The sequence below is a fragment of the Apteryx mantelli genome, chromosome 1 (genome assembly GCF_036417845.1).
Source record: "Apteryx mantelli isolate bAptMan1 chromosome 1, bAptMan1.hap1, whole genome shotgun sequence".
Lineage (NCBI taxonomy): Eukaryota > Metazoa > Chordata > Aves > Apterygiformes > Apterygidae > Apteryx > Apteryx mantelli.
The window spans coordinates 24,407,624-24,551,802 of record NC_089978.1 but is presented as its reverse complement, the minus strand read 5'-3'; the positions used below and the strand labels follow the sequence as shown (position 1 = coordinate 24,551,802).

The following is a 144,179-nucleotide window of genomic DNA, read 5'->3' as shown; positions in this document are numbered from 1 at the left end:
TAGGAAACTCAAGCAAGTATTTGAGAAGACAGTTCTCCTGAGAGCACAGCAGAGACTATAGTCAGGCAAGCTTGATCTAACATACACAGTAAGGGAGGAACAGTTTTAGGTAAGGATGGGAGTCACCACGTCCACCCTTAGCTGTCCAAAATGTCGACTAAGACGAGTCCACTAGGTTCCTGCTGTAGTTGATAGAGGGAGATATTCATCTCCAGATGACAATTCATTCCTCTGTTATGGCAACCCCCTTTCTTTAGGAACACCACCCCAAAACTCAACCACATGTACCATTTGTCATAGTCACACTCCACCTCCGATTAATGACTACAACTACATGGTGGGTGTATTACCCAAGGATGCAAGCTCTTCTGCATATGCCTGACTTTAAGTGTGTGAGCAGCCCCTCTAAATAAATAAATAAAATTAAGTTCATGCTCAGATGTTGTATTATCAATCATATCAAGGTCCTAAATTATTAATATAGATACTATATGAAAACTATGTAAATAAATAGGTTCATGCAATATTGAGGTCCTATGCTGAGCACAATAAAAATCTGGAGCTTGTTCATCTTTATATTATATCAATGTTTGTTAATTTTGATGTATATGTGGCAACACATATATCTTGCACAATCCAACAGGTAGGCCATCTACCGTCTTCAGATTTTGCTTAAATGTATGGTTCAGTGAAATCCACAAAATGGGCCAAGTTTGGAGGAGGAGAGAAAAAAACTTAATTGTTTATAAATACTTGTTTTATCTGATGCAAAACTGCCAGTTCAACAGCAATCTTGGACTGAAGGCAGAAGACAGAGAGCCTATAAGGCAACTGTGCATTTCCATTTGCCCTCCACAAAGGCAGTGTGTCTTTAAAAAGGAATCATCCTTTATTCAATTGAATGATTCAATTTATATTATTTGAATAAATTTATCCCATGTAATGAGATAGACAGATGACCTAGAATATCCCTAGAATATCAGCTTTTTTTTCTTTTATCCATAACTTCCTTGATTCTGTAAGTGTATGTATCACTGCAGTCCAGCCTGAAAAAAACAAACAGTTGGTTTGTAAAAGAGAGATCTTCACCAAAGAGAAAGCAGGGACAAGGATCAATGCTGGGCCAGTCTGAAGCCAAATGACACCAACGAACATTGAACCAGGAATGGGAACACCAGTGACATATGTATTCAGTGTATTTATACCAGTGTAGAATGTGCCTGTTTTATGATTTAGGCTGAGGCTAAGATTTAGATCCAGATTCAAAGGATCAAATATAGGTGTCAAGTTTAGAAATGAGAAGAGTTGTCCTCTAGGCTCCATGGACTGTTCTGAGCACACCTCCACTGACAACAAAAGACCCTGGAACACTGAGCTTATGGGGAGACACCTATCCTGAGGAGTCTGACCTCCCTGCTGAATCCTACTCCAGCCACCTACACCAGTGTTGTCCTAGGAAATGTATGGAAAAATTAAAAAGTCAAATCTCTAAGGTGAAACACCAGAGTGTTGGAAAGTATTGTAAAACTAGTATGTTAAAAGAATTGTGCAGTGCTGTACACAGTCCTCCATGTTTGCTAGAAGGAAGGTTCCCTTGGAGCCATGTCCATACTGCAGATTGCTTGGCACCTCTCCTTTGAAGAACCCCCTGTCCTGCTTCTTATCAACTTACTGCACTTTAACCCTGAAGTTTGGACTGCACATTCAAGGTGATCATTTCACAATAGAAGGTCAAATAATGGCAGGTTGGACATTTCTAAGAAAAATACATCTTTCTGCCCATGTTTGATGAAACTTTTCTATTCACTGTGAAGTTCTGCCATGAGCTTTGGAGAAAGGATTGGGAATTTGCCTCAAAGGAAGAAAAGGAGGAGGTGTTATCTTGCCTTTGCTCTTTCTGATAGCTATCACCTCAATTTGCCCCAGTCTCTTAAGGAACATATTTTGGAGATGCTCAGCAGACTTTGTAGAGTTGAACAATTCATTTTCCTGGGCATCTCATTCACTGACCTTACTCCATCTCAGGGCTGGGCAGGACTGTTCAGAGAGACTCAGTCATGCACTCAGTCATGTCCTAAAGCTTATTAAAAGACCCATGGTGTTTTAAGTCCAACATGCCAAAGCTGTGAAAGGAGAGAACTAGGTAAGTCCCTTATTATGATACCTTCAGAAATGGCACTGTCACCTGCTATTCTGTCCAGAAGAGTCCTGCCGCGTTCAGTCCACAAGGTGGGCCAGACCTTGAGGACAAACCCACAGGGTGTCATGGAAGATGCCGGCTATTTGACTCCTATCTCATTTGCTGCCTAATGTAAGTCACATAAACTGAGGAGAGAGGATGAGGAAAAGGAAAAATGGCCTTCTGATCTTGGTAGCAGAGGGGCACCCTGGAAAGCTTGTTTCTGCCCTTGTCTTGCACTGTTCCTCTGTGCTAACGCATGAGTCACATAATAAAAACTCTTCACAGAGAGCATTCCTCCTCTCCACAGGCTCTGTATGCTCCTCACCTGCTGGGAGAACCAACTTCATAACCAGGGTCTGAGTTTCAGATGCACTGCACCCAAGCAGAGGAAAGAGAAGGAGTGCTTCAGACCTATGAACAGTGTGCAGTACCTGCTACTAGAAAATCACATTTCTTGATGGACACTCAAAATGAGGAGCCCCTTCACCGGTAATCTCTCTGTGCCTCAATTTTTCCTTTGCAAAATGGGGATATTTTTCACCTCAGTAAGGTGTTGTAAAAAGGATACTGGTTCTGAAGTACCCCCGTAACACAGGAGTGATTCTGAAAGAAAAGGCCACATAAAAATGAACTTTCAGTGTTGGCGTTTAAATAAGGTGCAGTGAATAATTTTTGGAGCAATGCATGTTTTATAAAAGATAAAATCAAGCAAGGAACTGTTGTTGCATCAGTGAGTATTGATCATTCTCTGCTTTGAATGAGCCAGGGATTCAGTGGGATAAAAATGTAAGTCTATTAAAAGGTATATTATAAAGCAACAGGAGAATGAATTACAGTTGAATGGGATGAATCCTGCCATGATCCCTGCATCTTAACATTTCAAGGATTTTTCTCTGTGTGTGACATTTTAAATAACCTGATGAAACCTTGATTTCACTTCAAGTCAAAGGAAAAGCTATTACTGGCTTTAACTGGCCCAAGCTTTCACATGAATATCTCTTTTATTAATAATAAGTAGATTTGCACATTCCATATCCAAAGAAAAGTGAGGAAGGAGGAACCTGTATAGGAACTGCTCTACTGGGACGTATCTTTGGGTCACCCACTCCTGTTGTGTCCCGCATGGCCAACATCCAGTGCTTCAAACAAGGGGTGTCCTGGCCAAGAGCTGCATACAGCTTGAGAGGCAATTTTCTCTGGCCCTGGAAAAGCAGGTTGCTTGGTCAGCTGCCGAGGTTGATTTTAGCAAAAGAAGAAACCCAAACCAAAGCCCAGGCAGAATATGTTTGGTGTGATGCAAAGAACTTGGTTGTATTGATCCGGACCTCAAAAACACAGCAGCAAATAAAAATGGTCCATGAGAATGAGGATATTAGCCCTTCTGACTCACGACCAAATGTAAGAAATTCTGATGTGTCATTTATAGGGGACAGGTTTGCAAGGCCAAGGGCCAAGAGCTACCTTGGCCAGGTAAGACAGAGCAAGACAGGCCATGTGCTCACCTGGACCTACATATCAGCCTTTCAAGAAAATTTGGAGAGCATCTGTCACAAGTGTACTGTATTTCATTGACATCTTACATGTACTACACGCCTAAATCCATCATAACCTGCTCCTTGGCAGGCTGTAGTAGCAGACAAGCTGAGCCTCAGCATTGCCTCTGTCCAGACTGTGGCGTTGCCACCATGTCAGGGTGGCAGCTCGTGTTTAGCCAGCTCTTGCATTGCTCTGGGCTTGTCCTGGTCACACAGCAGCAGGTCTGTGGACCCTGGGCTGTATTAGGAGAGCTCTCTTCTCTCCAGGTCTTGTCGGCACTTCTCTCTACTGCCCATCAAACACTCCTGTTTTGCATCTGTCCTGCTGTGCACTTCTCTACCTGCAGTGTCCCTCATGGAGTCAGGCATTTTTCCCCAAAATACTCAAAGACAGTCTGTACAGTTTTCCTTTCTTTTTCCCTTGTCTTCTGAGAGGTTTCCCTTGCCTTCTGGTGCGTGTTTCCTTTTGATAAGCTTCACTGCAGTACGGTGTACACCTGCTAGTTCCCTTTTTTGTGTTCTGAGGAGCTAGTTCAGGTTTCCTGATAAGACAGTGTCTTCACTGGATTGAGATGTTCTTCAGGTTCAGGATGAGGAGAACCAGCACTGCTGTGTCTCCTACGTCATCTCCAAGATAAGCAATTTAGACAGCTCCAGACATTAATGAATAATAAGTCCAGCTTCCAGAAATTATGTCTGGAATAGAAATTGTAATAATAAATCTGAGTTCTTTTTTTGTTCTTTCTGACATGTTTTAGCTGTTAGTGGTCACCTTTCCAAATTCTGCTCAGCAATTAGGACACCATGCAACTTGTTATTGTTGCTTCTTAACCCAAGCTGAGAAAGTCATGTAACTCAGAATTGTAGGAACTAGGACCTCGAGTAAAAATGGAAATCCTGAGACATTCACCAAGTCTGCCAAAGTTGGCAATGCTGGATGCGTGACAAAGCTCACCAGCAGTTTGCTGCTGTTACTCGACCAGCCTGTCCCATTTGCCACGCTGACCTGGCAGAAAGCAATGGTGAGCAGTCCTCTCTGTCCCTTTGCCACTTCTCCTTCCACAGGGCTCATCCCTGATACTGTGTCCCAGGAGTCTTTTCCCTCTCTGCTCCTATTCATGTGGTCCCTTCTTTCTGGTAACTTAGACCCAAGACTTTCGATTGCAGCTGCTCTGCTTTTCATCTACAGGACAAGTCCAGCTCCAACTATCCTCTAAATGAAGTTTATTTTTTCTCCAGTTCTCTTTTTCTACTCATTATCTTCATTTTAAAAGCTGATACATATACTGCCTCCCCTCCTCATAGCCTCAGCCATCCTGCCCTCTCGCAGCTCCCATCTCACTGCATGGGTCTGTCCTGAGGGCAGCCCCAAGGAGAAAAACCATCCTTCTTCCTAAGGAGATGCTTTTCTCTTTTTTTGTCTTCTCTTGTTTAAAAAAAAAAAAAAAAGTTATCTTTAAATTGTGAACTCCTAATTGAAGCTCTCTATATCCTAAGATCCTAAAAATGTTGGAATGGCTCAAACTAGTATGTACAGAGGTAACCAACAGCTTATAGAGTTTAATGTAACAAGTAGCTACATTGACTTTTCCTTCAGGCTTTTGAATAATCAAAAAATGTTTCAATAACATTTCAAGATTCTCTACGCAAGTGTGAGAGTCTTGTTTCCTGCTGTGTTCTAAGAATGAAGATTTGGTACCTGTTTAATAAAGAAACAAATTGGCACGTTAAAAAAAAAACAAAAAAACCCAGCTATCACTGATTTCTCTGTCCCTAGTAAAACAACCCACAAATTCCCATTTTCTATCTAACTAACTACTCCAGTCAGGTGGGATAACAGTGATAAATGGAGGGGGGGTGAAAACACCTAATGACAATTTTCTGTCAAAAGGCAGTTTTGTCAAAATCAAAAGGAGTTTGAAGAAGATGCTGAGCCTGAAAAAATTCTGGTAGAAGAAAGTTGCAGTGGCTTGCTCTGACTTTATTATTCTACAGTAATAAAATTGTGAAATATTTAATTTTGATAAAGTCAAACTATTTTGCTTTGGTTTTTTATTCCAATACTCATGTTATTCTAGCATATATATTTTATTATTACCTAACATTTTATCATAATGCTTTCACATTATTGAAGTTTGAAGAATTGTAAAATGAAAACATGCCAAATTACTGAAGCAAAATCTTTCAAGGATTCTAAATCACTTTTTTTTTTTTTCAAATGTTCATTCAGCAGGAAATTTAAAGTGCTGTCTATGCATCTGGATAACCCTTAGAAACAAATACTAAAAAGTGAGGCATTCTCACAAAATCGAGCAGTCGGCTCCACATTACATCTGAGGCTGCTCTGATCTGTGGAATGACTCCTTATATATTAGGTGGCAGTTATCATAACTTGTTATTTAAAAACACACTTCAGAAGCTTTTGGTAACATCATAGACTGACTTTAAAGTTGATATGCCTGATAACAAAGCATCAAGCACAAACCTTATTATAGTTAGTTATGAGAAACTCGCCAGTTTATTCTCAGGAGTTTTTGACTACTAAAAATCATATTAGTTTAAATGAAAAAATCAAAAGCCAATAAAGTTCATGCCGGTGCAGATTAGATCAAAATGTAGTTCTCTGTCTCCTTTAAATTCTTTTACCTCTAACAAGCAGAATTACTTGGAATTTTCTTAATAAAATCCCAAACTATTTAAAATCATGTACCTAAACCAGGGCAGGATGCACTGAAGACACTCTTTCTACAGCTTAAGCTTTTTCATTTTGATTTAGTTAAATCAATTCCTACGTAACTTTAGCTAAAATGGAATAAGCAGAGTTTTAAACAAACAAGAATGTCCACAAGGCCTTCCCTTTAAACCAGTTTAGACTCTTGATTTAAGGCATATCTTCACCACATTCTGACAGATATGAGGTCTGAGCAGCAGAACAACAGAGCAATGCTTAGCACTGACATGTGGAAGGGAGAGGTCTTCAAGAGCCAACAAGGCTAAAACAGAGGTGGTCAAAATAGGTCATGCTCCCACTGCTCTGCTGCATGTCCACCTTCTTGACTTTCAAGTAAAAGCCTTTACAGTCAAACCTTCATTTACGTGCACCTAATTAAAGAACATGTCGCACAAGACACCTGGCCATGAAGATACCTTTGAGCAGTTCTCATTTGCACTGCAGACACTTACATGGAATGACAGGAAAGCCAAAAGTCATTAAGTTTGTTTAGTCAGTGTCTACCACCTCATGTGGAGTTGCAGCAATGATTAAATAAACAAAACTGGCGAAGAATATAATTGAAAACCTATGGATATTAATAGAATATTTTTTACTTCAATAGACCTATGATAAATGATTCAATCCATTATTTTAATGTGTGTAATAGCTTGTAGCTAGGGGGGAAAAATTAATGTACCATGAAGTAAAAAAAAAATATGTTTTCCTGCCCAAGGTACTGTGTAGCACTTCCCAGATCAAGCGATAACGTTTGTCTGACTCTGTAGATATGAACCAAAGGAAAATCATTAGCAGATGAGATGAAAAGTCTGGGAGGAAGCCACAGGAAAATTACTGCTGAATTTCTTCTTCATGGGATAACCAAATGAAGATCATCTTTAATACTGTCTGCTCCACATGACCTTCAAATGGAATGGAGATGATGCAATATTTTTCCTTTTTTTTCATAGCCTATAATGCCAGCCTCTGTTAGGCATTGACTTTACCTTTTAGCCCTGCACAGGTACAAGTCACTTTAATGAGGTTAATGCCTTATTTTACAACTTCCTCTTGCGACCTCATCCATAGAGTCAATGTCCAAGTGACTCCTCTACATTTGCTCACCTATATCTGCTTTGCCACAGTAGAAGTGAAAAGAGATGTTTTCCATAACAAAAAAAACACATCCTTTCTTTCCCATGAAATCTTAAAATGTCTTGCATGAGAAGTGGCAGTGGTCCAGTGAGAACCCCTCTGTCCTCTCTTTCCAGTCTAGCTAGCATGAGCGGAAATAATTGAAATCTAGGGTTTGATTCCAGGGGTGCATCAGTGTCAGGGCTGGACCTTGCCAAAATCTTGTTTGCACCACAAGAGAGTGGTTAGTCTTCATTATGCACATCCTGTGGGTCCAAACGGTAGGGAGAGCACTTGTCTTGTCCTTTCCAAAAAGTGCAGTAACTGCTATTCCTTTCAGTGTTTCCTGGAAACAGTCCATCCACCCTAGTTCCCACATGACCCTCAAATATTACAATAGGAAAAATGTGCTGCCCGCCAGACTTATCCACCTATAGCTTTAGCAGCAACATCTTAACTGTGCAACTGCTGTCATCTAGCAATGATGTTAGTTATGGCATACAAAAGAAAGAGGAAAGGATCATAATCATCATTATGTTCATTTCCACCAGACTTCAGTTCCACAGTACTTCCCTTTCTTTAATGTAGACTTGTGACAGGACATGAAATAGTGGGCAGCTGGAAGGTGTATTTCTCTCCATTGTCCAACTGTGAATATCAGAGCACTATAAACTGTTAAAGACTTTATCTTCCTGAATCTTATGTCCTTCTTGCTGATGAATGTGAGGATAAGTACAATATCCCATTGTCCGCAATCATACATGATACAGATGCTCTTGCTACTGTACTTCGACTAGATTGTCTCCTCATATGCATGAGTTTATAATATACTCTGTCACTGTCAGAATGAAACATGTTTATACTCTTAAAATCTTAAACTACCAAGTTGTTAAAACCTTTGGGTTTTGCATATTTTTTCAGAACTTAAACCTGTAAATCTAACATTTTTGGAGAAAGCTCAGATTGTTAAGGAATCAGCAGGACACATCACCAAGCTACAATAGGTTCACTTTCATGTGGATGCTGTAGCAGGCAAGCCTTCATGGAAAAACTCTGAATGTGAATTTAGCTAGTTTTGGATAAAGACGCCTTTCAGCGTCAATAAACACCATGAATGCAACCACGGTAGAGTTACAACTTAATGAGATGAGGGGAAGTGCACAGGGTCAGGCCTCATCTCCCAGCCTCTGTCATGCTAATCAGCTGGGCAGCCTGCAGCTGAAAAACTGCTGGAATTTTTATTTGCATTTCATTTAGTTGGAAGGAAATTGACCCAGATGGTCCACAAAGGCAATAGAAGGCTGGCAAGCAGTCCAGTGCTGCACACTTTTCGGAGGGGCTGCACTTGTCCGCCCGTCCCTCTTGGAGCCCAAAGCATAAAAGATTAAAACAGCGTAAGGGAATTGATTTCATGATTTTTAGATAATTTCCCTAAGATTTCAGAAAAGACCTAAAAAACCTAATTTAATCAGCCAGGAACTCAATAGTAATTAAAGGGAAGAAAAGCTGAGATAATGAAAGAGGTGGTGGGGATTTTTGCTGTTGCTGGTGGGAACCTTTCTTAATTAGAAAAAGTCTAAAATCTAAATGATGTTATTGATGACAAGCATGAACATTTATTGCAAAGACACTGTATCCTTGGTCAGCTTAGATGATTGATTGCCAAACCTGATAATCTTCCTTGGAAAAATCTAAAATGTTTTGCTATGCATTTGTCCAAGCCAAGTATTTCCATGTGTTTGCTCAAATGAACAATATTGATGTCACTATAATTCACTTTGCCAAAGTTTAGATATTTATGTAAGTGTTGTGTGATTCCACACCATCTGCTCATGGTTTTACCTATTTTGGTTTGATCATCTGAAAGCTTAGTGAAAATTCTAGTAAAAAATAAGGGAACATCAGATTCCACCTATTTTTGAATTTTAATCTTAGAGATGATAACATTTCAGAGCAAGTGCAGCCACCTCATGGAGGACCAGTTGATGACATATCTACTTAATTAGAAGTTATACAACCTAACTGTAGACACGTAACATTGTTTGAGCAAGCATTCGTATTTCACCCTGCTTCTTCAAAAGGCATGCAAACACTGCGCAGAGATAATAATCTAAAATTGAACTATGAAACAGTGCACACATTGCAAAAAGTATTTCCCAGGGGCAAACTCTTAGCCATAAGCTGTTGTGACGTCATGGGAGTGCACGGAGCTGGAAAAAATGGCTGTGGATCCCTTATCTTCCCACTAAACCAGCTGAGGCATTGCCCTTACTCCCATCCTTCTCTGAAAGGGTGGAACCAACTAGTCTTTCCTTTATACTGGCATTACTTTAATCAGTGTGAATCTCCACCTCCTTGGGCAAGCTATGTTCCTAGATAGTTATGTTGTCTTAAACAGCAACGTGCAAATGCCTCTGATTTGGTTAGCTGTTGGGGAAGTACAAACAAGTGTTCCAGGTGCAAGTCCCAGGGAATCAAACCTACTAACTTCAGTGGAATTGCTTCTAATTTGCACTTGTGTAAGAGTGCATACAAATCTAGACTAACTCCTCTGGTTTACTCTCTCAGTAACCCATATTAGAGCACCTTATACAGTCTTTTGTTTTCATGACAGGAATTTTATGTCTGGGGAAACATGACAAAATGAGTTTGAGATAGCCACAAAGCCACACAACATGTGCAGTGTGCAGCTAGTGTGGAAGCAGAATGGCTTGGGACTTCTTCAGTTCCTTCTGATTCTTTGAGGACTTGCAGTTGGTTCAAATTGTGGCAGGTCAACTGCTAAGCAGTGTGGGCTGTGTGAGTGTATCACTGAGATGACCCAAACACATCACCCAGCCCCTGCTACAAGCCAAATCAAAGACCCGGTCTGTGACTTCCAAGACATCAGTGATTTAAACACAGGTTATCTCAGAAATTCTTCCTTCCCATGGTTATGACAGTCAAACTTGAACTTTGATTTTACAAAGCTTGCATAAAGCCCTCATCCACAGTCCTGTATACAAAGTAGATAGGGATAATTTACATTTCCAGCACAATCAGTAGTCCCACACTATTCCTGATCTTCCTGTCAGCAGTCCAGTAGCTACGAAAGAATGGAAGAAGGGATGGAGCTCCATTTCTTCATCTTTTCCTCTTTAGTAACCTAGGGCAATACACAGGGCAAATATTTATAAGGGAGCCAAGATCTGTGTGATTCTGGAGACTTAATATTCAGGATGCACCCCTCAAAATCATACCTGAGAACCAAAAGGCAGCATGAATAGCCACTGACCACACTGCAGGTGGCTGAAAGAGTTTGCCTTCTTACTCTTCAAGTCCTTGAATTACGTTCCTCTGAAAGATAGGAAGAGATCAAGACTTGCTGAGTGGCTTCCGACACCCATGCTTGCCCTCCAGCCCACAAGGATGCTGATAATGGCCAAAGCCTGTATCACAAGGGTTGAGCACACTGTGTAAGAAAGTCTTGGCTTGCTTGAATGAACAAGCTGGGTAAGAAACGTTCTTATTTGCCTGCATCCTCCTATTCTCTTAGGATTCTCAAGGCAGTCAGAGGCAAGTGGAGTTGACAGAAAATGTGGAAAGGGTTGAAGCATTCAGATGATGCATTAATTACATTATACTCTAAAGCAGATGGGGAGCCCCTGAGGAGGTTTAAAACTGCTTTTTCCAGTGGGGGTAGCAATGATGTCATCACAGGATGCTCCCTTTGAAATAGCAGAGGGCTCAGTGAAGAAAAGGAGTAAAGGACTTACAAAGATCTGAATCCAAACTAGCGAGGAGGTGATTGATCAGTGTGACAAACTTACTCACAGATATGGGGGATGCTGTCTCTTTTGAAGTCTCTTAAGTGAAGGTACAATCCAGCTTAGCAACTTAGCATGGGCTCAGTGCTATCGTTGCTGTGTGACAGGCCCTGGCTCCAAGGCCATGTCTAAGCTACATTTGAGCGGCACCTGAAACCCAGACATATATCCAAAGTTGTCTCCTGCTCATACAACCCAGGCATAAGAAAAAAAGTTTGAGGTGAACTTTGAGCTTTTAAATTGTAGCTGTACCACTGCTGACCCACAGCTGTCCCATTTGCACACACCTGTCTGGAGTGTAGGTGAGCTGCTCACCACCACACTGCTGGTTTGTCCCTAAAGCAATGTTGTGTGAAACTGCCTTAATGTTGCCAATCTCTGGGGTAACTGTGATCTGTAAATGGACTGAACTCAACATACCATATAGTCTGTGCATCATGAGTCCCACTTGCGAGTCTTGTAGGATGTCTGCAGCCACATTAGGGCAGATGGTGGGCATACCTTGTTCCCTGGCCTATTGTGCTCATGAAACTTATGCTGGGGGTCTATGGATGAGCAGAGCATAAAAAGAAGTTAAAACTCAAAACTGCTGGATTGAAGGCAAATCATCCCCAGAAGCTAAGGGATTTATCAAAAGAAATATCATGCTACAGAACTCTGTAGATTAGTTTAAAATTCAAAAGAAAGTTAATTCATTAGTAAAGTCAGTGGAGCTTGACTAATAAGAGTCTGAACCAGAAAATCCAGCAATTTAAAGTAAACCTTTAGTTGCGAGCATAACTCGATACGTATGATGCCAGCTGCAGAAATTGCCATTTCAAACTTCACTCTAGTTGGCACAATAGAGACAAATAGCTCTCAGCTGCAGGTGAAGCCTACCAGACCTTTCTCCTCAATCTGTGCATAGTGTCAGTTCTTCTTAAAAAACAGCCATTAAATTATCACCATTGTCTTGGGGGAATGGTGATTGATGCCCCTTCTTTTATGCTAAGTCAGCTTGTTTCTCTGCTCTAAATGGCACTGTCTTTGGCATGCATGTTCGTAGTACATCATTAGGTTTTGGTATGCTTCATGCTGCTTGCTCACAGCTTGGCAAACAAGGCTGTCAGACGATGTGGCTGTTAGGCAGATTAATACAACTCTCCTGAACTCCTGAATACAAAAAGCCATGGGCTTCCACGTGTTGGGGCTCTAACAGGGTATGTTGTATGGCGCGTTTTTCCCTTGTGAATACTAAGGTGACAAGGTAAAATAACGGTGCTTTATCCTTCTGCTTTAGCCCTCTTCTGGGCTGCATCCCAGCTCCTGCAGCCAGCCTGGGAGGTGGCACAGTGCCGCAGGAGCCACTGCAATTCCCTAGGATGGCAGTAGAGCCCAAAACAAATATTTCAGGGGTTATATTCACACACAAGGCACTGCTGCTTTGTTTTCATATTGAAAATTTATACTGCTCCATCATGCTTCAGTACACTGTAAAGGATGGCTGCTTCTTCATACACAACTGATATACAGTTTGCAAAAGTACAACCAGATATCTTTGGAGAGGGACAGAAAAGATGTGAAACTGAAATAACATCCTCAGAAGGATAATGAGATACTGAGTAAGATCTCAGTTTTTCTAGACACTAATAAGAGAAGTATAGGCATTTGACTGACCACTGAAAAAGGTCGTGTGTCCCTGTGATCACATGAACGCTTGTGCGGGCTTCTTATCTCCTCAGGGAAACAACTGATGCAGTGACTGGCTGTGTCACCAAGCTAGATGACAGCCACTCTTCCCGTGGCACACTTTGTCCTCTTCACCCCTGTAAAGCACACAGTAAAGGATGCCCCAGTACCCAGAGACACTGGAAGAGGCAGTTAGCCCTGTGGGCACTGCCACTACGGTCCTGCAAGGATGTTTGCCATGTTGGCTCCCCCGGGAACCGCTGGGTAGTTTTGAAATGGTGGTTCACCTTGCCGGGGCAGAGGGGCAGCTGCTGCAGCAGCCCCACTTGTCGAGAGATGCTTTCCTGCTAGACCAACCATGCTGGCCTGCAACAGAGACAACTTCTGAGCCCAGGGAGTGTGGCCGTTAGACTAGAGCACCGGAAATTGAACCTTACAGCATTGTGTTTTTGGAAGAAGGGGGTTAGCTGTCAGAGCCAGATCTGAAATTTAGGAGATCAGGGCTCCATCACTAGTTCCACTACTGACCTGAGGTCTGACCTTGTGTAAGTCATTTCATTCTGTTTCTGGAAAGCAGGAATAGTAGTTGCATAATATTCACCAGGTTTGTGAGAGCAAATGAGCATTTCTAAAGAGCTGTGAGATGCTTTGGTAAGGAAATTTGGGTGGGAAGACAGGGAGGGAAAAGATAGGAATGTTGCAGATACTTTTCTTGAGAGAAAAATATTTCCCTTCAGGGCTATAAACTTGGAATGAGAAGTGGTCCCCCATGTAATCTCTTCATCTCACTGACCCTTTCTCCCTTCTCCCTCCCTTGCCCATTTTGGCTGCAGATTCTTTGATTAGGGAAACTTTCCTGCCATGTGTTTGAATAGGGTCTTGTGTAACACATCTCCAGCACTGGCTGTGGTTTGTTACTGTAAATAAGTAGCAATAGTCTTAAAGGCTTTAGCTTTTACTTTCTACTCCTCAGAGCCCAAAGAAAGCTCTGACTGCAAAGGCAGACAGGAAGAGGGAGCATGCCACAGACTAAATGGTTGCAACGTCACTGAATGTGGTGCTAAAGTTTGCTTCTATTCTGTTTTGGTGGCCAGGAACAGTAACCCCTCATTGCAGACACTCTGGTTTAGAGCACCTCTCATTTAGAGCCAACTCCAAACAGATTTTTGCAAATGTTTTCCCAAATACAAAATAATAGGTCTGCTTTGGCGGTATTCAACTCCTTCATCATCTCGTTCCTTTCCAGAGATGTAAGGGGAATACAGTTTGCAAGGATGCTCATGAACAGAGAGCCTCTGGCAGACATGCTCCTCCATGAAGAGTCACAGTAAGAAGGGACCATCTGGTAAATCTGCAAAGCTCCAGGAACTGCCCAATCTGACATCATAAAGAAAGTGTCTCTAAGTTATCAATTACACAGTTACAAAACACACAAAAAGCATCTTAGGAATGCACAAAGCAATAGACAGGGAGTCTGCAGACAATCCAGAGACTGCATAACTGGGGCAAATCCGTACAGGTGAATAATAAATAAGAGAAAATAGAATATTTTTACAGATAATTTTGCAAACAAGAAAATGTTAAATAAACTATCCTTGGCTAAGGGGCCTGTTCTAGCTCATATAATCTATATTTTGTACAAAACTGGAATGATAAAAAATAATGGCACAAAAGTCTGTTTTTCTGCAGACATATGTTTTTTTTCTGTTTTTGTTTGTTTGTTTGTATAAGTTTTCAATTGTTTCTTTCAAATGAACACAACGCCCTTGGAAGGTGTCAGACTGACCTTTCTGGGAACTACAGAACTTCTTTTTAAGGACAATTCATTCAAATCTGAAGAAGCCCTTATTCCTACATTTTTTCAACCAGCTTGTCTATCAGGTGACAGAAAGGCCAGGCAGCATGCTGCTGTTGAGGCGCTGGAAGGCTGGGGCACAGGACTGCATGCCCATTCTCATGTCCTGCCAATATTCAGCACAGGTGGTTTCCACACAACTGTTCCTACTGCTTCCTTTCCTCTGCTTCTTTTACGCGGTGAGATTTGAAGAATCACATCTATGTGAACCTGGAAAGGACTTTTACTATTCTAGATGAAGAGAACTTTAGCTGTTTTTGGGCTTTCTTTCAAATATTTAAATTCACTAGCGTTCTCTGTGTGAGCTACAGTGTCTATTAGTTAATTTGTCTTACAGATTAAAGCACTAAGTTCACTCTGTTTCTACATCAGTTCAAAGCCAGACACAGCCTAGCTGGAAGGACCTGAGAAAAGGTTTTACCCAGTGCAAAGCCCCTGAGAGCATTGCTGCAAGGGGACCACAAGCAGATAGCTGTGTTCAGGGAGGAAGAGGCGGTACAATGAGATGGTTAAACCGTCACTGAGCAAAAATCAACACTAACCACATCTCTCCCTAAACTTCCTCCGTTGTTCCTTTGCCTCCTGTGTCTCCTTCTGCCATCTCCCTAACCCCATGTCTCTTAACTCCACACTACCTAAACTTCTCTTAACATCACAGCTGCTCACTCCTGTAAACAGGCCTCAGGATTCAAGCTGTTGAGGTGAAAGATGAATGTTTAAGTCTTCAGAAAAGAAAATTTTGCTGCTGCAGATCCAGTGGAAGTATACTCTGAGAGCATCTCTTTTCAGGCTCCAGCTGAAGCTGGAGCCCAGACCTGAAGCCAGGTAGTCACAGGGAGAGACAGAAGGTTGGGAATTGTGAACCAAACCTCACAAGGAATATATCATGATGGTATTTTTGTTCTTCAGCATTAAAAAGAGAAAGGGAGAGTGATTCAAGTCACAAATTAAATCTTTTCTTCAAGCTCTTCCTTAGAACCTTTTCTCCATAACATACCCTTCCTTCCTCCTCCTCCCCTCAAGATTACAAGACTGTATATTATCTGCACCAGAAGATGATAATAATCCATCTTAAAAAACAGGTTTTCTTCAACTGTTTGCAGAATAACATTCATTTTAACTTTCTCGATCCCTAATTTCCACTCAGCTGCTGCTGTTAGACTTGACAAAATCTTCAGAAAGGTTTTTCTTCAGTTATACAGATCACTCACATTTCTTAAACCCATTCATCCCACTCCTTTTCAAAGCCCTACCCATAAGTCACCCCATCTCTCTGTCTGCGGGCCTATATGTAACCTGGTGAGCCACTCCAGCTCACAGGAATGGAAATGTCAGTGAGTCACTAGACTTGCTGAAAGGAGGACATACGCATCCAGCACCCCACACAGCACTGAGATACCTAAAAGGCTCGATTCAGGTGCCTAGCATAGGTCTAGGACCATCTGAAATGCTCTTGGGCATGGGAGTCATCCCCAGAGGGGTGGCAGATGTGACCCAGGCCCTGCTGCAGACCTACCCCTTCTGGGCTGGCAGCTGCAGGCCAGCGCAGGGATACTCTTAAGTATCCCAACCAGCTCTGGACGTCTGCATTTTGCTAGGAGTTACCAAATCCAGTAGTGCAATAGAGGTGAGACTGCCACAACTCCACATCCCAACACCCAGCCAGGAGCAAGGCTGAGCAGGTATTACGAATACACACACATGCACACGTACACACAGTGCATGGACATACATACAGGTCAGCCACATAGATCAACAGAGATGGAAACCATAGCACTCATGCAAACACAAACAGCACCAATGGCCTCATCTTGTTTCCCCTCTCTGGCTGATCAGGATGAAAGCCTGTTAGTGGAAAATATATATACATATATACAATATGGATCCTTCCAGTAGCTGGACTTAGACGCTCAGTCTATGCAGTAGCTGTCACCGAATCCCAGGTCCCCCCAGCTGCTGGCACTGGGGCACATGAGCCTCCCTCCAGTTGCTGGTACTCAGATCTCCTCGCACACACTTGTGCACACAGACACACACAGTCATGCCCACACACTGTGGGCCCCTCCAGTAGCTGGCCTTAGACACTCAGTCCACCCAGGAGCTGGCCCCTACATTCCCTGCTTTCCAGTTGCCTCAGATACAGACTCACATGTGCAAACAGGTCTCTCAGGTGACCCCAGACCCAATGGTCTCTCCAATAGTGGGTTCCCTCCAGTAGCCGACTCTCAGACCTCTGATCTCCCCAGCATCTGGCCCGGATGTACAGCCAGTGTCTGGCCCCCTAGCCTCTTCTACTCACCAGCTAGTCCAGCTTGATGCTCGCTAGCGATCACATATGCCGACATCCACACCACACAAGATGCACGCATACCACTCTCTCCAGCTGCTGGCACCACAGCCACCTAGGCCCCATGACCTGTGGTCCCCCTCCAGTTGCTGGCACTCAGACCTCCACACACACATGCACAGAGCCCCCTCATCCAGGAAAATAGCTAGAAATGGAGTTTAATGAGAAGAGAGGACAGACTGTGGTGACGGGGTGCAACACAAGGCTGGACAAGCATACAAGCCTGTTTACAAGCAACTGGCCCCCCTTATCCCCTCTTCCCTGTGCTTATCCATGCTGGTTCCTCCCCAAACCATGCTGATGCCTCTCTTTCCCCACCTTTGTTCCTTCCCCTAAACATCCCATAATGAGTCTTGTACAATCCCCAAATGCCCTTCCCTAGCATCCCATACTGAGTCCCATACCCCTATAGGCAGTAACCCCCTAGTCCCTCGGATCTCTCTCTGCTGGTGGTGTCACTTCCAGCCCATGGGGGTGATGGCTCCCTGGTGACAGCCTGGGAGGAGCTATTTTCCCTGGTTAGGTTATTGGGGGTCTTTCTCCGTCACTGTTTCCTTGTGCTCCTTCATGTTCGTGCAGATGAGCCTTTAACCCAATCAAACGCTTTTAGGCAGCTGAATTCCACTCCAATGTTATTCATACAAATAATAGTTTCTGGAAAGCTGCGCCAAGTGCCTGGGTCCTGCATGATCTTTTTGGTTGTAATTACAACCTTGCATGATCTTTTCGAGGCAAATTGCTGGGTTTTTTAAGACCTGTGTTGCCCATCATCTGGCTAAAATTTATTTCAATTCCACCCCACAGGCCTGCTGAGGACTTTGCTGTCTCTGCCAGGCACCCCTGCACAGGCAGTGAACAGCCTCCACACCAAACCTGGCCTATCCCTGGCAGTTTACAAGGAGTCTTGGACCTCTATCCATTCTTGGAGTAAAAACTCTACTTATAGTAAGGCATACCCTTCTTAGACATGCAACATCAGCTGGATCAGCCAAATGCACAGAGGCTTTTTGGACCAAAATCATACTCTTTACTACGGATGAATGAAACTCACAGGTTTTAAATTTTTTAATGTTTTAGTCCTAGGTTTAAAACTAATTTAATACTTAAACTGATGGTTATGTCTCTCAGGGCCTTGAGTTTTATGAAGTAGTCCCATGAAAAGTAAACATTAGTTGTGAAATTTGGACTCCAAATGCAAAAGAGGGTTTTACTTCTTCATACGTAAGAGCTGATTGCCTCTTTTTCCCTTATAGTGTAATTGACCATGAGCATGTCAAGAGTCTCATATGAAGTAACAAAACTCATCTCTGCCTGTCAATGTCCTTAAGAGATTTTGATGTTTGTCTACCTCTGAATTTTGCTATATCCTGTTAAAAAGATGTCTCCTAGGATTTAAAAACAGTAAGCAGAACTGTTTTCAAACTTCATCTTTTTTGTCCTCATTTAAGAGATGGAAAGCTCTGATGAATCTCTTCAATGCTCTTGAAAAAACTGGACAAAACTGCCACTCCAGCTATAGCCCACACTTCAAATGGCCATGAGATGGCCTTTTCTGAATGTTACATAGTTCAAGGAGGCAGTGAAGTGCTCGGTGGAAGATTTTGTATGGGAACTTTAACTTCCCATTCCATTTGACTTTTGGTCTTTAAAATACAGGTCAAATCAATGAATTTAATGAAGGCCGTGGAACACAAAGGCTTTGCCTTGCATTTTGACCTAGATAAAGGAGAGTCAGTCCAGGTCAAAAGGCTTTAGCAGCACTTTAAGTGGTTAGTACACAAATGTGACAGAATGTTTAGAATCTCAGAGACTTGCAAGACTCAGTGACAAGCCGTTAAAAGTATTTGAAATAGCTGCTTGAATGAACTTTGATAAGGTAGCGCTATTGTCTTCTATTGTTTCTTTCTTTTCATACCAAAACACCCCCAAAAGAACAAGAGCCAATGAATGTATAATGCAGTCCCACTTTTACTAGATTTTGGGCTTCTTTCGGCCCTTTGGACTTTTTTGTGAACTGTTTATGCCATTTTCATTCTTTTCCCCACATTAAGCCTTTCTCAGACACTAGTGATTAATGTGACTTGTCAGTAAGAGCTTTTAAAGTGCAATGATACATTTGGAAGCTATAATGTGTCAATCGAATCCAAGATTAAGAACAAATTAAGATTAAATTTACTATTACTGAATCTTCCAGCAAGATGGAGCTAACATACATGGAGATAGTGGTGATGCTTGCAGGTTTCTATGCTACAGTTCTAGACACCTTAGACAAAACTAGCATAGAACAACAGATCTGTATATTAAATTCTGGATTCATAACTTCACTCTCACTGGGATAAAATAGCTTGGTGAGGCTGTCAGATGCTTAACACAGATTGACAGGCATGTAAATTAGGTGGTTGAAACCAATCCTTTGGTAAAGGTAAGTTTCTAATATCAACAATAAATATATTTTAATGGTGGAAAGCATACTGTCATAAAGCACATAGTCATGAAATCTCCCAGAAAACAAATCTCCATTTAAATACATAATTATTCCCCATTAGTGGAAAGCATTTGTCTAAGAAAAACTGGTAAAATGTGCAACAGTTCATTATGCAGGACAAAATTTGTGTAGAAAGACCAAAATCCTAGTTAATTTGTGCAAGGAAGAGAGGTTTAGTTTTGTTTTGCTTTTCAATTTTGTTTTAAAAAGTCTGCTTCTTGAAAGCTTTCCAGGCCAGAGATCAGGTTCCTCCTTTATAGTGGGAGCTATTAATGTCTCAAATGGGCCACTATAAAGAACCACATGTCGATTTCACATGGTTTGATAGTTCCAAGATTTTGTTCACTGTGCTTTTGGGAGTTTTCTCAGTATTCTCTATAGCTAGATTTTTATTGTATTTTACTCTTTTGTCTGGTTTTTGTGTTTGAAAATTTTCCCTTATTCATTGACTAGTAACTTTCTGTCACCCATCTTTGACTTTTCTTCTTACATCTGCATTAAAGCTGTCATTTACTTCTGTTTTTTCCCCTCTCTCCATATTTGACAGCAAAAGCCTTCATCAGCTTTTATCCCTTTTTGTTCACATTATGACATAACCTGTGCAAAGTGGCACAGCTCCCCAATTCTTGTATATAAAATTTGCAACATTTTTTGAGACGGGTCAATGCCCATTTTTGGGATCCTTTTCTTTATCTGAGTACCGTGTTAAAACTTTTTGCAGATGTGAGCTATTCAGGAGCAGCCTGCGGCTGCATGCAGAGATGGGGAAAAGAAGAAAAGGCCTTCCTATTTTGTGATTGCCATAGTAACTCAAACATTGCCAGTGTGTTTGTCGGTTTGGTAGGCCACAGCCAGTGAATTTTATTTCCTGTGCAATCAAGCCCTCTACTGGAGATCATGGCTTGTATGACACAGGGTTACAGAGAGGACAGTGTGCTTGTTAGGCCTGGTATTAAGCATTTCACTTTAAAATAATACCCATTTGTATCCATTTTGTTCAACATAACAACAGCTGCTGTCCTTGGGATGACAGGCTAGCCTTTTTAACCAAAGTCTCATATGACATTTATGAATGAGGCAGACTCCATTCAATTTCAGTTTGAATTCACAGTGGTTATTTTTGGTTGTTTGATTCTTTTTTTTTTTCCTAAGCATGTGGTGATAGTCAACATTGTTCTTATAATTATATTCACAATTTATGACAGGGGAAAATTCGGCTTTATTTGGGATGTCCAATTATCACTTACTTTGGGGGGAAACTGCATTTAAAAAAAAGAGAGAAAGAAAAAAAGAAAGCATCATACGTAAATATAATGGAAACCTTTTATTAGGCCAACAGATAGAGATGGAGAAACCATACAAGCTTTCAGGCACATGAGCTTTTCTTCAGAGCTGAAACAGGAGCAGCAAACTTCAGGCTAATATGTGTTGAGAAGGTTTCTGCTTCCATTCCAGGTGGGAAGCAGGGCTTGCTGCTCCAAAAGCTTGCCTGTTTTCCCAGCCTTTGGCAGACAGACTTCTCCCTACAAACCTCTCCCTGTCTATACCCCGAGCTTTCCCAGCCACACAACTGCTACTCTAAATCTCTTCAGCGCTCACCTGTCCATGGCTGAACCAAGTGGCAGCAGCCCTGCAGACCTCAGCTCCTAGACACCTGCTGCGGTGGTTCCTGTTAGAGGACTGGAGAAAGATGAACTGATGCAGGACAAGGAGGAAAATACTAGCTTCAGGGAGGCTCCTTCAATTTACAGATTTGTAACTCCCTTTACAAAGGGAGTTCAATTTGTTGCTGCTTGCTGGTCCCGCTGTCTACTAAGCTCATCAAAGCTGTAGTGAAAGGATTGACCCATCAGAGCAATAGCGATGAGGCTGAGGGGCAACTCCATTCTGCCTTTTTCCTTCTTCCATTGAGAAAAGGGCTGGTCTGTACTTTTCCTGAACCAAGTAAATAACTGAGGACCACACTGTCCTTGACAGTGAGTTTTCCACACAGAAGAAGCTGGGGAGCTCTGCAGCTGTGAACCTCATTGCCTTTGGTCCCACTGAGCACTCATGCTGGTTCCAGCTAAGCACAGGACCTTCCCATTTTAATCAGAAAGCAATTGGACTTCTAACTGAGAAAGCAAACAAGCAAGGCAAAAGTGAATCCAGCCCTTCGCTACATTTTCCCACCATTGCTCTGTGCAAAGGAGAGCGTTAGCCTCCTTTCCCCATCCCCACTCCTCACAAAGCAGGCAGGGAGCTCCATAGTCAGGGCTGCCCTGATGTCCCTGAGGAACTCAGGACATGTGCGCAAGTCTCAAATACCCCACCAGCTCTTCTCCTGACTTCCCAGCTCCCATAGCAGAACTTCGCTGAGAGAAGGAGAATAGACACCCAAACCTTTTCTGATGCATCTCTCCAACCTAAGGCTCTGTATTCCCTGAAGACTTTTTCATGAAGGCTTCCAACTCATTTAAATACCAGTGAAAGTACTTAAAATTTGCCACATTGTGAAAGCTGAAAGGGAAACCTCCCTTTTCTAAAGCCAGAGGTGAAGTTTGGCTTTCTTTTCCTTGAAATATTTGCTAGAGGAAACAGTTGCCCTGATCTTTCACTCCCACTGAAGTTAATATTTACTAGTTTCAGTGATTCAGGACAGTGGCCTGAAGTAGTTAGATGGAGCCTACTTATTTGTGCAGGTGATGTTCCTGCAGTCTTATAGCTGCCTAGAGAAGAAGCAAGATGGAGTGGGGGGAACAAGGGTGATCCTGGGGACACAGGCACAACAAGGACCTTTGATCCTGTTTGAAGGAGAGAAGACATCTCATTCAAAGTCATAAAATTAGAGAAGCTCTCTCCTTTACTGTGGTGCTGTTACGATGCAACAGACCTTTCATTCCTACATCATAAATGTGATTTCAAGCTAGATAGGACCAGAAAGCTTCATGCAGTGCTAGGTATTAAATGAACAGGTATAAGATCCACTTGTGATCTCAGAGGGGTTACAGTCTAATTTATATACATGAATGGGAAACATTTCATTCACCATGCTCCTTCCCTTTCACTCCAGCACTCCACCCTTTTAAAACGGTCTTTTCTACAAACTTCACCTTTCTTAACACCATGTCCTAATGCCTTCAGAGTCCAATTTCTGAATTGCTAGTGAGCTGGAGGAAAAGACAGATGAGACTGCAGTTATATTCCATCAGCTTTGGAAATGAAAAGAAATTATTTGTTTTCATATAGAGTCTGAAGATATAATATTCAAAAACATTGTTATCTACATCTGCTGGTTCAAAAAGGGATTTTTCCTGTAATTGATATGTCATTAAGAGATTTGGAATTTTTTTTTTTGTTTTATTTTTACATTCTGGAGTGGATTTACAGGTGTGAGATTTATAGGTATGTCCCATACCACCATATGGATTCAACCATAACCAGGATGGAGTTCAACCATAACTATCACCAAGACGAGCTTTTTGACCTCTGAAGAGCTTGGCCTAAACTGACGTTATCCACTAGTGCTCATTAGGATTTCCGGTGTATGGTCGTGCACTCACAGTTGACACTCTCTGCAGTTACTCAGCTAGATAAGCCCTGGGAAACTCAGCACCTTGTGCGACAGGGAGCTCACCAATTTACCCTGTGGCCCCCTGTTACTCTCAGCAGACACTTAAAAGTTCGGCTGCTAAGAACCAGAATGAGGATTAAGATCATTGTTCACACTGAGTTTCTAGGTAAGACTCTAGAAAAATGCCTCCAGTCCCATTTATTGAAGGAGCAGCCTTTTTTCCTCCCCCAAACAAATTATTTACGCTGATGTACAATTAAGAAAATAAAGTCGCATACATTAGGATCATGGAGTGGCTGATCTTCTTAAGTGTCTGTTTTCCATGAAGCTTCTGCTTTCAGACTGAAAAGGTTAAACTTTATATTCCAATATCTCCCTGAAGCAAACAGGGGGTATATTAATTATGGGCCCTTTTCCAGCTTCTTTGGAATTTTGATGTCTTTGCAAAATATTTCCAACAAAAGTATATTTTAATGAAAAAAATTCCTAGAGTGACCAGCAGATCTGAAACATACTCTGCACTGAGTAGATTCATTCAGGTTCACTGGAGATGAGGAGCACACCTTTGGACTAGAAGGACCAAGGAAGCGTGGTCTTGTAGAGCAGTACTTTGGAAGCTTTTGAGACCACAGGCTAGTCACAGCTCTGATCTTTACTGTGCATTTTCCTCAACAAAGAATTGACAAAGAATGTTGAACTTTAAGGATAAAAGAGACCACAAAACAGCTTCACTTCTAATTTTCACCAGAATGAATTTGTAATAACTCTGCTGAAGTCTATGGATTTGCACAGATGTAAGCAGGGAATCCTTCCCAAATCCCATACTTCTGAAATAAGAATATTTTTAACAGTCAGTCAAATAGTGATGCATGAAAGCCCACTGTTGTAGAAGACTTTATTTTCATGCCATGTCACACCATGCTTACGTATGTTAATTGAAAAAAATTTTCATGATTTTTTCCATGTGGGTGTTAATTTGTAAGTTTTACAGGACCAAGAGATTCAATTTTTTTCTGAAAGTAGCTCTTTTTATGTTTATATTTTATGTTTATCAAGCCTATAAACATGGTTCAGGATTGATGTGGCTGTCCTCTTTTCAGTGAACAAGTAGTGATTCACTGGCCAGAAGCAGAAGCTGAGCCCAGGCCTTGTCCTTCATACAGTCAATGAATTTGGAGGACAGGGGCATACAGTTGCCTTCAGAAATAAGTTATAAATGTTACAATCCAGAGGGTGGTGACCTTTGAAATACTGACACAATATGTCATATATAAATCTACAAATTTGCTATGGAGGAATGTCTCTACACTCTGCCCCCAAAAGAGTACTAGGTATCTAGAAAAAATTTCTTAAAACTGTGCACAGAGTGCTGAAACCTCTTCTAAGGAGGACGCTGAAGCAGCTCAGGTCTTGCCCTCAAGGTGTGTGCGACTAAAGCGCCAGGGGAATTCCCAATCTTTTTCGCTATAGTGGTCCTATGGAGATTAATAGCAACACCTAAAATACACAGCCATTACAGGGAAGATCCGCTCTGTTAACCTCAAAATTCATAAGACAAAATAGCAGTCTAAGCTGCTTCTGCTGCTTTATCTTTCACAGACAGCAGGCTGCAGTGGGACTTAACCTCAGTAAAGGCTTCATTGTATTATTGCGTTGGCGGGTACTTTCCATGATATAAGCACAATGAAAGTAAAATAAAACATGTAGCCACCTCATCCTCAATAAGGGATACGATGCATAGCGTCATTGCCCCTGTTTAAGCAAGACACTCAGACAAGACAGCTAAAAGCATAAGAGAGAGGACAAAATAGTCTGCACTAGCCATGGCATTTCTCTAGCTGGCTCTGGCCCGGGAGGGGTTAAATGCTTTGTAGCGAGGTGGGACAAACTTCACTTAAACTCAGTTCTGTGGTGTGAGTGTGATTGTTTTGACACCTGCACTATGTGAGGGATGGCATGGTCTCCTTTGTTGCCTATAATGGCACATCTTCATTATTGTTCTAATACTCTTAAAAAAACCCACCCTAATCTTTCTGTGGTGCCAATGACTGTAACAATGCTGGGACGTTTTATTTTTCTCCTTGCTGTCTCTTTCCCTTAACCCTCTATTGTTGCCATAGCCACGATGGTGCAGTACTGCTGGTTCAGGGAAGTTTCTGTACTGTACCGCCCTGAGCTTATTGTTTAAATCTTTATTATTCAACTGTTCTGAAGATTTACATTTTTAATGGCTCATTTATGTAATCCCATAAATAAAGTAGCAGAAAAGCATCCCACACAAATGAGTGAATTGGGGTTTGAAAAAAGCTGCTGAAGCAGGTCACTCAGGGTCTCAGCTGCGGGGCCTTGATTGGTATCAGCGATATAGCCACTGTGGCAATGGACTTAAGACCACCCAGTCAGCCCCAAAATGGTGCATTACCAAGGAATAGTGGAATGGTGCTATAGTTCAATCTCTCCTATTTATCAGGGAGCAGAGTTCTTCTGCAAAAACCATTTCAGTCTCAGACTCATTTACCTTATTGCTTTGACAGCTGCACCTCTCCTGCAGTAAAGTTTAGATGATTAGCTTTTCCCTACTAGCAGCTGATGTTGATAGTTCTTTTTCTTAACCAGTATATTCCTGGGGCTGATAAATTCCCTCTAAAGAGACTGTGAATTCAAGCACCTGCCTGAAGAATTTGTTTTATAAACTGAACACTGAGATGGAGATATGTTCTAACAATTCACTTTTAAGCTTCTCACCAGTATTCCCCTCGCCAGCTCCCTCCTCACATACAAATCCTCCACAAATTGTAAATCTTTTGAGGAGGGTGAAAGCATTTGTAGCTAGAGTCCTGCTAATGAAAGGCAGGAAAGATATTTTGTTTCCAATAAGTTCTCTCCCTTCAAAGTAGATTTTTAGTTAATATCTCCAAGAGCAGATGCAGAGCCACTGCGTGTCCGGAGGAATCTTTGTCGGAGGGCACTTCTTTCACCTCCAGAGGCATGCTGCTGTAGGAGACAGGTATTAGCAGAGGGCTGAAGGCTCCGCACCTTCACCCTTACACTAGTCAATGGAGAAGTTCACAGGGGATTCCTAATGAGGGAAACCTACCAAGCTCGATCTCATCTGCTCAGCACCATCTTCAACTGGGGCCACAGATTTCTTCACCAATAGAGTAATTAAATAAATAAACACTATCCAACTGATGCTTGTATTACTTGCCTTAGAAGAGCATTTAAGGAGGTCAGCCAAGACTGGACCCGTATTATTTTGGGTGCAGAAATAAAGTTCTGAAGAACTTGTGCTGCACCCAGCCCAGCCCACCCAACAGCAGCAGAACCAAGCTGTTGCTTTTGCTCTCCTTTCCCCAAGAAGAGCAGAGACACAGACAAAGTGTCTTTCTTCAGGCTGCCCTGGCTCTATCCATGTTAGTCAGCCAAACAGGGCCAGGTCTGTGCTCCCACCGTTGAATTTTTAAGCACACCCCCTAGCACGGTTTTGGCCCCAGCCAGCTAATACCCTCCCAGCTGGTGCCCAGGCCGAGCATACCCCAGAGGCTGCTCCCGCTGGGCCACTTGGATGGGGCTGCTCTGCTTGTGGACAGCTGAGGGATTTGGGTTCAGGCGCACAGATGTGAGCCGCGGCACGTCAGGCAGCCCTGGGCTGGGGGATCAGTCCTGCCCTATTTTATTTATTAGTGCAGACGTAACTGCAGTGCTGGCCCCAGGCATGAATCTGCATTGCCTGGGCAGCTGGGGGGCTCCGTGTGCACACAGGTCATGGCAAGCCGGGATAAGCAGGGACATAGCAGGACAAGCTGGTACTACCTGAGGCAGGGAATAGAGATGGCTACTGTGGACTTCCCCATGGCTGTTTCACAGCACTTGCCTGGTTGCCAGCTGCATCGGGAGGGCTTCACCCTCACTCAAAGGAGCTCTTTGGGGGGGTCACAGTTGGTGCAGGGTGTTGGGGGAGCAGTTTGCTATCCTCTGAAATGGGAGACAGATGCTGGCTGCACGCTGCCAGGTGAGCTGGCAGTGACATCCCTCTGTGGAGCTCACAGACCTACCAAACACCCTAGGACCCGGCCATTGCTCATTTTTGACAGCACCTGTTTCCCAAATAATGCTTCCTGAGAGCAACGGGCGCCAGCCTGCCCTTGCTGCACGGGCCAGGTCCTCACACTGCTTATTCCAACGCACCTGTGTTTGCTCTGGAGGCCTCCTGGAGCGCATACAAGTGGCAGCAGCACTGTCCATCCACCCCTAGCTCTTGCAAGACTGCCAGTAAGCGCCAGACAAGGCAGCAGTAATTGCACTGAACTGATGCAACCAGCACGCGGCACACAAACTGTTATCTAGCCACCCCATGGTCTGTCATTACTGAGATGTGTTACTGCTACCTAATCCACACACACAGAAAAAAAGTATTTTAATTGTAAAGAAACAACATTAAAAAGAAAACACGCTCTTTACGGAGGTATGACCACAAGAAGCTCAATCGGGCAATTAAAATCGCAGTGGTCCGCGTGCGAAGAATGGGAGAACAATGGCCCTTCCTCAGTTTACCTGCTGGATCTCGTTCTGCCCGGCTGCGCGGGGCCGAGGCAAAGGAAGCGGCGCGGAGGAAGCAAACAGGAAACGAGACAAAGGCGGCGAGAATGCCGGCCCTCCCAAAGGAACAGTGGGGAGGCTATTAATTGGGCTGTGTGCTGTTTGGCTTTAGCCAGGCTGGCAGGTTTATTTTTCCCAGGCTGGAGCCTTCGTCTGAAAGAGACACAAAATTATTAAAGAGCTGAAAGTGTAAAAAAGGAGGGCAAGTTGGCAGCAGTGGCTGGAGGTGAATCTCCAGTAATGAGAGCGCTATAGGGGCTGTCTGTCATGTCTGTCCCAAGAGCAGAGGTGTCAGAGAAATTATCTGCGCCAGGCAAAGAAAAATGAAGTTTAGGTAAGATTCATTCCTGTCAACGTTTATTGTTAGTTTAACTAATTTCTCAGACTGTGGGACTCCTACTGTACAGGAAGCAATGCTTGCTTTGGAAAGGTTGAGCTATGCCTCTCCGGTCCTTTTCTTGTTGCAAGGAGAAGATTCCTGCACATATCCAAACCCAAACAGGACCTGCTGAAGAAGCAGGCCCAGAGCCATCCTTAGGAAGGGATTTCTCCGTGAGGGGCTGAGGCTCAGGCCTTTCTCCAGGCAGACGTTGCAAGGAGTTGCATGTCACAGCACATTTTATGCAGGTCTACAGTGCCTTTTGCAGGAAGGCTAGAGCGAGCTCTGCATGGGCTCTGGGCAGACCTGAAGGTGTGTTAGAGCAGCACTTTGGTAAAAACCAAGCCTGAGCTGGTTTAACCCAGTTAACGCAGTCAAACAGCTTCTGGTTAGGCCAGCAAAGGGCTGAGCTTCCTTGCGCATATTTGCAAAATACTATATAAACCTTTCAGTACCTCTCTAACCAGCCACCCCAGATACAAGCCTGGTGATATGGTGGGAAAAATACAAGCTCTGACTGACCAAACTAGCTTGGAGGAGGGCACGTCTGCAGTTCCTTTCCCTTTTGGTGCAGGGAGTATTTGCCTTGAATATCTCTGCTGAGGTATAATGAAACAAGGGAGCATTTAAAGTTCCCAGGACTGAACAGTTAAAAGTCTTCCACTATCATCCCCCCACAAGTTGTTGCAAGCCAATACACAAACATGCACTCAGCCATCAAGTGGGAAGCGCTGTGAAGTGAATGGACACCTACCCCCAGTTCCTGACCACCTTAATTTGTGATTCCTTGAACATTGGTGCCTCTTTTCTTGTGGTGAGGGTGGCAGGGGTGGAGTGAGGTCGCCATCTGCAAGCAAAGGTGATGTACATCCCATCAGGCAAAATCCTATTGCTGGATGGGTAGTCAAGATTGCTGGGGGAAGGAGTATGCAAATTGTGGTCCTGAGGGAAAAAATGGGAGAGGAGGGGGCTACCAGTAGTTGCAGATGACAGAGTCCCAGGCAGCTCTTCTGACTTCTCTCCTTCTGATCCATGCATCGGCTGCAAGACGGCTACAGAGACAGGTTCTCCACTGGTACAAACCCAAACAGCTCTGCTGATTGCAGTACATCACTGATTTATACCAGATGAGGGGTTAGATACGGTACCATCCATTTCTCCCAGGCCTCCCCAACAGTCCCATCGATTTACTTAACCAGAATGGTCTCAGGTGTTTGATATGACGGCGTCCTTCAGGTAGCCAGTTTCTTGCACTACGCTCTCCCAAAATCCTCAGGAAAGGAGCAAGGCCAGACCAGGAGAAACTCTATCTGCCTCTCCTGAAGGCATCCTCAGGCTTAGTAAATCAGTATCAGGAGAGAAAGAAGAAGAAAACATTCAGAATCAAATTCTTTTCTAGACAAAATATTTTCTGGGCTCTAAGGACTTTGCAAGTTCCTTCTGGTGTATGGAGGGATTCAGACAGCCACTAAGCAGCCAAGCACTACCTGGAGGAGTTTGAAACTGAACCAGCAAAGCCATGAAATCCCAGAAACACAACTTCTCTGATGTTTTAGCAACATGCTTGATTAAGATGAAGATGGACGATTTAATTTAGGGGTCTACCATGTACAGAGTAGTTTAATTTTAGGCATCCAGATTGATCATTTCAACTATTGTGCTTATCTTCCATTTGGCTCTTTTTATTACTATGTGTCTGTTAAAATGTTAAGGGAAGAAAACTGAATTTGAATATAATATTCAGAATTATGACAAAGCAACAGCTACTATTGAGTCCTGTTTTTCTTCATGTCTTATACTCCTTTCTTAGTATTCTTAATACTGCACTTTAGCAACAGTTCCTTACCATGAACTGTCCTTTGTTGCTGTTCCTTATGAATTAGCTGTTTGCTGGCATTTTTCTCTCCCTGAGGCTTTTTGAATGACTAGTGTCAGGCAAATTTTCATCCCTTTGGGAAATGTTTTGACAGACACAGGCAGTTCCTCTCCAGAAAAAGCTGGAGAATTAAGTAGACACAGAATACTGAGTGGAATGCCAACCCACATTACCCAATACAGATTTTCATTGTGTTTACACAACTAATATTAAGCTTCACATAATACGTCTGCTGCAGCACTTCCTGCAGCTGTTCACTATGTCCTTCCGCTTGCCCCAGGAACGCACAGAGGGCCTGGCTGGGCCTTCCAGCGAACAGCACCCAGGGCATGCATGGCTGGAGGTGCATGGGTGTGCTCGCAACTGGGAGGAGTGAGAAGTCAGACCAGCCTGAGACTACCTAGGCTGCTAATCACCCAAACAAACAGACCACATCCTTGCATTGTCCCTTTCATACCGTGGTCTCCTCTTTCAAATGCTCCATGATAAAATTTAACTCTCGCAAGCTGGAGTCCTGCTGTGGGCCGACCTGCTTGAGCTGCAACTACACAGACACAAACCAAGGAAGGATCTCCAGAAGATGAACTTTACCGAAACTGGCTAAACATATAATTTAAAAGTATCAACTGAATAACTATATATATTAGCTTTCATTATTCTAATTACCATATACTGGTGACAAGCATCAGAGTCAACTCTAAGGAGTTCTAGGGCTTGTGTCTTTAGCTTTACAACCATAAAGATCTTTTGTCATCTCAGCACAAAGTCTACCTGCAATGACGCACTATCCACAGAGGCACAGATCCTCACTTCAAACGCATGTATAGTTTGGAGATCTGAGACTGATCAGGATGGATCAGAAACCAAGGAAAAACATTTCCCCTGCCATTGTATTGCACCTGGCACCCAAGACAACATGGCCTGGGTGGGATGTAATAACCAAGGATCTTCCCATATAAAGCTGAACTGGCATGGGTGAGTGGGAAGGAGGGAGGCAGCAGCAGGATCACCTTCCTGCTCTCTAGCAGGTCTGTGTGTCCTTTGGGTTTGTACTTGCAGCCTTAGAATCTGGTTAAATCCTGTTACACCACTTTTCTACTGTAGTCTGGATAGCCTTTCCTCATACATACTATTAAAGATACTATTATCATCGCTTTCTGACACAGCTTTGATTATAGTGATTTTTGCCTTTGTCACCGACCTGTTATATCAGTATAGCATGCTCTTTCTGTAATTACGTCCCAGCCTGCAACAACACTGAAAAAGGCAGTGCACAAGAGTCTGCTGCCGTACTCCAGCCTGCAGGAACACCTCTGCAGTGGTGCTTCCTGAGTGACGCAGAATGCCTGATGGTTTTGAAATGAAGTTTAGGGTTAGTGATTTTCTCAAAGCGTCCCTAAGTATCTATCTTGCATATTCATACAGCCACACACTCACATCCCTACTTATAGAGGAGGTCCAAAACCTGTGCTGCTCACTGCCAAACCCACAGTGGCCCTGGCATGCCCACATCTACAGTCAGACTCACAGCCATGATGCCCCACTGGTCTGGAGGACACAGGGCTGCACAAACTTGTGATGTATCACACACCAAACACGGTCATATCAGTGATCTGATGGCTATCTGCAAAGCAGCCAGGAGGACAGAAGGCGGGTGAGAAATACAGTTTACAGAGCTTATGATACTGCAGAACCTATTTCTTGAGGTACATATCCAGAGAAACATAAAAACGTGCCTAAGATCTGACAAGCTGTAGATGAGGGAACTGAACTCATATCTCCAGAGGTCTATGCCAACATTACAGGGGACTGCATTCCCCTTTCCACAGCACCGTGCCACTTCCCACACCACAGTTTTGCAGTTAGCTCTATGCACTGGTTCTGGAGCTATCTTAATATAAAACATAGAGGATGCTCTCAGGAGAGGTACAAAGAATTTGCGCTGTTCCTTAGTCAAAGTATTTGGCTTGGCATTCCAGTCATAATGCAAGACTCATCATTTGGGGCAGGGGCAAATACTGCATGCACAGCAATTTTCTGCAAAGAATAGCATATTCTTCATGCTTTCCTTTACTAAAGAAAGGCTGAGTGTGGTTGTGCAAAGGGGAAGCTTCAGGTCTTTGAGATTCCATCCAGATGCAGCCTTCCAGGAACATTTCATAAGGTGCAGGGTTAGCACCTGAGAGTTACTAAATACATCTTTGATAAATGTAGAGTCTAAGCAATACTGAACTGATATATGAACAAATAAGAAAGGAAGATACATCAGTAGTGGTCATTTGAAAGACAGAGAGGCTGGTAAATATTCTGGCATAAAAGTAGTTGAATTTTTTTCCTCTTCTATTTTATCTAGAAGTTTAAAAATGAGTGTATTATATATTTTGCAAAATTTTGAAGGCAATTTTTTTTGATCAGAGCTATGCCCTCTTTGACTGTCAATAGGAAATAGTCCATAGTAAATAAAAGAAAGACTGTGCATATTAATGCAGAAAAGATAGTTTCATTCATAGGTTGTGAGCTACAACAGGATTATTTGCAAGTGCAAAGATCACTCACATGAATAAAGATTTGGTGGATCAGTTACTCTACTGATAAAATGAATAAATCCTCCAAATGCAATCCAAATGTTTTCTTGCTACTTATTCAAAGTAAGTCTGCTTTTGTGTTGTGCCAGTTTAATTAACTGAAAACACATAATTATTAATGAGAACTCTGATAGGGCAGAAGCAGAAACATGCTTCTCAGTGATCAACTTGCAGACAAAACACAAAAACCAGTCCTATTTGTGCAGAAAAAGCCGCCCCCTCCTGCTACATTATTCCATTGATCTAAAAACATTTACATCTTCTTTGTTAAGTAGTTTTCAGTAGATATTTCATAATCACTAAGGAACGCTATTACAACTGCACCTCAAAAAACTTCTGTGAAATAAATTTGGATCAGTCTGAAAAACAGGGTGGTTTTTTTCCCCTTTAAGTCTTGTTATACATCAAATCTGTTAGGCTTTTCTTGGAAGTTCATGGCTTTTATGATTCATTGTAAATAACTCAAATTGGATTTACAAAAGAGAAAAGGCTGTACAATGAATGTGAGAAGAACTGCACATAATTATATCCCTGACTTAGATTTTAAATCCTTTCTAGAACAAATATATGGTCAAAACTAATAAAAATATTCTGTAAAATCTAATTATAAAGTGTTTTCTCTTCCTCTTTTACATTGTTTTGTGATCTACATTCAATATTAGCTTGATGAAAACAGACATTCTGTAGGATTTCTGTCCAACATAACAATAAAGAAATGTAATGAAAAGGTTCTTGCAGCTATGGCAAGAGCAATACCAACTTTAAAGACAACTTTAACAGGTCACAGTTGAACAAGAAACACCTTTGCAGTATTACTGTAGTAATATTAACATAAGGTGCATTCCCCTCCTTTCTGAGTAACTAGGCTGAAACGCACTACTACAGGAAGTTGAGACCAAGAATACATAATTTCTTTTTAAAGGACTGGGCATTTCTATGAATATCAAGCATTTAGAGCTACAGAAAATAATAATGTATTTTGAAAGACATGCTCAAATCCAAGTTTCAGGGATTAAATCCTATCTTTAAGATACCTTATAATTGTGATGGTGTTGTGCAACAGCAGCAGTTTTAAATACAAACCTGGCTTTATACAGCATTTTTTAATCATTAAAAATGGGTAAAGATTTGCCTTGATTTAAGAATAGTTATTGAACAGCATAGTTAGTTTTCATTATATGCCCTTATGGAAGACATTATGAAATATGATATCAAACAACAAAAGTCTAATAATACAGATATGTTCTCTAAGTCAGAAAAAAAATGGAATTACATCTGAACCTACCACCACTGATGAAGACAAACTTTCTCCAGTTATCCGTTTTTGGTCATTCCAGGTTCTCCAGTTCAGCATTTCTAGCACGGAAGCATTGTCCATCAACGAACCAGACCGATTTTGAAAGCATACTCTAACCAAAAAGCCTGCCTTAAATTAATGAAAAATCAACAGCAGCACCTATCTATCCTAAAGGTGTGTCAGTAGGTCTGGGTGTGGAAAGCTCTCAGAAAATCGTATTACCACCACAAGCCACACTGGTAAGAGTTCATGGGCACCTGGCCTGGGGAACATCTCCAGCCCCAATCCTGAGCAATGGTGAGGGGAATTCTCTGCTGCAAAGCCACATATATCCAGCATCACCATTGCAGTAGAGGCTAGCTGGTACACCATTATAGATGGTGTCCTTCAAAGGGAAGTATTAAGGAGGAAACGAGCAGTGTCCAGCAAAATAAAGAACAAAGTCTGGAAACAAAGCCTGATTATTTAAACCAAAGACAGATGCCTGGATGTTTTTCTCAAAATCTCACTAATCCTAGATTCTCCAAAGATACTACTTTTCCTTTGCTCCTACTTAGATCAACGGAAGTTTTTTTGAAAGGCTAGGACAACTTCTGCTATAGTGTTATGGTCCCTGCAGATAACAGAGAAACTAGCTACAGATTTTCTGTGGAAATTTAAAAGTATCCCACTTTGATGGATACAATGACCCTAACAGTCACTGGTGGCCTCTACACCAGTTTAACTGCCTTCCCAGTATTGAGAAGAGTAATTCCTGCTACTAGATCAAAACTCAGTCACAGCAGATCTCCGCTTCGGTCTCTCCTTCACCTGGTTAACATGATCTTTCCAAGAGACAAGTATAACAAGACAAGGTGTAGATTAACCTAAAGGTGGCACTCTTTGCTCTGACACAACACTGAACGACCTTGAAACACTGATCCTCCTTTCTGTTAGATGACATTCACCCGTTTCAGCTTAATAAGAAACCCATTAAAAGTATAAATTCCACAAAGCACTTTAACACATCAGATTTTATTGTCAACACACTTAAACTCAAAAACTGAAATCTATGTTCAAAACAATTAGTTCTGAGGATACTGAAATACAAAATATTTCACATAGAAGTCATTGTAACACAAACAGAAAAAAGACATAGAATATGCTGATACATAATTATACATGCTCAAAGTCACAAGTTTAAGAATTGCACCACTACAATATTGTCACATAGACTTGGGAAGTGAGCATTTGACTGTTTTTAAGTATCTTCTCTGCATTTCTAGTATTACACATCTACTTAGAAACTTCATAGCTGTGGATAGAGACCAGATAATTTTGTCTTCAAGGTTTGTTTTGAAAGCACCATGACAATAAACTGTTCAAACTACTTCCTTACAGAGGGAAGTCTAAACAGAGACAATTATTGCAGTTATGGCTTTTTAGGGGTAAAGTTTATTATTATCTATGACAGGTTTGTGATTAATACAATAACAAGCAGAATCAGTATTTCCTGGGAATTCCTCCAGGGAGGTAAAGCCAGTGTTGCCCATTTTAAATCTGTACTTCTCATACTGTGTAAAGAACCCAAATTCTTCTATACTACACAAAATGTATGTGCATGGCCAGGCATTGACCAATTCTCCCTTCTTTTAGATTCTGGAAAACTAAACTAACCCAAAAAAGCAAAACTTTACTGATTTAGCAGCAAAGAAGTTCTGCCAACTTTACACAATAAATAGACTTCTGCTTAATTTAAATTTATTTCTTGAAGGGTGAAGTGACTAAAGAAATTGTATCAGACAGTGTCAATGTATCAAGCTCCATTACCAAGACCCTACACTTAATCAGAAGGAGAGGGAGGAAAGGAGCAAAGGGAAGGGAATGTCTGTTCTAAAACAACTGAAAGATTTATGCTGCACTTTACTTTTCTCTTAAAGGTCCTGAAGAAATGTCTTATAAAACTACCTCAAGATTACTTCTCACAAAAGCAATTCTCCGTTCAAAAATCAATTTTGAATGGCATCTCTGTCTGAAAAACTGAAACATCCCTGCAGTCCAACATTTAATGGCATTCTTGGCTTGTAACAACATGTACTCATCACTTTCCTCATCGTTTGCTTGATTGCTTTTCATACTTATCCTTTTTCTGCTGGGTCCTGTTTCGGTGCCTAGGAGGAGAGTAGCTGACTCTCCTTCTGGATTGAAAGCTGGGTGTGTATGGATGAATTCGGCGTTTCTTTGGTTTTTCTTCCTTCCTGCTTTTGTTTGGATCAGGCTCCTTACTGACTTCCTTAGGCTCATGTCCTTGGTCTTGTTCTTTTTGAGAGGGTAATGTGTTTTTGATGGTATTAATAAGAAACCTTTTATTTGCACCAGCAAGAGGACATTTCAACCTGTAAAGACATTTAAAAGTAATCAGAAGACACAACAAAAATATCTGAAACAAGTCTGAAAGTTTAACTTCAATAATTTTAAGATAGGTTTGTGCTTTTGGCTTTCCTTGCATGCCACCTAGTGTGAACTCTCAGTACAGAAAGATATGCTCAAGGTTGTCCCCATTCTCCTATTATCTTACTCGATATGATAAAAAATTATTTTACTTTAATAGAGTGAAAATCCACAAAATTTTTCACAAGGCAGTGTGTGCAGGGGGAAGCACATGAGGCAAGGCTAATGTTTAATGTACCCTTGTGAGACAACAAACACATTTTAAGTTTGTCAATGCTTAACTTAGCTATTCAGGAATCAGACATTTAATAATACATTTTAAGTCAAGTAGGAATGGTTTACAAGATCATCTACTATAGTCAGCATTATTTAATGAACTGAGATATTTAGAAAATAAAAGATACTTTTGCACAAAGAACCTAAGTAGTTACAGCAATAAAACAGACGCACGAGGCATATCAAATTTAACTTACATTTGGCAACTGTCTACCAAGGAAAATATTTAGTCTCATTTTCTTAAATAGATAGGATACTTCTCCAGCCCTTTCCCTCATTCAGCTTCTCATCCATTGTTTCTGACTTCTCTTCTGTCAGCTTAACACTTTTGCACATAATTTATCAGCTGGTTTTAGTAAACAAGTATTTTATACTTCATTTATCTTGTTGGTAACAATTGTACACTCCTTATTCCCCATTTGTCATCTCTTAAAGAATGAAGTGAGCAAATCCAAGTTAGAACTTTTTCCGCCAGTAAGTAGAAATCATTCTGAAGACTTTGTTTATGGTGGGAAGTACTGTGGTGTTGCATTCACAAATATTTTTAGAGTTTGCATGCCAGTAGAGAACTTAAGGGATTACTCTAAAAAAGCAGAAATGTTGGAGATCACATTTGATCTTACTGAATCAGCTATGGAGTCAATGAATCCTAACAGTGCAATGTTAGGATTATCTATTCTACTAGAAAATTTCGTATAAATGTAGAAACTACACCCTGATGATTTAAAAACCTTTGTTACCTCTGAATAATCAGAGGTATCAAATTGTAGAACAACAGGAAAATGGGAACTAAGATCATGTCTGATTATTTTGCATACTTCATGACTTTCAAGTGGACATGGTGTTTGCTTCAGCTCTCATTGTTAAGTATTGCCGATAATTTCTTTGAGGATTTATTACAAGATCAATTATGCAAGTCATTTCAAAAAGATACATTGAATGGTCACGCTGTTTTTTTTCCACTACATATTTCTTGACAGATTTCCACAGGATAACTAGTTTTAGAGTTTTGAAAACTTATTTTATACCTTTCTGCATGTGAATCTATATTGTTATGCTCAAGTCCCAGTTAAAAAAATAAATAAATCTAGATCTATACATATACAAGTACAGTTGTTTTGTACACTAGTGTAGCAATATTTATGCATTAATCCTATTACTGATGAAAATATGTGGTTAACAGTTATTCAGTAGAATAGGGTTTCCATTTCAAGCCACATCAGCTATGAACATGGTGATCAGTATGCCATGGCACAGGTGACATTCAAAAGCATAACACAGAAGAGACAACATTTAAATCCCCTGTGACTTAGGCCCGCATTAAACTGTTGTATCTCACACACCCTATCAATATGAGGGCAGTTTTTTCTTGACTGTATCCAGATGAGAACTTCAACTATTTCACATTTGTCCATTTCTTCTTGCTTTTTCTTAGGTTAATGTAACAATTAAGCACTAATAAATATACCATCAGGATGAGACAATCTGCCCAAAATAAATCCGCCTTGCTGAAAAATTTATTTCTTTTTGGCACTATGAATGCTGCCTGTGCAATAGTGAGAACTGCTGAGGAATTCAAGGCTTCAGAGTCAGCTAAAAGATGCCATCAATTCACTATCACGCAGTGGTAAAATGAGCCACTGGGCTTTCATGGAGCAGCAATAAGTTATAGCACTGAAGAGAAGCATCAAACCTTAGTTTTACTGACCTCAGACTTCAATGAAGCAAATTGTGCCTTTAAATTTTGAAGAGATATGAGTATACATATATGTTACAATGCACACACACAAGTCCATAATGTTTACATTATGAACATGGTATATAAGTAACTGTGAAGATTAAAAGTGAACTGTATAAACTCACTGATACCTTTGCCAGCATTTCCAATGGTGAGAAAACTGTAGGATACTTCCACAGTTCATCTCGCCTAAGGCAAGCCTGTGGCGTGCTGTAGGTCTGATCCTGCAGGGCTCAACTCACCGACAGCTTTGTCTTCAACGTAAGTTCTGAAGGACTGGGAGGCAAGTTCAGCCTCTGCAAGGTGGAACACAGTACTGCTGACTAGCAAACAGTTCCACAAAATAGATAAAGACCAAAAAAAAAAAAAAAGAATTTTATTAAAAAAATTACTTTTAAAAGAACTGTTAAAAGAACTGCAAAGCTTCAAACTCAAGTGTGCTTGAAGCAGAGACTGCAGAGATGAGCAAAGAATGTGTGCAAGCCTACAATTCTAAAGCAGCCTAGTTTACAAAACTGACTCCAGTTTTGTAGCAATGTATTCAATCAAGGGCATGCTTGTTTGTTTTTTTTTTTATTTGCATGTTCTGATAAGCTAAGACAAGGTGTTTTTACACATAAAACATCACACACTCCTAAAACAAGTCACCTCTCCCAAAAGGAGAAGTGACAATTTCACATTATGAACAAGAAAAAAAAAAATCATATCCATTCTTGTAAGCATAAATCGAGTCTTACTCCCACTTCTGAAGTTTCAAGCCAAGTTCTGTGCAAATGAACCATCTTGCTTTCCAGCCAGTACCTGGCATCAAGTGCACTGTAGTTCAGCACAGAAGCAATTTCTTATTAGTAAAACAGACAGACTCTGATTAAGATGCTAGAGCACAGGGCCATGAACCATGGTCTTTCCTCTGATGTGTAGCTGTACATATCAAACATCCTTGGCACCATCAGCCTTGGCATACAGAGTAAATCAGATGTTTCTAGTAAATAACAGGGTTTACTATGCATGAACTTACAAGTACATTTCTGACTCTCCCAAACTGCCATGAAAAAAGGGCATTTTACAGGAAATAAGAGCAACTGAAGACAAAAACCAGCAGCTGGAGGTTGTTTTTTTTACCAGAGCTTGTTTTGCCACAGCAGCTAATCTAAGTTACAGTCCTTTCATAAGGGATCTCACAAAAGAGGATTCCTGGAAGGACCCCGCAAGCTCCTAACACATTGTCTGGCAGCTACATACAGCTGGCAGGACTTTGCTAGCATCTGTGCTCTAATCATAAGCTTTTAACTTATCTACTTTGCAACCTCTGTCTATACCCTGCTTCTCCTCCTCTTTACATTCAAGTGAAAAGATTTAGTAGAATTACATTCCAGTGTTTCTGCATAGTCATGCAACATCCATTCAATCACAGACAAGATGCAATAAGGTGAAGGAGTTCTGGTGTTCTCAAAGCTTTTTGCCTCTAAGCTTTTTTTGCCTGTATTTATTCTGCAGTACTTCTGATAAACAGATTTGGTATCGAACAGAATCTATCTATAGGCATGAAAGCAATTTTAGGAGTGCTTTATAAGAAATAGGATTAAAAATAATTTAATGTTTCTAATGTTCATCATCTTTTTGCAACTTCATCTACTCTTACAATGCACAGTTGAACAAACTATCCAAAAATACCGTTTTCCATATTTTATTTTAGGTGAACTTTCAGTGCAAGCACAAAAGACTAAGTTCAGCCTTAGCTCATTTGCTAGGAGGATCTTCAAAGACCAAACCTGTACATTGCAGAAAAAAATTATAGTCTCTAGAACTTGTCTACAGAGTGGCTTCTGGGGCATTTTAACTGCCTTCCTCAAATAAAGCAGAATCCCTTAATAGGGGCACAGCTCTACTGCTACAAGGAAGCCTATGAATTACACCCATAGGACTGACAAAACCACTACAGGAAATCTGAGCTTGTAGCTTGATTCTACCTAAGACCACACAGTGCAGGTCCCCAGATATCCTATATCTTTACTCCATCTCCGTTCAATGTTCTCTGATGAATCAAAGATAAACTTATATAACAGTTTCAAATGTTCTAACTCCATTTGTCTACAACTTCTCATCTTGGATCCAACTGGCTCTTCAAGTGGTAACTTCTAGACAGCTGCTCTGATCTCTTTTCTCATCTCAAAAATTCCAGAATCACAATAGCATAGATCAAACTTAAGTTACAGAAAGATTCTGTTCTCTTTTGCATAACGTTTCAGGGATGAAGACAGCTTCAAAGAGGATCCTTCCTTCCCCTTCTCTCACACATTTTCTTGCTCATGATTAACTCCACAAATCACAAAAGCTCAAATCAGACACCTCAGTGGCAGGATTTACACTATATGGTACCATAAGGAGGTAGGAGACCCCAGACAAGAAACACTGTGGTCATAGAGTGTATAAGGATGGATGACTCCAGGAACTAGAAATACTGCAGTGCTAAGAATAAGGATCTTAAGAACATCTGAGGAACAAATCAACGCACAAGAGCCAGTAATGTGAGATCTGCAAATACCAATATTCAGTATTTCTTGGATGAATTTGTCATGGACCTAGATACCACCAATCTAAGAAGTCCTGAGAGCATGGAGGCCAGTGAGCCAGGACTCTTAACTAGCCAAGAGCTCATGCAGCCCATTGGCAATATTGAGAGATGCTCTGTGTCCAGAGAATCCCAGATAACCTCCCTTCCTGCATAAGCTCTTGCATGATATCACCACCAATCTCCCTGCTCAAGACAAGCCTTTCTTCTACTGCCATCTGATCCCTATAGGTTGCAGCACCTGTCCATGCCAACCACTGCAAGCTTGTGAGACAAGGTAACATTAGCAAAATATTTCCAAACTGGAAGAGATACCAGCAATAGTGTCCTATATTTCAAGGCTGAGTCTTTGTATCAGAAGCTGTGGGTTGAAGGATGACTATTTGGTACATTTTTTTCCATGACACAATTGACTATGCTAGCTTTGGTACTTGCAACTCAAGTTCAGATGGCAGCTTACTCACAGATGGCACCTCATCTCACATGAGGTGGCAGCAAAAGGTTAGGTAAGGGCACTTGGGGAACTTCTTCAGGCAGTGCACTTGAGCTATGGAGAAATAATCACTGTGGACAGTAATGGAGCAGTGGCATGAATCATAAGGCAGTCCCAGAAGAGCGTGCAGAAGCTTGCTAAAGTGTTGCTGCCCTCAATGCTGCCATCAAAACCAGGAATCTCCAAGCTATCCTTTGTAACGGCATGCAAAAAGAGTTCCCTGTGAATGCCTCTGCTCCACACACCTCCCTTTAACTCATTCCTGTCAAATCCTGCTGACTCCAGAAGTGAATTTTCCGTATCTAACAGCTGCTGGAGGGCAACATAAACTGGAATCAGCAGAGCATAAGCAGTAGCAGTCTCTGCTTCTTCTTACCCAAAAGGAGACAGCAGAACAGATCTTTTCTTCGTAAGATGAGTTGCTTCAACTATCCAGCACCAATGCAGGATTGATGGCCTTGCCCTGGATGTCCCCAGGGTTTGTGCATCTCTTCTCCAGGACCATACGTGCCCTCTGACAAACAGCTGGGGGAACCCCAGATGTCCTCATGAAACACAGCTGTAAGCATTTTGAGTTTGGCAAGGAAAGCAGGCTTTGTGCTTTACCTGTTAAGACTGTGCTTTGGTCACATTGGTGATGTCCTTGCCTGTTTGCTTCTACCCATTCATGATTTCCTGGATTTCATCTCCTAGTATACATTTTGATAAACAAACTTTTCTGCATGCTTCATTTGGTATCCACAAAGTTCAAAACAGCTGCTACCTTTCTCTCAGCAGTTTACAGCTGCAAGGTTACAGGTCAGCCCTGAATCAAATCTCTGAAGCCCTTCAGGATTTACCGTAGCACTACTTACATCTGATGTTATTTTGCTGCAGGCTGATACTCAATGAGCACAGTAAGTTTTCTTCCAAATACTTTATCGGTATTCTAATCTCCCACATATATATGCAATATTTAATTGCTGGGCCAGTTCAGAGGGATCAGAACACCACAATCAGGCACCAAAAATATTTAATAAATTTCTTTAAATTGTTGAGAGCAGTGGCAGCTTCCCACTGGTGATCTGCCTCATGCTTGCAGAACTAGACACCAGAGACTTACTGGGAAACTGCCTATGATGGACTTTATACCCTCCCTATGGCCACACACACCAGCTGTATACTAACCTATGCCAAACTCTATGGCAGCAGACTTGTGACAGATGAGATTAAAACCATTCATCTCTCTGTGGACAAACTTAGAGAAGAAAAATCCCTGGAAAGGCATCAAATGAAAAAATATCATCTCTGGTGCAGAATATCCTGAGGTGCAGACTGCCAGAAGCCCGAATATTATCTTGAAGAAGTACTGCTGCATACTTGTACCATTCTTACTCCAGTTCGTAAGCATTGGCTATTTGCCAGATAAAGACAGAGCACTGCAGCGATGGATCTTTCATTTGACTCCGTACAGCTATTCTCATATTCCTCCACATTTAAAAGTATGCTTACTTCCTTACTTCTCAGTTCAGGATATCTTCACACCAATCCCCATGTCAACAGCCTTCCTCAACTTGAAGCCTTCTGGACAATCCTCTTCTCTCCTACATCTTTAACATAACCTCTGGCCTAACAAGCCACTATTTCACTGTAACAGAATCTGAAGCTGTTCCAAAAACAAGTCATCCTCGGCTATCTCCTCTTCTGGCAGGTCTTGGGCACCAGGTGTTAGTAAACTCCATGTAACCCTGAGCTGGTAATCACAATTGCTTAAGGGTGACCCACCATGCTCATGCAGACATGGAATAAAAAACAGCTGAGAGCAGAAGCCTGTACACACTACTACAAATATGGGTAGGTATTCCATATTGCACAAGTGGAAGCAACAGCATTGCACAGGATTCTGAGGTGCTTGGTTATCTCCTGACAGGTATCTTCAGTCTCTGCGCCTGGGATTAACTTGCAAATTCACAGTAAATGGATGCATACTGCACCTCATGGTACTCATTGATCTGTATTGGTTTACCTCACCATTTGACAAAGCTCACAGGGTAAAAGCATGCTATGTCAGTATAGCTGTAACCGCATTAGGGGATTAAACCAATTCAACTATTTTAGCATAAATGGTATAAATCACATGCCTAGCAGAAATACTGGATAAAATGCACAAAAATATAAAACATGTTTAGAAAACATAAAAAGATTAACCTTCTGAAGCAAGACACTATTCTCATCTCTTTGGAGCTACTTTAAAACAAACATAGCTGAGAAATTGGTTGAGAACTTCATTAAGCACAGGCTTATCTTTTAATAGTGTCAGTGGAGGAAGCCAGACCTTATCTATAAATGGGTTTAACACAGTCAACTGGCATGCTACGCTTGTGTGAACATCCCTAGATCAGATAGCTTCTTATCAAAGTCATCTACACCAGTTTAAGACAAGTGAATCCTCTCAGCATGTTGTAATTTCTCTAACTACAATAATACGCATTACATTCCATGATAATCTAGCTCTAAAAACTGAAATATTGCATTAAAATTAACACTGTATTTCACATAAAATCTCAGTATTACGATTCTTTTCCCACTCGCTAAACAGATTAGCCCCTGGATTATAGGGTTTTTTTCAGTCTTAAAAAATACCTTCTTCCAAAACTGGATTACACTTTAAGTTCATTTTTGGCTGCAATTTACACATGAATGCACTGCTAAAGGAAATTTATTATTATTACATTATTGTTTTAGGGGATTTGTTTCTGTGTTATGCTATTAATTTTTTTAATCTAAACAGAATCCAACCCCGTAATAGGTGGCCAGCATGTAAGTAAGTACATGCACATTGAAGCTACCTAATATTGCTAAAGTTCTGTAAGGTTGCAGTCTAAAATTTGCAGTTTCACCTACTATAAGGAAATACTATTACAAAAGTTACTCCCAGTTCTCCAATTGCTTTGCCTTCAATATATTTAGTCAAGCAATTCTATGCTGGCAGAATTTTCTTCAACTTCTTTCTTACCTATCTAGAATCATATTTTTGCCCAAACAAATACCCGGATTTTAGCGTTCATTTCCTCTTGGCACTCATATTAAGAAAATATAGTAAGTTCTGTGCTCATTTACATGCTGACTTACCATCCCATAGCTCCCATTGTTTCAGCTCGGGTTCGGCCACGTTTTGCCTCTTTAAGCAACTCTTCTACAGCTTTCCTAAATATAAAGGGAGGAAAAAGGTTACCACTTAAGGAAAATGAGAACTTGCCATGCTATGCAGTTATGTAAACAAAGTGGGAAGTTTATTGCTTAATTCATTTCGGGGAAGAAAGAAGCTACTAAAATCAACTTGACTTTCATATTAACATAATTCATACTTTTATATACCAAGATCATAAAAAAATTAACATATTAAAAGAAATTAAAGATGTTGCAAATAAACAATAACAATACTAATTTCAGCTGAAGAGTAGAAATAAAGCATGCAAAACTGGTAGACTGCACTGAAAAGCACAGTCCCTGTCACTTCATCTTGGGACTGCTCTTCCCTGCTATCACTTCATTTAGGTTCTTGTTCTTCTATTTTGAGCCCAGTTAAACAACACTAGTAAAATAGCAAGAATATAGTTGACAATATAATTTCTATTACTGCAACTACCAGTTGTTAAACTGTACTAGTTTTGATGTAACAGTGGAAGAAAAGAGGTCACCTGTGTGACTGTGATCCACTGTCACCCAGAATGACTGTGTGACCTTTAGTTTAATATTACCTTCCAGAACAAACTGGCCAGGCTAACACTAAAGCAATTAAATAACTATGCTCACATAAAGAGTCATCTGAGAGTGTAAATTATGCAAAATTCCTGCACTGTCTTCAAGTTCTTTTCACTAATTAATTTCAATCACCGGTGAAACTTAAGTAACTGTTCTTCAGTACATGCTTGAAGCTAATGGGAAAACGAATAAATGCATAATGCAAGTCATTTATTATATAAATTGAATGCATAAGCAAAGAGTTTGGTTGGTGAACTGTAAGCAAGTATACATGTCAACCAGTGAGAACTACAAGACAGAAGAGGAAAGCTACGCACCTGACTGCAAGACACAGCGCGTGAAGTTAAGCATTAAGAACAGTGACATGGATAACAGGCAGGCTTGAATAACTGAAGGGAGGAGCTAATAAAAAAGGAAAGTTATTGTTTAGCTCTCCTAGCTATGATATGGCAGAATGACAATCGCTGTGCAGACTATACAACAAGACAATCATCATCTTGACAATACAGTGTGTTTGTAGACTGTGCAAAAAGGTAATGGCCAACAGATTTCAACTCAGGCTGTAAGGAAGCCACGTCCCATCGCATTGCTGTGGGATTATCAGCATACCAGGACTTTGCTGCTTTGCCATAACAGATTAAAAGAAAAAAAAAAAAGCTGGAGTACTAATTCTGGTGTCAATCCAAGTTTGAGACTAGAGAAGTCAAGAGTCATTATCTAGTAACAGAAGCAGGTCTGAGAAGAAAAACCAACAAATTTAACTTGCTAGATCTTCACATGCAACTGCCATGCTGGGCTGTAAACATTCAACACAGTGGTTTATTACCATTTAGATTATTGAAGTCTGCAAGCAAAACACGAGGAATTTTAGCTTTAAATACATACATGGCTTGTGCATAATAGAGAATGAAGATAAATAGCTCAGAAATTCCTTCAGTAGCTAATGAGAAGGCTTTATGCAGATACACAGCAGCTTATATCTGTCAGTCAACACCTAGCCTTCTTCAGCTTGTTATGGTTTTAACATAAGCCTTTACAGGCTCCCTGAACATTAGTGATCAGGGATACTTTCATTTGTTAAGATCAGCTGGTGATACAGTTTTTTCTCTGTCTGCACTGCCTTTGGGCACTTCTTGTTTTTCCTTGGTAATGGAAAACAAATCAGTGCTAAATGAGTCCAATTATAATACACATCCAGGTATAGCTACTTTTTGTACAATTACTTTTCAGTTTTGCATGAATACAGTTTTCAGATTTGATACTGACAGACATGTATCATGGAACTGCTTCATCACTTTGTAACTATTTCCAGCAAGCAACATTTTAGCTGGAGAATCACAAAATCACAGATGGTTGACATTGGAAGGGACCTCTGGAGATCATCTGGTCCAACCCCTCTACTCCAGCAGGGTCACCTAGAGCACGTTGCCCAGGACCCTGTCCAGACAGCTTTTGAACATCTCCAAGGATGGAGACTCCACAGCCTCTCTGGGCAACCTGTTCCAGTGCTCTGTCACCCTCACAATAGCTTTTCCTCATATTCAGACAGAGCTTCCTGTGCCCGTTGCCTCTCATCCTATCGCTGGCACCAACGAAAAGAGTCTGGCCCCATCCTATTTACATCCTCCCTTCAGATATTTATATGCATTGATAAGATTCCCCCTCAGACTTTTCTTCTCCAGGCTGAACAGTCACAGCTCTCTCAGCCTCTCCTCATAAGAGAGATGCTCCAGTCCCCTAATCATCTTCATAGCCCTTCTCGGGACTCTCTCCAGTAGTGCCACATCCCTCTTGTACTGGGGAGCCCAGAACTGGACACAGTACTCCAGGTGTGGCCTCACCAGGGCTGAGTAGAGGGGGAGGATCACCTCCCTCGACCTGCTGGCAACACTCTTCCTCATGCACCCCAGGATACCATTGGCCTTCTTGGCCACAAGGGCACGTTGCTGCCTCATGCTTAACTTGGTGTCCACCTGCACTCCCAGGTCCTTCTCCACAGAGCTGCTTTCCAGCAGGTCAACCCCCAACCTGTCCTGGTGCTGGGGGTTATTCCTCCCCAGGTGCAGGACCCTGCACTCGCCTTTGTTGAACTTCATGAGGTTCCTCTCCGCCCACCTCTCCAGCCTGTCCAGGTCTCTCTGAATGGCAGCACAGCTCTCCGGTGTATCGGCCACTCCTCCCAGTTTGGTATCGTCAGCAAACTTGCTGAGGGTGCACTCTGTCCCTTCATCCAGGTCATTGATGAAGAAGCTGAACAAGACCGAACCCAGTCCTGACCCCTGGGGGACACCGCTAGCTACAGGCCTCCAACTAGACTCTGCGCCGCTGATCACAACCCTCTGAGCTCTGCCATTCAGCCAGTTCTCAAGCCACCTCACTCTCCACTCATCTAACCCACACTTCCTGAGCTTGTCTATGAGGATGTTATGGGAGACAGTGTCAAAAGCCTTGCTGAAGTCAAGGGAGACAACATCCACTGCTCTCCCCTCATCTACCCAGCCAGTCATTCCATCAGAGAAGGCTATCAGATTGGTTAAGCATGATTTCCCCTTGGTGAAGCCATGCTGACTACTCCTGATCACCTTCTTTTCTTCCACATGCTTAGAGATGGCTTCCAGGATGAGCTGCTCCATCACCTTTCCAGGGATGGAGGTGAGGCTGACTAGCTTGTAGTTCCTTGGGTCCTCCTTCTTGCCCTTTTTGAAAACTGGAGTGACATTGGCTTTCTTCCAGTCCTCAGGCACCTCTCCTGACCACCATGACCTTTCAAAGATGATTGAGAGTGGCCTAGCAATGATATTTGCCAGCTCCCTCAGCACTCGTGGGTGTATCCCATCAGGGCCCATGGACTTGTGGGTGTCAAGTGTCCTTAAGCGATCCCTAACCTGATCCTCCTTGGCCAAAGGAAAGTCTTCCTTTCTCCACTTTCTCCCTGGTCTCCAGGGTCTGGGATTCCTGAGGGCTGGCCTGAGCAGTAAAGACTGAAGCAAAGAAGGCATTCAGTAACTCTGCCTTCTCTGTATCATTCATCACCAGGGCCCCTGCCCCATTCAGCAGTGGGCCCACATTTTCCCTAGTCTTCCTTTTGTTACTGATGTATTTGAAGAAGCCCTTCTTGTTGTCCTTGACATCCCTTGCCAGATTAAACTCCAAATTGGCCTTGGCCTTCCTAGTCTCATCCCTACATACTCGGACAACATCCCTATATTCCTTCCAGGTTATCTGTCCCTACTTCCACCTTCTGTTTGAGTTTTGCCAGGAGCTCCTTGTTCATCCATGCAGGTCTCCTGCCCCCTTTGCTTGAGTTCTTGCTCATTGGGATGCACTGTTCTTGAGCTTGGAGAAAGTGATCCTTGAACACTAACCAGCTGTCTTGGACCCTTTTTCCTTCCTTCCCCTATCCCATGGAATTCTTCCAGGCAGGTCTCTGAAGAGGCCAAATTTGCTCTCCTCAAGTCCAAGGTTGTGATCCTACTTTTTGCCCTGCTCCCTTCTCACAGGATCCTGAACTCCACCATCTCATGGTCACTGCATCAAAGGTGTCTCCCAACCTTCACATCTCCAATCAGCCCTTCCTTGTTTGTAAGTAGGAGGTCCAGCAGCACACCTCTCCTCGTTGGCTCCTCTATCACCTGTATCAGGAAGTTATCATCAAAAGATTCCTAACTAAGCCTTCAGAATCAGTCACAAGTTCTCAAACAACATACAAATAATCCGTGATCAACTTATAAATACGTATTTCTTTGTCCCAAAGGGAAACTATCCCTTCCAGAAAAAGCTGAGATTTATGCCAGACAGGTATGCAAATACTCACAAATTATAACTTTTCTGGTTGATACTGCGCTTTTGACGGACTTTGCAGAAGATGTCTATGACTTCCATAGAAACAATAGTAGAGGAAAGCACTACAGAAAAATTATTGTAACACTTCTCTAATCTATTCACTAATCTATTAATGGCTGATTGGTTATAGGTTTCATCACAAGAGTCTCTCTCTTACATGAGGTTATCAGTACAATCTTAGTAACAGCCAGGTTATAGGTATTAGTTTTGTTTTTTTTGTTGTTGCTTTTTTTGTTGTTGCTTTTTTTGGTTTTTTTTAAGTCTACATACAATTGCAAGGACATTTTGCATATCCAGTAGTCACAACCATTCATGAAAACTGAATATTTGCACATGTAAGTTGTCATCTCTACTAGTTATTTGGTTGTCATTTGCATCTAGAACAAATCTCTTCCCCTCCCCCAGCCCTTCTTTTTAATTGAGGTCAGTTTAGCAGGTAGCAATGTGCCAACTCCAGCTTTCACAATTTGGTCAGGTACTGCTGCCTTCTCAGGCAGGAACAGTTGGGTACGTGGGGCAGCTATTCCCCAAGACCATAAAAAGTGTAAGAAACAGGATCTGCTGCAGGAAGGGGAAAGATTTTACAAATACAGGTGTCATACACAGTGAAATTAAGGCAAAATTCACTTTTTATCCAGACCCAGAATTTGCTATTTGAGCAACCTGAGCTAGCTTATAGTGAGCACAGCAGGAAGATGTGACTTTTGGAAAAAGCATGATCCTGAGCCTTCAAAACAGAAATGTCAGGGGAATGGAAAGAAAGAGGAAGAAAAACTAAATACTTTTATTACAGTAGTTACTAAACTTTGTCATTTGGTTTTAAGAAATCCAAATAGGAGGCAGATTAAAAGCCAACATATTTGTCATTATTTTTATAATTAAATCATTACCCAAAGCATTTGAGCTACGAAGCACTCCTAAAACAAATATATGTATTTTAAACAGCGGCAGTTCAGTTTTAGTGGAGCATCAGAACATATTAATATGGTGACACCAATTCTATTAACTTATGCAAAAATGATAAGCCATAAAGTAGGAGAAACATACTTATTTTGCATTGATTATACCACAGATCAGACTGACTTGGCACCCATCTTTACAGCCTTATGAGTTGAGATCTTCCCTTCTTATCCAACATTAATTTTCCTAACATTTATCTTTTAACACTATTTTTAATCACTGCATCTTCTACAAAGCCCTTCTTACTTGCACAGACAGTCAACTGAGTGGCATAAAGACCAAGGGGAAAAATGCTCAAGATCATCTTTGAAGTAATGTGTGTCCACTCACTGAACTTATATTTTCTACACAAGTAAGTCAAAAGCCTTATAGATGTTCAAACAAAGTTTTTATATTTGCTTTTAAAGGGCTCTTGGGACTCAGCATTCCTAGCTGTCTTCTTTTTTGTGGTTTTGTCTTTCTTATTTGTGGTTACAATACAAGCATTCCCGTAGCTGCTAGATTCAACTCCAATAGCAGCAATATAAGCAAAGGAAACATAGCACACAATTTTCACATGAGAAGACACTAAACACAGAGGGACCTACAGGTAACATTAATTGCAGCAATTAATCAACTACTTCCAAAGAAGGTTGGGGGGGGAAGATGGGGGACACTGTCATCATTCTAGCATCTCTTATAACAAGAATAGCAAGCAGCACTCAAAAGCTTGCTGTGGCAATACTTTTTGAACAATCAGACTTCCCTAAAGAATTACACTAACATTAAGGTATAAATATGGTTGTTTTTATCTTTGCAAGAAAGTATGGTCCAAAGCCTATTCATATTTCTTAGGGATCAGACTTTTATTCTATATTCTAAGGTTATGAGCAAAACACCCATTGTGTAAACTCTAACAACTGGTATCACAAATGCACGTGCCCAAAGAATGGGAGAATGTTAAAGGCTGCAAAGTCAAGTAAAATCATATATGTTTTCTATTCCTCATTCAGGAAAAGGTCTTCATTGTTTTGCTGAAGATGACCAAAAATAAAGATTGAAAAATTAACAACTGGTAACGAACAGGTATACGTAAAATTACAGGCAATGAGAACAGCATATCATTATAGAGAAGACAGGATGCTTTTAATTATAGACGGCACTGCCACCTTCACCTACGCCATCATCTCATTAAGGATCCCAAAGAGAACTATACTGGCAATGTATTTACTGGAATTACTTCACCGCACACAATCAACTACTGAAATGCACAGATCTGGGAGCAGGAGGACAATATTCAGATACAATTTCATACAACATCTCCCAGAATAAGAGAACATTTTATCAAACAGATCTTCTACAAAGACCTTCATGGCATTAGTAACTGATTGCCCATTAACGTTCAACCTGAAAAATTAGGTTACTGAGCTGCAGTGATCTCTGAAATCACTGAATGCTTAAACCTACTTTCTGAAGTACTCTAGGTCCTGAGAGCTAGCTACAGGCCCAGGAAGAACAGCCAGTTTCTCCATCAATTTTCTCAAAGTACTTCTACGCTATGTACACTATTTCTGAGTGCGCAGAGGACCTGAAGTTCAAGTGGCCACTGGCGTTTTGATTACCTCTGAAAAATCAGATATCAAGACCTTCCATGAAGCAAAGGACTGAAGACACCTGCTACAACAGAGGAATGACACTGAAGGCCGGTGTTTGTACAATTGACTCCTATGCTTTAATTTGTCCTACCTGAGCACATTTATTACAAACACTGATGAAAAGGGATGTCAAAAATAAAGCCTAGGCCACAACTAAGAACAAGAATAAAACAAGGCACAAATTTGCCTCAGACTTCCTATGGTTTGTTCAAAGGCAAAAACACTCCACATCAGGCATGCTCATGCTCTAATTCTTCCTAGGCCAGGATTCTTACTTTATTTAGAAAAGCCTGTTTTCAGCACATTTCCATGCTGATATTCTCAACAGCTTGAATAGTGAGGATACCACAAAATTTCAAACAATGATTTTAGCTTGCAAATCACTTTTTTGACACTACTATGGGAAAGAATTACATACTGAATTAAGTAACATGACAGTTAGATTTTAACTTAAAAACAATAAAAAGAATAGTAAGAGCTATTAACTAATTTCTCCAAGGCATAAAACTTACTTGTTGGAAACTATAATTGTGACTTCTGCACAGCAAAAATACAAGACTACTGATTGTCAACAATATTATCCGCTGTTACAGAACATTATCTCCTTAAGAGATGCTTATTTTCAAGCACATAATGCTTCAAGCAAGCTTGGTAGGCAGTTCTAATAGGGTATGATATTTAAGGCTGTGAAATATCCATAGCTGTTGAGAGACAGAATTAATTATGGAAGACTTTGGACACACAGTATATCAAAGCCACTTCCTATTGCCAGAGAAATCACATATTTTCGGTGCTTTGAAAACACAGATTCATGAAGACAGTTGGGAAGGAACTATTTGGATAAGGATGAAAATGGTGACCTCTATCGTACCCCAAAGGACATTTAATAGGAATTAAGTAGGAAAAGCAAGTACACCTGCTTGTAGGGAGAAACACAAGATAAACAGTTCTCAGTAGCTGATTTCTAACCTTTTTTTTTTTCTGCTTTCTCTTGGATCATATACATCTTACCATGAATTCTATATTAACAGAATGTTGCTTAATATTTTACACACCTGAGGTATTTACAGCTTTTAGGGTTTTAAACCCCAGAGCATGCAACAGTCACATGGTAACACAATTTAACATTCAGCTTTGGTAGCGACTACCACTTTCTGTGAAAGTGAGGAAAACATCAAACACAAGATCAAGTGAGAGTCAGACACAGTAAAACTGAAGAACAAAAGCAAGAATATCTATTAGTAGGGGCAAAACAGAACAAGCAGAATGGAGAGATCTCTCTTTAGATGGTCACAAAAAACTGGGACAACTGGCTTCTCTCAATAAATCGTTGTTTGGAAGTCTGGGATACAAAATTCACTTTAGACCTGAAAAAAACTGTATAAAAGTAGTTATAAACTTTTTTTTATGTTAAACAAAAATATGCATACAAAAAGCCTTACATTGTTATTGAAGGCTTGTGCATTGTGATAAGACTAAATTCAGAGAAAGATGATGAAAAATATTCCAAATAAAAGTATTTTTGAAACATTAAAAATCTACCTAACGTAGTTACACTGTGGCTGCAGAAGAAAAATGCCATTATTCGTAGGCCACAGCAATATTATAAAGGGCCAAAAATTATGAGACCTAACTACCATAGCTGTGCATCTGACATAACACAAGTGTGATCACTAGGTAGCTGGAAGTGGGACTAACGAGTCATGCCTGTAATCCAAAGGATAAATAAAGACCAACACTATACTCTTGGGTATTGTATAGAGAAGCATGTTAGGAAATGCCCAAATATGACATCTAAATGTACACAGCAAGAACTGAAGTCAGGGCACTACTAACAAAAAGAGTTTTTATGAATACTGAGAGTATGAAAAAGTAATTAGCTAATGAAGAAGTGTAAGATAGATCCAGGACAGGAAATGGTAACCAACAAGTGCACTATATTGTACATATAATATGTAAGGAGCTGATTAAACATGTAGCATGGATTCAAGGTATGGGACAGTTAAACGCTTCTGTGCATCCTCTGGTAAGAAATACACAGTTTCTTCCTCACTGCCATGGAACAGGAATAGCAAATTTGGCATCAGCTTGAAGTGAAAGGCAGGGCAAAACTTTGAATCTGGTTTGTGGAAAGGAAAGAGTCAGAAAGAGACTCTGGAGCAATCACTTGTAACCAGGGTGTAACCAGCTATAGCCCAAACTCCCTGGAAAGCCACAAGCCCCTGGCGCCTCAGCAGTGGCCGGAAGAGAAGCAGAACCTGGAAGGAGCTGTGACAAAGTTTAGATTTGCTATGATTAGAAAGAAAGGCATAAGTTTAGAATACCAGTCATAAAAGTAATATTCATGCATATCTAGAAAGAAGCTTTAATTTCTAAACTGATGATCTGAGAGCAGAAGTATCTTACAGGAATTAAAGGCCTCTTAAAAAGCTTTATGCTCTCTATCCCTTCCACCACCCCATTACATTTGTCTCATTTAAAATACTTGCTAGATATAAACAGTGAGAGAAACGAGTTATTATCTACAGTTTCAAACACAGTTTCTTAAAGTTAAGGGGGAGAACCAGGAAAACAGTTCAGAAAGCCTCACTGCTGCCCTGTAAGTTTTCTAGTTGCTAGAAAAGTACAGCTGAGCTCAAGCAACCATGTCAAAAACCCCACCACATTAATCATTTTTTCCAGACAAACCCACAATAAATAGAATTGTTATAAATAAAAAGAAATCTACCTGTGATATAAATACTTAAAGTACAACAAGAGTAAGAGAGGCCTGCTAGGACTGAATATTCAGATACAGAGATCTGCATTTTGATCCACAGCGTTTGCTTGGAAACACCATAGCTCAGCATGCACAGTAAAAGAAATCAGCTCATGCAAACGAAACACAAGGCAGGGAGCAATTTTTTTTTTTTTTTTTTTTTTTTTTGATAAAACGACTGCAACTGTTTTGCCATAATACAAGGAACAGGGTCATTTAAACAGCTGGTCAAGTGGTACATCACTAACACTGAAAAATTGATAATTTTGCTCACTCAAAAAGCTCACTCAAGCTTAACTGTGGTGGTGGGTTGCTTTTTTTTTTTTTTTAATTTTACCAAGCAGGGCTAACTGCTGATTTGTAAGAGATGAGAGACGAGCCACCTAACACTTTCTAATCTTCTTTCTGAATGCTACCACCACGTATTACAAGATTTGATATTTTTTAAGTAATGATATTTTATTATTATTTTTTTATATTATGCAGGAAGATTTGATTCGTTTCACCCGGCAGCTCCGGCGCTGCCCCGCAGGCGGAGGAGGTCGGCGCACGGCTGCGCGCCGCCCCGCGCAGGCTGCCCCGGCTCCCCACCGCCACCGCCGCCGCCCGGGCCCCGCGGCAGCCGGGACGGGACGGGACGGCGGGAGGCGCCGCCGCCGGCCCCGCGGCCCCCGCAGGCCGCCCCAGGGCCGCGGCTCCCCCCTGCCGCCGCCGCCGCCGCTCACCTCTCCAGCTCCAGGTCCTCCTCCATGGCGCGGCCCCGCGGCCGGTGCTCAGGCGCAGGCCGCCGCCATGTCCCGCTGGCGGCCCGCGGCGGCGGGGCGGAGCGCGGCGGCGGCCGAGGACCCCGCGGGGGCGGAGCCAGGGCGGCGCCAGCGCCCGGCCCTGCCCGCCGGGCACCTGCAGCCCTGCCGCCGCCGCCGCGGGGCCCTGGCGCCCCGGCCCAGCGCCCCCTCCCCGCCGCGCGCCGGTGCCGGGGGCGTTTGCCCACCCGCGAGGCGGCCGTTACTTCAGCGCTGCCCCCCCTCTTCCCGCCACCGGCGGCAAGAGCGCGGCCCGGCGCCGCTGCTGCCCGGGACGGGAGGGCGGTCACCGCGCGCCTACCGCCGGGGCGGGCGGCGGCGGGCGACACCGGGCCGGGGTGGCTCCGCCACTCGCCTGATCGCAACCCGCGGCGGGACGGAGGCGGCCCGCGGGCTCGACGCCCGTACCCGCGGGCCCCCGCCACCGTCGCCGCGGGTTGCGATCAGGCGAGTGGCGGGGCCGGCCCGGCCCGGCCCGGCGCCCGGGGCTCCTGCCGGCGGAGCGGGGGCGGCAGCCCGGCGCAGCCCGGCCCAGCGCGGCGGGGCCGCGGTGCCCAGGCGCCGCCCGGCGCTGCGCCGCGCTCCGCCGGGAGGGGCAGGACGGGGCGGGGCGGGCGGGGGCGCCGCCGCGGGCGGGCCGGGGCGGGCCGGGGGCGGGCCGGGCCGCGCCGGCCCCGCCGCAAGGGCTCTCCGCGCCGGCATGGAGGCGAGCGCGGCGCCGCGCTGAGCCGCGGCGGCGGCGGGAGCCGGCGGCGGTGAGTAGCTCCCCGGCCCGCAGCGGCGGCGGCCCGGGGCCGGGCGGGTGCCGCGGGCGCCGCTCGGCGCAGCTCCCGGCTCGGCCCCGCGGGGCGGTGGCTGGTGGCCGGAGGCGGCGGCGGGGCCGGGCCGGGCCGGGCCTGGCCTGGCGGGGCCGCAACAAGTCCGGGGCGGGCGGGGGCCGCGCGCCGGGGCGGGGGGTCTCGTTCGCCCGTTGGGGTGCTGCCCTGCGCCGCCGCCAGCCCGCTGTGTTCGCGCATTGGCTTGTTTATTTTTCCGAAAGAAAAACTAGGAAAGGAGTCAAATCCCTCGCGCGTGGGAGGAGGGACGCGCAGCTGCGCGCACAGCCCCGTGCGGGGCTGGCTGCGGGCTGCGGCTTTACAGCGGCGGCGGCGCCGCGGCGCATCGCAGCTGCGTGTCGGGTCTCCGCGGGCGCGTGTGACTGACCGCTGTCGCGAAACGCTGCATCTGGTCATCGGGGCTCCGGCACAGGCTCTCCTGTTCCCCCTTCGTTGCCTCTAATCGCTGGAAATGCGGCTTAAAAACTTAAAACCTAGTGTCTTCTAAACTTGAATGAGGCGTAGCTCAAAATTCTTCTTGCTCTTGACAAGATACTAGCATTCAGTCAGCTAAGTGAGAAAACAGTTGTTCTGGATGTGGTGGTGACAAATATGACAGTCCCTTGTGACTCTTCCTACCATGTTCCTAATGCATAGCATCTGATTGTTTACTTCCCTAGAAAGCCACTATTAAGTACTTCTGAGCTTCATCTAATTCCTCTTTTAATTACATGATATTGTGGGTTTATTTTTGTCCTTGCATACAAAGTAAATATATCTGTTACGGATTAGCTTTGGGGTATCTTTGATAGTCTCTGGGAATAAATTTTAAATTGTAAGTGCATTTGAGCTTTTGTTCAAAAGAAAAACTATTCTGAGTCGGGCTCTCATTAAATAAACAATTTGATTGCCCGATTTTTTACTCCCCAATTGCTTTTGGCTTCACGATGTTTTATTCTAAGCTACAAGCCAGCAGCAGATCAAGGAGGCTTAAGAAGGAGCATCAGATGGTTTCAGTTAATGTCCCTGCCCACTTGGAAAATAAACATGTTAGTACCATATGCTGCCGTGACTTTATTAAAACAAATTTTCTCAGAGTGGAAACAAGGTATATAAGCGCACTTTCTAGAACCATAAGACTTAATAGGGCCCTTCTAGCATTTACTTTTTTAATTGCAGCAGCTCACTGAGGGAGGAATCTTCTCTTCCTTAAACACAGTGCTGCATGAAATGATAAACCCCGAATTTGGGAAACTGCAAAGAACACTATTTCAAAACTTCTGTATTATTAAAATTCTAAAATCTCTCGATAAACATAAAAGCCCCCCTACACATCAATTTTTTAAATTGGAGTTTTCTATAATGAATTTTTACCCTACTGACCCTTAGCTCTGCCTTAGTGACTTCAGCAACAGATAACCCAGGGCCTTAGACTCAGGTCTGAGGTTTGCACAAGCAACATGACTTCCTAATGCAGGTCTTTAACTTTTTTTTTTTTCCTTTTAATTTGTTTAGACATTAAGCTACAATTTAGGAATGAAACTTTGCAAGAGGAGTGCAAGCTGGTGACTGGGTGAAAAAGTTTTGTTCCCTTGAACAGTTAGGTTTTACAAGGCTTGTTTTTTAAATTAACATATCATATATAATTAGAAAAATGCTGGCTTTGATATTGCAACCTTTTGCATGTGCGTGGAGTCGGCTCTCATGGAAGCCTTGGTGACCTCAGTGAAACTTTGTTTTGTTTTAAGGCTTTGCCTGTGAATCTCGGAATATGATTATGGGCCAGTGTCACGAAAAAACAGCAGAAGATTATTAGCTTCCAGTTAAAACTGTCTACTGAAAATACTTCAAAATATCCCCTCACAGGATTTTTGTAATCCCATCTTTCTCGTAAAAAATGCTTTAAATATGGTTGAAAACCACTGTGAAGGAGAAGTGAGGCTTACATCATATCCTTGCACATTTCTTTTTTAAAGTGATATTGTATATTAGACATTGGATTAATATAAATTAATTTCTTAAATCAGAAAGATGCTGCTTGTTTAAAGAGCTATTAGATATTAAGAGCTGTAACTAATAAGAAAACAGCTTTCACTCAGAATGAAAATGCTCCCTGGTGTACAAGGCACCAGAGGACACAGGAAATCTATTTGGTATAGTCACTGGTTTGTCTTTGATCTTTGAAAATTCGTTGTTGATTTAGTTTGCAAAAGCAATTTAAAGTGACATCATTGAATTGCACGCTTCTTAATTGCTTTATTAGGTCATTGGAGTTTGTTGTTTAGAAATCATAATGCCTTTTAAAGATGAAAATCCTTTAAATGTCATTATTTAATTATGTAATTGTTAGGTCATGATGTCTAGAGAGCAATAAAAAACAATAATGTTGTAGTGTGTGCTTTTGGTGGCCCCAGTTCTGTAGGCATTTGTGCATATGTTAAATTTTGAATGTTCACATATTTCTTGTGAAATTAGTGGGTTTATTCTTAGGCTTGATGTGCAGCCTGTGGGTAAATGTTTTCAGGGCCAGGATTTATGTTTGCAAGTTTGGGGGATAAACCTGCCACATTTTGATCCTGATTGTTTTTGTCTTTTGCATGACATCATATAGGTAATGACTTCTGGTTTGACAGTGAGGGTTGGTTAATCTACTGATGTGTAAGAAAATACTCCCAGCTGTGCCATGGGTCTCCTTCCCTTACAGATGGTAGGAGTACTGTAGATAAACTGACTTCATACTTAAATTGTGCTTTGCAATAGTACAGACATGCCTTTCATTTTTGGAAGTATTTTTGATCATATGAATTTACTTAAATAAAGTTTGCATTCTCTTAGATGTTTATTTCAATGAATATTAGTTTCCCAAATAACTTAGGACAGTTTGCGTTTTGGTATTTGGGCTAGGAAGAGAGGGGAGGTTTCTAATCCATGAGTCTTATGATGAGCAATGCATTACATGGTAAAAACAAAAGTCTGTGTAAGTAGGCAGTTGTTTGATATAAAATCAGGTAACTTTTGAACATGCAAGATTTTAAATTATATTTTACACTTCTGCAGTTACTCATCAATAGAAAGTATTTTTATTTAGAAAGTGGAATTTTGCAGTAGCTCGGCTTAATGTTTTCAGCCTCTTTTTTGTTTTAAGTAAGCAAATTGTAATGTTGCTCTGTATTTGTGGTAGTTTGTTAAGAATGTCTAGAATTTTCTTGCTGTTGTCTCAGCAAAACAGACCAAATCAGGTGATAAGGGAATTGGGAGGTTATAAATGTGCTAGAGTAATATTATTTATAAGTTAATTTTTGCCTGACAGTCTAGAAAAATAGCATTGGTTTACTTTGGGGTGGAGTGGTAGACATTGCATTTTGTCTAGCTGTTTTTCCTTCATTCTGTAGAGAGGAATGTGTTGTTATATCTCATTGCAGGGATTTGCTAATGCTTAGGTATTAGTTCATGTAGTATACAGAATTTATAAGTAGAACCCTTGGCTGTAGAGCAAAATTCAGTTTGACTGAGGAATATATCCAGTATATAAACAGATACTGTTTTAAAATATTGTAAATGGTAGTTATAAGCAGTTTCATGTCATGAAGGAAAAGGAAATATGATTTATTTATCTTGTTCCTACCAAAATGTTTCTAGGAGTGAAACACAAGTGTAAGTGGTATGCATTAAAGGAGAACAAATCTGTAGCTGGGAGAAGGGAGAAAAACAGTAGTTGTAGAAAGGCAAAGCAGGGCTTTTGGGTTACGTTTCCTGGGATGGTGTGGTGGTGTCAAATATTCTTCAGCACATTGGGGAAAAGTGAGTGGCAAGCTACCTACTTTTGCACTGATAAATTCTTTACAGTGGAAGTGGTTTGGAAATGTGTTATAGGCTGTGCCTTCTTATCCCTCTCGAGGTAACCTCACGATTTTGTGTTCTTACAGTTGTCGCCTAAGAGCTTGCGCAAGCCCTGTGGAATATGTCAGGATGTCACTGTTATGGCTAGAAAATAATCAGGATAAGCACAGTTACTTATTACTGACTGTAGTAATATTCAAGTCAATATTCTTATCCATGGATACCTTTATGAAAAATGTTAGTGTCAGAGGATTCTAAACTCGTATCTTTTCAGCCTGGGTGTTCATCCCAACTCTGAGGTCATATATAGGAAAAGAACGCTGGGGCAGCAGAGCTTTTTGACCTAAGGGAAACATACTTCCAGCAAAGCCAGCAGATCGAGGTAACGTGTAGCTAACTTGTATAGCGAAGCCAGTTAATGGAAATAGTTTTCAGTGAATGTTGTATTCTGCTTGGATAAGCTATCGTGTTCTGCCACAGGAATTCTGTGTTTACTTTGAAAGAACTAGTGCGTGATGTTCCCCCCCCCCCCCCCCGATACATCAAGTGACATTTCAGCATCTAGACATTTTGTGATTTTTCTGGCAATCAGATTTTGGTTGGCATTGCTGAATGAGGTCTTCATCTAAAAAAAGGTTGGCTAGTATCAATAAATCTGCTTTTTTGATGCATTGTATTTTATCATAATGTGAATGTGCTTTTGTCTGTGTACCTTGCATCAGTCCCCAAATTAAATGAACTTTATCAGCAAATGTACTCTTATGACAGTATAATAGAACCTCTGTTAGGGTTTTCTGCTGATATAGTGACATCATCCAAATCATTCTCCTGATTGACATTGCTACACGCTACACCAGCAAAAAAAAAAAAAAAACCTGTAACTCCCCCCCCCACCCAATCCCCTTAAGATAACCATGTTTTGATTGCAAAGCAGTTTGTTCTTCCATCACCTTCAGTAATGATTTGTTTGCAGAATACATCTAAAATCCATTCTATGTCTGCTTTTGCCCAGTGTACAAGGCAATGACTTTGCTATCCGGAGAACAGAGTCTGATGAGTCACTGTACGGTTGCGATACGTGAGTCAGCCTACACCTACCCAAGCAGAGTAAGTGACATTTCAGGGAGGGCATGGGAGATGTTAATATCCATGCACACCTCATGGATGGTGTGCTGAATGTCTGCAACAAATTAGGTACTTACATATGTATTGTGTTAGGCGGCTTCTACAAAACTGGAGATATCAAAGTAACAGCTATTGCCACTTCAGGCAGATGATGCCTTATTGTTCATTCCAAGTTAATGCATTACATCTTTTTAATAGATCTGTTCCCCCCAACCCGTACCATTGATTTTTCTCCTGTTGATTTTTTTTTTTTTCATTAAGTTGTTTAAAATTTAGTTGGAAATAAATGTGAGGAAAAGTTGATTGATATGTCATAAAACCACATAGACAGATCCTAATGTGTTGTGTAAACTTTCTGGTCATGTTTAAAGAGTTTGGTATAAACCATAGTCCATTATGATCGTGTAACTTTAACTGTCTTTAATACAGTATATGTACACAGTAGCTATCATGCAAGCTCCCTCCACTCCTTGAGGCTGCTTGCATTGTTACTTAAATTAACTTTTTTAAGCTAACAAGTCAAGCTTCTTCTCACGCAGGTTGATTAAAATTTCCTTCTCTCTAGCCTTTTTCCTCTCTTGATTATTATTTTTTTATTTGTTCTAGATGGTTTTTTTCAGCCTTTTATTGTTACTGACGGAAACTAATGAGGCCCACCAAGTCTGGAGATCTTGATGAGCTAGTAAAATAGTTCTGTGTTCTTGTGCTAGATCTTGCCTTTTTCTTGAATTCATGTTAATCAAAAATCAGTATACATCAATTACAGGACTGTTTCTACAACTAGTCTGTAACTAAGCTATTGTTGTTTCTTCTAATTAAGATTAAAGCTTTAAAAATCCCAGGGTTTCCTGCCTCATACTAAGGCTGTATAAAATGCTATTTGTTCAGTATTGAAAGCCTTCAGAATTTAGGTTTGCTTCTTAATTATTTTAATCCCTTTTAAGTGCTGAAGGTAAAGCTGATTTCATCTAGGTCACAGCACCTAAAAAGCACAGATATTCTTGTGTACTCGTGAGTCTGTACATTTTATCTGAATGTCTTATAAAGTTGTGTACGTTAGCTCTATGTGTACATTAAAGCTTCATAAAAATAGTGTCAAACAACCAAATTTGTTTTGTTTTAGAATCACCAAAAAAAAAAAAGATATCATTTTACTTAATCTGGCAAAATAACCACTATGCAGTACCTGCTATCTGCTGAATGGCTCAGCATGTCTGTTCAATGCTGATACTTTAATATCCTATAGCTTCTGATATATGTCTATCTATAGATGCAAATGACATGAGCTGAATTAGTCTTCACCACGTGTACAGCAGCAAGCTGCCTTGGTATATTTTTACAGTGTGGGCATGATCCTGCATAAATAATACTGGCATTTTTGGTCGTGGGGAGTTTTTTTCCGCTCTGAAATGTGTCCTGACTGATAGCTGCTGACTTATCTATTGACTGTGGCTCTCATGCGTACTGTAGGGAAAATAACTTCCCAGTGAAGCAAAAGTGAAGGTGATTCAGTAGCTGTAAAAAGGAGAATCAGCAGCACAGCTTGTCTGTGCATTTGACCTGAGCTGTCTTGTCATGTAAGCAGAAAAAGAGAATCTATGGGAAAATTAACGCTGAAGTGAGTAGTAATTCAAAATTCTGGATTACTGGAGTGTGAAATGAAACTGTTACAGTTCTTTCTTCTGCGTTAAGAGATGTGTGCCATGCTAGTGGAGAAATGCTATAAAAGTGTGATCTTTCCTAAAAATATTTTGAAAAGTTGTGAAGCCAGGAAATGTTCATAACTAAGTGTCATGCCATTATGAAGTGGATGATATTTGATGAAGAACTTTTGGACGCAACTTGACATGGTACTTCCTAAAAATTATTAGAACAATGCAGACTTCACACCAGCTGTCCTACATCTTTAAATAACAATCCCAAGTTTACTGAAGGCAAACTGTTTCACAGAACTCCAGTGATGTTAGGACACACCAATGTTAACATCAGCCTGTGATTTTTAGCCTCAAAGGGTAAAAGAGGAAGGATTTCTGTTTTAGCTGTGACATTGGCTTTGGCAAGGCTAAAAGAGATGGTGTGTACTAAAGCCTTGTTTATAGGTGAAGCAATGTATACTTTAAAACTTGCTGAACAGGTTAAGTTGAAACACGGGCAAGAAGAGACTTCAGCACAATGCACTGATACATATGAGAAATAGTTGCTATTCCATATATGCCCTTTTTAGATGATGTATCACATGTTGAATCCTACTTAGTCATCCCTATAGCTTGATTACATGATGTAATCTGCATCTGTGATTTCTTGGGGTTCTGTATAGGCACGAGCGTCCTTCTGCCTCACTCTGCTGCAGGAACGTAGCCAAATTCAGTACAGTTGTCATACAATTATAGCAAGGCACCAATTATGGGATTTCTTTGCTGGGGCTGACTTGCTTCTCATACAAGTCTTGTTAGCATTCTGCTTGTCTTGTAACTTGCTTTATATATTTATATATATAAATAAAACATAAATTTGTTTTATATATGTATAAATAGCATATAATGTAATATATATATACACTCTGTGTGTTTATACATATGCATATATATATAAAAAACACAATATTAATTTAAAAAGGAAAAAAGCAAACCCTGTGCTTAATCTTTTCTTTCAACAAATTTTCACTCTCTTTCTTTATTTTCAGTGATCTGCCACGTGATTCATAATGGCTGAGAAGTCCTTCCAAGCTTATTTCTAATATTAAGCGTTTTTATGGATGAGTAAAGTTGATATATAGTATGTAAAGACAGGTCATAGAAATCTGATCCAAAATATTTTTTCCAACTTAACTGCTGCTCATTCTGTAGCTTTTGCTTTTACTTGTTAGTTGTAGAGTAACTTCATTTTTATGGTGCTATCAAGAGTTGTGGCAGTGAAGAGTTTGAATAACGTGTTGTTTAAATAGAAGTTCTCTATGAATATACATTGACCATCCACATTGATTATAGAAAATGTCAAGAAAAAATTGTTGGTTTTCTTGGGGATGGTTATAAACCACCACAAGAAAAATTTAGAAAATGGTAAATAAGTGATGGAAAAGTAATAACCTTTATAAGATAATGCATCAGTAATTCTCTTAATTTTCCAGCTGATGAATAGATGCATATAAAAAGGCAGACATCAGATTACTTTTGTTAAAATCATGTGGTACATTGTTCTGTAATTCAGAGGTTAAGTTCTGTGCTTATTTAGTTTTCTGACTTGGTTAGCCTGCTTTGAATTTGAAATAAAATGGAAGCAACCAAAAAAAGTGGAATAACAAATTATTTCACCAGCTATTAGAACTGTATTTTAAGTCTATTTAAATATTTACAATTATATTTAAATATATTGATAAAACTCTTGAATGGAAAAAATGCTCTGCCTTAACACAAATTGAAGAGGATTAGTATTTAATATAGTTAAACAAATTAGCTTTTGTTTGAGGGAAAAATATTTTCCCCCAAGGTTTTGATTTTAAAACTACCGTCTTTCTTCCCAGATATTTTAGAATACATTATGTGTTGTTTTAAAACAACTATAATCTTTAATATGATTATCTGTGTACTTCCTTTGTTTCCTGAGGGATTATCAAATCTTTTTATATATAAAATCTTACTTTTCTTGCTGCATACTTTCAGTCTCCATTGCGTTCTCGAAGCAGTGCCACAAATGAAGCTGACTAACATAAGTTAACAAGGATTATTTTTCATATTAAAGCTATTAACTATTGTCTTCACATTGGGAAGTGAAATCAAGTGTGCTGTCTCAATCAAGGGTTCGCTGCCAACGTACTGCAATGAAAGCAGGTACGCTAATCCTCTGAGTTGATTTGCAATTTAAACAAAGGAAAATTGTGTAAGGGTGTATGGAATTCAGAACAGAAAATGTTTGGAGCTGAAGTTATTTGCTTTTAAGAGTTTGGTAAGTTTCTCTGACACCTGTACGCCAAAATGAGAGGAACTATTTTCTAAGGCTCATCCTCACAGTGGCACTTCTATAATGTTTAACTGCTCCATTTTGCTGGGGCTTTGGTTAGTGCGTAACAAGAGGGAGGAGTCCGTCCATGCACCATCCCAAATAAATGTGGCTTGATCTGATTTGCTGTGACTCCGTCAGACTTCACAAGCTAAAATTATACTCTGTATCTCTCATGCACCAATAACTTGCCTTCAGTGGATTCTTTTTTAGGTGTGAAATCAAGCAACCTAAAATTGGAAATACCGTACTTCAGTATCTTGTGCAACCTTCATGCTACTCCCTGTTGGTTCTGTCATTTGCGTGGGATTGCACTGCTAGAGAAAATAGTTTCTGAACATATAATAAACAGTGGTATTTTAACATAGGTTCAAAAGGGTGGGCAATTGGTTGGTAGTCTAAAAACTGACATTTCTTAATTTTTTTAAGTAGCTTGCAACCTGACTCATGTTGTTTTAGTATTTTTACATGGGTTTTTATGCATTGTTTTGACATGATCTTCTTAAATGTCTGTAATAAGAGTTGCAACAACTACATCGTTGTTAAAATCCTTCCTCGTTATTAGGTACAGAAAGAACTGAATATATTGCTTGAGCTGCAAGACAACTTAGAACCAGGAGAAAACTTTATTTGTTCTATAAAGGAAAATTAGTTTGTTTTTTCCAAAGGAAAGTGTGACTAGTGAAGAGTTGGGCCCAGTGAGGTTTTTCCCATTACCAGTTCTTTCCAATACTGCCAACCTCCCGTGGATCTTCTGTTCTGGCAGCTGCATGGGTTTAACTGTGATATGTTCATGTCTGGTTATTGTTTTGGTGAGCTGTCTTCAAGCTTTCTGAAGTGACACAGACAAAAGAATGGAAATATAAATTTTTCAAAGCCTTGTATGGAATTTCTTGGGACAGTGCAGCCTGTGCAGGCACATGGGGGTTTTTTATATTTGAAGTTGTCAGAATCTGTCATAGGGAATAATGTCAGACCTGCCTTCGCTGGGGAGGGAACGCAGAGGCAGGTGACAAGAAAGCTCCGAAAGCTCCTCTCTCCATGCCTCAAGCCCTTTTCCCTGCCTTCCCGTTCGGGTGATGGCTCGGGAAGGGCTCCGGCAAGAAGGGGATGGAGATGGAAAGAAGTGGTCAAGTCTGTATTGGAGATATTCTGTCAGATGATGCAGGAAAGGTCTAACTGTGAGCACAGAGAGACAGTGCTGGTCTTAATTTTCCAGGCTGTTGCTATCTCATTCTCAGCTGTCCCTAGACATCCTCACCATTTTATGTTTCCTCTCTAATGGCATGAGCCAGGACATCATAATATCCAAAATCAAATGTACCAGAAAATGTAATAAATTAGAGTTGGACTAGTAGAGTAATTGAAGAATAAACAGAATTTTAAACAACACAAGACTGTGTTATGAACCGATTGCTATGCATAAAATGCACCGGAGGAGCGTGCCTTCATGTAGATTTACTACTGATGGCAGCAATTTTTAGATTGCTACTGGTAATAAAGAAATGAAAATGGTTTGAACTTCTGAGTTAGTACCACAACATAATATTGCAGCAAAGGAGAAGTACCATTCTAGTTACAGTGCAAAGTAATCCTGTAAGAAAAACTCTCAGGGTGCTTTATTTATTTATTTAAGAGCTTTACTTGTGTGCAACAATTTTGAAGTTTATAAAGCCACAAAGTGAATGCAGGCTTTGCCGTGGAAAGAACTAAATATGTCTTCCACTCCTAATATAATACTTCTATAAGAATGAATTATTTTAAAATTCTTTTATAAGTTATGAAAGGTACCAGTGCAGTGGATTCTTCTCAGTTGATAAATTACACCAAATATCCTTAAGTTCATTTTTTAAGGTCATGTGCCAGGTCAGTTGCAGAGAGTCTGCATATTTTGTGTGAATAATTTTCTTGTAATTTTTATTTCATTAAAAAAGAAGATAATGCATGTGTATAGGACATTTTAAAAATAGCCCTCTAGCCATGATGCAGGTAAGGAGCGTAGGGAGATGGTTGCAGTTTTTTTTAAGTGACATAAGTTCTGGTTTTGTGAGTTAGAAGTTACCCCAGCAGAGACCTGGTGACTGACCTGTGTGCAGTCTTGGTCTGAAACATGAAATGAGATAGTGTTAGTTTAAGTCACCCTGAGGTTTGTTCCTATAACTGGAAGTTACGGGAAAGCCTGTGAAATGCAAATAGTCAGTAGCAGGTATTTGCTAAAAGATAACAAATGTTGTTTGAATTGCTGGGTTGACCGGACTGTGTGCAGCTTGATTCAATGTGGAGGAACTAGAGTTGAGTTACTGAACCTGCTGATTTGCAGGGAAAATTTGAAAAACATTACTTCATACTTCATTTTCTAGTCATCCTACTTTGGGGATATGCAAATGATGAGACGATGATGAGATGAGATTTTTGCCAGCAATAGTTCAACCCCAAGTCAAGTCTCTTCCACTTCAAAAATTATGTTCTCCGGTGGAATACAACTAATGGAGGAGCTATTCAGTGGTAGAAATCAAAGCCACCTTTGGTGGCAGGGAGGGAGGGAAGGAAGGAGAAAAAGCAATGTTGTTGCACTAAAAGGATATAATTTTGTCATGAAAAGCAGTGTGGTTTGGATTTAAGTGAACACTTTTAAGTTTGAAGGTTTAAGTTATATTTAAAAATGTGTTGTTCATTTTTATTGCTCTTGTAAAATTTAAATAAGATTCTCTACCAGGAATGGTAGTAAGACATTTGATTTTTAAACTGATTTTATAAAGTAATGAAAAATGGTAGCTCTTTTGAGTTAAAGCTTATTCTATATTGAAGTATTTAGCTTTATTAAACTCATTTAAAGTGTTGTAAATCCCTTGATTTAAACCACTTCGCTGTGCCATGACCCAATGGAAGCAGAAATTAATCTGGAAGATGCAATTAACAAACTACTTATTTCCTCTGTGTATCATGTAAAATGAATTATTTTTCTGTATGTATTTTGATAACTTTAACCTATCTTTTTGCATCCATCTTCTGTTTCCATGGAAATGGATTCAAAGATCACTAGAAGGCAGGAGTGAGGACTGTAGTTTGCTGACCTCCCCTCCATGCTGCCTGTTGAGATAGCAGGTGGCAGTTTCATGAACAAGTCTCAGATCTCTCTTGCGTTGTTTGTTATGGAAAACTTGGAAGAATGTTGTTATAAAGGAGGAATAAGTATGCCTGTCGATAGGGGAAAAATAGGCAGCATTTAACCTGTTTAAAAAGAAACAAGCTTCAGCAATACAAGAATTCCTACAGGCAGGTTTTGAGGAAAGTCAGCTTCAGGATCAGTAATTACATTTCTGGTCTCTTCATGACAAATTTTGGTATTCTGAGGAAAAATTCAGAGCTCTCCTATGCTGTTGAGGACTCCCTTTTCCTTTTTCCTGTCCCACATCCCAGCTGCATTTTGATGGAAGGTACATACACAAATTGCATTTCTCTTTGGAAATCTCCCCAAGTTGAATGTGACTGATACACTTGCAACAAGTATTTGTATGATTAGGACTTTCTCTAGCTGTGGGCAGTCTCTCTTCCTAATGGCTGTTACCTAGTTAGCCTAGCATAGCACAATCTGCCTACCCCATACATGTTCTTAGTACAGGCGCTTGGTGCAGGAGTTGTCCTAAGTTCCAGCTGGAAAACAGCTCCTCGCCCAGTTCTGCGGCAAGGTGCCTAAGAGAGTCCTTTGAGGAAGTATAGGGACAGGAGTATTAAAAAGAGACATAAAGGTGCTACTGCTGCGTGGGTGTAGGGCAGAGACACTGCCTGTGTCTTGCCAGTTTCTGGTGGTGACACTAAAGACACTTGAAATAGGGAAAGACTTTAGAAAACAGCTACAGAAGTGATTGGAGGGCTGAAAAAGCTGCCTTGTAATTATTCAGGAGCCCTTTTTCCTCTTACCAGAGAAAAAGTTGAGAAATTAATGAGATGATATGTTGTAGAAGAAAGACTCTTCAGGCTCACCAACATACCTGTAAGAAGATTCTGAAGCTGAAAGTTCAGGTTCAAATTAGAAATGAGATGCAACTTTTAGCAGTCAGTGTTGTTTAACTATCAGAATAGATTACAAAGTAAATAATACATTCAAGCTGAGATTCAGTGTTTTTCTAAAACAAGTGCTGTAGTTCAGTCACTATTTTTTGAGCTTAGCAACAGTCATGCTATAGGGAAAAATAATTTCCTTCAGTACAATAATTAGTAGGTAAAATTCTGTGAACTGCTGGACAGGTCACTGTAAATACTGGCCTTGCAAAATCCTGAAATCTGAGACTCTGTGCAGTCTTCGCTCTGTTTTCTTGAAAACATTGCAAGAATTAGTAAATAAACCATAGTGCATGTAAGTAATGGAAGGTTTCATCATTTTAGAAAGATGTTTACATATCTGGTTGCACTAGGAAGTCGATGATAGGCAACGAATACAGTTGGGTAGGCCTGGTAAATGTTTGCTGCTGAGAGAGTTTATATAAAATGTAAATATAATAAAGACTCAAGAATGGGTAACTCTCAAGAACAGTAAATATGAATAGCTAATACCAATAAGTAAAGATTTCATTTTTAGATACAGAATTGCAGAAATTTCTTTTTAACATATACAAGCAAACTAATTGCTTCAACTGGACATATCATAGAGCAATACTAGTGGGATCAGCACTTAATGGTATTTATATTAGGGAATGCTTTTCCTATAATAGATGGGCAGGGAGCCAGTGCTGTGCCAAATCGTTTCTGTCATCCCAGGGCTGCTGATAGAGGAGGGCAGGTGGGACCCGGGGTCTTGAGATGCCGATTTGCAAGGCAGCTGCCTGCCTCCTGGCGTGCCAGCGCTGCTCAGCGTCAAGCCGCTGAGGTTCATTTTATGGCTCTGTTGTTGAGTCCTGTCAGGGAAGTCTTTCAGTCTAGTGAGCAACTTTTCATTGCAGACTGCTGTGCTTGAAGAATCTGTTCAGTCAGTGGGTTTTTTTTTTAATTATTTATGTCCCAAAGCAGGTATAAATGAATGCTTTGTGCGCATCCATTAGATAGGGAGATGGACAGCTTATAAATTTAGGTGTTTCATGTTCAGCCAAATAGACTTTGATGGCTGTAAAGTAGCAGCACAAAGTCATTTTGAGTTTTGTGGCTGCAAGAAGGAATACTAATTCAGTTCAGTTTGATCCCTGAGAAGTCTAAAGATGACAAATGAGGTAAAGCCTTTCACATATTTTGTTACATTATTTTCCTAGATTATTAAAACTGAAGAGAAGCAGCTTTTATCAAAGAATGTAGTAGCTGAAAGGAAGCTTTTCTCACGTGAAGGAAAAGGCTGAGAAATTGCAAAATGGATTTACAAGAAATATTTCGTGGGGCTTATTGAGGAGCACATTGTATGAAAGTGGGTAGAACTATAGATATAAACTAAATCTCCTACATCAGGCAATATTTTGTTTGAAGTGGCATACCAATAAAATTGTTTTTTCTCCCTGCCTTTCGGTGTTCGTGAAGAGAGCCTGGGCTAATGGTTTTAGGCCAGGGATGGTTCTATTTTGGTATCTGCTACTATCCAGGGTAAGACATGTAACAGGAGCAAATAACTTTGGACAATTTCTTTACTTCCATATGTAAACTGAGGAAAAACAGTATGTCAAAAGTGTGCGAACATGTTAAGGCCTTAATAGGTGTTAGTGGCTTTGAGGTTCTCTGATAAAAGGCATTAAATAAGTACAATATAGAGCAACTATATCATGTTCATTACATTCTTTTGTCACACCTTACAAAGTTGAAAATGCAGTGAGTTTAAAACATTTTTCCTCATATTTATGCACAAGATGGAACAGCACAATTGCTCAGCTAAATAAACAGGACTTTTTCAATTAAAAGATGCCATTACCTTTGTGTGTTCTTGTCATTTATGAAATTAGCAGACAGTTAATTAAATTGTTCCTTCGGACTCTTCTGAAGGCTATGTATTAATTATTTTAGTGATGATGTGCACATTTCTCAACTTTTAAATGAGGGTAAAAGTTGTTTACCTCTTTCTAGGAGGTAAACCTCTTTTTTGTGGTCTTGGAGGATTTTTTCTTTCTTTTTAATAAAATGTCGTCAGACAACTACTCATTTCAGATACTAAACTCTGTAGTCATGTGGCATGCATGCTTGAAATCAAATCTTAAAATCTTAATTTGCCAGACTGGAAAGCATTGCTAAAACTGTAGAGTTTCATTAAACTCTGTGTTGGTGAAAGGAATAGGTTCATCAATCAGAATGAGAACATGCTGCTTTTAAACCACTTGGGTCTTTTGAAGACATGGCTCCTAAAAGAAGTTTTGGGGCTTAAAAACAGAAATTCAATTTAGTCTGATGGCATGTGTATTATAAACTTTTGGATGAAGCCGTGTATTAGCTTTTCTTAGCCCATGTTTTACCAAAGAGAAATTAACTATGGCAACGTGCTCAAGAGACAGGTCCACCTTGTTACTAGGTCTCAAAAACGATGTGAAAAAAACCCCAGGAGTGTAGACTGGATGAGGGAAGCATCCTAACCAGCTCTTACCTTCTCTGTATTACTGTGCAGTGTTCGGGGATGAGCTCTCTCTTATTTCTGAGTGGTTGGCTTAAATAGGGGCTAAGTATCCTATCAAAGTTACTACAGTAAATCTAGTAGATTATAAAGTTGCCTCCATAACTCCCAGCATTTAAAAGAGAAGGCAAATCCTGACTCTTTTCCTCCACCAATAGTCAAAGGAGCATCCTTGTTTAAGCTGGGCATTTTGAGGAACCTTAGCACCATCATGGGTAGACTGAGGGAGCAGCTCTATGTGCTGATTTTTGCCCACTTTGTTTGCTGTACACAAAGTTTCACTGTACCGTTTCACAGTACAGATAAGGTCCCCTGCTGTCCATGCTAAAAGATCTTGGTATGTTAGCAAATGCCAGTTACGAGCATTTTTTTTTTTTTTTTTTTAAGGTAATGACACTTTTATACTAAAGTAAGCCCCATGCAGGTGTGTGCTGACATATGAATGCTTTTGCCAGGATTAGCTTATATTGATTCCCCAGATGAAATACTCTATCAGTGGCAAACATTTAGAATCCAAAAAAATACCCCTAGCCGGCTGTAAATATCATCTGTGCTGTTATTTAAGTGCCATTATAAATGTTTCTGACAAAAGTTAAAAGTTTCTGGAGCTCTGTCTAGGTCTTTGAAATACCTTTGCAGGTTTTACCTTACTGGAGTGAAATGGGCCATGCTTTCAATCTGATAATTTATTTAAGGGGTTACTGGTGGCTTATCTAGGCCATGGAGCTCTTTTCTGTCAACCAAAAAGACATCAGTCCTCATTGTTATGCTATTCATCCGATCTCATTTGCTTAAGACCATGTCAAGCCAAAGGTAGTCAAGAAAAAAGATTCTGGTACTTCTTCAGATGTATAATTTACTTTGCAATCATGTTTTCTCAAATGGATGCCATAAAGGCCATCCTGAAGTCTTCTGAAGCATCCATTGTCTCAACATCAGATTGAACGTTTCTCAACTGGAACATGTTTTCCTACTGCTGTTTTATATGTTGTTCTTTGTGGGGTTTGGGTTTCTTTCCTTTTTTTTTTTTTTCTTTTGATGGAACTAAACAAGTGAAGGGAGAGGAGAATTTCTTGAGGGATATGGCAATTATCATGTTTAGTAGACTGCTGCATGTCATTTGTATTATCTGCATGTCATTTGTATTATGTATGTATGACACAAATGATACTCAGTTTGAAAACGGTGTTGTTGAAATCCAAGATGTTGGACATTGTAAAAGTGGTGGCTAATATAGTGGAACATAGTAGTTTGTAGTTTGTGGCTCTGGTAATATTCAGTATATTTAGTATTAGAAAAGATAAAAAGTGAACTGCTTTGCAAGAAAAAGAGAGTCCTTTATAATTGATAAAAGAATAATTTCAAGGTGTAAAACTGACTTTATGCACTGAATTCCCCTCTAGTATTGAGATATTACTGAGAAATTATAAAACCATACAGAAATTATTTAAGAGGGTGGTTTTTTGTTTGTTTGTTTTCCAGAAAATATGCAGAACTTTGAGGACAATTTTAACATTTTTCTTAAATGCACTGTTTTAAGTAGCAGAATTTTCTTAAATAGAGAGTAAGGAAAAGAAAATAATGCTATATAATCCAACTCTTTGTTTTCTCTGCAATCGTTCTGTTGCTGGTCTAGGCTTTACATAATATTCTTAGCACATGTTAACGGCAAGACATGGGCTTGGAAATGCCCTGTGTGTGTTGTAAAGCTGCTATATACATGGTGTTACCGTAACTATTCTTGCTTTGTATGATACCCACACATGCTCTCTGAATGTACTTTAAAAGTATAATGCGCTAGATATAGTAGCACTGTTTCATTATGCATTCATGAGAAATTGTTGGCGTCATTTTAGCCTGCAGTTAATTTTAATGTTAGATTTAGTATTTGAAAAGGACATAGTATATGAGAATGTTGCAGATCTTTTATACTGGCTTCTGCAATGGTTAGTGTTTACTGAGCTGTAGCCATTGAGGCTTGGCTAGTATTCATGTGAGGTTAGGTGATCAGATGAATTTACTGATTTAAGTAAATCAAATCCTGAGAGATGCTCCAGTGGTTATAGAAGGGGTTGGTCCTATTTTAATTACCCACTGGTGAATTCATTTGTATAAACCAGCGTGCTGACAACCTTATTCCTTCAAGTTCTCTGTTGTCATGTGATCCCTCCCCTCCTCCATGGGAACAACAGTGTATTCTTCTTTTCCTTTATACTGTGCAGGTATGTGGTACTCCTTCCTCTCCTCCTGCAAATTCTAGAATGAAATGATAAGAAATATTTGGCTAAAAAAGGAGATGAAGGGAAGGGGGCTGTCGTGTTCTGTGTTGCAGGTTTTGTAATAGCTCCTCTGTGCTGCCTGCCTCCCTGTCTGCCTGCCGAGGGTTTGTGAGCAATCCTACCTGGCTGTTTCTAGGGGTCTGTTCCGCATTTTTAAAGAAGCTATTCTTCAGAGGCTGGACTTGGAGTATTTAATTGCAGGTTAGAACCTGTGACAAGAATTGCAAACAAGAAACAAAGAAAATATTTTAAATTGAGCTTGTTTCAAATGTGCAGACTATTCTAAGCCAAAGTGTAAAGTGAGTCTCTCTCAAATTAACTGTTTTATGCCTTTTGTTTTGTTTTGCATTTCTCATTCTGAAGGTATTTCCTAAATCCTATGCTTCTCTAATATGCTATATTTAACAGGCTAATGTTTTGCAAAATCTTGTGGTCAGGAGTCTAAATTTCACTTGTATGAACACAAGAGCTCTTTTTGGTGATTTGCATGCATGAGTGTGGTTTGTTTTTTAAACATATAAAAATACTAGCTTTGCTCATTTTTAAAATTTAAGAACACATTTCATGAATTATGAGGGATTTCTAACATCTTTTTAGTCAGAAGATGAGAAAGAAGTTGAAGTGAAATAATGAAATGCTTCTACTGATCAATAAGCAAAGGTCAGTATAAATTCTGGCTGAAATTAAAACAACTTCCTCCTATCTCCAAGCTACTTGTTTTATTTATAAATTCATGAGACTTGTATTGAGAGTGTGGCTGGGAAATAAGCTCTTAAATGTGAAAGCTCTTTGGTCTCCTAGGATACATATGTAGTAATAGTTGTGCAGTTATCCATAAGGCTTTCCAATAGACACTGTAGAAGCACCGTTAAACTTCCACGTAGCCATTAGAGCTACCTTACAAAGAGAGCATCTGATTTCACTGTGCTTTGTACAATGCCTGCAGACTTTGGGAAACAGGACTCCTCTGGTTAAGACTTCTTTAAAACAAAAAGTTATGATATACTTTTAAAAAATAAAACAAGAAATCATTTGTGCTTTTGTTCTTTCTTTTTACTAATTCTGTTTGCTTTTAGGACTTTTTGGCAGAAAAATAGAAATAAAAGTTACTGTGTGCATTTATTTTGAAGTAAATGGACTTAATGTTTTCAAGTGGAAATGTTTGCCCCAGAAGAGTAATTCCTATCTCACTGTTTTTTCCAGGATTTGGGGAGGGGAAGGAGGGAAAAGAGAAATTAGAGAGCAAATGAACTGTCAAGTTTGGCTGTTTGAGAGGCTTTTTAGTTGAAGATTTGAGATTGTTGGTAAGGTTTGGGGGTTTTGTTTGTGTATTTTTTTAAATTAAGCATGCTGTATACCAATGTTTATGATGATTATTTGGAACAAGGTTTTACAGTTAGTTCATTGCATTCATTGCATGCTTTGACCCCCAGTTTGAAGCTAAATAAAAATCTCTGAGGCAGAGTGTTCATGCTCTCCTCAGCTCTGTTGAGACCTCTAAACAGAGTCAGCAGGGCAATGAAGAACATGGGTATCCAGCTAGTCAGAGTTCCAGCGATCGTGCCATTCTCCAAATTCAGCATAATAAAAATGATCCATCTTCTATATCACATGAGAAAGTTGCAGTGATTTATCTTCATTTATTTAGTGAAAAATACAAGATTCTTCATAAACACTTAAGTTTAAATTTATTCCCATTTATCTTTAATAGTAGGCATTGACTGAAACTAAAGCAAAGTACCAGTTCAGAAGTTAAACTTGAGATTCACGTATTCAGTTAAACTGATCTGTATGGACAAGCTGTAGATCTGATTTCATGTATTTTTGGTTCTGAGGTTCATAAAGGAAAATGTATGCAAAATACTTCTTTTAGCCAAAGTATGCTATACTATGCAGTAGTTTTCTAGAGTAACTTCTAAGAGTTTTACTTTTTTAATCTAAAAAATTGCTCAACTAGGATGGCTTTTTCAGGACTTGTGTCTTTTTGCTATATGTTTTCTTTATAGCAGCATTTATTCAGTATATGGAGGCAGAGTAGTTGCAAGAGATTTTATTTATTGTTTCTCTCTTCTCATCTCATATGATTGATAGCATGAGACAGTGTTGTTAGTAGTTGAGTTTACTGCTTTTAAAGTAGGATCTCTCCTTTGAGTGAAAATCACATCATGTTCTTGACTGCGCTTCACCTGGTTTTCAGATTGGACGCAAAAAGGACAAAATGAAAACTTTTAAGTACTCCCATTTGCCCGCCTTTTTCTTCATTATTTTTAAGTTGGAATGATTAACTTTTTAACTCTCAAGGGCGGTGAAAATCAAGGCTGTTTTACTATAATATTAACAGTTACTTACAGAAATGTGAAATGTCATTCTTCTGACCCATAAGTATGGATCTCTTTGGAAACTGATAACTACAGAATAGACTGATTGTGTGTGTGTGCGTGATTCCCTCATGCCTCCCTGTGTTGCAAACCTGATCTGGAAGGGACCCTTCTCAGGATAAAGTGTTCGCTGACTTTCTAGTTGTTCCTTAGCTTCCTGGTAACTCTGCCACGTGAAGGTGAGTTGTAGCGTAGTCTGTTTGATCCGCTAGAGATTCTTCATATGAGCCACTTGATAGCAAGTTTGAGTCATTTCTGGCTAGATCTGGATTTTATGAACCAGTGGTTCGCAGGGGAACTAGTTCCTTGAGTTATATAGTCCCCTGTTGTTTGTAGAAGCATAGAACCTAGGAAGTATGTTATTTCCAAATATTCCACTACATGCTGATGCTATTGTGTTAAGTTTACCTAGCATTATTAATGCAGTCGCTACTGCTGCGTTTTCCTCTGTAAGTGTAGACTATTGTCCACAACAGTGGATGTTCTATAGCATTTCTTGTCTCATCGTCTTGATGCACAATACTGCAAAAGTTGTGCTCCCTTTTTATGAAAAGAGTTCAATATCTCCCTTTGAGATGTTAGTCTTTATCTCAGAGAGACTGTTATCTTTTGGGTATGTTTGTACAGCTCCTAGTGCAGTGGGAGCTTTGTCGGTTATGGTTTCTGGCTCTTGGGCAATTTAGTAATTCAAAAGAGGTTTATAAACTTTAAAAATGTTTTGTCTAAGTATCTGGCTTAAAACATGTGAAAATGTTTTAGCGTGGCTTGGTAGGTTAAAAAAAAAAAAAAAGTATGGAAATAAATATGAGTTTGAATTTTATTTCTGTGAACCTAACCTAACTTGTTGAGAAATGCTTGGTTTGGAAAATGAACATTGTGGTTAGGGAATGCAAAGAAGACAGATATTCCTGAGGCTGAGTTGTCTCGTCTCTTAAAGACCTTTTTCCAAAAGCAATGCTAATGAAGTAATATCCTTCAAAGAAAGACTGGTGTTCTAAGGGCTGGTTCTTAAGGGTTGAATACATAGCAGAGGAAGTGAAAACTGAGCCATCCCCTGTAGAATCTCAAATGCAAAATTTAAACATGCTGAGAAGAGATTGGACAGTAAGGAGGAGGAGGAGACAGTTGGCTCCTTCCCAGTATAAGGTGCTTCTGTCAGCTTCTATTGCTGGAGCCATTTTGACCATGGATATAGAAAACTGACGCCTGAAGTTAGGCTTCTGCATGTCTTACCTGTTGGGGTTTTTTAGTTCATCACTCCTTTCCTACTCTTCCCAAAATATGGTGAACCAGAATTTCCTATTAAAGTGAGTGTCTTCTATATGTTCTGCAAATTAATGATTAAATATCTAAGAATGTAAACTTATTTTCATCTCCCATAATTCGGGGGGGGGGTTGTTGGTTTGTTTGTTTGTTTGTTTAGCAACTCAGCTTTTCTTTGCTAGACTACTGTTGCAGTTGAAAAACTGTTACGACAGGATACCTCCGTGCCTTGCCAGACTTCTCTGGACTCTTCCCCTTGTTTACTTGCAGGATAAGTACCCTTGGCTATGCACCTAGCCCTCTCTTGCTTTTATCAGGCACTTTTTATTCTAGTTTATTTCTTTGCTTACACTGTGCTGCTTTTTAAACTACTTTTCATCCCCCCCTCCACACACACACATTTATATAATTTCTGCATTTAGCTAGCGGTCTGAGGAGTTTGCTCTTATGTGGTTTCTGGTGGCATTTCAGTGTCTCCCTTTTTAAATTGTACTATTCAACTACAAGGTAATGGTTTTCATTTGTCTGCCTTTGTTTGTTAAGAATTTTGGGGTGGTGGTTGTTTTTTTTCAACCGAATGAACCTACCAAGGAAAGTGCACAGAAATGCTGTAGCAGCAGTTCAGAGCTCACTCCCTCACATTATTCATTCTGTATGGGGAGGTGGAAGATAGTTACTTAATGCTTAGCCCCTGGCACTCATTTGAACTAGAGAAGCTCTAGAGTAGATACCAGAACCTGTTCTGTTGGGTTACTCTGTTGTGTTAATACTATACACCTTTGCTCACATTTTCACCTGAACCTTAGAGGACTGTGTTTCAGCATTTCTTCTACTGAAATAGTTTATTTTGAAGAACACTCTTTTCAGGATTCAAAGGACATACTGTAGCAGCCAAAGTTTGTACATCAGGTGCGTGCAGATAAATGCACTTAGGTAAAAGCCTCCTTATTTGGTAGGTACTGAAATTCTGGGATACATTTATTTATTTAAAATGTAGTCAGCCAAGATAATATGGAACATAACTGAAATAAAAAACATAAGGAATAGGGAATTGTTTGGGGAAAAATGTTTTCTCCTTCAACAGACGCTCTCTGCTCCCTACTTGTTTCATGGCTGTGGAATTACACTGAAGTAGGGAATATATGATTCCTAGCTTTTGACTAGAACAAATGCAGTCGTCTTTATGTCCATATTCTGTCTCTGTTAAATTTATTTATATAACCAGACATGACTTTACATAATCAACTAAATGTCCACTTCCCTCTCTGATTCTTGTCTGACGGCTGTTTGTAAAACCCTGGATCAAGTACTAGTGTATTATGTATATAAAGAGCTGTTTTTATAAAAAATATTTAAATATTTTTATTTAAGATAATATTTAAATATTTAAGACTACAACTTCTAAATGTAGTATGTTGTTCCTGTTATGTAAATTCTGATTATGCATGGAGCCTTTTATTTTTGGTATCCATGTATGTGTGTCTAAGAGGTATGCTGCTTGTACAGATAGAGAACTTAAGCAGGAGATCTTGATGTAAAGTTCTAATTTTCTGCCAAATGTTGTATAAAATAATAGGGAGGTGTTATGAATAAATATACAAGAGCATGAGAAGAATTTGCACTCTACCTGTAATACAGACTCCATAGCTGGGTCAGCCAATTGGTGCTGAAAATAACTCTTTGTTCAGATCAGAAAGGTTTCTCTGGATAAAGGCAAACTAAATTAGGTACGGCGTTAAAGTGAGATGTCTTTAGTGGAGTTAAACAAATAGAGAGGGGTACAGTCTGCACCCTAAAGAGCTTATGATCCAAGAAGCCAAGAATGGAGTTAATTCAAGTTACAGCTAGTTAACAGCATCCTGAACTTCATTCCCGTACGCACACAGGCACACACACATGCGTGCGCATGCACGCCCCTTCACTCGAGCATGGTAATGTGTTTAGCACAAGTTACCTGCTTGCCAAGGCGTTGCTCTGACTGGAGCGAGTGCAGCCTGTGAGCTGCTGCCTGTTGCTCTGTGCTGCAGACTGCGTGGAAGAGTGATCAGCTGGTCCAGTCACTCTGCAGGTAGTGCGGTTGTTAATTAGCTAGTAGTATCTCATGGCTAATTTTGCCTGCATGTAGATGGCCTGAGTTAAATACTGTTTTGACTGATGAATTAGGAAGGGAATTTTCTTTTTTTTCCTTTTTTAAAGAGCTTCCTCCATCCTGATGTGGTGATATTTGTTTTCTTTTGTTAGGGAGTAAATAAGCAGCATCTAGTCTGGGTAGACTGGTTTAGGTGATTGACTTTAGTTCTTCAAGTGATGCTTCTGAACTGCCAGGATACTTTTTGGCAGGTTGAGGCTGGAAACTGAAGCCTCAAACCTTCTGTCTAGACCATCCTTTACACTCTTTCTCACATTCCTTGAGATGTCTTCCTCTAAGCATAGGTTGTCTTAAGTGTTTCTGTGGATTCTTTGAGGCTGTATGGTACTCCTTAACTCAAAGTATTTGCTTTTATGCAGAGCAAAGAAAATATGACTTATCATTTAACAGAGATATTTGTAAAGAATGCCCTCTTTGCTGTCTCTCTCAGAGATTCCTTCTACAGGCCAGGAGCATTGCAGATGGGCAGAAACTCTTGGCTCTCTTGTATAGATCTTAGAAATTCTCATTTTGAGGTAAATTGTTCTTTTTTATTAGATCAGTAGGTGGTAACTTCATTTTATTATAACAAGAACTGCTTAATAACAGTGTAGTTTATCTTTCAGAATAGCTTTCCATTATCGCTTAGGTTGTTGTTGATGGGGGAAACCAGATCTAACATTTATGCAAGATGGCCTACGCCTGCAGGAAGAGATGGGGTTGGTGTTTCTCCCTGAAAGTACTTACTCCTGAAATTTAACTACACAGAAAGTCCTTTTATCCTTCTTTCCTCCCCTCCACCCAGCTTTTCTTTGTCATGAAGCCATCTTAAGAATAACCCAAGCATGTCCTCTCCATGGATTTTCTCCTTTCACACCCACAGTGTTTGGGGCTTACTGTACAGGTGAGCAGAAAAGCTAGAAAGAGAGCACAGCTCACTTTTTCCTTGTTTTCTTTGAGTTGCTTCAGACTCCTTAAAACTTGTAGTAATCAAATCAGTTTGTGTCTGTGCATATCCAGGAACCAGCTATGTTTAATCTAGTTAAATGTTTTCTGTTCATCCATGAAATTCCTCATTTCAGGGCAAAGTGCATGGGGGTGAGCTTTACTGAAGGTTTAGCATCTTGATCGACAGCTTTCTCTGCCTTCATCCCTCCAAACAGAAAGGGTGGTGCATGTGTCAAGTGCTGTTGGACAGATTGCACTGCAGAAAATCACCATGTTGCATAAGCAGATATTTTATTCTTTCTTGCCTTTTTTCTGTGCTCTGTCGCTGAGATTGTAACACTCACTAATTGTCTGCTTGCAGTTAAATTTTTGACTGTTGGGGTACTTTTTTCAGTCCCTCTGAACAGAAAAGCCTACCTCTTATGAAAATGGTAATGAAAAGTTGTTTTGGTTATTCTCTTTGCACTAAGAAGGAAACTTGGTTTTTAGCTCTACCGGTGTTACTGCAGGTAAGTGTGGGTTATTTTTACTTTCATTTTAATTTATTTCATTGTATTTATTTTTCACCACTGCAAAATCCCCAGAAGGATTTAGGAGCTTGAAGTAGAGCATGTTTAAACACTTAGGCCTAAAAACTGCAAACCTGGAACTGCCAACCAGTTGTGGTGTGACTCTGGGAGCACCTGAACTCCAGAGGTGCCACAGACTTTTTAAGCATTCGAAGGTTTTGTTGCTCCGTTGAGCCTCTGTCAAGGGACGACTGGGCAGCTCGGTGTCCTTCTGACACCAGGCTCGATTAGCACCCAAAAACAAGACACTCTCTTGCCTTGGAAAAGCTCCCCGATACCAGGTATCAGAAAATTGAACATACCACAGAGAGTGGGAGCTTCTTGCAAATCGTAATGGCAGCCACTGCCTCTTTGCTGAACTGGGAGGGTAGGGATGGAAGAGAAAGAAAATTGTTGTGATTGTTGCCTGTAATACTGAAAATCTCGACAGCTGTCACTTGCCTGTGGAGGAAGGGATCTAAGTCTGGTTCCCTTCTCTTTCTGCAAGGTTTTAAACCTACATTTCAACCCACATTTCCCACATGTCAGGAAAGCGGCCTCACTATCAGAATATAGGTTATTCGTCTGTATGACTTGATTTGTATGTCCTACTTTTTCATTTTCAGTGCTCCTGTTGTTCAGAATAAATATTCCAAGTTTAATCTGTTTAATTTTTTTGATGTGTAGATGTAGCTTCATTAAACATTCGTATTCTTGTCTCTCTTCCTTCTATTCTGAGATGATTTATCTGATGTAGCTCTGTATTTGTTGTAATGAATTGATATTTCATTGCAGAGACCTCTGCATGGTTACAATTCTTATCTTTGCTGTCTCGTTCAAGACTGATTTGACTAAACTAAAGCTATTTTAATCTCCGGGTCCCAAAATAGAAGCCATTCCATTTTGTGCTCTAGAAGATGGCTGCTTGATGATCTTCGTGTGCTTTGAGCAAAACCTTCTGGCTACTTGTCTAATCTTTTGGAGTCGTTTCCTTCTGCCTCTTACCATGATCCTTTTGTGTTGCGCATGCCAGTTTCGCTGGTGGTGTCGTTTGGGGAGACGAGAGTCACCCCGTGGCCTGTCCTGAAGAGGGATGGTCTCGCCCTTGCCAGATCTGTGCATGGTTTCTCCTTTCTTTACATCTTTTCATTCACTGATGGGCTCATTGCTTGGATCCCCTAAATCTTCGCAGGCAGCTAGGGGTCAGAGGGTGTGACGTGGGGATTCCTCGTTCTGATTTTTCCCATTCTCATAGTGTTTTTCATAAGGAAATGTACAGCAGGTGTCCTTAAGAGAGACACCCGCGCTTAAAGTGGCTACTGTAATTAAAGCCCGTAGCCCCCGTTACCATGGAAACGTAGCACACCACAACCATGGAGCACAAGTTGCACTAGTATTAATTTTCCCAAACAGTCCTCATTCACCAGATTTAGGCAGGGTTTCATTTCGCAACCTGCAAAGATGCCCGCCTTCAGAAATACCAGAAAGTGGGGGGGGTGTGCCTGGCTTTTTTTTTTTTTTTTTAAAGGAAATTACATATTTAAAACCCTTAAGCCTGAATTCCTGAGGTGTGAAAGCACAAGCATTGTCTGCCACCCATTGCTTTTGCAAGCCTAGTGTCCTGTCAACACCTGGCGCGCCGCTAACATTTTTGCTCTCTGGGCATTGCTTTGATGGAAAAAAAAGACAAGCACAGAAGAGACTGTAAAACCAGCTCTTGTGAAAAGATGGTTTTACAGTAAGCCCAGCACTGCTGAATTGTGGTTCAGTTTTGAACAATAAACTAATTCAGTGTTTTTTGCAAAATTTTTTCAGCTTGAATGTAAAAATCCCTGTCATTCTGCTGAATGACTTTAAAAATAAATAAATAAATAGAAAACAGAGTTGACTGTCAGCACAAATATAAGTGTATTGGATATCAGGATTCAGTGAAAGCATTGCTCTTACATTAACAGAAATCTGTCAGAGTATAATTGATGTACTCTTCCCATCTCTGTTACATTTTTCTGGCTTTGAGCTACCAGATGTCGTCTTTTGACATCATAGCACTTCAGTTTTGTTTGTGTTTTCAAAAGAAAAAGACTCTAACAGGATTACTTTTTTTACTAACTTGCACTGGAGGCAGAATTGGATTTTTTGCATTTGAAGGCAGTAAAGCCCTCAGATATCTGAATAATTAACATGGACATTATAAAGTCAATACAAGTTGCTAGTTCTGCTTCACTTGTTTGCTATACAGTTTTAATATTAAAACAGAGATTGTATCCAATGAGCTAGGTCATGCTTATTGGAAGATGTGAAATAACACTCTTCCCCTCTAGTACTGTATGTCAGCTATTTATTCTCATCATGTTTTTTATTACAGAAAGTTTCTGCTGTCTTTTAATAGTCCACTCAAACTATTGTCTGCTTCTAACAGTTATGAATCACCAGCTGATACTGTAATTCCTGTAGAGGGTACAGAACTGGGAACTAAGGACTAATTTTTAATTTGGTTATGATGTGGTTTTAAGCAATGACTGTAACCACATCTAGTCGTCTTCTCTTATACCTTGTGTTAATCCACTCCACCTGGCTGCTAAAAGATTTTCTTTGCAACTTTAGCATTTGAACAGGGCAGAGGAATTTAGAGAACATGAGGTTTGTCCTACCTAGCTTGGGTGCTCGGGTACCATGGAAATGAGGCTGTAGTGCAAGACTGAGAACAGACCTCAGAACTCCTGTAACTTAGTTAAGTAAATGTCATCCAGGATGATGACCATACTATTGTTCAGTTATTGATAGATTTATAAGAGCAATTAGGTATCACCTTGCAAGTACAAATCTGACTGACTGATCAGGAAAGTATTGCCTGTCTTTAGGGCCATGGGAAGCCTTCATAGTGTTGTTATGGTTATAACAACTTCTTATATGGTTGTTATGACTTCTTTCCCTACCCTTCCCTTCCCTTCCCCACTGCTGAAGGGTAAGGGAAATGCTGGTGCATCCCTATGCTGTTGGCAGACCACAAAATTTAGAGCCCTCTGAGATAAGATGAACCAACCAGCATACGGTGGCCTTGAACTGAGAGGAAATAAAAGTAAATGTTTCTGCACCTTCACTTTGTTTAAATTAGACATTGATTCATTGGCTAGATAACATCTCACCTACTGAGAAAATGTCCATTCTGGCATAAATAATTGTTAGCCGCAGAATTAAGAGATCTGCATCCCATCTGTTTTCGAGGCATACTTGGTGCAGGGACAGTGGAGTACAGCAAAGGAGCAGTGGTGTCATTCGTTAAAGGGTGTTCTTTTACTCTGCTTTTGGTTAAGGAAAATGCATAGGGTAATAAACAAAATGGGAAGCTATGGTATATTAAGGTAGTTTTAAAAGGGTTTTGTTGATAAGATGGGTATTTTCCTTAATTGTTTACTTTTGGGGTAGTGTCAGATTTGTTGTAGAATTTTTAACAGTCAGTTAAAGGGATCTAAATCTCCAGTATTTTAATGAAGAAATTCAGAAATCTCTCACAAAGTTGATTGCAAAATACATATTTCCATATGTATTAACTTCTCTCTGAAGTTAATTACTACAAGGGTTCATTTATTGCTACAGTTCTGGTTTGGTTGTGTGTTTATAGTACCTATCCAGAGGGCTGGAATAAAAATCATGAAACCTGTTAGTTGAATCAATAAATCGGAACTACAGAAGGCCTATGAATAAGACTATGTTCTTCAAACTAAAACTGCTTTCATACATGCTTTAAATAAATAAATGCACAGTTCGCCGTCCAGTCATGCCCAATTTCCAAATGGGATAGTGATTCAAAACTGAAAGCAGGGCACCACCTGCACTGTTCTGTTTTTATAATGAAGTCCTGGGTAGGGAATTACATGACGTGAAAAACAGAGTCCTGGCTGGCTCTTTTAGTCTCTTTATTTTTTATTCTTCAGACTGTTTTACCTTGTTTGCAGCTTTCCTGAGCTGATGCATCCTGTGGAGATGCTGATCTGCAGTTGTACTGATACAGCAAAGAATATAAGGCATACATAAGGAGGGATAAAGTACCATGTTATAAATTGCAGTGCTCTGGTACTGTTTCAGGGATATAGTGCCTGTAAATTAGTGAAATTTAGACCCTGCTTGCAATCCCAATTGTCTCTCTGACTATAAATATTGTGTTTGTGGGCTGTGTAAATCAGTAGGTATTTTGCATTGGGAACAGTCTGAAAAAGTCTTGGAATTAATAATTAGATGACTGTGCTATATAATCTATACAAATCCTAGTGAATAATTCTTCTGTTCTTGAATAAGTTTGCCCTAAATGCAACACAGGAGTCAAGGAAGCAGGGCTAAAGTAAAGTTTTTTGTTTTTTTTTTTTTCCCTTTGAATCTTCATGTTGTGTTTGACTGTCTGTTTCTTGCAGTGAGCACTGATATAATGTTTGAACTATTTGGGGGGAAAAGAAGGGAACTTGCTGTGGAATCAAGAGACAACCAGCAGTTCCCAAGAGCGGGGGATCAGCAGGGCAGGCCTCTCACTCTCCTAGAAGAGGCTCCACCAGCAGAGAAGAAGCAGTCTGCTTCCAGCAGGGCATGCTTAGGCCACGGACAGATGTTCATTTTGCCGATACTTCTCTCGGTCAAAGATATTACAGTCTGTTTATTGCTCCCTTGTACTGGGGGCTACCACTCACACCGCTCTGCTGACGGAGAGATTGTGGAAGTGCTGTCAGATCCGCTTCAGAAAAAGTGGTCAGCTTAGCTAGTGGGATCTTTATGGATTGTGTCAGCTAACAGAACACCAGCCACTCTGCCAAGCGGCCAGAGGCAATGTCAGCAACCAGCAGAAATAGATCTGATGGTGCCTGTCTGCCCGTGGCCTGAGCTCCCACCCTTCCCAACCAAGCATGCACACCCTGTCTGCCGGCAGGACTGAGAGACCAGCTCTCGTGTCGAGGTTGCCTGGCTCTCACGGCAGCTTCGTCACTGCAAGAACACTATTAAGATATTCAGTCTTAGGAATAGGTCTGTTGGCTCGTGTTAGTGAGTCACCACCACTAGAGAGGAACTGCTTGTGTGTCAGTGAGGATATACCTTTGTGATTCCAGTAAACAGAGCTTGTTTCTGGATTTACCATTCTTTAACTTCCGAAGAAAGTAAGTTTCTCATTATAATTTTAAACATCCCAGCGAAGGCCTGCTCTCTCAAGAACTCTTCTTATTTTACTTTTTGTTCAAATTTTATGGTTTCTGTTTAAGAAGTTTTTAATGTATAAAAGAATTATTTTAATCACATCTTTCCAAAAGAAAAGACGCTGCTGTCTTTGACCACAGCAAGTATCTCTCAAATATATTTGCTGTAAAATGTTGCGTTGTGCTCTGTAGAAGACTGCAGTGTAAGTAACATAGACCTCAAAGGATATAAATGAGAAGCCTGTCCTTTTTTAAAGGAGAATTCAAGATGCTCACCATCAAAGCTCTGTAACTGGGTCTGAAGTACACGTCACAGTCCTGGCATGGTTCTGTAGCCTTGCTGATGTAGGTCTTCCTCCTTTCTTGTGATCTTGGTTACTTGGAGAAGGAGGAAGAGTCCTGCTCTTAGCTAATTTTAAGAGCTGGTCTAGCATTTGGACAACACCCTCTTAAAATGTCTTTCTCAGCTTATTCTGCACGCCTTGGTCCACTGCTAATGTCTGTTAATCTTCCAGGTACATTTAAGTAAAATACGCCACATGTTTCAATGTTTGTGTTGGTTTCCCTAGAGCCATAAGTGGCAGAATGATTCAGTAAAGTCACAGATCAACGCAGCATTTTTCAAGAACATTTATCCTCTGATTTATTTTGTGTTACTTAAAGAACAGCCATTAGACCAGACTCATTTCTTCTGTGTTAATCTAGGAGCATGAACATATAGTTAGAGAATTGCTGTTTGTGCACATGAGGGCCTGTGTGCTAGTCTCCTTATCTGCTTTCCAATCTTTGAATCCTTACATAATATGTTTAAGACTGTTTTTAAGTAATATCTTTTGGGGTCTCATTTTGTATTCTTAGTCTCCACTAACAAAGAACTGATATGCTATTCCCTCATAAAATCCTTTCCAGAAGGTACACATTATCTACTACAAGATAGGGCAATGAAGAGCATCAATTTCCACAGCAGGATAGAATCCTGGATTACAAATTACTATTTAATCCTTTTTGCGTCAAAGGATATCGTAATCCTTGCAAAATGTGCTCTAAGTCTTGTGCTTGGCTGTGCGAGGTTAAGGGGTAAAAACCAAAACAGCGATTCTCTTAAAAAGTAAAACATCGTGAAATCCACGTGTTCCATGTGAATTTTAGAATGTGTTTATGACTATATTTCAGCAGATAAAAACAAAGATGATGGGTTAGTACAAAGACAAGGAGTTTTCACTTTCTATATGCTTGCTATTGCTTTGTTAGAATATAAGAAGTGAGCCTCGTGATTGTCACTTGCTAAATTGTAATAAAGAATTTGGACACAAAATAAGCATGACTTAAATTTGAGGGTTTTTTTTTTTTCTTTAATGAGTACATTTACCAAAATTAATGGATTAACAGGTTTCTTATTGTGGGAGAACTTGTTTTGTTTTCTAAATCATTCTGTTGTGAGATTCAAGCAATATGATTTTGTAAGGGAGAGAAGGACAGATAAAGTCAGGAAGGATAAGGACTTAGTGTTTGAAGTGATAGGCTGATGGCTGCACAGTTTCTTAACCATGTAGCTATTTTAAGACAGGCAAACTTTAACTCTTAAGTTTAAAATGAATTCCATAGTGACAGACATGCATTCCTTTGACTGACATGATTATCAACACATTGAGCATGCTGCAATTTTAATTGTGTTAGGTATAAAGCAAAACAGGGTGGTTGTTTAGAACCAATACTTCATATGATTACTTTATTCCATACTTCTATTTCTGGCCTCTGTACTAAATCAAATGCGTCATATTGAATAGAACCAGTTCCTCTTAATGTGTAGCAATCCACAGAGAAAACTCAAAGGTAGGTTGTGGTATATAACAATAATTAGTAGGAAAGAACAGGGTAAGCAATCATTTCTGTTATTTAAAAAAAAAAAAGGTTTTTAGACCTTTAATGTGCAATATTCTATATTAATAGTCAAAATCCAAAAAGAAGAGTAGGACCAGATTACTGAATAAAATAATAATCACATATTAAAGGACACAATTACTTGTTCATATAATCATTATTCCACAATGGAGTAGTTTTGTGCTAGACACCAATTGCTTGCTTCTAGTGTGAGATACCATAATGTAATGCCCTTGCTCTTAATAAGCTGGTCATCTTGCAGGTGAAAACTATGCAGTGGAGCAGCTGTTATAAAGCAGTAAAATGTTTCTGTTTTAAAATAAAATCGTGCTTACGGACTTTTTCATCGCTCTATTCTATGACAAATTTCCAGAAAACAAAAATAATCTGTTAATCTAACTGTTGTTTCTTGATAAGTTTCAAACTTCATGCGAAATTAATTATTTTTATTCTGTTGTTTGTTGCAGAAAATGACACTTGATTAAAGAACAGTTGCTTCTCCCCTGAGATTTACAGGAATAAATCTATCCTATGAGGAAGAGGCTTCTTCAACAGTTTTAGTTGTGCAATGGGGACTACAAATGATGACATGGCTTTGGTGGAGCAGAATGCCTCCTTGAACCCTTTGTGCTTCGAGTGTGGCCAGCAGCACTGGACAAGGGAGAATCACTTGTACAACTACCAGAATGAAGTGGATGATGACTTGGTTTGCCATATTTGCCTTCAGCCCTTGTTGCAGCCATTGGACACTCCCTGTGGACACACTTTCTGCTACAAGTGCCTAAGGAACTTTCTACAGGAGAAGGATTTCTGCCCGCTGGATCGAAAAAGACTCCATTTTAAACTCTGCAAAAAATCCAGCATTCTCGTTCATAAACTGTTAGACAAGTTGTTTGTTTTATGCCCCTTTTCTTCAGTATGTCAGGAGGTAATGCAGCGATGTGACCTGGCAGCACATCTCAAAAACAGGTGAGCCATGCACATGGTTGCAGTGTATGTCTCTTGCACGCTTGGTAGACTGGTTTCTGTAGGAATCTAAATTGAGGCGGAGAGCTGTGATTTGGTGGGGAGTTTTAAATTCATGGCAAACACTGTAGGAAATGATAAATGTGTGACAGCTCAGTTGGAGTACTGCTTTCAGATTCGGACATCACGGCCCAAGAAGATTGGGGAACACTTGGAGAGAGTCAGGGGGAGAACAAAATGATTGATTAAAGGTCTAGCAAATATGATTTAGGAGAAAAGGTTAAAGAAAATGGGGTTATTTAGAGCAGAGGGGAAGAAAGGATGAGGGAGGAGAGAAATGAGAGAGAAGTCCTCAAAAATGCAAACCATATCCGCAAAGGAAGGAAATAGTGCAGTAGGAGCAAAGGAGATTTAGTTCAGGTTTTAGGAAAAAACTATATAATGGTCAGGCATCGGGAAAGATTCCTCGGTGAGGGTGAGGGTGGCTGTGCATTCCTCACTTTCGGAAGTGTTTAAGAACAGGTTAAACCAACCTCTGTCAGAAACCATTAAGGCAGAACTGATTTTGCTTTGGGATAGGCAGATGGAATGGGTATCTCTTGAGACTCCTGCAAGACCTATTTTTCTTTTTATTTTAAAAAATCTGTTCACTGCACAGGTTGACTGTATGTTATGTGAGCATGCTTTTGTTTGTTTCTGGGATATTTTTTCTGATTGCTTATACAACGCTTTCAACACCCTTTTAAACTGGGAGAATTAAGAAACTCGTCACTTCAGATGAGTGAAAGGTGTAAATTTAGCTAGAGCAAGTGGTTTTGTGTCAGAGCTGCATTCCAGTATCTTCTGCATCCTGAGTCTCATTTGGGACCTGAAAGCAACTGAATTTTTGTGCATTTTGCTGTATATTATTATGAGGACTGCTACTGCTTGTGTAATGTGAAAGTTACAGGGTTATAAGAAACTTCAGGAGAGCAGATGACAAGGATCGTTTGGGGGAATGTTGGAGTAGAAAATATGTGAAAACCTTGGAAGTCCACCTGCCTGATTCAGACAGGTTTTTGTTCTAAAGCTTGGTGTAATGGCAGCCTTTAAGATATTTATCAAGATATTGTAAAGTATTATCTACACCTAAATGCTTAGGACCTTATTTTGAACTGCTAATAATTTTATAGTTCTTCTGTTTTATGCCTTCCTACCACAAATATTTAAATATTGATATAAGGAAGGAAATAATAGACAATCAAATTCAGATAGAATGATATTTCATATTGTGTAGACTAGTGCATTTTGTTCTTGTAACAAAATAATATTTCCTATGATGTGTGCAGTACTGTGCTGTGTGTGTGAAGATGTGTTTCATTCTTCCGTGTAGAGCAATGCCATTTTTGTCATGGAAAAATGTTAACTTTGATTTGAGGGGTGTATTTGACTGCTTTTGTTTTCTCAGTAGTTTAGAGGATATTTTCAGTAAATAGGGTTTCTTTAATTATTAGCTATTTCATTATTTGAGTCATGAACAAAAACATGGACATATCCTTTTATGTTAAAGCTAAGATGTGATGGAATGCATGAGTCAGAGCTGAAAAATGTTATACACATCTAGGCCAAGTAACTAACACATTTTTTAACTTTTTGGAGATGTAAGAAATTATATGATGAATATAATAAAGAATTATGTAGAGAAGGAAAATGCATCTTACTTCAAAGGATCCAATTCAAATGAGTTGCATCTGATTTTCTGTGTACAACTCAAAATGATTTACTCATTTTTTTTTCCTTTAATTCAGATAGTGTATTGTGTTTAATTTTGAAAACCTATGTTCATTTTGCAGAGAGAGGTCTCAGGGCTTTGAAGAGGTTTTGCTATCTCCCTCTCCCCTGGATAAGGGTAGTATTAACTGTATTCCTCATTTTTCTGCCCTCAGTCCAGTCTAGCTTATTCCACCTCCTGAGCCATAATGAGGTGTTAGGAACAATAAAGACAGTGGTGATACCTGCAACACCAACCCCTGTCACAGACTACCTCTGCATCTCAGTCTTCAGTGCTAAGGAAACTTCAGGGAGATACTCATGTCTGTCTCCAGCTGCCTCCTTCACTTAGCCCCCCATTTGTCATTAATTGGTAGAGGCTCTCTGGTTTTTACCTGGTGGTCCATATTATCCAACAAGGAGGTACTAGACACTGGGTAACACTGTGCAGTCTGCACTGTTTCTACACTCCCGTCTCCTTCCAACCTCTCCTTCCCTTTCCACCAGAGCCTCCTGATAGAGAAGGTTTTATTGCCCTTGCAAGCTGTCTAGTCTTTTTCAGTTCGTCTTGGAGGAAAGGGTGTTGTCTCTTTGAGCTAGGCAAGCAAAAACTGAAATGCAGAGTGAGAGCTAAATGCAGGATGGTGAAGCCTGGCGCTGGTATACCACTGCTTCCACAAAGGACTGCTGCCTATCCCTTTTCCCCAGGTGTGTTCCCACGCCTCAGCCAGATCTCCTCCTAGACAAGTAGCTTCATCATTTCATGAGGGGTTAGGACATGGTTCTGGTGTTTAGCCAAGGGTTTGCTGTGACAAGCACTTCCACCAAAGTCATGTGCCAGCAGTCACTTTGAGTTGTCCCAGCAGTCAGTATCGGACTGTGTCAATCAATCACGCGACAAGGATTACCTTTGTTGCTCTGTGTGCTAGAGTTGAAGTGATACTGGTGACCACAAGGGCGGAGAGATTATATCAGGAGATGCTTGCAGCTACCCCAAGAATTTCATTCAGAGTCTCGGTCTTTGTTCCACTGGAGACTCTGGAGACCTTTTTCAGGTAAATGATGTTGCAGAGGAGACTTCTGGGAGTTGTGCATGTTATGGACATGCATACAGACAAGTGCTTCTCAGAGAAAGGCAAGAGCATGACTGCATTCCTCTGAAACGGTTTGTTCATATGCATGTTTCCAGCATACCCCCTTCTTGCTGCAAGTCCTGAACATTTCTAGGAGTTCTGAGGTTGAGCGAAACTTGAAGGTGCAGGACCTGCAACCCCCTAGAGGAGGGGGCTGTGTGGAGTTGTGTGGATTTTGTGAGCTGTCTGTTTTTCAGCACTTGGGCATGTATGTACTCACAACCTGAATGTACACATGTGAAGTTTCCATGTCAGAGGGCTATAGCTACTAATGAGTAGCCTTTTTGTCTGTCTCTCCCACCTCATCGTTTCCACATTAACTTAGGCTTTTGCTGGTTTCCTCAAGGCAAGTCATTTCTAATCTCTGTGATGACTGGGGGCAGTGGGAAAGAAAGCCTAAATTTTTGCAAGATTTATAATCCTAACATTAAACTGATTTAATTTTAATAAAAGACACAATGCTAGCGAGACTCCTGCTACACATTTGGTTCATCTTCTGGTTTCTGAGTGTCGTTTCCCTCACCTTTTCCATCCATTTTCCTTGACTGGTATCTCTCTGAGTGATATTAGGACTGTTTACAACAGGGACGTGTAATCTATTTGTACATGGAACACTATGTGTACTCACTTTAGGTATATATGAAATATTCATTTGCTTAATGCACAACATATATTATGAAACCTGAGTGAGCTGAGTCACCAGCTATTCCTGTCTGTCAGTATGAAAAAAAGCTTTTAGTTGCAGAACCCTGCTCATCTTGAATTCCTTCTGTTTTCTTAGGATGCTGATACGCATTTTGAGTACATGGTGATTTACAATTCTCAATTAAGTTTATTTGCAAACATCTGAACACCTGTAAATTATCATTGCTGACATAAAAGATGACAGTAACTGTGTTGTTTGAATGAGATTTCATATGGATTAGTGAATCCAATAAAATTACGCTACTGATTATTAAATGTTGGAAAGAATTATAAAATTCAGTAGTAGTATAATTTTCAGAATAGCTTAATATAAACCACTCTTAGTAAACACATGAACTAGCTTGCATTTCTAAGAAATGGAATATGGTTGGTTGGTTTCACTGTTCAAAAGCGTTCACACAGAGCTTCCAGTGTTGTTAGAATTGGCTCCTTTTGAGTATAAAAGCTGGAAGAAATGGCATAATATCCACCAGGCAACTCCAAGAGTATAGTTACTGCAAGCTGTTTTAGCAAGGAGATTTGAGGCATGAGACACAAATTTGATTACTGTATGGTCACTTACTGCACTCCATGTGCACCTCATTGCTTAATGAAAATACCCTTGGTTTATCAGTCTTTCAGTTTCATCAGATTCACTTGGGAACTGTGGTTTCCAAAGTTGAACATAATACACATAATCTGACTTAAAGGAAAAAAATGCATGTATAATGTTGAGTTGTACTGGTTTTCTTGACCATTTGGTATACAAAAATTGTTAATGCTTAAGAAAGTATGTGCCGATTCCACTTCTAAATATTAAAGGTAATTTATTAAGTAGAAATCCCCCTCCCCCCAAAAAAAAAACTTATTGAACTTTTATTGTGTTTGATTTTAATTCAATTCTTGAAATACAAATTCTATTGTACAAAAATTCCTAACCTAGTACAGCTTCTTAATAAGAGAGTTAGGTCACGTGTTTATGTTTTGCAAATGAGTTGGGCTTCAATTTTTCCCAGCTGTATTCTAGTATAGTAATTTAAGAAAGGTACTATTTGGGATGGGGATATTTTTCCAAATATTTTAATGTTGATAACATTCAGGCCAATTTTGTGAAAGGTTAAATATCAACTTTACAAAAAGATTGTGTTTTCTGAAATTGAAAAAATTACTGAGCTGTTTACTATCTAGCAGTCAGCATGCTTAAAATATAGATTTAGATTAACAAGAAAACTAATTGCATAAATACAAAATTCTATCACTCAAAAGCAGGGAAATCCCAGTTATTTTGGTTTTTACTTTCAATGCTTCTAAGGGTTTGTTTTTGTTTTTATTTTCACTTGATCTCATGTTGGCCTCAAGCACTGTCCCCACACTTCTGTTTTTAACACCAAGAGAAGTGAAGAGGATCAAATAATTACTATAGGATTTAACCCTCTTCTGGGATGTCGTCTTTGTCTGCTACCTACATAGCAGATAGGCAACACATTCTGAATTTCTCCATACTCTGTGAACTCCTTCCATTGCTGGAAAACTGAGGGATCTTTCTGTGGGTTTTTCCTGCTCTGAAGCCACCTTGGCTTCCTGTAGGCACCTTGAAATTGTTGGATGTGTTTGAAAGTGAGAGAGAATTTTTTTTTTTTATTTCCTGAGTCCTTTCCATTTCCCAAAATTGGGTAACTCCTAGTGCCCCCCTTTTTCTTTTCCCTAGCAAAAGAAAAAAAAAAAAAAAAAAAGAAGAAACAAGCTCTTAGCTTTCCGAAGAAGCAACATGTTTTGCTCTGACTTGTAGCTGTAAAACTTGCCAGAAATGGTGTTTAAGGTCACTTTGCTGGCAAAGTTTCGTGAGCAATAGCAAAGGCATTTCAGTTGCATCTCTGCAGTCTTTCTTCAAATTCAGTTTATACTTGGAAAATGATTTAGTGCAACTATTTTGAGGCTATTTTGTGTGTTTGCTTTTATTGAACCTCTAGACTGCACACTCATGGCATAAGTTACAATGAAATCTTTCTTTTTAGTACTCAGTGAGCAAATGTGTTTTTCAAGGCCCTACTGTTATCCCTTGGAGTACACTGTAAACTACATCTTAATTTTGTATGAAAGCTCTTTTTATCTGCAGAGAGAGATTACTGCTAGCCTTCCAAGGAGTCAGGTTTAAATGAGAAACCCAGCAGACTTGATTGTGCAAACTCCCTCACCCCACCAAAAAAAACCTTTTCAAAAACTTTTCTCCATCTGATATGGATTGAGAGAAGTCGAAGGTAAAAGCTACGCTTTGTCAACATCCAGAACTGTGGAAAAGTCGGTCCTGAGGCCAAAGGGAGAAGGGAGTCAATAAATGCAGCTAGAAGCTCATTTTACCTCCCAAGAACAACTGCCCTTCAAGTTTCCTGATAAACAGTATCTTTCAGTTGCTTTAGTTAGTTCTTTCAATATTTCTATTCTTTGGCAATCTAGATTCATGAAAGCAGTTAAATAATTGCTAGAAATTAAAAAAAGCTTTTCCTTCTTCTGACTCATACATAAGGAATTCTGGCTTTGTAGGTAGCTATGAAATACCATTCCTGTAAAATACATTTCAGTCTCAGGCCCCTATTTGTGCAGTTTCTTGCATGAGCAGGGATTTCTGTACCCTTACAAAAGAATCTGTGATGATAGGTGGGATCCTTAGATGTCCACCTGCATACACAACTTGTTGCAGGATTCTGTCCAAAATGGTCTTTATCCCTAATATTTGGCAAAAACAATATTAATGAAGAGATTTATTGGCATCTGTTAACTGTTACAAGTGATGTATGGTTTTTTTGCTTATGAATAATGCATTCCTACCATCAATTAAAAAAAAACAACAACTCTATGTTGCAAGTGGAAATGAAAATTATAAATGTGCTTGAATACCAGTCCTGAGTTTTGCTGCTTGGTAGATGACATGTTGTGTTTACAGACCGAAGAATTGGCATCCCATGAAGTAACATCTCCACCAGACAGCTGCTTTCCTGCCAAGGCAGTTCTGTTCTATCAGGCTGAAAGTCTACGTCTGTTATAATGACTGATTAATTTGGAGAAGAAGGGGTTTCTGTCACCAGGATTAATTTTTTTCATAGATTTGTCTTGTTGAGTGCCGCATATAAGCGCTTCCATTGGGTTAAGTAGTCGTGCTCAGGATGTTGTTTACATTTCTTGATATTAGCCTTTGAAATGATAATTAAATATCTGTGGTGAAAATAAGCCTTCAGTCTATTTATATTTTGTGTGAGGACTTTAATCAGCTGCCAAATAATGGTGGAGGAAAGTGCTCTGTAAAAGGTGGGGTGAGGGGAACGATTCGACTGCCGTTTGGAAGGCTTTGACAGAAGTAGGACACTTGCAAGTATGGGTTTTGTTCAGTCCTATTTTGATATAGTTGAAAAGGCCCCAACTTCTCAGGTGTGCTTTGCCACCTACACCAGCTACTTCGTGAGCCGCAGGCATTGTGAACTGCTTGCGTGAAAAGCCAGCAGCGCAGTATTTTGTTAGAAGACTTGCAGGGAATCATCCGGTTCGTGGAAGTAGTCCCGTAAAGCTGGATGCTGATATGCAAACTGTGGGATTTGACCGTGGTAGTCTGACACTGTCAACTTTGAGCTATTCATTCACCTCTTTTGTGAAAATCCCTGCTGTTGTAGCAGGGCAGTTCAGGGACAGCGGAGACATGCAGCTCCCTGAGCTGGTGGAGCTCAGCGTGGGAAGGCGCATTTGTCAGAGCTCCCAGGAAAGGTGATGTTGCCTCCTTCAGGAGCACTTACCCTGCACTGTGGTGCTTGAGCAGTGGCGTTGCTGGAGAGCGTTCCTTTTTTCAATCCCTGTTGCTAAGAATTGGGGGGAGAGGGTGGCTAATCTGTTAAAATTACAGTGTTTTAGAAATTGCATCTGGGGGAAGGGATTGCCTCTTTTCTTTTCCCGGCCTTTTGGCGTTCTTGTCTTCAGGTTTGCACTGGGTAAGTGTCAACAAGAAGCAGTTCCTGCTGAGTTTCACCTGTAACTGTCTGTCTTTCTGGTTGCCAGATTAAATTGAGCCTAGCCTGATCTCTAAATTCTTTTTTTGCTTTTTGGGTTTGACTCTGATCAGTCCCGCTAAGCCACTGATTTTATGTAATAAATATTACCTGAGCACAAACCAAGAAATGTAGCTGTGTTTCTACATTAAAATCAAAGAAACCTTTTCACAAAGGAAGACCTTTCAAGTGATTTTTATCTTTTTCATGCCTGTATGTTCTTGGCTTTGAAGAACAAGATGGCCAGCAGTTTTAAAACATGTCATCTTGGAGAAAGCTCCAAGATATGATTCCTTAAACATGCCATTATAATGTGAACCATCTCTGATTTATGTATTCGTGCATATTTCGCAGCATATTTGGGTTTCCTTATGCCATTCTTTTAAACATACATTAAGTGAAATATATATATATATATATATATATATATATATATAGTGAGATGTATGCATGTGTTTAACATTGCTGGGGTCACAATGGCTATACAGATGTTTTTTAGCAAAATTCTTTAGAGAAAACTTTTATTAAAATCCTTCATGTCAAAACAGTTTGACCATGTAATTATCGGATCCTCTTACAAAATACCAAAGCAGCATTGTAATTTTTCTTAAAATATTCCAGTTCAACAAATTAGGACATTGTTAGACTTTTGCTGCCTTTTATTCTGTTAACAGATTTCTTCTCCTGTTGCCAAAATAAATCATTCCTACTTTGGTTATACCAATCTGTCAAGTTCCCCAAAAGGGAGCCCTTTCAAGAACACTATTCCTTTTTTGTGATACTGCTACAATACTAATATCTTCTATGTGGTCAGCAGCTCCAAAAGCAGGAGCTTTAAGACAGGCATCAAATACTGCAAGCCTTGCAATATCAGAAGCTGGTAAAACTGCATCACACAGGCAGATGCAAGATTGATATCTGTATCCAATTATCTACAAGTAAATGTAAAACCATTGGATAAATGAAGGCTTTCAGTGAATTTGCAACATTGCAGCCCTTCTTTGCAATATACTGTTGTAGGATTTTAAGCATAAGCAAAAAATCATTGTGTTAAGAATAATGGAATCTCATAAAAATGAGTTTACGGTGCAAAGTGCAATATGGTGATGGGGCACTGTTACTTAAGGGAGAGCAAAAAATTGTACCTGCTATGTTAAGTCAGGAAGCGACTTATAGAGACAGGAGAATGAAAAACCCTCTCTTGATTAAAAAGGAGATTATGGGCAGAGCTATTATGTATGTTCTGTTTTTAATGTAGGTAAAATTTTCATCTCTCTTTCCTTTCCCAAATGACCCCCCAAAAATATCATGCTTCCTTCTCTCTTGGCTTACTATAGTCAAGGGAGGTTGCTTCAGGAGTCTCCAAAGGTGTCTTTGGACAGGGCTCCTCTTCTGTGGAACTTCATGCCAACCCTGTTTAATCTGTGTGTTTATTCCAAAAACTGGGATATATATTTAAGAAAATAAGCCCACATTCAGAATGTGTTAGAGCACATCCAGTTCACAGCCAGAAAGGAACACAGTAGAGCTTTTGTGAAGAAGGCAGTATTGTTTTGGGGTTCTGTCCACTGAAACATATTTTGGCCTTAAAATCCATTTGGTTCTGAACTATTTTATGACTAGTTTAAAGTCATGTCTTTGAAGAAAACTGATTTTGTTTTATGGAACACTCTTGACATTTTGTGCTGCATATATTCCTGCATACTTGAAGCACAGTATAAATGTTTTCTTCACAGGTGTCCTGGGGCTTCTCATCGGAGGGTTGCTCTGGAGAGAAGGAAAACTAGCAAGCTGCAGCCAGAAGCTGAGAGCGAGGCTGGTCCTGGCGGGACAGAGCAGCCCAGCCGTTTATCTCCAGATGCAGATCAGGGAACAGTGCCTGCGGAGCAGAGCTTCACGTCACCTGCCCTTCCTACGTGGGCAGATGAGCCCAGCATTGACAATCCTGCTTTTGAGGAGAACACAGTAGCAGACAGTATGTCATCATTTATCTTCTAAAACCTTCTTCCAATTGCCTTTTGTCAAACATAGAAACATTTATGGTGTTACAGTTCGTCTCTCGCAAACAATTAATGAATGCCCATCTTCATTTTTTTGTTCTTCCTGTCACAATTTCTGGGGAAGTACTTGTAGACCTCTGTTATGTGCAAATATAGAACTGGGCTAAAATCACAGTTAGGAAGGAAAAATCTATCTGGATATGTGTACCGTATAGATATGGTACTGGATCATAACACATGCTAGTGCAATAGTTCATGTTAATCTGGAAATGCTGGCCTAGAGGCTAGATCGAAGCAGAGTGTTTTCTATAAAATTACAAAACTTGTTTTCTAAGATAAGATTTCTTTTCCCCTCTTCCCCTTCCACTTCCCCCCTGGATCAGCAGGCTTCCCACACATGGAATATTGTCCTGTTCAAACGAAAAGGCAACTGAGTAACTCCTGCATCCACCTGCATCGAACTAACAGTAACGTCTCTAGCATCTGGGATTTTAGAGAGGAAGCACTGAGCCTTACCACAGAGGAAGGTGGTCTTTTCCCCTTCCTTTTCCTGTGTATTTGCCATCCATTAGCACCCCACTTTTTCCTCTTTAGTTGTCTCCATGTTTGCTTCAGAAATGGGCTTGCTCCTTCCCTTGACCTGTTAACTCAATGGCAGCTGTTAATGTGAATACCTAAGTGACTGGCTTTGAAAATGAAGTGAAATTTATTATTAAAGGACCAGATCCAAAGGGTTCAGAATATCCATTTCAAAAGCAAAAAAATCTCATTTCAGGAAGCATGGATACTACTAATTTGTCATAGAGCTGTTCCTATTCAACTAGGTGTTTCAACAAATAGTGGAACTAATCCAGTTGCATTTGTTTACTTTGTTGTTAAACTATTGTCATGTGGTGTGCCTATATTGTCCTTTGGTGATTTGCTTTGTTGAAAACAAATGAGGTATAAAGAATGATTAATCATCTTTTTTAAAAAATAATTGGCAGCAAATCAACAGCCACCTACCTTGCCTGAAGGAGAGATCACTACTATTGAAATTCATCGGTCCAATCCTTATATTGAATTAGGAATTAGCATAGTGGGTGGCAATGAAACGCCTTTGATCAACATTGTTATTCAAGAGGTTTATCGAGATGGGATCATTGCCAGAGATGGAAGACTTCTTGCTGGAGACCAAATACTTCAAGTATGGAATCTAATTATGTATTCTATCTGTTTGCATTGCATTCAGTTGTTGCAGAACTGCCAGTTAAATGAAATGGGAGATTTCCTTGTCAGACTGTGTTGTGTAAATGTTAGCTTTGCAATTATCAGTTGGAAGGCAAATTAATATTCAGAACAGAGTCTGTTGCTGTAGTTCTTTTGCCTGTGATGCTTTATGTTGTTTATGGGATCAGCCTCCTAGAATTACTTTTCCTCCTTAGCATCTCTTATCCATTTTTAAAACCTGAGTTTATTTTTCTGTTTTTAAATGTTGTGGGGTGTGGTCTCTATTTCAACTTTATGCATGCTTTCCAAAGAAACCAAAGTTTACTTTGGCATAGTTCTCCCTGCGTAAAAAGCACTTGCAGGCTGTAAGATTCACTTTATCTCAATTGTTATTTTAATCTGGCTTCAGTGTTACCTTCCAATAGGCTATGCAGTTGATCTGCATCTTTTAGTATTTGTAAAAGAGAGAGTCTGTGATATTCTTCACTGGCATGATTTGAAGCAGGCTGCTATAAATATTTTTTCACAAAATTTAAATAAACAATTAAACTATAAGTAGGTTATGATAGAGTCTGTATTTTTGTTACAATTTTAAGTAAGAAGCCAAAGACAGTGTTAAAAACTCTAATTCTATTAATTTCAGAAATTTTTAATTTTAGCTTGGGAGGAGGGTTATTTACATTATTCCTAAGAATGTAACTGAATTCTGCGTATGGCAGGACAATCCTTTCCACCTTTTTCCTATTTTTGAATCATTCCACCTGAAACAAATACATTATCATCATTTCAAAATGACTTCAGTACGAACGTTTGCTTTTGATCTGTTAGCCTCAGATCAGTCCAAAAGTGGTATCAGTCTTTTTCTATTTCACTGCTTTTTTAAATCCAGCAGATGGAAGTAGCTTAAATATTTTAGTTACCCTTAAAATAAAACTAGCTTGCACTCCAGAAAAATAGTCTCTTTTGAGAAACATTTTCCTCTCTTTGAGTGCTATGAGAGTAACTGGTCAAGAAAGAAACCCAAGAGTTTTCCGAAATGTTGCCTTTTAGCAAGCAATTGCAGACACCGATTGAATGCTACATAATTGATTTCAGTACTCAAGGGCTCTCTTTGCTTGCCAGAATAGGGAGCTTGTCACTGAAGCTTTGGAAATTCTTGCCATTTGAGCAGGTGTCAATTATAATTTCCAAAGCTGTAAGTGGCTATAAATTGACTATAAATAGGATTTATAAGTTGCAGTTAGCAAGGAGCTAACACTGAGGCTGTCAGGATCCAGGAGAGTGTTCATTAGAGTCCTTTTGTCACGATGAGGGAAAGGTACGGGAGGTAAAAGCCAAACTTTTTGCAAGTTACAGCATCTTTATTGCTTTGAATATCCCTGCACAGGTGCTGAGCTCCTGCATTAAAATTACCAGGATTAGACTCTGCAGACTGTAATTAAGCACAGAGTTAAATGTAGTTAGGTGTTCACACTTCACTCGCGTGTTTCTGAGTGCGTCTTCAAAGGCTTTTATGAGCAGTAAAGGACTAAAAGAAAGCCAGAAAGAATTGTGAGGTGAAACTTAGCCTTTTTTTGCCCAGTCAAACAAGAAGCGTTATTCCTTTCAAGATCTAAGGGAACAGCATTTAATAACTGTTACATAAAAGTGCATGTTGTAACGGGGTGTCAAGTACAGCATGTAGATAGGTGCCTAACATTTTCAAAGTGCTCTAACAAATTGTCCCTTTTTTTTTTGTACTGGACTATGACTAGAGTTCGTGTAAAATATATTCTAATGAGAATGTATTTTTATAAGAGATGTCCAGGTTGTTTTATTTGGAAAATAAGTACCATATTGTGGAATAAAAAATTAAGTTTTATTGCATATATTCTTTTATGCCCTTTGAACGCTTCTGTATTTTATGTATTTACTTTAGCTAGTGATAGCTAAAAATAAAACTAAATTTAATTTAATGGCTGTGACAGATGAGCCCTACTGGGTTTCAGTGGTGGCAGTTCTCAGTGCTATTTTTTCCAGCTGTGCATCCTTTCTTTCAGCGCAAGGCTGCTGCTTGGCTAGGAGCAGTAGCAGAAAAGGGCACGTCCGCACCTTCATGCCCCGGGTCGCTGTCCGAGCTTCTGGGGCTGCCGCGGATGGCGGGTCTGCATGAGGCATCAGACCGCAAGCGGAGGCAGCTGAGCGGGGAAGTGCCTCCCGTTTTACTGCTGCATTGGTAGCCCCTCGCAGGGACAGGGCACAGGCAGGCAGAGCTGCACCTTCGCTGTGCTAAAGCCCCCGCAGCTACATTGTTCGAAGCTCACCACTCGGAGCTCCTCAACACAGATGCATAACGTAAATGTGACTGCTGTTATACATAGATTTCTGGGTCCTTTCTCTTACCAGGATTTTTTTTTTTTAATCATAATACTACTATTATGTTGTGGGAAGTTGCAAATTTATATTTTTACTTAGGTTGCAGTGGGGAGCATTAGAAGGCCTAGATAAAGCAGGTCTGTGTAGTCTATTTTGTATTAGTTTTCATCTACTGCAATTAGGGGCATGACAAGGCTCTTTTTCATCAAGTCATAACAGCATATGTTAAGGATGAAGTTTCAAGGTTAGTTTTGAACCTTTTACTTCTTGCAAAACAAGCAAATATTGCTTTTGTGAGGGGTTTTTTTTTTGGTGTTCCCATTTTCTCCCAAATCTCATGTCTCTGTCACTTTTTATGGTAAATTTATAGTGCAAGAAATGACTGAAGATAATTGATCTTTGTATCAATGTGGGTCACGTAACAAACAGAATTCTTGTTTATAATGCAGGAGGGCTTGATCTGTTTTTCATTTACAATTGAATTTTGAGGAATACAAGTTGTGAGTCTGAAACCTTGACCTTAACCAAGTCAGGGGAGGAACTCCTAAGTTTACACTAAGACTTCAGAGCTAGTAAAACCATTTATTCTGTCTTAATGAACAAATTTGTTTTGGATTTCAACTTTTTTTAATTTTTCTGTCATGGAAGTGCTGCATTTGTTAGATGTTAGCTTTCCTCAGAGATTTGGATGTTTTCTTTTTATAGCTATTATTTTATAGTTTGAAGTGATAACGTTTGACACTGAAAGCACACGGAAAAAGTTCTTGCCCTGAAGATCAAACAGTCTAAAGATCTAAGGACCATCTAATACAAATATAGGAGGCTGGGAGAGCAAAAAGCTTGGAATGTAACGGTGGAGGGTGTTCACTGCTGGAGAGACATTGTCGTCTTTGTGGGAAATGGGCTTGTACCTTGAGCAGCAAAGTGAGCTTGCAGGAAAGGCTGGAAGGAAGAGAGAGGGGGCCCAGCACAATCAGATAGGTAGGTCACTTCAAAGCAGGGCTTTTTTGAGTTTTGCAGATATCTGAGTTTAGTTTGGGGGGTTTATATCCATAGCCAGGAACAATTAAACTCATGTGGATATTATTCTGATTTTTTTTGTTTTGTTTTGTTTTGCAGGTCAATAGCTTTGACATCAGCAATGTGTCACACAACCATGCTCGAGCTGTTCTTTCCCAGCCCTGCACAGTGCTGCATCTCACCGTACTCAGAGAGAGGCGATTTGGGAGCCGCACGCACAACCACGCGGAGAACACCAGCTCCTTGCGGGAGGACAGCTTTCAAGTGACGCTGCACAAGCGCGACTCCAGTGAGCAGCTTGGTATTAAACTCGTACGCAGAACAGATGAGCCGGGAGTTTTTATTCTTGACCTTTTGGAAGGGGGATTGGCTGCTCAAGACGGCAGGCTCTGCAGCAATGACCGAGTACTTGCCATCAATGGACATGACTTGAAGCATGGGACACCCGAACTTGCTGCTCAGGTTATACAGGTAATTTGTATTCCCTACCTGAGTCCTTCGCTCAACTTTATTTCTTGGGGGAAGCCCTCAGTAGAGCTTCCCCAGACCGAACAGCTTGTGTATTATACCTAAAAGCCTGCAGCAGTGCTATTCATTGTGATTTATGTTCTGGAAATGGTATAGCAAAACAAGGTCTTCTTTGGCACCTAACAGACAAATTTCACCTCATTAGAGATGAAAAGCACAATAGTCTTTCTGAACATACTGCCTGAAGGTTAGAAGACTGCTCATGTGAGCTAGGAGAGTACAGTGTAGCCAATTGCTTAGCAGAAAAAATATATATATTATTATTATAGTACTTCTGCACGTACCACAGTTTCAGCTCTAGATCTCAGTAAGCTCTATTAGAAGTGGGTATTGTTTTGTATTGATTTGCCTGTGCATAGTTTGGGGATTTAAAATAGCAAAGTGATTTGCCAGAGTTCATACAGGCAACAGGTAGCAGCTGGGAACAAAAAAATAGGTCTTCCATAAGTTCCATTCAGTAAAACTCATTTCCTGAGTATTAGGAAAGGCTATTCCAAATGACTGGCTCTGCTCTGAACACAAGTGAATATTGGCCAAAGCTTGATACAGTCTAACGCATTACCTCTCCCTGTTCCTGCAGGAAAACCTGTACTACTTTCCTTTCTCCTAGTCTATAAGGAAACAGCTGCAGCACATTGCTACTTCCTGCTGACTGGATATTGGTAAAAATTACTCTGGTTTTAGTAAAGTCAGAATAGCCCAGTAGTAGGTTCTTGCAGTATAGTGCAAGTGTTAACCCCCAATTCCAGTGCCAAATAGAGAACTGTGATTCCAAGGGGTAGTAAATACTTGTTTCAGATTTCGTTTTAAGGGTTGTCATTGCAGTTAAAGGAAAATAACAATGATCTTGGAGATTTTAGTGTCGGTTTCCCAGTTTCTGCACACAATGAAATGGTCAGAATTTTACACTGGATAACTTTTATCTATTGAGGTGTGTTTTTGTGGGAAGAGAAGGATATTTCATTTAGTAACTGGTATTTGAGTCTCCTGTATTCCCAAAACTCCAGAATTTGGTGGTCTGCCCATATATGCCATCTTTCTCTGAAGTCTCTTCAGGAAATATCAGAGGTGTTTAGAAGTTGTGACAAAAATCCGCAGACCCTGGAGCTGTCGTGCATGTATTTCTTTCTTTATTGTTACATGATTGTGTTGCAGAAGTTCCTAGAGACGGCAAATGGAATTTGGGGATTCCTTGTGTTTGGAGCTTCGTAACACCAAGTGAGAAATGGTCTTTTTTACAAAGCATTTCCAGCTGATATAGATACAACATCAAGGGAAAAGGAGGAGGGTTAAAATCCCTTCCATTCTATAGATAGGGAATTGCAGCAAGAAGCCAGTAATGGACTGTGCAGAGCAAGAAGTTTGTGGCACCCCAAGGAACTGAAAAACAAGTTTTGCTGTCTCCTTTTTTCTTAATTGATCATATGATTCCCTCCCCTTAGCTAATAATCAGTATCATAGCAACTTCATTATTTTATTTTATATATTCCACAGGCCAGTGGGGAGAGAGTGAATTTGATCCTCTCTAGACCCCTGAAGTCACAGATGGTCAGTATTATCCGAGACACAGGGACTCATAACAGCAACCCACACCAGCATCAGACCCAACAGCTGTTTCACAGCAGACCCAACTCGCATAAGGTTGGTATTTCCCTTTCTAAGAGAGATACAAATACAGTTGTGGTCATGTGATGGTCTAAGAGTGTAAAAAGGCAGAAAGGGTTACATCTTTTTTTTGACTTAAAAATCAGAGAAGACTTCAAGTACTCAAGTCCTGCCTCATGTTAGGAATGGGAACGAAAGGTACGCAACAGCATTTCAATATTTTTTTTGGAATTGCTGACTGCAGTGGCAAAAGCAAGTTCTCTGAACTCATACAGCTGTAGCTGTAAGACCTTGTATGAGATAGCAGGCAATGTGTTACTGCCACATGGGAGGCCTCTCGTTCAAGACCGTTCTTTTTTCTGCTGCTGTGCTGGCGGCAACCAGCAGGTACAGGAGATGTGGCATACGCCATCTGGTATATAAAGAGCACGTAGGAGGATTGTGTTATCTCCTCCATGAGCCAACAGTGCTGGCTGCAAGGCTGCTGAATTCTGCAGGATCCAGCTGGGCAAGGCAGAATGAAGAGACTTCCACAAACCTAGTGTCAAATTATCCAGAAGACCTGCAGAAATAAAACCTGTGCTTCAGCTGTTTTTGTAGCTAGAAAAATACAGCTTCTCACTGTTCAGGCTTTGTGAAATAATTGTCATGTTGATCTGTGTTAACCAAACCACCTTTTCCTCCTATCCACTCTCTTTTTATCACTGTTTTATATCATACCTCTGTTGGGAGCATTTACATGTGTTGATGGTATTTTCCTTTAAATGTTTGGGTAATTTCAGAAAAGAACGAGAGATGCTCCAGTGAGAAAGTCAGGAAGCTTGTTTTCCTCTTGAGAGCCAAAGATGAGGCTCCTGAATGCCTTGAGTGGTCATGTGCCATTAGTACATGCCATGGCATTAGGACATTTCCCGACACAAAAAAATAATTACAGCTGATCTATATCAGAGTAACACAAGGCCTGAACCCACTTTCCATCTACCAATATATGTTGTATTCAGATCACACTTCCAAAGTTGATTCATTAGCTGAGGTGTTTTCCGTAGCATATCAATATCATCTGTGGGCTCTTTCAAAGTAGTAAGTCTTGTGTAACCACCAGTGGTATCCATGCTAGACTATTCCTATGTTTCATGTAATTTATCTTTGATTACATTAGAGTAATCTACAGTTGGTTTGGAAGTCTGTTAGCTTAAAAAATATTTATGTAATTGCATGGCACTAGTCAATTAGTCCTAAAGCCTGAAGAATTAAAAAAGAATTGTGTTTGTAAGCTATGATATATATGTACAGCTATGTATGCGATTGACTTGTATATCCAGGGAGCAGACTGAATCAGAAGTAGCATGTGGTACTGAAGATGGAATAAAGCACTGTTTCCATTTTCCAAGAAATGGCGGGGATTATATAGAAGTATTTGTATTTGGAAGAATCTTCTGGGTTATTTCTTTCTTCTGTTATTTTGAATTCCTTTCAAGTATTCTGTTGGTTTAAAATGTTACTACAGGTGAATGTTCAGTGGTTTGAGGAAAGGCTTGAGCTGAATAAAATGTATCTTGATTCAGGTTTAAATCCTTTTGATGGCACAAAACAAAATAGGGGCTGAACTTTACAATTCATGTGTTAGAAAATGAAATACAGTGTTCTCTTCTTGCTCCAGGTTTGAGTCATCATTAAACTCATTAGGGAGCCTGGACATCCATTAACAGCCTATAGCATTGAGTGGCCTTAGCCGCTCTGTGCTCTGAGAGATTCTACATGTCAGCTGCAAAAGAAAACATGGCATATAAGGGCTTTAAGCATTTCTTCTTTGTGATCATGAAAGCACATGTTTTCATTTCTTTTGGATCTTCTTTGTAGTTTTGGGTCATATTTGACTTACAAATGAGGTAATGCTGATATTCACCAAACTTCAAAAGATTTGTTTGTTTTTTGTCTAGTCTTTTGAGCATATGGTTTTATAGCACAGTCCTAAAATTTAGCATATTCCAAAGTAGGAGCTAAGAGAAACCAGAGTGAGATTTTCAGGTTGGGCCTTCATAAACTTCCTGAGTGAGTGGTATCTGTGAGTGGTTTTTTTTCTTTTTTCTGTGCTGGAGAAAATCCCGTTGAAGTCAATTTGCTCTCTGGACTTAATCCTTTTAAACCAATCTGTTAAAGTGCCAAAATACAGCTTTGGGGTGTATTTAGTTGTGTTTTGGGTTTGTTTTGTTTTGTTAAGTTTTAACAACATGATTTATCCCTGTCAACAGGATCTCTCCCAGTGTGTTACATGCCATGAAAAGCACATTACTGTGAAAAAAGAGCCACATGAATCTCTTGGAATGACAGTGGCAGGAGGCAGAGGCAGCAAAAGTGGAGAATTGCCCATCTTCGTTACAAGCGTACAGCCTCATGGGTGTCTGGCAAGAGATGGCAGGATTAAACGAGGTAGGGCTTGGCATTCCTGGTGGCAGGGTGGCTTCCGATTTGCTTTTTGATGAGTTTATTATCTGAAAGCAGGTGGTGTCATAAAGTCTTTTAACAGATGTAGCAAAGCAGTCATAGATGCTTTTCTTCGTGTTTCAGTAATGGAAATACAATGTGTAGTTTGCCACTTCCCCCTTGCCTAGGGAAGGAATGTTTAGAGAATGATAACAAGGGAAGCGGATGAGACCAGGAAGTGTCTGCCTAAATTCCTTAAAGCTGACTATGATCCGCCTGAGCAGCGGGTCTGGTGTGATGCTTTGCACTGCAGCGCACATGTCCTGTTTTCGTGCCTGGCTCTGTCTGAGGAACCTCCGCTGCCCAGTGTACGGGCTGCACAGCTGAGCTGGTCCTGCTGCAATCACAGCTCACCTGAGTGAACAGTCACACCCAGAGCTTCTTCAGTAAATCACCTGGTTCCTGAAAGCTTTCTCGTCCTTTGCATGGCACAGCTTGGGCTTGCTGATCTTCAGACGTGCTGCAGCACCTGTCTGTGTTCCTAGGCTTTCAGGAAGGGTATAGGGGGGCTAGATGGAAGACAGCCCTGACTGAGCAAGGGTAAAGCATTCGAAGATTAAAACATGTTGTGCAGTATGTGAAAGAAAGATGTGTGATGCAACTGCATGTGGGATCTCCATGATTCAGAGTTCACGGAATTTCAGACTGTCTTAAGAAAGAATTACAGGAAAAAAAAAAAAGTCAAAGTGCAAACTTAAAAGGAACAGCATGGGATCCTCCTTTTATGCTTCTGAGATACAGACTTTTACACCCACACATCAATGTGTATCCTTTCTTTTTCTGAACTTCTTTGAAAAATTCCACTTTATGGAAGTATTGCAATTGCTGTTTCAGTATGTAACATTAAAGTAGCCACAGCAAAAACAAAAGTGATTTCAAGTTAAGCTGCCACCTCAACTTCAGCTTTCCCTGGGAGGCAAAAGCTTTTAAAAGATTGAAAGTTCCAAACATGAACCAAATGTTCTCACTTTTGCTTTGCATTTGATGGCTTTTGTTGTTATGTGAGACAACGTGTGAAGAAGATTCTTACTGCTTGGACAGTAAACAACATTCTTGTTTTTACCCTGACGCTTTCTAAAAATATTCTGAATAAAATTTTGTGGTAATTTTTTTAGTGTCTTGGACTCTTTCCAGATTATTATCTTTGTACAGATGTTCTTGCTTCCTTTTAACAGATTGTTTTTTGTACTAACCTTTGCAGTAGCTCTTGATTTTCTTTTTGTGCTCCCGAATAACAAGTTCAAAAAAGCAGGAGACCTGAAACGCTCAATGAAGCCTCACTTATCTATAAGATTTAATTACTTTGTGGTGCCTATATTGTTCTTTTCATCATTTTTCCTTCCCTTTTAAAGATAGAGTGGACCTAAGATATACCATTGAGAACAATTCTGTAATGGCATCTGCAATAGCAGTTGCTGTAGAGATGTGTGATATGTTTAGGTAATTTCTATCTCAAATCTTCAGGGCGATATTACCATAGAAGCCACAGCATTTGATGTGTTTTGCTGAAATAAACAACAGAGATCCAGTTTTATACATTAATGTTTTAAACTGACCATATAAGGCTTCAGGGTTAATGTGTTGCTATTCATGTGCCGAAGCTGGTAATTCAGATGGTCTTAGCTCCAAAAAATGCAGTATTAAATGAAACCCTGGTGAGAGAGGTGCTGTATGTCGGAGTGGTTCTGACAGGCTGACATGTTCTTACTTGCGCCTTTAAACAGGTGATGTGTTGCTGAATATCAATGGCATTGATTTGACCAACCTAAGTCACAGTGAGGCAGTAGCCATGCTGAAAGCCAGTGCTGCCTCTTCGATAGTTGCCCTGAAAGCGCTGGAAGTTCAGATTGTAGAAGAGCAACCCCAGTCTAACGAAGAACAACTGAGTACTATCAGTGAAAATGAATACGATGCCAGTTGGTCACCATCATGGGTCATGTGGCTGGGACTTCCAAGGTACTGAATTTCATAATAAAGTAATTAATTACCTGTTTTAAGCTAAGTCTGAGAGAGATACAAAAGCAAGGGCGGTATTGCTTGCAGCACATCTCTTATTTCTGCCTGACCAACCACCTCAGCTATATTCAGTTTGCAGTGTGCTCACAAAGGGTTTTGTGAACAGGAGCAATATTTTCTTAGCAAACTAGAAGATGGATGGACTTGGTTTATCCCCTCATAGACTCTATTAACTACTCAAGTGGATTCTTCTCACTGAATACCAGTCATCTTTTCTGTCCCTTAACCATATCATAACTTCCAGTAGAATATTTTAAAACCAGAGAGGTTGTTAATAAAAAAACACTAAATATTTACCCATGTTTCTCTGTGCTAATCCACTACTTAAATTTACAAGGCCAAATAAAATAACTTTAGAATGTTGAATCAGACTCTCCAGTCTAAGTTTTTACACAGGTCTTTTGCAGATGTACAAGCCTGAAGTTACAAATCCTTGTGTATTTTTTCAAGAACACACTACCGTCTCTGCCAAACACAAAAACCCTTTCAGATTTGCTGCAAGCTCCCTCCCTTTTCCAGTTTGCAGTCTGCTTGACATCACCATGTTTCATTTTTACTGTTCTGTTTTTGACACTGTTATGGCTACAGCTATAAACTCATTCTGGCAATGCTTGCTATCGAGAAGAGCTCCTACTACAGTGAATGATGTTGTTAACTTCAGTCGGACTGTGCAGGTTAACTCCTCCGCCCTTGACAGCATTGCCAGGCTCAGGCCTGTAGTTTAAGCATCAATCAACAAGAACCAAATATGTTGGTAGGAGAATACAGTCTGAAGATAACAGAACAAAGTTTTCACTTTTTCCTTTATTTTCTGAGTTTTTCTGTCAATATATTTGTATGATATAGTCTTCCATTCAGATACTAATTAGTTACGTAATCTCAGTAAATAGCTCTTAACTTTGGTAAATATATCTGTTTTCCATGCCTTAGCAGCAGTTTATTGCTTGTATACTGGTATGACCATGTGTTGCTCCTTAAGTTGTATCCTATGTACTGTGCTGCTACACTTTAAACAGTATTAAAGATCAATAAAAAACTTGGCATCTTTTTTTTTTTTTAACCCAAAAGTTAATTTCCAAGTTCATTTTTTTAAATGCAATCTTTACTTCATTGGCAAGAGTTAAGTTTCACTGGGGAAGATAACACATATGCAAGTATAGTTAGTAGAACATTATCTGAATTTACTTACATTCTGCATAACAAAATGGTTAATCATTTCTAATATTTTTATTACTGGTGATGCAGTTCAGAGACAGAGAAGACATCGCATGAATTTTTAGATCTTCACTTAAAGCTGAAAGAGCCTAAACTGGCTGGGGGTGGGGAAAAAAAGTACACTGTATTTTTGACTTGCAAACTACGCATGGATATCCATTTCCCACCCACAGTTTTGCCACCTGTGAAATCCCTACAATACCATTTTATTACTATCAGTTTACGGAGTTAACTATATTTGAATAATTATCTATCATTATTTCTTTTTAAACATGTTTCTGTCTCAAGAGCATGGGTTGTTTTTTTTTTCATGAGTTTGAATATTGCAAAATTGCTCTGTCTGGGAATGGAATACTAATCACCATCCCTCCCCTGCTCTTCCATGTTTATCGCAGTGGTAATGATGAGACAGCAGGTGTTGTGCCTAATATAAAAATATCTATATGTGGTATACATAGCTTTTTCTCTTTCTGTCCTCTACTTCCATTCCACAGCTGCCTACATAGCTGCCATGATGTAGTGCTGCGGCGGAGCAATTTAGGAAGCTGGGGTTTCAGCATTGTTGGTGGCTATGAGGAGAACCACACAAACCAGCCTTTCTTCATTAAAACGATTGTTCTTGGAACACCAGCGTACTTTGACGGAAGATTAAAGTAAGCTAAACTAACAGTAATAATAATACTGTTTTCAACAGCTGTGTACTGGTGCAACTAATTGCTTAATGAAATATGCTGTAGCACCTGGTTACATCCAGGTGCTAGGGTGCTTGTGCAACTCAGTAGTGCTTTGCCTCCCTAATGAGTGTGACGCAGGGAAGTAAGGAGGATTTCTGCTGGGGAAAAGGTATCTGTCAGAGAGCTGGACCTTGTGCTAGAACCTCTGCCATCTCCTGTCCTCTTCCCCAACTCTAGTACTGATATGCTGCACCTACAGTGTCACCTACAGTTTCCACCTCCTTTGGTTCTTTAACTCTTCTTTTAAGCCGTAAGACATTGCAAAAATGTGTATATCCAGGGCTAGCTAGTTCTATAATATTTTTGTCTTCCTTGAGAACAGCTAAAAATTTCGAAAGAACTTCTTTCTGTAAAATGGGGATAACTGCTAGCATTCTTTCATAAAGCCTTCTGAAACCCCTGCTGAAAACTCCAGTATTAAAGATGGGTGTAGCAGCTTTAATGGAAATGTGCACAAGTAGATGGAAAAGTCAGTACCTCTGAAAAGATCGTTAAAGAACAGCATCCCCACCCCTGAGAGTTATTAGTAGGTGGGAAAGACATTGATAAATGGGTGAGTTCAGTGGAGCCCACTGAGATGGTTAGGACTGGGGCACTTGCCCTGTGAGGAGAGGCTGGGGGAAATTTGCTCCAGCCTGGAGCAGAGACGGCTTCAGGGACCTGACAGCAGCCCCCATGTACGGACGGGGAGGGGATCGAGGTGACGGAGCCAGGGTCTTCACAGCAGCACATGGCAGGGGGACAAGGGACAACAGGCACAAGTCAAATGAGAGGTTCAGACTGGATATGAGGAGAAACTTTTTCCCCATGAGGTCACCCAGGCATTAGCACAGGTTGCCTAAGGGGGTTGTACAGTCTCTGTCCTTGGAGGTTTTTGAGACCCAGCTGGATCAAGCCCTGAGCAACCTGGTCAGATCTCATGGCTGACCTTGCTGTGAGCAGGAGGTTGGACTAGAGACCTCCTGAGGCCCCTTCCAACCTGAATGCTTCTACAACTCTACTTGCCTGTTATATTTGGATGCAATCTCCAGGTCTGGTATGCATATACACATCTTTAGGCTTATTCAGGATCACTTCAGAATTAGGACTTACAATTCCTATTAAAGATTCTGTGGTTCATAAACTGGTTATTGTGAAGGTGAGAGTAAAGAATATGCCCTGAGTTTGGAAAGTTTTATGGTGTGATTTTTACATATAGAGTTACTTTAAAAGTAACTTAAGAAAAAGCTATGCTTATGCCTTAAGCCTTGCCAGTAATTGATTTTTCAGTTCAGTGACTAAATAAATAAATTAAAAAATAGTTTGGCTGGACAAAAACATACATTTTTGGCCAAGTATGAAATAGTTTGGATTAAATGAAAGATTTTAGTTCAACCTAAAGGAAATAATTTCAGCTTGGGGAATTAATAACTGGAAGTCATAACACAAATGGAAATTTAAGTATCATTCCTAAGAAGGAAAGAGTGGCTGTGGTCGTACTTACCCCATGGTAACACACAGCAAAAATACTCTTCTGTGATGTGATGCCCTCTGTTCAAATCTGCTGTGTCCCATTGAGAATACAGACTTAAAAATGGGTTTCTCCCATCTACAAGGGAAAGTTTCTTAGATCCTGCTCCATGAGTTCTTGTGGGGCAGGTCTTTCTGAAGCTGTTCCAATTCTGTTTGAATCACTTAAATGTTTTGTTGGGCTAGAGAGAAAGGGAGAAAATAATCCCATTGTCCAATAGTTAAGACATTTTTCTACCTGCAGTATCTTTCTGGTAGGGTTTTATAGGAGGTGAAATGACTTCAGCAGAAAGGCTGAGTGAGTGAGACCCCCACTCAGTAAACTGTAGCCTTGTGGTTTGGGTGCTTTCTTGAGTGATGAGATACCTTCATTCAGGCAGAGACGGGCTTCTGAATGCACATTTGGTTCATCCCAGGTGATTATACTAACAGGTAGACTGGAGTTCAAGGACAGCCACTTTTGCTAACTTGCTGCCTTTGTGTATTTATTCTAAAAATCAAAATGTTGAAATGTCAAAATCCCTCCCCTCTGTGTGGCATAATATTGATTTCACAGCATTAAGAGGTATTATTTTACTGTGCTGAGACTATCTGTTTCTGATGCGGATTCGAAACATTTTTGTTATGCTTGCTGCCAAACCCACTTCCATTCTGTTGGCATTTCTGGGGTTGCGACATTGGTTTCTGAACTTCTGGTCTAAATAGATCTTTCTAACTTTATGTTACTAATACCGTGAGAAAGAACAGGTTGCATTCGCACAGTCTAAGTTTAGAGACCAAACTAGCTAGCTACTTACCCCAGGCTTCTGCTCTCACTGATAGAAAGAGAATTGCTCTGAGTTAAATTCTGAGGGAGTTTAAGTTAGGCTGCTCTGAGCCTCTCCTCTCTCCCCTCTCTGTATTAAAAACTTAGGGAGACTAGCTGGCTTCAGTAAGTACGGAAGTTCGATGGTTGTCCATGCCCCTACCTACACCAAAGTTGTTTTAGACAGATGCACTCTTTGCTACATACTTTTGCCAAGCCTGATTTACAGCTCCATGTGTCTTATTCCTAATAATGGAGTGTACTTAATTTGACAGTGTGCTGATGCTCCAAGTCTTAGAGGAATTCATGTATCAGAATTCTAGCTCTTAAGTGTATGTAGGTGAAAATGGGTTACTACTCTTACTAGCTTTAGGAAATATCTACCAGATCATTAGACTTCAAAAAGTCAAGTTTTTCTGAATTAAGACACCTATTTTTCCCCTCCTTACAGTTCCTTAGCACTGAGTGTTGGTCGTGCTGCTTCCTCTTCCTCTGTTCTGTCCTAGTGGTGGGCATTGAGAGTTCAGGAGAACATCTTTTTGCTCTCCATTTTAGTGTCCCCAGTAGCTGAGAGGATCATTTTCAGGGAAAGTCCTGTTCAATCTCCAGAGTCACATTTTAGTGCTCTGGGGGATGCTAAACACACAGTCGAGTCATAGCGAGAAGGTGGTGTCTGGAGATGAAACATTACTTAACACAGAAAGAATGTAGGTACTCTTTTTTTTTAATCTCTCCTGAGCTGATAAAAACTGAAATTTAATCCCTTGAGGCAAATTTTCTCAAGGCCCAGAAACATCTGCCTCCCAAATTCCTATTCCCTGATTCAAAGCATGGAGACACTACATCTCAGTTGAACCATCTACTGTGGGAGACTTTCAGCCAAATTGTTATATTTGACAAAATCCTAAACCATTGAAAACAAGATTCTCTATTGGAATATGGCTGATAACCATAAGCCTCATTGCTTGCACCTCTTACAGTAAAGGCATGTTTGGTGTAAATGTGTTATAATTCACACAAACATAAATGCTTCTGCCATACACATGCTATCTCATTATCTTATTTTTACCACATTAGATCTTTCCAGCTCTCTCTTCTCACATTTTCCTCCAAGCCAGCTCTTAATGCAGAACTATTTTTATATTAAGATTGAAATCCAGTGATTCAAGAATTGCCCAAATGAGTTTCAATAGGAAAACAGACTAAAAATTGAATCTCTTGGGGGTTTTTTAGCTCCACTTCAACCTGATGGAAACCTATTACCCCAGGGATTGTTGCTTGGTGTGTGATAGTTGATTGCAGACCAGTAGTCATCATCTGGTTTTCTTCTTGTGTTTTTTAGGTGTGGTGATATGATTGTTGCTGTAAATGGACTATCAACAGTTGGAATGAGCCATTCTGCACTCGTTCCAATGCTGAAGGAGCAGAGGAACAAAGTAACTTTAACCGTGATTTGCTGGCCTGGAAGCCTTATATAGATTTGTGAAATCACTTTGGTTCAAGCAGCTTCTTTTTCTAGATAGCTGGCAAAAAAAATCTCCTTTTATCTTATCTTTTCTTCTCCTATTGATATACAGCTGGTTATAAGCAGGGCCAAAACTGCTGCATTCACTTTTTTCTTTGTTTTCATTTTTTCTTACAGGCCTCTCAGACTCACTGTATGTATCTGTCCATTCTGAAACAGCCATTTCTACCAAGTTTGCTGTGTTCATTGCTGATACAAATGCAAACACACACATGCTCACACATAAAAACTCCCGTTCCTCTATGGCTGTCATTGAGCTTTCTCAGTCAGGTAATATTCTTGTAGAGTCAGGAGAAGAACTTAGTGATACTTTTGGTTTCTCTGAGCAGTCCAAAATTATGTGTAATATATAAATATAATAGCCATGTGCCCATTCTTCACTGAGAAGAGAACATGTGTCAGTAACACAGTGACATATCTATCTGCTGCTATGAATCAAAATCAGTTTCCAAAGGTAGGCCTTTTCATTTTGTAAGCCTGTCCATTTTTGATTCAGTATTTCAGACGCATTTAATACTCGTAAGAAATCATTTGGTCCCCATGATTTTTCTTGCAGGGCATCAGTGCTCATAGAAAGGTAGGACAAAAGCCTGATATTACTGGAATTTTTATAATGTGCAATAATTGGACTCTTTGTTAGGAAACTTTAATATATTACAGAGTTTGTATCCTATAATGAAAAGAAATTTGGAAGTAATTACTGTTGCAATGCTGGCAAGAATACACATGCCCGAGGTCGCCTTTGAGTGAATGGCTTGCAGTAAACTTTACTTTACAAACGAATGTTTTGCTATGTCAGACAATTTTGTGAACGTTTTTACTAAAATCATTTTTACAGTTTATATTGTAGTTGTCAGCTGTCTTTATTCATGTGTGGAAACAATACTTTGACTTGTACTTTGTAAATGAGAGAATTATTTACAGGAAAAAAGCAAGCTATTAAGAAAGCATACATTACGGTTTACAGGTGGGAAGGCTCTTTTCATTCAAGTCCAACTGCAAAGTAAGCTGCAAAGTTCATTCTTATTCTGTCACCTCATGACAAATGTGCAAATGCCTTGATATAAAATTCTGAAACTATCTGTCTTGCATTTCAGGATTTTTTTCCTTTAGAGAGTACCTGCTATTAAGCTGTCAGTAAGAATAATACTATTTATCTTTGATTGTATTTAGTATTTTTAAAATAAAACCTGTAACTTTTAGACTTTGCCTTTCCATGCTATTTTCAGGCTAATCACCCATTTATTAAAAAAAAGAAAAAAAAAAAAAGAAGGAAAGAGAGATAGGGGGGATGGGGGCACACAAACTAATTTGCTGACCTGGAGCAAAACCTATATGTTGTCAGTGTTTGGCATATTTGAAAAAGAGTTTCATTTATGAACCAGGTTCACAACCTGAACTGATTTTATGAATGATCTCTATATTGTATTATTAATTACAAGCGAATGTATTTAAGAATCACAACATATTTCAATTGTGAAGCATGAACTTTATTTTCAAATTTAGCAGTTATAATATTGGGGCATATTATTGCATGTCATTAATTCCAGTAGCTTTGTTTTAAAAAGAAATAAAGTTACTCTTTTGCAAAAAAGTGTAAAAATCTCATATGAATGAAGTGGTTTTATTTCTCTCTGTAATGTATGATATCAGTTTGATTTCATAATATTAAAATACAAAAGAATGTCCTGTACAGTATATTACTGTATTGAGAATCTTTGTTTTTGAAGCAAACACCAAAATTATTTGATACATTAACTGATTTGAGAACACATTTCCTTCCATCTAAAAATGCTGTTTAACTGTATTCTTTGCTTTTAATGCAAATTTTTTGTGAAGTACATCTTAGTATAGTCTTTAGAGAAGATTTTGACATATGTATTGGACTTAACATTTTTTATTTTAAAAGTAACATTTCATTCAAAACCCTACAAAAATCAGATTTTTAGAATTGTTCATATGTGTGTGTGTGTGTGTGTGTTTGTGTGTATATATATGTGTGTGTGTGTGTGTGTGTGTGTGTGTGTAACAAAAGCATGGGTTAGCTTAAACTGTGCTGTTTTGTTTCAGTGTGCTGCAGCTTTTGGTCAGAATATCGAGCGACAAAAGCTTGTTCTGAATTAATTCCTTTCCTGAACCATTTTCCCCCATTGTCTTATAGCCACATAGTTTGGTTTGGTTTTCTGTGCCTTTTGTTTTAAATTATTTCAAGATCTTTTTCAGATATTGCTATCTAATTGTGTGGTATTAATGAAGGATGAATGAAAATAAAAGTTCATTCTAGTCATTGTGATAACTTAAAGTATTGTCTCACTCTTTACAGAAGATCTGTGTAGGTAAATGCAGACTCAGTTTAAAGATTTCTTTTTTTTCCCCTGTGATTTCTCATAAATTGCAGTTAGCGAATTTACTGAAAGAATCTGAGAGCGTGTTCATAAGGCCAGAGTGATGCATCAACTGTTTAACTAGTAATTCCATCAGTGAGAAATAGTATGTTTCTAAGGAGGTAGAAGTGGTGCCTTATGGTACTTTACCACAAGGAATATTTTCTCTTTTCCCCTCAGTGCCAGCTGGTACTGATCCGCTTGAGGATGCTTTCACAGCACAGGTTTGAGGCAAGGAGACAGTTTTGCTGGAAAAGTCAGTTTTATAATAACACAGAACTGAAATTTGAGCCTCCTGGTAATCAGCTCCCATCTAGGTCTCCTGCAGGCAGCTAAGTCTTACAAAGTTATGCTCAAATTTGTCTTCAGATGTCTGCTAGCTAGAGTGAATCTTAAAGTAATTTCTTACTGATGCAATGAAGTCTTACTACTCGTATTGCCCAGAACCTAGACTCTTATTTTTACAGTAGTTAGTGGGTTAAGAATAGGCAAGTCCCTTTAAAACAATACATGCTTGCATACAAAACCTCACAAGAAACCCGCAGTGTTTGCCAGTGGGTTATTAGCTCTTGTGCTTCCTGTAACGTAAGAGCCAAACTGTGAGTGTTTTGATTTACAGACAGGTTAATGATTTTATTGCTGCAGCTGAATGTGCACAGATCTGTCTTGTGAGGTGGTGTGGACTTAGTCATCTGTATGCTGTATCTTCATGGGAGGAACAGCCTCCCCAAACAACCACATGAATCTTCAATGAAGAATATAAAACAGTTTATTCTGCTTCACAACATGCCAATGAAGCAAAATCTGGAGACTTAATATTTCATTGGCTGCTCTAAACTTCCTGTTTAGAGTCAGGAGCAACTGAGAGGAGGAAAATTCAGTATCACAAAAGTATTTAAAATTCTCATTGAAAATCCACTAATCTTTTGGGGGCAGTTATAATGAAAATCTTAAACTGCTGGTTCTCAGATACATTGCAACACAAATAATATTGGAAGTGATGCAAGTTCCATTTAATTAAGAAACTTGACCATTTACTTCTGAGGCAATTTTAAATGATCATGAAGATTTGCTAGGGATCTAATGTGCAAGATCCTGATGAGTTAAAAGGACAAATATGCCAGGCAGAGCAGCAGTGAGAGCAAGCATGGAGTTAAGGCCAAATGACTACCACCTTGCAATGTCTGATGACACAGACATTGCACAGCTCAAGAAGATGTTGTACTCGAGGTCAGTGAATATCATCATCCCTGTTGTATCAGACATAGCTTTTAGTCAAGCTTTCTTGCCTAAAAAATGAATCTCCACTGACATAAAGGTAAAGAGTGTTTGTGACAGAAAGAGAGACAGGAAATGATTGACAATGGCCTCATTACACCTGATATGATTTATGTCCAGCTAGTAAAGGAACAATTCTTAGATTACTCTGACATTTGTTACTCTGCTCCCTGGAGAATGAGCAAAGCTTTAGACTTATGCTTCTGTGGCAATTCCAAAACGTTTGTGTGGCAAGAAAGCTTAGTTTTAGCTAAATGCTGATGCAGTCCTCCTCTTTGTTGTCATATAACATGCACGGGCCCCCCAAATATTAGTGGCATAATACAGATACAGCGCACGTGAATGTTGCGTTGTGTTTGATGCAACTGATAAACTCAGTTCTGTGGACTGACTCAGAAAACTTAACTCATAAATCAAAGAGGTCTGAGAGTCTTATCAAAGCTGGCACAGCATGCTGGGCAACAGCCATGCAGTTCATTGTGCCAAAAGCATGTTTTAGGAAGGGAAAGAATGTGTTTGGTTTTGGGGAGTTGCTTTTGTTTTTAAACCGTGCTAGTAAAAGCTGTCTGGAGGAGTCTGAGTTGTAAGTACAGCCAAGCAGAACCACCATGCTCCTCAGCAGGGGAAGCAAAACCAATTTTGCCCAAGGAAGTATGAGAGCCAGCCACTCCCATCATAGGATGGACAAGGAATTGGGCAAGAGAGGTAAGGAGAGAGCCTGTTCTGTGACTTGATAGCTGGGAGCAGATGTGCATCTGGGAAGGGCTGCCCCCCTTCACCCTCCTTCCTGAGCAGTAGCAGCAGTGCTGAACTCCCTGCCCCTGCTTTACCCTGCCTTGGCAACAGCAGCCAGCCGTGGCTTTCCAAGGCTCCAGCTTGGGCAGAACAGGCAGTGGAAGCAAGGCCCCTTTGATTTGCCATGCTGTCTGCTGCAAATTCGTCGGCAAATACCGTTGTCGGCAAATACCGACTTTGTGTACACTCAAGTCAGCAGTCATGGCCTTACAGATAATTCAGCCTTGGATAACTTTAGAGAGGCAGTCTGCAAAGCAACTACTGTTGCCTTTTAAGACGCAGGCGCAAGGTTTCACGTAAACAAATTAGAAGCTTAAGTATTTGTTTACACTCTAAGTCTGATCTTAGATTTGCCTAACACTATGGGTACGCAAAATGTAGCACACAGAGAAACCTCTGCTGTGTAGCAGACTCATCTAGCAATTCTGGTTTACCCCCAAAGCATGGTGTAAAAGCATCACTATTTCAGCAGGTATATTTGGCTATACACAGCTTTTCTGCCACGCTAGTGTTGGAAATCATTAGAGGAAGAGTTTGTCTTACAGGATATTAGTTTTAGTAAAGCAGACCTCTTCATGCTTTTTCCTATGTGTGGACTAATCACATTCTCTGATTGCAGTACATTTTATGTACTGTGCCTTCAGATTCAAAATAAATTATGTGTATATGAGCACCAAATGGCAACAGAAATTAGAGTTGGATGTGTCTGCTGCATTAACTGGTTTACCACTAGACTAGACTAGATACTTCACATAAGGGAGATGGTATCATAAGCAGTGAGAGAATTTAATTACAATGATGAATTTAATGCTGTGATGGGTTTTAGATGCAGCAGTGACATTAGCTACTTGTGGTTACTTCATTGCCTAGCAACCTCAGCACTAGGCAGCAAGATCCAAAATGCCTTTCCTCTTCCCCTAACGGAGGCAGGTATTGAAACTCTTTAACAAACAGCCTCGCGGCAAGCACTGGCCCTTGGTTTTCCATCAGAGACCAATTCCACAAACTTTGTTGGGGAATAGTTCTACTAAAGCCAAATAGACTTGGGTTTGTAGTTTGGATCAATCTTTGTATGATAAGTAATGAAATACACAAATAAGGAACCTACTTGGTATTTCTTTTGATCTGGGACAAACCAAACTGCTGGTGGCTTTGCTCCCAGGTTTTGATATAAAGTGATTGTGGAAAGCCACTGAGGAGAAGCATTTTAATCAGATTAGAACAGATAAAGAGTATAACCCTTGGTTATACAATTGAGCTTTATAATCATATTAAACTTTAATACTGACATCAATGCCATATTGGAACAACAATCACAAAAAGCTACAAGCATAAAATATTACAGATCTTTAAACATATTATGAAATGTCATCCACTAATGTTAAAAATGTTATCGTGTTTGGGGAAATGTGCCAGCTAAAAAAAACCCTGGAGCCTGAATTCCTCTGTACATGTGCAGATTAAATGAAGCACAGCAGAGGAAAGGCTTGACCTTTTTGGTTTTTTTTGGTTTTTTTTTTAATTAAATTGTTTCCCAGACAGCTACTTCTGCTGCCCCAATTATCCACCTTTGTCTGCTGAGTCCTCATCCACCAAGGTACTAAGGACACTTAGCTCTTTTTGAAATCAATTAAAGATGAAGGGTTGAGTCCTTCAGCACCCAGGACAGTATCATCACTTTGCAATGCTGTACTATGTTTCTATTCTTTATTGTTAAAACGCTGCTGGAAAGAAATATGCTTCAGCTCTGTTGTACCTACACCACTGCAGTCACAGGCTTAACATCCATCAGTACTTTCTAGTCAAAGTAGAAGACCGTAGCCATGACTGTAAGGAAAGGGGTGCTGAAGAGGTTGTTAATCCATGTTAAACACCTCATTTAAGTGAGTTGGTCTTCTGGCATCTACATATTTCCACTGATCTGAGTTTCTCCAGGAGCCCTCTGTAATTCAGATTTAAGAGCTTCATACAAAGGACTCCACTTGAAAACTGTGGCCTTGCACTGAAATGGGTCTAACAAATGCTCAGCTGTAAGTCCTGCTGTTGCGCATCCAGCACCTTGCCTACAGCCACCAGAAGATCCTTCCCAGGCCTGCATTCCTTGAATCAATAACCCGCGACACCACGTAATCATGGTGGTTCGTTTCTTTAACAAGGATGTGCGAGCCCTGTGCTTGGCTATGCCGCTGTGCTGTGGTTTCCTTTCCTGCTGTGATGGGGTGTAGCTTTATTCCGCTGAATCTTCTGCCCCTCACAGGGGCCTTCTCATCCTTAAACTAAATGGCATTTATCCTCAGGTTTTTCTTGCCAAGCTTTCTGTAGGTTTTTCCTGACCTTTTTGCACATCTTTGCCTATTGCAGCCCCAGTTCCCTCTGCAGTGGTTGCCTGGCTGCTCCCCTATGACCCTTTGAAGTGCTGTTTTTTCTAAAGCACCTGGCCAGCCTGCTAATGCCTTTCCCAGCCTCCGGGCTCTCCCTGCATCCTATTTGAACAGGCGATGCATGCTCTGCGCTCCTGAGCTGCCATCTCCCAAGTTCGGGCATTGAATGAGCTGCATCCCAGACGTGCCAGCCCTGAGTCGCTACCAACTTTCTGAAGATGGTGAGATAGACCAAACTGTTCCCCTCCATGCTTCACCTCAGTGAAAAATGGATTTTCAGATTAATGCTTCTTTCCAAGCTGAAAATGGAGTGGTGGTGTCTGATTCTGCTGCATGTGTTCACATGCACACACACGGGTTGGTCTCCCCAGTGGCAGAGCTCTAGCTCAGGATGTCCCCAGGCTGCCGGAGGCTGGCAAAACGCCGGCCCGGCATGTCACGCATGCACGCCTGGTCCTCGGAGATGTTTCAGTCCCGTCGGAGGCTGGGACGTCAGTGCGGTGGGGCCAGAGCACTGGCGTTCATTGCTGCACTCCGTGGAGGCGTCTCTCCTCTCCTCCCTGGCGGCTGCAGCCGGGAGAGAGGATCTTACCCCCACTAAGTGCCCCGGTGGCAGGGAGGCAGCAAGGGTATCTCCAGGCTCCCTTCTCACCCGCTTTCCTTTGCCACTGGCACTGGCGGTCTGGCTCCAGGGCGGCTTTTTATTTTCTGCTCCTTGTTGTGGGGGAAGCACCACTCCTAGATCCTGGGAAGGCATTCAGGTTGCTCCTTGTCCCCAAGAAACCTTGGGGCTTGACCAGGAATTAAAGTAAAATGGCCAACGCAGTAAAAGAGGAGCTGGTAGAAATCCAAAGGGGAGGCTCGGAGGACGGCAGGGTTGGCCCCACACCGGCATCAGCCGTCAGTGCCGCATGGCGGCCGTGGGGCAGCAGGGGAGAGGGCCGCGGAGGAGAGGGCTGCATGGGGAGAGGGCCATAGCGGCGGTGGAGCAGAGGGCAGGAGGGGAGAGGGTCGAAGTGGGGGAGAGAACCACAGTGGTGGGGGAGAGGGCTGCAGCGGCAGCGCTGGGCCAGCCCCATACAGGGACCAACCCTGAGCCCGCCACCCCCCAGTGCCCTCCGCAGCGCCCCCCCAGCCCCAAGATGGAGCCATTTTGTGATGGCACAGGAAGTTTAGCTCTTTTTACGTCTTTGTGACTGAAGCCCTCATAATTATGCACCTTATGAAGATATGCGATGTAATTCTGATCATACCCATCTGAAAATGCCTCGGATTAAAAGCTTTTGCTGGGTCTTTAGGTGATGGGCCTGCAATTACAGAAAATGAACTGCATTTTAGCTTTCCATTGAAATTAATAACAGTGGTTCTCCAGTTGACTCTGTGAGTAGTTAATGGAACAAACTGGATGCTTCACTACAATATGGGTTTTAAAGCTGTTTGAGAGAGATTCTGTGTTTCAAATAGGAAAATAATTCACACAATGCAAAACCATTTTGTTCACATCTTTGTGGAATAATGGCTCTGTGTAGCTCAAAGACGTAACTGTTTATCAATAATGATTTCAATGTGCTCTTCCATTCCTAGCCAGGGAATGTTTCAGGGAGTGACCTGCAGAGAAATTTGAAAAGAGAAAAATAACCCGGAGAATTAATGATGCAGAAAAGAGCTACAGCCTGCCCTGAGCTGCACAAATGGGTTTTACCACAAAACTTGAAAAATATGTTTGTGGGAGTTCTTGCAGGAGCAAAATAGCAAATATTCCAAGACTTGTTGAATTTCAATTTCCCTGTCTCCAGCTCAACTCAGTTATACGCAGACCGTGATTAGGAGCAGTTTCTCTAGCAATGTTGGTGTGTTGCGACCGATCTCAGAAGTGAGCCTGTCAGTAACCACGCAGCACCAAGGAGGCCACAGACATCTGCTTTGTTAAATTTCAGTTAACTTACATTGTACAGCATAAGCCCCTACACCTCACAGCAACAGGCGACAAATAGCTCATGTATGCAAAAACATTACTCCCTGCCTCTTCCACCCACATGCAAAAATAACAACTCACAGGCAACAGTAATAAGAAATTTTCAGTATCTAATCTAATAACTACTCCAGCTAGTAACAATCAGGTCATTTCTAAGGTGTCCTGCACAAGGCATCTTCCAGCACATCCTCACTTTTGCCAGTGGATATTAAATACATGGCATTTCTTCTAATTATGCCATAGCTGTCATGTACAAAGGTAGCTGCTTATCTGGGAGCTTCCCAGACCAAAGAGCCTCTCTTGGTATTTGGAGGCTGCCTTGCCTCCCCCTTTGCTGCCCATTGGGTTACAACTTCCCAGCAATATAAAGCTACTTCTGTGACTTCCTTGCTGTTCTTTGCCATTGTAGATGCATGCAGTATTTTTCAGGACAGTAGAAAGTGCCAGGTTCTCACACATTGGGTGTTTTTTGCTGCATCTGCCTCCCCGCGTACCTCCTTACCCACTGACCAGAGCCAGTCCTAGCAGGGCAGGCGTCCTTGCCTTCCCTCTCTGACTGAACGGAAATGTAAGCCGGGAGCAGCCCCTCTCTTCCTGGTGCCATGCTGTACGTTAACTGTGCTTAAAACGGACCAGACTCTAGTTCAGCAGTCCATCTCTTCCAGTAACACTTCCCATGGTGAAACCAACCTGTGTCCTGGGGATAACGGAGACCCAGAGCAGGTTCAGAGAAGTGAGAATAACTACTGGGAACAAAATGCAAGGCTTTTTCCCCATGAAGTGTGTGTAAATCAACGCTGAACTCTCTTTCTGTGCCTTCAGCGCTGCCTTGTTTTTGCCACATGCAACAAGCCCTGCATGCTCCTTCAGCATCACAGCTCATTTTAAAAAAGTTTAAACATCTTTGGCCTCCAGTCAGTATAAGCAAGTCCAGTTTCACAACAGCCATGAATAGCCACTGACCATTTTCAGGCAATATTAGTTTCCTATAAATGTTTATGTGAAACTTTCTGTATCACTGGCTTTTGCATGGATGGATGCTGAATTGCTGATTAGCATTAGCCAATACTATAGCCATAGGTTTCCAGGACTGGCCACACTGTTTTCAGAAACCTGTGTGAATATCCCTTTAATCATCCTTAGAAGATCATTTCTATGGTCATGGTATAGTATCTCACAACACTTCTTCAGTTTCTCACCTGCCTTAGCATTTCTATCTTACATCCACCTTTATATGGTGAAACTTTTGAGTTGCTGGTCTGGGCAGCTAGATTAGACCCAGGTGTCCCAGGTGTCCTAGCAGACATATTGCTGCCAGCAGCCTTTGCATCCCCTCCCTGCCTGGCTGAACAAAACCTTTGCTCATGGGGTGTTGCCTACCATGGTGGGCAGTGGGACTGGGGAAGCCACGGTGGGGCTGGCCACCAGTCGAGGGGGAGACAACCTGCAGGCTGCACCCAACAGCCCGGGACGTTCGCTGGCCCTTAGAGGAAAAGTGGCTCCAAAAGGCCAAGTCACTTAGCCCTGGAGCCCCTCTGGGCCTCTAAGACATAAGTACTATTTATTGTGCATGCTTTTCAACTGAAAGAGCAGAAATGAACTGAAAAGTCACATTACAGTAAATAACAATTATGTCTTAGGGTCACAAAGTGTCTGGAATAGTGTAAGGACTGTGTTGCAGCCCACATCAGTGTTTTGTTGTTGGGGGTGGTTTTTATGATGTAAAACTGAAGGTGGTGTGAGAGCGAGCCCCAAAGGGTGCAAAGCCTGACAGAGCAAAAGTGCTGGGGGGTGGTGGGAGATGAGCCCGGTGCAGGAACAGACATGCTGCCTTTGGGGAGCAGCCCCTGCCCTCCACTCTCTCCCAAATGATATCCCAAATTTGATATGCTGTCTGGCCCAGAAAGTGGGCCAAAGCTTAAAGTACACCAAAGAGTGGCAATATATATAATCAACAAGTTAGCACCTGGACTTGCTTTCCTGGCCCTGCTTTATTTAGCAATGCAGGTATAGCCCTGGGCCTCTCTTCCTCTTTGCCTAAGAAGCCCTCTCCTCAGGTTACACCTATGTACACAGTAAGCTCCACTCAGGTATGCTATATCCTGCCATGGGGATTTTCATGGGGTTATTTTTTTTCAGTATCTCCAGTTGTTCTCTCTCCTTTCTATTCTACTAGCTTTTCCCTGGAACACAGCATCATCTATGCAAATTTTAGTACCTTTCCTGACATCAAAAATAGTTTTATTTTCAGAACAAATATGTCAGATGCCCAGAGCAACCTAAACTGCAGTCTATAGAACCTATATTTCCCAAGCAGCTTATTGAATAAAGAGCTTGCCCTCCTTTTTCTATCTGAAGGCATCTGCCAGAAATCTGCTGATTCATCAAGCATAGAAAAATACTCCTCATCAATCATGTCTCCTGGGATTTCTCCCCACACCCTTAAAGAAAAATCTTGCCTCCATCACTGGCCATATACATGAAGCTGTACTTCAGTAGTCCTCTCAGGTATCCTCTGTGAGGTTGGTTGGCATTAATCTCTAACAAAATGCTCCAAAACACTCACCTGCAACCAGAAAAACTTGCAACACCAGTGCTTGCACAATGACTAGTTTTAATAGCATCCTATTTCCCAACATGTAGGTGATATTTAATGTGGTCAGGAACACAGGTGAATAAACAATCAAAAACACAAGATAGGGAAATTATAAGTAATTTCCTATCATAGATAATAAATATATTTTATTACCTATATATCATAATTACCTATATAATTACCTATGTATTATAGGTAATAAATTATAGGCAATTACCAAAAAGGTAGCAGCCTTTTGGGTGGCCCAGGTTTGGGCTAGATTGAATTTCACTCATTTGTTCTCCTTTCAGATGCTGAGCTCCTCAGGGTATGGATCTGTTTTCCTAGAGAGCTGTAAATCATTCTTATCTAGGTGAAAAAACACGCACATTTTTCTTTGCTTCCTTCTCTGTTAATTCATCTTCCTCTCACCTTCAAGACATGCTGCACCTTTTCTCAAAATGTCAAGCCATGCAAAGGAGTTCCCCAAAGCTGCTAAGAGGGGCACATTTGGGGGGCCCTCCTAAACATTTTTCAGTCTCAAGCTGCAGCAACGGGCTTGAGAAAGCCCTGCAGCCAGAGGGAGGAGGCTCTTGGGGGCCCCGGCTACCTATGTCCGGGGCTGTATACTCCGACTCAGAAGTGGGCAATTCCTACCAGCTCAGCTTGAACCTCGACACTGATAGAAGAGCTCCAGGTTTTAATTCTTTGCATGTTTCTGCTAACACTTCCTCTATCAAATGTTGTAGCAACAATCATGCCCCCCAAGTGACATGCCAGGGGCACTTGGAGCATCCCTGGGGTACTCAGAGCAGCTCCTAGAGCACTGCAATCATCGGAGCAGGCCAAATGCCATCGTTTTGAGTGCTATGAGCCCTCCTGAGCCGGGTGTCTGAAGGGCAGTCCCAGTGTCCCTGAGAGCTGCATGCCCCAGGGAAAGTCTCCCAGGCGAGGGGCAGCAGCAGTGAAGGAAGCTGGAGCAGCACTGGCTGCTGCAAGGAGCCCACAGGGGGAACCAGGAGATGAAGGAAATGGCCCTTTATCGCATGTTGCACAAAGATAAGGAAAAGCTGCTGCCAGCTACAACCAGGACAGGTGATTCAAACCCATCTCAGACAGGCTTTGAAGGCATCTGTCGGTTATGTGCCTGTCCACATTCATTTCATTTTATTTTTGTGTCTCATTATTTTTGTTGACAGGCAGGGAAGGTGGAGGAAAATGTTTGTTTGCTTGCTTTAAATCAGGAGTGGAATCAATTTAGATGCAAACTGGAGCTGCTACAGAAACTTCGGAAGGCAGATATCTGCCCCTGCACTCCAGTCTTCCGTGAGACAGAGGAAAACGTTCCCAGATCTACTGAAGTCTATTGCATTTGTCTGCTTTTAGAAGTTCCTTAATTTATTTTTAGAATTGGTTAATTCTATTAACCAATCACTTGATTGACCAATCAACTATGTCAAAGTCTTTGTGCATACTCTTTTCTCACAGGATCCACAACTATGCAATACATGGATTAGTGATGAGAGATTTCTGTAATGGCTTGACCATGTCTCAATATGTGCCTTGTTAGCACAAGAAACCACAGCTCCTCAGTTATTGCTGTTTATTATGGCTGAAGAATTTAAGTTGTTTCTGAAACAAAATTAAAACAAGAACTTGCTCCTCAAACAAACTCCTCTGTGCAAAACCCCAAATCAAATCAATCTTCTATACATGTGTGTTAAAGCCCTGAAACAGGAGGTTTTAATGGAAATGCTGACAGTCCATTGCTTGCAGCCATTTTCATGGATGACCCGGTCATTATCCCATTGCCTAATGCCGTTTGTCTTTCATGAGCTGCTGCAGACATGCACTGTCTTCCCAAGCACACACCACAACTTAGGCTAATGGACTCTAGGTAAAGTCAACAGAATCGAATAAGATATGTAGCTTATGACTCATTCTTTGGTTATTATTCTATAAATGAAAAGTCAGATGGACATACTCATTGTTTTAGGGTAAATATTTTATGAACCATATCCTTCACGCACTATATCATTCCTCCATTGCCTCCCATTCTCAAAGAAGAATAAGGAATGCTCACCTGGGCTCACAAGTGGATTTTACTTGCTGTATTGCTTGTGATGCTTTAATCAAAAACTAACTTTATCATGAGGAAGGAAGACTGAGCACAAAAATATGTCTTTGCAATGCAAATTTCCCCTTCATTTAGTGTGATTTTTCAATGTCAAACAGATAAAAGATAACCAAGAAGCAAAAAGTAAACCTGGCATGTTGTGACAGATGCTTTCAAACAACAGATAAAATGTTCCATTTCCAGCTTCATCCAGGTGTGCTTAACTGTCACTTAGTGAGTCTTTGGAAGCTTTGAATATCAGATATTTTAATTCTAAATGTTCAGTCAAGTCAATATATTTCTCAGCACAGGAGCAGTGACAGACAAAAAGCATTTTCTGAAAATTCAGAGTGCATATCTACATTCCCACAGTTTAGAAATAGGACAAGCAGATCTTTAAAAAAGATGTAAAACTCATATATACAAAACAGGAACAGCAAATTGGACCTTTGGGAAAACTGCAGCTAAGCTTAAGCCCAAACTTTGAAAGAAACGTAAGCTTTGGAAGTCTGGTAAGAGCCATAATTACATCACACTTTCATACCTTAAGTAAAGACACAACTCTAAGTGTGTCCATGCCATCTTTGAGCTAACCAGAAGCTTCATGATGAAGGAGAATTTCACCTATAAAAAGAGAAGAATAGAGGGGAGAGGAGAGAGAGGAGGGAGATAATAGGTTTGTTTGCTTTGTTATCTGTGAAATCTTAGTTTTCCACCAGTCATTTAATAAATTCCCATAAATCCCCTCAGCTAAGCTAAGATGTAAAAGGCTATCTTAACTTTCCTAATTCGCCTGTGCCAGACATGGGCGTCTCTCCCTTGGACAGTTTGATTCTAAGCACTAAGGACAGAAATGATCTGCCCAGTCAGAGATACCTGTCATGTTGATATCTAATGGTTATACGAGGGAGTTTGGGCTCTCTAGTTAATGAAGAGAAATTGGCACTTTTAGGTGCTGCTTACATCCTAATGTAAAAAAATAAATAAATCAGATGACCCACACTGTAGATGTAGTATTTTTTTGCGCGTCTTTAAAGGAAACCCAGGATGACTACCTGAGGTATAGACTTTTGCACAATAGCATCTGAAGTAGGGTGAGATGAGTTGCAACATAGCACTTTGCAGGACGGTCCAAATAAGTCATATGTAAATTCTCTAAGAGAGGCTGGTTTTGAGATCCAGCAGCTGTCAATCAAGAAAATTTAAGTTTCTGATTTGGTAAAATAGCCTGGTCAAATCACTTTGTGTTTGAGTAAAACACCTCCTTTGGCCAAAGACTGCACAAAAAACAGGAAGAGAAGATGGTGCAGGTTGAGATCTGAGCAGGACCTGGAGTCCTCTCAGCCGTGTCCTCGTGACACAAGTTGCCAGCGCCACTCTGCGTTGTCCATATGCGCCTGGGTCTGGCCTGCGAACCCTTCTCCCCTGGCGCCCAGAACCGGGATTCACTGGGGAGAGGAGGGAGAGAAGAGTCGTTCAGAAGGGGGTGGGTTGTGAGTCTGGGGAACAGACACAGCACAGAGGAAAGTGCCCATGTCCTGGTGCAGGGTGGCAGTTCGGGCTGGAGAACAGCACTGTTTCCACATCCTCCCAGGAGGTCATGCCTGTTCTGGCTATGCTGCACAATAAGAAAGCGCCAGAAAGGACTCTGCAGCCTGGGGTTGAGAGTCGTGTGTTGTGTGACAACAAGTGCAGCTTCTTGCTGCTCCCACAGACACATGTGAGAGCAACCATCTGCTGTCTGCTGTTGCCCAGACCCCACACGCATTCCCAGGTGAGGGCAATCCCCCAGCAGCACCTAGCGGCTGCGGCCCCTCTCTAGTAAACCCTCCCACATGACTCCGGGACTAGTCTGTTTCCACAGGGAAGGAATTGCTCCAGACCGATGCTAATGATCAAATAGTGTATCTATCTCAGCAGTTTACTCAGCACCTTGTGCCTGAATTTTCCAAATGCCACTGATGGTTTTCTTCCAGGCTTCTTTCTCTTCTCACCAGAAGAAAAGCATTTAAAAATCTGTTTCTGATAGATAAAAGAAATAGGTGTTTTGTAGATGAGGATGGCGTACCATTGCATTAAGCTTTGGTGCAGACACCAGTAGGAAAGGATAGTAAATTAGAAGAGGGAGGCAATATCAGAGAGCATTAACCACAGGGTTTCCCATGCCCAGGGCCTCTGGCAGATCAGTTCTAGCTGCAGCCCCAGGTGACTCATCCATAAGGGTCCAAAATGAAGTGCCCTGAGGGAGTCCCAAGGACTGAGGGACTCAGGAAGGTCAAGCCATCTCTTTTAAAGTGTCCCAGGGCTGGAAATGGCATATATGTGAGAATATCAAGCTCAGACACTGTGATCTGGGGGCTATTGGAGAAATGTGATCTCTTTGGGGCATATTTGCATCATGTAACTACGGAATGAATTGCCCTTTGCAAACGTCTGCTTCCTCGCTGACTGCTGGAAGTATCGAGGCTCCTGCATATGGGTACAGAGAGCCTGACGGGCTGTGACAGGCAGCACATAATGTTCAGGCTCCTGAAAACGGGTCCTGGTTAAGGACCTGCTCCGTGTCGTGTCCTGGAGCTCAGCAAAGAGGGCCAAGCAGAGGGTCCTCCCTCCCGTGGCAGATGGGCCAGCACAGGTGACCCTCGGCCTTGGCAGGGGACCCACTTTGTGGGTCGTGTCACCTGGGACAGCCACACTGCACTACAGCGTAGACCCTCTGGGGGAAATCGAAGCTCTCCTGGGTAGATGGTATTGCTGGGAAATGGAGGCTGTGGGGAGGATTCATCTCGGTTCACTTCACCCATCTGGAAGTTAAGCATCTAATCTTGTCTCTGTAATCAGCAGGGTGATGAGGAAGGTGAGCTCTCCGTTTGCCTTAGTTGTTTCTCTGGAAAGGGCTGGATCACCTCTGGTGGGTTTGTGCCCTCGACTGGAGAGGGGGCTGGCTGGGAGCACCCCTTGCATGGCTGAGCCCAGCAAGAGGGGTCCTGTTTTCACGCCCTCAGAACCAAGCAGGAACGCTGGGAGGTAGATTGAAGGGTAGGACATTTCCATCAGTGATAAGCAGCAGCTGGTTTTAAAGATAAGTTTAAAATAATACATTGTTTTGGTTATTGCGTTAATTCATGGGCTCTCTGAGGTGCATGTTGCCTTATACACTTAAACTGAAGAAAGCCAAAAGTAATGTATAAATAACACAAAAATGAGGAACATTTTTGATGAAAGTTTTCCTTGAAAGACAAGAGTTTTTATGAAATGACAGTTTTCAAAAATACTTCCGTCATTTAGGTGTGTTTTTTCTTCGAAGTTTCATCAGATATGCTTTGCTGGAAACATTTATGTCGGCCTGCCAAGATTCACAGCTAAAGATGTGCATTGCAGCAGAAAGTGGTCGTCACCTCGCCATGCTGCCATATCCCCCTGGCTGTTCTTCTCCTGCGCCCAACTGGAGGCTCCGGGCTGGCAGGGACACTTGGGAGCCTCGAGGAAACCTCAGTAAGCAGTTGCAGCACTTTGCATCTCTGCAATTGTTGCCTCTTCCAGTAAGAGGGAGACCTTGTCCTGGCTAAACTGTGGTTTAAAATCCCCATTTGCAAGTGGAGAAAAATGACTGCCCTATTAAGGAAGGGATGAAAACATGATGGCCTCCAAAGAAAGGAAGGACGCAGCGGCTCACAGGTGGAAGGGATGTGGGAAAGCAAGCAAGATCCTCTGCAGCAGTGGAGGAGGTGGTAGCTGAGGGCAGGGGACAACAGGGATGTGGCAGTGGTGGTGTGCAGCCTGCCATAATCATCCTGGCTGTGGCCAGCCCTGTGCCTGGCTACTTCTGCTCACATTTCCATAAGTCCTGCTTGTGCGTTAGAAAGATATGGACAGCGCCAAAGCAAAACCGCATCTCCTTTCTCACTTTCCATTGCTCTGTATCCAGAGGGAAGGAGAATGCACATGTGAGTTAGATGCAAAAGTAAAAAGAAAGAAAAGGAGAAGAAGCCAAAATAATTTTTCACTCATAAAAAGCTCTCCTGTTTGTTCAGATCATTATCATATCAGCAAACCCACATAAAATTACTGTTAATTTTAATACTTTCCCAAGACTAATTAGGTTTAAACTGGGTAGACAATATTGTGCAAATAAATAGCCTTGAATAAGATCCTCTGTGAAGTTTAAACAGGAGTGGCAGAACATGGGGAAAATAGTTTTTATTAATGCATTTATACCTTCTTAGAATTTCCCTGAATTGTGTTTTACCTTTGCTATAAAAATGAAAACATTTAAATTTCTTTAAAATTACATTTGACTTAATTACAGCCAATCCCTAATACCAGCAAACAACCCATTTTGCCTACTTTCCAGCATAAATAGCCACCAGCCTCATCATTTCATAAAGAGTTGTTTTTCTACATGATGTTCTCTATGTGCAGAATGTTAATAGCTACTATAGCTGAATATGAATAGGCTTTGTAGCTCCACTTGAAACATAGAAAAATGGCCCAGACATTAAAAAAGATAAAAGGGAAAAGGGCAGTAATGAATTTAGAGGAAAATGAACATTAATGGTACTAGCATTACCTCATGTTCCACATAACAAATTATTGGAAATCTGTCAAGCACACCAAATTATCTACTCATCTGCTGTTGTGGGGCCCTTTGGAGCCATCCAAAACCAGCAAAAGCAAGACAATTTAAGCTAATTTTACTATTTATAACAATAGAACAGACCATTAAGATAAATTAATGTCATTATCAAGTTTCTATGAAAATGACAAATACCACTATTTCAAGCAGCTTTAGAAGCTGTTGACTATAATGAAATCTGCTGTACAGGTACTAAAAAGAAACACTCCAAGTAATTATTTTCTAGTAGCTTGTTTGTTTCCTTCACATTCATTTACTTTCACCACAATTAGTTCTGTACACAATATATGGTAACTAAACAGTCAACACTACGCAGCATTAGGACTAATTGGGCAATTATGATGCAGTTTTCAGCCTTTTAGGTCCTAAAGAGAGCTAGGAGTAAACATTCTAGAGGCAACAATAACAGCACTACAGTGATTTGTATTGTCTGGGTTTAAAGGAATACAAAGCAATGCAATAAATAAAGTGAACTAAAATGCCTTACATAAAACAGCATGAAATGAGATGGTTTATTAAATGATCTAATTGATGATCATATGAATGTCACACTGGACATCGTCAACAAAAGCAAGCCTGGGTTAAGATTTTGGAATAAGCAATCTCTTGGGTCAAGGAAGATCGCAACAGCTGTACCATTAATACACAGAGACCAATTCGAGACCCGTGCTGTGAGATTCAGCCTGCTTTCTCAGACAGTGCTCACCATTAGATACTCCCATCTAAAGTACAGTAAATATGAGAATAGACAGAGGGAGAAAAATATGAGCTCTAGAAAAATTTATTTATATTCCTTCAAAACTTTCTCACTGTCCACTAGAACTCCAGGTGTTTTACATGTAAATGTCCCATCCACTGTGAGTCCCTCCTGACCTCTCTTTTACCCTCTGGCAATGGGTTCCACAGCTTTGCTAGCAGCAAATTATGCAAAAAGTCTTTCCTTGCATGGGCATGGCCCACACCAGTGAGCTCCCAAAGGCCTGGGCCCGGGTAGAGACCTCATCATTCGCTGCTCTTCCAGGAAATGCACCTCCCCTTGGTTCTGCCTTCCCAAAGGTAAGACTTACAGCAGCATGGTTGAAACAGAGCAATCAGTGCACCTGGAAACAGATGGAAGATAAAATAACAGTTTCCAGATGTCATTCACATTGTTTATTGCCCTGATGGGCCTTTATTATTCTTTGGTGGCAAAACTGGCTTAAAATATCCAGCCTCTCCTTTCCCTTGGTCTCTTGTTTTCCTACTCCAGAGCTCCTGGCCTGCTCAGGGAACCAGCTGCTGCCCCAGGTACTTGAGGAGCTGCTCAGGTTTTTGGATAATATCCTGCTTGCAGCCTGGCCCCATGGTGAGGAGCACCAGCATGACTGAAGAGCATCAGATTGGGCACAGGAGCAGGTGGAGACCAGAGCACCTTCAGCTGGTGTCACTGCTGTCTGTGTAACTAGACCTGGAAACATCAATCCTAACAAACTGTAAAGGAGTGAGCATCACCCACAGTCTCTGAGGTCAAGGCACATCCTTTTGAGCCAAGGGGTATTTAAACTGGGCTCCCCTTTCCCAGATATGCAAGGTGGTCTGCAGCCCATAGACAGGTAGGGCAAGTGCTGAAGCTGACATCTGATACAAATGTCCTCCCTTCCCCCACTTCCATATGGCCAGTGCCTGCCCTGTATCCAGCGAAGTCATCACAGCATAGCAGTGTCTTAGTCTCAGTGCTGATCAGTTCTGTGCTAATGATAATGAAAGGCAATTAGTCTCTAAAAGCATCATCACAACATTCATTGAATTTATGACATTTTATTGTACTATCAGGCAGAGATTTTATGAAGCAGAGGTTTGCTTTTTCCTTAATTAGATATTTATGAGAAAATATCAAATCTGACAATCCATTTAGTAATTTATTACAGAATAAAGAGACTCCAGCTGAAATTCAGCTTTCATTTGTAAGCATATTTTTGCACTGAATTCAACAGGAGCTGCGTCTATTTGCACCAGTGTGAACTTGGCTCAATGTCTTTACAATGGCCTATATGTGTTCATTCATGGAGGGAATGCTGAATCTTTCAGCTTGCTAACAGCTATTTTGAATGCTAAAAAATGTTCAGTCAGTGTGGGAATTCACAAACAAGAAAAAAGTTCCAGTGAGCTCTTACACCAAGATAATTTTTAATGTGTTTCTACAGTAACCTCCTAAGTGTGTGCTTAGGCACTTAGAGAAAGGGCCTGATTTATGAAGTGCTGAGCAGCTATTGTGGGACCTTCTGCAAATCAGGCCAGTTATTCAGGCACCTAAGGCAGCTGTAAAACAGACATACAGCCAAGTGACGGAGGCTCGCCAAATTACACCAACTCATCTGAGCTGCAGCAATTTTCTGACTCTGCGCTCTCACCAGACAGCGAAGGCTAGACAGTGTGGTTTGGCCTGGGCTCTTTCCTGGCTGAGCAGGCGGAGGTGCATTGCCTTGCATTGCTATCAGCTAAGAATTTGCCCAACAGCTACAGCACAGCAGCCAACATCCAGTGGTGACTTCTTCAGCTCAGTAACTTTGTTGTGTGTCTGAGTCCTTGGGAGTTTGATTTTGGCTTCTCTCTCATGATCATCTTTGGTTCTCGTGCTTTTTCCTGCATTTTCCTTTATACTGCCATATTCTGGCACTGCTCCATCTCTGAAAGATATTAAGAGGCACTTCTTGGAAATGATTAAAAAAATAACCCTCTACAGTGGAGCACACCTGAAATGGGTGAAGAGCTGGCTACTGACCTCTCAGAAAGTAGCTGTCAAGAGCAGTAAAATAATCACTAAGTGTGTGCAGGAAGGGGTGGCTTGGCAGGACTCAGAAGCAATTGGTTGGGAGTCAGTGGTGTCCCACAGTCTCCTCCATAGCCAGGAGAGCAACACGTTTCCAGGTGACCCTGAGACTGGTGGAAAGGAAAGGACAGCCACACTCTGCGATCTGGTTTTCTTGTTCTGCCAAGTTATTCGAAGAAAATGCTTTTGAAACCCAGAGCCAAACATGGAGTCGTAGATGGACGGAGCAGGATTGCAGGGCCCTGGCAGCAGAAGAGGCTGTGTCCAACGAGGAGCCACCCAGAGGAATCTGGGAAGGGGGAAATGTCTCTCTCAAGTTCCTAGACTGTGACGCTCCTTCAGTCCTTGTGGTCCCTGCGTGCACAAACATGGGTGAAAAGGGCTATTTTAGCCATGCCTATTGATGACACTAACACTGTATCCAGTTCCGCAATCTTAGAAGGTGTTAAAAATTTGAGAAGTTACAGAAAAATATTTAAGGTGTGGAGAAAATACTTCTATGAAAAATTTGAAAAGCTTATAAACAATACTTAGAGCTGATATTGTTGCAATTTATAAGAAATTATTCAAAGAGAAAATAGGGGTTGCAAAGGAACTGTATAATCTAGAGGAGAAAATCATAGAAAGAACTAAGGAATGAAGCTGTGGCCACAGAAATCCAGCTTGGAAATGAAGCACAAACCTTTACCAGCAGCGGTACTTAACCGTTAATACTCAGTGCCAAAGGAAATAGATATCTCCAGTTCAAGACAGGATGCTTTTATTCCACACAAGTAATTGGGCTCCAGACAAGGGTAACCAAATGAAATGTAATAGCCTGTGATAGACAGGCAGTCTGCCCAGATGATTTGAGCTTCCCTTCTGGCCTTAAATACTGTGAATTTATTATAATGATCTGCAGGCTGAAGAACTAAGTCAGCTGGGAGCTAACCTGAGCACATGCCTAACAGACATGTCAAAAAGAATGGTGATAAGGAAAAATGCTTAGATACCAAAACTTTGTACCTCATTTTCTGATTTTTCCAGACTTTACGGTGCAGTCTGCTCTGTAAATAAAATGTACCCTGTGAAATTTCTGAGAAACCTTTTTTTCTTTTTTGTGAAGAACTCTGTGTGTACAAGAGTGTGGGAGGAGGCAGGAAGGGAGAGTTTTATCATGGGAACCAGTTACTCTTTAAATACCAACTCTTCTCATTCCATAATAAACAGATGAAAATCCACAAATATCCACCCTCATCTTTTTCTCTGATAAAGACAACATCAGGTTAGCTCCAGCTTTGGAAATCATAGAAAGGCAGACTGTTCTTGACTCAGAACAACAGACCCAGTCATGAAGTGTCAGTTGCTCACCATGCCACCAGAACAGTGTCTAGCACTTCATCTGTTCTGCTACCGGCTTTCCTTCTTTCTTCAGTGGATCATCTTTAGTATTTATTTTATGTAAAATTAATAGCAACTAATTTTTGCAAGAAGAGACCCAAGTAATGCAAAGAATGTGCCTTTTAGATCCTTCATCCTGCTTCTTTCCAAAACTGCTTTTATATATCTGTGTTAAGGAAAGAGACAGACAGACAGGTGGTGGAAAAGCCTGCAGAGCACAGCTACATCAGTGAGGGTCCAAACCAAAACAGGACAGAGCTTCTTCATATTTCTTCATCCTTTGGCAGGAAACCCAGGGCAGTTACATCACCATGGCTGGCCCTTTCTTCCCGCCACCTGCCTTCACCAGTGGAGCCACCAAAAAGCCTCAATTCACTTGGCAGGTCCCTCTGACATGATACGAAGCACAGCTCTAATGATGACCAAATTTCTTGTTAATGAAGCTGATGTTTTGCAGTAGACCCCAGCCTGAATAACCCCAGTAAACTATGTGGTCAGAATTTTAGGATGTTCTGGACTTTTCAGAGTTCCAGTTTAAGTTTTCCCTCTATACCCTAGAAGCAACGTTTGTGTTCAGCATCCCTGATAGTGATGAAGAAATTCCCTCTGCTTCACTTCCATGCATCTTTTGCCTTCCCCCTGCATAGAGAGAGAGCTTTAAACCCTGATGTGAGCACATTAAGATCAATCACCCTAAGTCTGCAAGCAGTCTGAAACAAGCTACTCTGAGGTGTGGGCTGCCACAGGTGTCTTATGAAGCAGCAAACCAAAATCTAAACAAATCAGCAGCTTACTGAAAATGGAAGTTTGTCAGCAGAGAGTCAAAGACATTAGTATACTAGCAAAATAAATAACACAGAACTGATTGTATTATATAATTAGTGAAAGATGAATTCCATCAAATCTCTCCATTTTAAGAAGCAGCTGGGATTTCAAGGACTTTTCCACTAAAATGGTGCAGAATCCAGGACCCTGGTGCAGAACAGACAACCAATTCACAGCGGTGCACAGTGCCCTGCAGGCTTGATGCTAATAGTTACTTATTACATCTTCCTCCAGGCTGATGCAGAGTCCCAGCAAAATGATCCACAGTACATGGTGTGACAGGTTGTACTAATGGAGAAGCAGTACCTTCCATAATTCCCTCTAAGCATCTCTCCTTCCCCCGAGATAAACCCACCACAATTTCCTTCTGCAGATGGAAAAAACTGTTCTCTCCCCTTCCACAGCAGCAACTAAAAATAACAAGGGGTGAGCACAATTCACACATGGACTGGAGATGTGACCAGATGAATGGATTACTCTGCCTCTTATCTGCCAGCAATTACAGTCCCTGAACTGATGGAGCTTTTTAATCACAGGGAAGCTTCCTGGGCTCTGGACAGTCTTGCCTGGAGTAGCCTTTTTGGCTGCAGAGGTGGGTCCAGAGGCTGAAATCCATGTTTGCTGCCCCTGAGGGCATGTGTCCTTGGAAAGGCTTTGCCACACAGCTTATTTCATGCCTGATGGATGACAGTGGCTTAGCCTTTTTATTTTAACATTGTGTGAGCCACAGTATCTCCATCTGTGCTGGCATGATTGTGTAACCTACCACTTCGCAAAGCATCATTTGGTTTGATTTGGCTCAGGGCATGAGGAGCTGCAGTGTGGAGGAGACACATGGAGGGAGTGCAGAGCAGCAGGGCTTGGCAGAGATCCAGGGAGCATTTCTCATGCTATAGAAAAGCACCTGGCTGACAGAGTGGCTGTCGTCCCTCCTCACCCTCCCTTCATGGGAGAGGTCTGTAGATACAGCGTGTGGCCGAACCATGGTAGACACAACCTGAGTCTGTGCCAAACCTGATAAATATATGAAGGCAGAGACTGATGATGCTCAGCCCCAAGATGAAGTGGCACTGACAGGCTTGTGTCCACACTGCCTTGGAGATGGTCTGGGTACCACAGACTTGCCTGGGAGACAGCTGGGCAGACTGGCCCAAACCAGGGCAGGTGCAGAGCTCACCCTCCAGCTGTGTGCCCAGGCAGTGGTGGGCTGTCTGGGCACCCCCAGGCCCTTTTACCCTGCAGCAGGTATGTGCCCTCTGCGACCTAGCCAGGCCCAGGATGTCCACCATGGGGCGGGGTCCCAGCACTTCGCCCACCTGAGACCGAGACTGAGCTCTGGCAGGGTTTGGGGCTGTGGAGGCTCTCTGAAGGGTTGCACTGTGCCCATCTGAGCAGTGGTGGCATGAGAGAGAGACCTGGGGGAGGACACTCACTACCTGGATGAGCTGCAGTAAGCTCTTAACAAACCACTTTAGACTGAGAAGTTATTTGGTCAAAGGGAGTCTCAGGGCAGTGCTGGGTGACATAAGGATTTCTATGATCTCACCTCATTTCAATAGGTTAATGAAAGGAATTTGAGCAAGAGGTCTCCAGAGATCTCAGGAACAGGTATTATTTCATGTGTCAATCCCCAAACCTGCCCCACTGTGGGTAAGAGCTCTAGCTTACTGATTCACTTGCACCTGGGAAGGCCAACCAGCCCCTGCCATGCCAGTGGGGACGCTGGCCTGCTAGCTCCTGAAGCAAGGGAAGGGCCAGCAGGTCCTATCCTGGCAGAGCCCCAGTGACAAGCTCAGAGAAGAAGGTCACATTACTAGGATAGAGGGCTCAGAGACAGTCAGGGGGGTCAACTTACCACTCATCAGTTGTGTGTGTGCTCTCATGGGAAGTGCTGGAAGTTTGACTTATTTTGGCTGACAGTGATGAGAGGTAAGGTATGTACTTATATGCATACACAGATATGGCATGGAAATGCTGATATGGAAGCCTGCTAGGCAATATTAATATTGCCCTGCCAGCATGGCAGGGGATGGTTGGCCTCCCCAGGTGCAGGTGAATCAGTAAGTTTTGTCCTTGCATCTTAGAAATGACCTTTAGTTGAAGACGAGACAGAAAGGTGTTAATATGAATCCATTAGTATGCCATTGTGACATTTGAAATGTGCAATGTAATACTCACAACAGCAGTGAAGTCTATACGAGGGACACGATTACATATACATGGAGATCCTCAGAGGCAGACAGCAGTCACTGACTGTTCTGCCAGAGCGTGAGTTCTTCCTTGGGCCCCAGTAGCGATGAGCAGTGATGGGGACACGCTGATACCATAGCAGTATCAAGAGTCTCACCATTCATCACACCAAAAAATTAGGTTCCTGGGTTATGGCAGTCTCTGTGACACTAATCCAGGACATGTATGTTCCTCCCAACTGGGAGATGGGCGAATTTAGGAGGCATTAAAGCTCTCTGCCTCTGCCCGCAATCACCTAAAACACTTCTCCAAATGCCATGGTGACACTACTACTACTACTACTGGTACTGAGACAACTTTCTTGGTATTCTTGTTGGAGTTTGAAATGGTATCACTTATCCCACCACTGCAAAGTCAATGCCACCACTGAGGGTGTTACCACTGGCCAGCTGACCATGAATATCTGCCTGTGGGTAGAACATTATCTGAGTGATAGCGGGGCAGTGCTGGGTGAGGGATCCCCATAAGACTGTGGGGGAGATGGAGAGCATGGGGTTTAGTTTTTGGGTTGTATAAATTTCAAATACATTTGTATTGTGTATATTTCTACACTGCCAGTAACTAGATACTCAATCCATATTTCCTCCCGACTCCATCCTGAGCACTTGCTTCTGCTCCACACTGCCCACCCATTGTGCCAGCACAGTCATTTGTGCAACATATGGTGAACAAGACCACAGTACTTATTTGGCTGAAAAATAGCCCACAGTTTTGCAAAGTCATTTTTCAGCTGGATCAGTTCTCTGGCTCAGCTTACAGTCACAAAACTGCTTGTGCCAGCACAGTCCAGGTGGTAGCATGGCGGATGGGAATGAAAGGGCAGAGAAAGGAGATGAGCAGTGACTGATGGGGAACAGTCTCCAAACGAGGCAGTGGTTTCATGGGGAGCAGCAATGCATGTCTGCCCCTCACTCCTGCGGCATGATCCTTTGCACACCTAGCAGTGCATCACCACCTCCTCCCTTCTGGAGCAACGTGTTTGCAGCCACACTGTGCTGTACTGGCATAAGGTACTTGGTCTCACCTCTAAAAAACCCTGCAAAATGTTTATTTTTAAACCAGATCAGTTTCTTGATCATGATGCACAGCATAGATAGTAGCTCCTGCACAAGTCAATGGCTAGCTTGTCATAGCAGGGGCTGGGACAAGAGAATTGCAGTTTACAGGAGCTACTGAAAATGCTTTGTGTTGTAAGACCATTGAGCAGGGTGAGTCAGGGCCAAAGCGGGATGTCCACAGAAGACTTCACAACAACAACTACGACATTTTCAACTCCCTTTAAGCTTAGCTATTGCAATTTGTGTTTAACTGCTGGTGATGTGATATGTATTCCTAAAGGATGTGGGGTTCTTTTAAGATCAGTGTGATAAAGATGGAGGAAGTATGCAATGTGTATTGTCACACTCTCCTCTGTGATGAAGACTGAAGAGATGAACCAGGAGTATAAACTGTTTTGTGATATTGTAGTCCGTGACCTTTATCCACAAGTAAAATAAGCTCTATAAATAAATAATAAAACAAACATAATCAGTGGAATTCTAATTATGATCATTTTACTTATTTGAAGAACATAAAGAATACAGAGACTATGGGACTTTGAAGTCTGAGCAAAGCATTGAGTTCAGAGCAAAGTGGTGGACCCCCAGTGAGGAGTAAGATGGGGATGAATACAGCATACAGCTGTTTGAGTGTGGCTCAGGGTCTTGCACTGAGCACAGGGGCATTATTGCCAAGACAGGTGGGCAGAGAGTAGTGAGAGACTCAAAGAGGTGAAGCTCTTTCCTCCGTGGCTTTATCTGCTCACATTGCTACGCCCTTTCAGGTGAGAAGTAAATCACTTTCCCCATTACCAGATGTGCCAGGTTGATGAACTGCACCTCTGAGCCACAGTTCCACCTAGGGAGCTAACGGCACTCACAGTTCATAGATCACTTTTCCCACTGACCTGAAGGACATGGGCAAGTCATGACTAAATCATGAAATGGCAGCTTGAATTAAACTCTGATTCACCTTTTTACAACCCATTAATAGCAAACCATCTCTAATTACAATAATTTGTGGTCATAAATGACAATTAATATCGAGTTTGTCTGGGACAAAGATAATTTGCTATCTAAAATAAGGAACATGAAATGATTTTCTACTCAGGTGCTGCTTAGAGACATGATCTGGTTTGCACATGGGAACCATCACAGGAGATTAGACCAACACTGCCTTTGTCCAGGGCAGTTATAGGAGAACTTGACAAATTAAATATCCAGAGTTGCAAAGACTGTGGATGGAGGTCTAGGACTTTGCACTGACTACGAGAAAGCATGATTTAAAATTTGAAATATTTTCATTAGGATAGAAAGGGAGCTATCTGGAATAGATAGAGAAATCTTATGGCAAACAGAACATGCAATAGAGTTACATTTCAGTCATTTTGCACCTTGCCAATTGTTTTCATTAAACACAAGCACAAATTTCACTTACTGGTTTATTAAAAATCAAATCTGGAATCCATTCATAAATCAAAAGTTACTTTTAAAATCTGACAAGTCTAGAGAGCCCTCTACTCATATATGCATATGTCCCTTGTGTGCTTACAAACATAGGATGGTAGAAAAATTTAAGTTGTATGGGACCTCTGGAGCTCTAGTCCATATACTCCAAACTCCTGCTCAAATCAAGACCAACTCTGAAGTTGGATCAGGTTTCTTAGGGCCTTCTCCAGTCGGTCTGAAACTCTCTGAGGACTGAGCTTCCACAACCTCTCTGGCAACCAGGGAGAACACCCTGGGTCTGTTAAGCATCTTTTAATCCAAAGAGTTGCCTCAGATATTTAATTTCACATTTGCTTGAGTCTCACCTTCAGGTTTTGTTATGCTCATGACAAGATCAGTAGGAGCTGTATTTCATGCACCTCCATAAGAGCTTTTCTGCTCGTGCTGTTAAATTCCTTTTTTGGTTTTCCAAAAAGTTCTCACTAAGGTCCTTCGTGAAGGCTC

General features: G+C 40.9%; 2 protein-coding genes across 5 annotated transcripts; one reads left to right on the top strand and one right to left on the bottom strand.

The window, feature by feature from the left end:
- Nucleotides 1-35,009: 35,009 nt before the first annotated feature.
- LOC106500458 (uncharacterized) lies at nucleotides 35,010-55,298 on the bottom strand. Its single transcript, XM_067290769.1, has 3 exons — nucleotides 55,185-55,298; nucleotides 44,632-44,706; nucleotides 35,010-36,386 (listed from the first exon to the last, which is right to left on the bottom strand). The coding sequence occupies exons 1-3, from the start codon at nucleotides 55,208-55,210 to the stop codon at nucleotides 36,101-36,103; spliced, it is 387 nt and encodes a 128-aa protein (XP_067146870.1). The 5' UTR covers nucleotides 55,211-55,298; the 3' UTR covers nucleotides 35,010-36,100.
- A 647-nt stretch (nucleotides 55,299-55,945) lies between these two features.
- Nucleotides 55,946-117,057, top strand: LNX2 (ligand of numb-protein X 2). 4 transcript variants are annotated; one of them, XM_013962132.2, is made up of 11 exons: nucleotides 60,154-60,299; nucleotides 60,930-61,024; nucleotides 88,685-89,186; nucleotides 98,517-98,755; nucleotides 99,767-99,966; nucleotides 103,464-103,835; nucleotides 105,387-105,533; nucleotides 107,750-107,927; nucleotides 109,706-109,937; nucleotides 111,707-111,865; nucleotides 115,603-117,057. In XM_013962132.2, exons 3-11 carry the CDS (start codon nucleotides 88,786-88,788, stop codon nucleotides 115,736-115,738), a joined length of 2,064 nt encoding a protein of 687 aa, XP_013817586.1. In that variant the 5' UTR covers nucleotides 60,154-60,299; nucleotides 60,930-61,024; nucleotides 88,685-88,785; the 3' UTR covers nucleotides 115,739-117,057. The 4 variants fall into 4 exon arrangements, with proteins under 4 accessions (XP_067146848.1, XP_013817586.1, XP_013817588.1 ...); XM_067290747.1 differs by lacking the exons at nucleotides 60,154-60,299; nucleotides 60,930-61,024 and adding an exon at nucleotides 55,946-56,017; XM_013962134.2 differs by lacking the exon at nucleotides 105,387-105,533.
- Nucleotides 117,058-144,179: the final 27,122 nt, after the last annotated feature.

Excerpts from the sequence above, each read along its gene's own strand:
- LOC106500458 (XM_067290769.1), bottom strand. The coding sequence starts at position 55,210 with ATGGAGGAGGACCTGGAGCTGGAGAG. Across the intron at positions 44,707-55,184 it reads GAGGACCTGGAGCTGGAGAG|GAAAGCTGTAGAAGAGTTGC; the intron begins GTGAGCGGCGGC and ends CTTTATATTTAG. Across the intron at positions 36,387-44,631 it reads ACAATGGGAGCTATGGGATG|GTTGAAATGTCCTCTTGCTG; the intron begins GTAAGTCAGCAT and ends ATGTCTTTACAG.
- LNX2 (XM_067290747.1), top strand. The coding sequence starts at position 88,786 with ATGGGGACTACAAATGATGACATGGCTTTGGTGGAGCAGAATGCCTCC. Across the intron at positions 107,928-109,705 it reads AGATGGCAGGATTAAACGAG|GTGATGTGTTGCTGAATATC; the intron begins GTAGGGCTTGGC and ends GCCTTTAAACAG. Across the intron at positions 111,866-115,602 it reads TACTTTGACGGAAGATTAAA|GTGTGGTGATATGATTGTTG; the intron begins GTAAGCTAAACT and ends TGTGTTTTTTAG.